This window comes from Lottia gigantea (genome assembly GCF_000327385.1).
Source record: "Lottia gigantea unplaced genomic scaffold LOTGIsca_25, whole genome shotgun sequence".
NCBI lineage: Eukaryota > Metazoa > Mollusca > Gastropoda > Lottiidae > Lottia > Lottia gigantea.
Genome location: NW_008708752.1, coordinates 594139 through 709477, shown reverse-complemented (window position 1 = coordinate 709477; position 115339 = coordinate 594139). Strand labels below are relative to the sequence as shown.

At 31.1% G+C, this 115339-nt stretch overlaps 7 protein-coding genes across 7 annotated transcripts; 4 read left to right on the top strand and 3 right to left on the bottom strand.

Annotated features, from left to right (window-relative positions):
- Nucleotides 1-11380: 11380 nt before the first annotated feature.
- LOTGIDRAFT_116888 (hypothetical protein) lies at nt 11381-11828 on the bottom strand (the record flags this gene model as incomplete). Its single annotated transcript, XM_009055589.1, has 2 exons — nt 11381-11451; nt 11750-11828. Coding segments are annotated over 2 exons (150 nt in total), but the record flags the coding sequence as incomplete, so codon positions are not given.
- A 27910-nt stretch (nt 11829-39738) lies between these two features.
- On the top strand, nt 39739-43612 carry LOTGIDRAFT_117207 (hypothetical protein; the record flags this gene model as incomplete). Its single annotated transcript, XM_009055588.1, has 3 exons — nt 39739-39831; nt 40235-40356; nt 43429-43612. The coding sequence occupies 3 exons, from the start codon at nt 39739-39741 to the stop codon at nt 43610-43612; spliced, it is 399 nt and encodes a 132-aa protein (XP_009053836.1).
- Nucleotides 43613-52400: 8788 nt separating this feature from the next.
- Nucleotides 52401-52598, top strand: LOTGIDRAFT_78691 (hypothetical protein; the record flags this gene model as incomplete). Its single annotated transcript, XM_009055539.1, has 1 exon — nt 52401-52598. A coding segment is annotated over one exon (198 nt), but the record flags the coding sequence as incomplete, so codon positions are not given.
- Nucleotides 52599-56240: 3642 nt separating this feature from the next.
- On the top strand, nt 56241-57050 carry LOTGIDRAFT_117131 (hypothetical protein; the record flags this gene model as incomplete). Its single annotated transcript, XM_009055587.1, has 1 exon — nt 56241-57050. A coding segment is annotated over one exon (810 nt), but the record flags the coding sequence as incomplete, so codon positions are not given.
- Nucleotides 57051-71500: 14450 nt separating this feature from the next.
- On the bottom strand, nt 71501-72064 carry LOTGIDRAFT_160447 (hypothetical protein; the record flags this gene model as incomplete). Its single annotated transcript, XM_009055586.1, has 1 exon — nt 71501-72064. The coding sequence occupies one exon, from the start codon at nt 72062-72064 to the stop codon at nt 71501-71503; it is 564 nt and encodes a 187-aa protein (XP_009053834.1).
- Nucleotides 72065-75106: 3042 nt separating this feature from the next.
- On the top strand, nt 75107-90530 carry LOTGIDRAFT_160446 (hypothetical protein; the record flags this gene model as incomplete). Its single annotated transcript, XM_009055585.1, has 9 exons — nt 75107-75112; nt 86755-86865; nt 87322-87519; nt 87853-87948; nt 89060-89163; nt 89284-89351; nt 89646-89747; nt 90052-90184; nt 90464-90530. The coding sequence occupies 9 exons, from the start codon at nt 75107-75109 to the stop codon at nt 90528-90530; spliced, it is 885 nt and encodes a 294-aa protein (XP_009053833.1).
- A 2517-nt stretch (nt 90531-93047) lies between these two features.
- On the bottom strand, nt 93048-94364 carry LOTGIDRAFT_117177 (hypothetical protein; the record flags this gene model as incomplete). The annotated part of the gene is made up of 2 exons (XM_009055584.1): nt 93048-93228; nt 94246-94364. Coding segments are annotated over 2 exons (300 nt in total), but the record flags the coding sequence as incomplete, so codon positions are not given.
- Between the last annotated feature and the right edge of the window lie 20975 nt (nt 94365-115339).

Sequence of the window (115339 nt, the reverse complement as noted above, 5' to 3'; positions counted from 1 at the left end):
ATGTCACTCATTGCAAAGGCCTTATGTGATACAAGCATATTTAGCAATATTAGTAACATCATCAAACAGTTTAAGTGGAACCACAGACATCTGATTGAAAATAGGAATGGTGCAAATTGATGCTATCAGTGTCCTGGATTTACAAAACAAATTTGGAAAACCTACAATCTCTTTAAGGAAATTTAATATAAGATATTAACCATTTGACATTTTTACACAGATCAAAAACTTGTGAATCAGTAGATCTATAAAACAGAAGTCAACATGTTTTTAGATATAACCGAAATTTTGTTAGAAACTTCACAAAAAAAACCATAGTTTAATTTACTCTTTCGATCTTTATATTTCAAAAACATTTACCTTTCATAATTATTTCGTAGGTCCTGAATGTTCAAAATCTTCAGCATAAACATGTATCACCAAAAACAAAGAAAACTTTTCTTCCTAATAAATACAATATAACTGCACTTTAAGAAATGATTCACTACATCCGTTGACATATGCTTATAAATACTTGCATATTATACAGTTTATCTATCTCAGAAATTTTCCTTTTTTCTAAGATTTCTCTTATTTAATCATGTAAAGTACTTGAAATACAGAAGGAAGTTAATTTCTCTATGCATCCACACCCTGTCTAATTATTTCAAATTCAATTAATTGGTACATTTCTCAATTCTCTAATTTACACGGATTAACCCTTTCATCACTGATAGCATCAATTTGTGCCATTCCAATTTTCAGTCAGACGCCTGTGATTCCTGCAATTCAACCAAAAATAAGTGTTCGATGACGTCACACTAAAATATGCTTCGAGACATGTGACATCATCAAACACTTAGTTTTAGTGGAATTGCAGCAACCCTAGATGTCTGGTTGAAAATTGGAATGGTGCAAATCGATAATATCAGGGTCCCCGAAAGACATATAAAATTTAGAAAACCTCTTTACAATAACTTTAATGCCCAATAGCATTAAAAAGAAACGGAAACAGTTGCAGGCAGCAATTTGAAAAGTTTTAGGTATTATTATATTAAACAAAAGTGCTTTCGAAAGCAGATGTCCCGACCTAGTAAAATTTTGGGGTCTCTATAACTATTCCTGTAAAACATCATTAATATGCTATACAATCCAGATATTGCAATATGTTATATTTTGGTAAAATATACAGTACCAGATTTTGTAGAGTCATTAAGATTTATATCAGTAAACTGTATTATTATCAGATTTTAACACCTCAGAGAAAATCATGGTTTGAAAACCTTCCAATTCTATTTTAGATATTCCTGAGTTATTTTCAGATAAATATTTTCATTGGTAACATTCTTAATAATAAATAGTTATAAAATATTATACAAACTATAAGGCCACCATAGTTAAGATTACTATTGTTTCAAGATAATTTTAAATTAAATTTGGCTGTTCAACACATTCAATTTCTGTCACTCCTTAGTCTTTAAAGCAAGCCATGTTCAGGGCTCGTACAAGTTATTGTATTCATGTTAACCATGTTTCTTTACAAGAAATATATTAAGTAGAAGTCTAATTGAAACAGGTCCCTTTGAATAATTTAGGAAATATTCCTTGTGCTCAACTTTTCAGTTTAATCAGATCTGTTTAAAATTGTAATTTTCATTATGAACCATTTTGCTTGAACTTTTATTGGAATAAATGGTACCACAGATTATAGACAGGCAAAAACTGTTCCCAATAAGCATACTAAGGCTAGAAAAATCAGTATAGAGCAGTACAGAACAGAGCCTGGGTCCTAATTCAGCCCAAAACCCACCTCACCCACAACCTTCAACCACCCCCCCTCCCCCCCCCCTCCCCTTTACAATTCTGTAATTGTGTGGCCCCTACTCTGCCCCTCACCTCAGGGTTTCTTTGAAACGCCACTGTTCCTAGAGCTAGTAATATTATGAAAGAAGATAGTTATGATAAGCTACAGTTGTATATAGAAGAATTATTTGGAAAATAAACTTTGGTTTCAATATCTAAACAAACAGGAGACAGGGAGAATAGTTGAACAAGATAGTTAAAGTTTGATAAAATAAACTAATATAGAAACATCACAGCTGGCTAGACAATTTTTATCATTATCATCATGTTCTTTAACTTAATTCGTTCAATATTTAATGTGAATGTTCATTTGATTACAGTAATGACATGGTAAGTTTTAATGCAATGCACCATATTGGGCTAATCAAGATGGGAACATGCAGCTTTATGTGATATCTTTAAAATTTTCATTACATTACAGAATGACATTCCATGTTAAAATGTGTTTTCCACTATGTTTGGGCTAATGGTAATGGTAGACTATCAATATGAGAAAATTGTGATAAGGGAAAGCATGTTATTCAGAAACATATTCCTAAATTACAAAATAACGTGTCTATAAGTATTTCAATATACATTAACTTATTATAGAAACTGCACCATATCAGGCTTATAATGAAAAATGAAGATATAGCATAAGGTGTGGGAAAATAATCATCATAAAAATGCATTTGCATTAAAGATTCCAGAAGCATTTTTAATAGAATATATGATTTTTATATTATCTGTTCTTTACATTTACTTTCAAGTTCAGTAATGACAGTTTCAAGAGCTACACGCAAACGTGTGAAGCATGTCACCCACAATGAAGAAATGAACAAATTAACATGGGAGTAATGTCATTGTTAATGGTCCATTGTTATTGTATTAATCATATTATATGTTATCTTATGTTATTGTTAAATGTTATGTATAATTGCTAAGATGTAATCAAATAAATGAATTGAACCAGCTAAGCTTTATTCAAAACAAAATAGTTCCACAGTTCACCCAATTCTCTTATAAGTGACTAACTCCTGTTAAAGACCATTTTTGATTATTCCCCGGAGTGGTCTCTCCATACACTTTTTACTGTATAAGAACTATTAAAATATTTATGATCAGAAGCATTTGCTAGTGACACAGGGTACAACTATTTTTCATTTATGAAATTAATTGTAAGCATCATGGCATTCATTAGCATGTGTGAACACCCATGTTCCATCAAGACATTTGACCCATATGAACCCTGAATTCAAGATTAATCTTAACAAATGAACTTTGAAAGTGAAGGAGCTAGTAGGTCACTAAGGGTTATGACATCAAAGAAACCCAACAGGAACTGTCTGGACCCAGCTGTATAGGTATAGTAAGTAGATATAGTATATAGGTACCAACCATCTGACCGATATATCATATTACTATCTAATTACTTATGATTTATTAAGATATCTCACGGTACTTAAAATATTAGCAGCTAATAAAGTATAAGTACTTTAACACTTTCAGAATCCGTTCATCAACCTTTCATTTTTTCAGGATTGGTAATTCCATTAATACACCAGTAATACAGTTTTACAATAACAAATTATTTTCACTGTAAAAATAGTGCTTAATACATCTATTGTAGAGTAATATAGAAATACAGTTTTAATGACTATCTCAGAGGCTTTTGATTTTTATATTTTCTGTACACACATTATAGTTTACTGTCCTCTTACTTTTGGTGAATTAGAATATAAGCTTCCAAATGGTAATGATAGTCTTGGAATGATAAATTTTATAACATTGCATTTAATTTCGCTACACCTCAACTGAAAATATCCTGAATTTGAGACATGCTCTCTGTATAAAAAATTTCAAAATGGTAATGAGCACAAATTAATGTAAAAATATCAAATCCACAGCAATCATTTTGAAGTGAACATTCCATTTTGTACAAAAATAATGCAAAATGATAACAAAAGTAAGTCAACAAGTTTTAGACCTTGCCTAGTATCAGTGTATAAGTATAATGGGAAAATTCTACCAATTCAAAGAATTCGTACTGAATAGGTCAACTGGGTTTCCAAAAAAACTTTACAAAAGACACCTTAAGAATACTTTCTGAAAATGACAACCGAATATTCCATATTATATTTCTAAATAATTCCAAAAGAACTCAAACATCAAAATATGTACTCACTTTCTCAGGCATTAGATAAAAAGTTTCTTCCGTGTTTCCCTCCAGTTTTATATACATAATATACAGCAGGCACCACACTTCCACAAACCAATACCATTTCTCACGCCTCTGGTTAGGCCACACCAAATACAAAATGGTGTTTCAGCTGACTTTATTGCTGTGGTGTAGCCTGTGGCTTTAAGGATGTCCCAAGGTCATTCAGTCAAGACTACCCTTTCGAGTAAAAGCTGGGAAAGGCAGAATTATTGTAAATAATGCAACACAGATCAACTAGAAACAGTATCGTTTTTATGAATGATTTAGATATGCCAGTGGCGTTTCTTGGAAACATTAGGTGATGGGCAACAGAATTATCAAGAGGGCCTCACGGCAAAAGACTTTCCCTACGTACAATGAGAAGAAATTTGAAATGGAGGAATGGGGTGTAAAGCCGGACAAGCCTCATCCAACCTTCAAAAAATAAATAGCCTAGCCTATAATACAAGATCTATGCTTAATACATAGCCTAGCGAATAATACAAAGTCAACACTTCATATCCTAAAGCATTCGTCAGAGATCTTTATTTCATTGTGTTCTGAAGCTTTTAAAATAGAGTTGTATCCCCTTAATCATAAAACAAAAGGGCAGGAATATAACTGTGACAGTTCAGTGTAGTCTTGATTTTTATGATTTGCAAAGAGTTATCTCCCCTACAATGCATTTTTGTATCTTCCAAAACTGAACATGAGATGCAAACTTTACTCTTATGGAATGTTATGAGATTTTCCAAAGTTGTGTTATTATCTTACTGGACTTAAGTTAAGATTATGTAGGCTATTTTCAAAATATAGAATGATGCAAATATTTTCTTTCCTGAGGGTTTATCTTGTTGCATCTGGATGTTTCTGGTTATATAAGTGACTTCAGAAGTCTTCAATTCAGCATCCTTGTGTGTGTAGCTTACAACATTAAATCTATTTTGTGAAATACATCCACAAAAGTTGCTGCCTGAGTCATTTGAAAACATTCTTTTATATATATGGTGAACTGCACCACTGTCAAAGAGAAACTGGAGCTCATATTTCTCAATATATGTCTACTGCCACGGAGGCAGATTTTCCACTTAAAGGTGACAATCACTATTGTGCACCTCATTGCACATCATGCAGTATGCAATGTGGGAAATTTGGTCCGGGCTGCAGCATAAGCCTTTTGTTATTTTGCTATTTCCAACTGTCGACTCAATCCAAAATGTCATCAATATGTAGCACATGTTTTTTTGCCTCATCTGAACAGAAGACTCTTTTTCCATGTCAGCCCCTTTGACTTGGACCAAAGTTTCGCAAGATTTCATGAGGGGAATCATAAGAGAAGAACAGAAAAAAAAATCAACATATTTTCTATATCTTTATTTTTTGCTTCTAAGCTACACATGAACATTCACACTCTGTATTTAATATGCACATTTACTAACATCACATAAAATGAAGCCAGATTAAATTTTATTATAGAGACAGTATTCAAAATGACTTTTGTGTTCATAGCATTTTAAGGTGGTTAGCAGTTCAGATTCTTTGCACATATATTAAATTTAAGTAACCACCAGTAGTATGAAATTGTCAAAAATGAATACTATCTCCTAGTCGAACAAAGGAGAGACACATATGGGCACATCTTAAAGAAACATCACAAATGGCAACATGAAGAAAACAATTTTTCAGTTGTCATTGACAATATCTTTGTTGATATGTACATTTAAAAATTTTCATATTTTTGTTTTTTATACCAAAATATAACATTGAGTTGCATATTTGATTGCTTTACATTTTTAGTTTGGAAAAAAATGGACACAAATTTTCTACAATAACTAAAAATATCTTTGGAAGGAAACAAAACAGTAAATTAAAAATAAAGAACTGTAGTGTTGGAGCACTTTAAAACAATTTTAGCACAATTTTTAAAGGGGTTGACTACTCTCATCACATGATAGATTTGAATGATAATAAACCAATCCCCTTTTGACCATATCAGGCAAAAAAATGCAAAATGCATGTACTACATATAAATGCTAGTTTTGCAGAATTTTTGGTTAAAAAACTGAGAGAACACACTCTTAAAATATTGAGCACTTCTGATGTTCTTTTTGTGATGCGTGAGCACATTAATTCCGAAATTGGAATGGTGTTAAAAGACAAGTTTTCCAGTCGAACATGTAATATAAGCTATGTATAAAACTACCACTGGGATTTCAAAAACAAAATTATACTAAAATGTAAAAGAAACAAAACAATCTAACAAATGTCCAGCTCTATATACAAAATAATAAACAAAAAAAATATAAACAAAAAAAATAATGTGTATAAACGGGAGACAACAATATAAACTTTTCTTTGCATACATTTTCTTAATACAAAATGACAGAAGGCTGTAGATTCAAAAAAATGGTTCCACATGACTAAATACAAAGATGTTTTAACTTATTTAGAATCTACTGTGTACAGTTTTAATTGGTGGACGTTATAATAAAACTTCTATCAGATCTTTGTAAGGACAGTACTGGTACTAAGATTTTAGGAAATTCAAGTACATATTTGAAAGAACGAAATTCAGATTCCTATAATTAAGTACAAAAATTCAGAATTTCTTGGTTTAACTAATGTCTTAATTGAATGTTCTCAAAAGGTTACAACACAGTCAAATACTATTAAAGGAAGACATTATACTGGTATTGTTATAACTTACGATGTAGGAAAGAATTTTCTATAAATCTTGTCTTTGGCTCATAAGCTTTATTCTGTGGGCTTCTAGATGGCAGCACTTGTTAAGACTGAAAGTTTGCTTGTTGGTTCGATAAAAGTAATTAAAGAAGTCTTAACATTAGACCATCTGAAAACTCATTGAATTAAGCTTGATATTCCATGTGAAATAAAATCCGAAGAATAGGTTTTTTGCTCTACAGAAACTGATATGAACACGGTGCAATTTACAAACCATTAAAACATTACAGTAAGCACAATTTAAGTCAGTTTGGCCACTAGAATTTGAAGAACCAAGTTTTATTTCTGTATAATGGGTTCTGGAACTGAAAAAATGAAACATATAAACACTTCTTATAAAATATTTGCGAATTTTTCCCCTAAAAGATATTACGAATCGAAAAAGTGTACCAATCAAAATACAGGATTTCTTTTAAAACGATGCTATCATGTATTTAGTTTTAAGCATATTCATTCTGGAATTTGTTAAGGGTCATCTAAGAATGTGTTTATACATTTCATTTTAGGACAAGGGACATGCAAAGACAAGACAATACTTAATTGGTAGGACACTCGGACACACACGTTCTAAACTATCATTCACATTTACAACAATGTACTGAGAATAATAATAATAATAATAATACTTTAACAAAACATCTTAAGTAAGTATATTCTGCCAATTACATATAAGGATTGGATTGTTTGATTGGTTCATATTTTAATCTGGAGGGATGCCAATGAAATAGCCAAAATATAAATTTTTGACTAAGACATTACATTATTTATATTGAACAGTATCTAAAATGATTTGGATTTCCTTTACTTTGAGTATGAAAATACAGTTGACTTTATGAAATTTTGTAACCAGGATTGGAAACTACAGAGTGAAACAGAACCCTTATTAAGTATCAATCAATCAACAAAATACTAGAATAAAATATTCAACAAAATGAAAACAAGGAGATCAACATTGATGGAATTATTTGGCATTGTTTTATCGGTGGAATGTAAAATTAAGTAGAAAGAAGATTTTTCTACAACTGCATACATGGTTGGTATGTTACAAAAACGTGTAAAATAAAGTTTAGGACAATAAAATTTGATTTAAAAGTATGGAATATACAGGAACACGAATTGGATGTCGCAAAGGAAAAACACTCAAGATCATTGATAAAAAAAATAACAAAAGCGTTTTTATGGAATCGTTCTGCGGGCAGTGTGAACTGAAGTTAAATGGCGGTAATGAGCAAAGACTAGAACAAATACTGAACACAAAAAAAATGATGTTAACAAACAAACTTTTGAAACAAATTGTCATTCACATTTCAGCACTTTCGTTTAGTTCAAAGTGCTGAAAAATGGAACAGAAATGTTCAAAAATTTCATCCAAACATCATACTTAAACAGAAACAAAATGCAATGCGTGTTGACTTCAAATAAATGCAACACTTAAATAGAATAAAGCATATAATATTTGCTGATATGACTAAACAAAACTAATGATATGTATTTCTTTAACATTACAAAAATGGCAGTGTAAGCAAACAAATAAACTGTAAAGCAGATTTGTTTAGCTTTTAAATTTTGAAAAACAAACAAAATATATATTTATAAACAGTTCCAAAAATGGAAAAATTAAAAATACACTATTTTCATAACAAAATTTGGGTACTGGATGCACCGGTAATTGGATATATAAGGGGCATCACTCTCATAACAACCTTACTAAATAATGATGGATGAAATAGCTTTTACGATCATCAAGGCTACAAATTTTACTTTAAATTTTTTTTCTAAAAATACTGCCTAAACTTAGTTCTTTCAATTTAAAGTCAAATTCTCCAATTAATAAATAACCTGAAAGAAATTTTGCACAGTTTACCACACCAGTTTTATTAGGTGTCTCACATAAAACTTTTGACCATATTTGATACCTAAAAAGTGACAGAAACTTGCAGCCTTGAGTTGGCGACAAAATGAAGTGACTAGCAGAAATATTGGTATTGATTATGAAGTAAAACTTTACTTCTTCGTTTGGCCTGTAGACAACATTTGTACTTTCTATAATTATCAATCTTAAATTTTTCATTCAACAGTAAATTTCCAACATTGTGATGCATTATTACAGATATAAATTATAAAATATATAATGTTGCCTACTTGCCATCTAAATTATACTTATATAATATAACATATCATTAAATGCAGAATAAATCTAATATGTATATTCAATCAAATACATTAAATTATATTACTAAAGATTTGGACGTTTCTTAACTTTGGATAATGTGGAACCTTCATACACAAGTACAACAACATTTAAGTACACATAATATAAGTACACAACATTATATTGAAGGACAAATATAATATAGAATAATTCTTGAAGGCTGTTTGGTTTTTTATAATTATTATATAATTTTCACAACCAAATATAATAGAATATAGTGTCGTTAATTTCTTCAAATATATACACATTTTTTTCACTATAGTTATTGACTCTGCCAACTACTTTCGCAGGGCGTTAGTTCATATTTTTTTTTAACGACAAATCACTTAAATAATGAATGATTGTAGTTCTACTCCCATAATAATTTATTACATTTGTTCAAAAAGGAAGACATTGAAAATCATGAAGACTCACAACAATATTAGAAAAAAATTCAATTTTTCTATCATTGAAACTAGAGAAAAAACAGGGAATATAAAAATAGATGTTCTAAAAGCAGTATAATATATAAATTCTTCATTTATAGGAACTTTTATCAGCATGATGTAATAGCTGCTTCAAATTGCTTTCAATTAACACTAAAATTATTGCTTTTTTGGTTAAATTTGGGGGAATTGTAATAGATGTTGCAAACATACATAAATATACATAATATTGTTATGAAATATATATTGCTCTATGATGGAATCTATAAATTGGATATTTCACAACCTTTTACAAATTATGGTCAGCCTTTTTCTACTTTAAGTAGGAATATTTGTGAATTTTTTGGACTTTGGCTTATTTTGATATAGTGCACTATTTACAAAGATTCTTCAATCTCTTGGCTTTTGGTATGGAAAAATTAAGTACAAATATAATTCAAATTCTGTTCAATATCTGCATAATACAACATATGCAATTGGATTTTTTTAAATGGTATGCTTTAAGCATCTACATGAAATGAATGGAATGGATTTAAGTTATGGAACAAAAATGATACGAGATCAAATGGTGTATGTGAATCTGATTTCATAAATTTTAGAACATCAATAATGCTATTTTAGCAATGCAATGAAAATATCCTTGATAATCAAGTCCACTTGCAATTTGTCACAAAACATGGGAATAATTATATACGTCCTAAATATTTGTAAAATACAAAAAACTAACGGATGAATACTGACAAATGAAAACAAAATGAAGGGTTCAGTTTGACTGAAATGTTTGATCAAAGATGAAGTGCAACTATGCTCTAGTGATAAAAATGATGATGCATATGTTTAAAGTTGGTCTTTGGAAATTCACAATAATAGAGTTATACCCCTTTAAACACTCTCTAATCAGGGAAAACACTACACTTTCACAAAATACATTGCAATATAATAATTGGTTCTTGGTTGAATCTTGTGACCGTGGTACTAAGTACTAATGACGATATGATTGGATGTTGGATGACATTTTTTTCTATTGCACACTCCATTTTGGAGCTAACTCCATGCACCATCTACCATTGTCTAATGTTAACAAGTGCATAATAATGTTATAAAAATCAAACGAATGCACTCTCTAGAGACAGTTTCATAAACGAAAATAAAAAAAGAGCACTCTAAATAGGATTTCTTGTCCACAAAATATTTGTGTTTGACCATGCATCAGTTCTATATATAGCAGTTTAGACTTTATTCAGCAGTCATGTCCTCTTCATGGGTATTACTCTCAATTACATCCTGAAGCAATTCATCAACAGAATCACTATCAGCACTAATTCCTTTCTCCTCAAAATTCAAATTAGGAACTAGAATACTCAGCATCTTCACTACATTAAGTCGCAGCATCTTGAGCTTAGGAGCATACAGACAATTGGCACATAAAGCATGAGGATTCTCATTTTTAATGACATTCTTTTCCTTCATTGGAGATACCATATACTTCTCTATAGGTTCATTTTTCTTGCTCAAATCAATGGCTCCACATTCGTCACTTTCATTTTGCTTTTTGGTATTCAAACTGTGGTTTGGTGTTAATGGAGCAGGAGAACTGCTGGGTTGGTAAGTTGGCAATGATGGAATTGGTGTGCTTGGCATCTGAGCATTGGCTGGCATCTGGAATGAACCTGGACTTCTGTTTGCAGGAACATCTCCATAATTTGGTGAAGCATGACCATTAATGAAGGGCATCTTACTTGGAAAATGTGGTGATTGTTGAGACATGAGTTGTTCATTCTGTCTCATCATTTCCATAGATTTGTTCAGATCAAAATTATGTGGTAAGCCTGGAATGCCATGTGGTAAAAGTGGTGGTGGAAGTTTGAACATGTTGTTCTCTGAACCATTCATTGCATTAGCCAGGTAGCCCATACCTCTTGGTGAGCGGGTTCTCTTTTCTTTGATATAGTAAGACATAATGCCATCATGTTTGTTGATAATGTGACTCTTTAAACTATGACTCTGACTGTATTGGACTCCACAAGCACCACAGATATATGGTCTTTCACCTACAAAACATTGAGAACATAGGTCAACACTGAGTAATTATACAAAATATAACCTAGCCCAACCCAAGTTTTAATACAGAAGATCTCTTTTGACAAAGGCAATTAAGTGATGAATCTAAAACATAACATTCTAGAATTCTTTCAGCATCCTCAACATAATCAAGGACATTTGCTCGTGTACCATTTGTTCTATATTGTCATCCTCAATTTGCAAATCAAACTGTCCAGATTCATTGAGAAAATGAAGAAAATTGCTGAAGAAAATTGCCAAAAAAGATTTAGGTAATTAGGAACTGACCTGTATGGATTCTGATGTGAACATATAAATTACTTTGATGTTTGGTTGTATAAGGACAATGAGTGCACTTAAAATACATATCATTACTGGTACCACCATCTGACTTGCGTCGAACTGGACTTTTACCATGGTGGGTGTTCTCAATATGATTCTCTAGGTTCTTCTGACGACGGAAGGTTCGTTCACAATACTGACATTTCAAATAATCTTTCTCTACTTCTGCTGCCAATTTATTGTCAAATGGAAGAAACTTATGCACCATTGATGGGTCCATTTGACTGGGTGGAAAAGGAAACATAGGAAGGCCATTAATAGATCCATTGAACCAATGCTTGTTGTTGACAAAACCTGGTGAGAAAGCTGTTTCGCTAATGTTGGAAGCAAGTGGAAAGGATGGGGGTAAGCTGCCATTAGGGAATGCTGGGAGATTTTCTTTGGAATCTGATAGATCATCGGATCTACTTTCTTTTTCTCTTTTGATATTTTCACTAAGTATATTTTTGGTATGTTCTGCAATGTCTTTTCGTTCCATGTGGCTCATGGATACATCACCATCAACTTCATCTGACCGTCTGGCCATGTCAATAGACAACGAATGGTTTAATTCTTCATCATCACTATCATCATCTGTATAATAGCAATCATCATTTGGTCTCATACGACGTACAATATCTTCTAGGGAAGGCTTCCTCCTAGATCTTTGTTTCTCTTGTGTTGGTTCTGATGTTGCTGGACTAGAAATACGATCAGTGTCGCCATCTCCTGATGTAGTTGGACTCATTTCAGGCACTGCAGGATAAGATCTAGAGTCCACTTTCAAGACTCCTTGGGGTGATCTTGCTAAATCAGTGATTGCAGCAATAGCTATCTTCTCCTTTTCTGCTGTACATTCAGCATCAGAGGAAATGTCCATCTGTTCATTGTGATTGGAAGCGTCAATAATCATTTTGGCTGTATCAAAACTAGCAATAGAATGACAGTTCAGTGGTGTAGGAACACAAGATTGAGGCTGCGAAAATGGAATATGATTGCCTCGACTTTCACTAGCAAAATTAACTGGTGAAGTATTACCAGCAGTACTTGATGTATTTGGTGAACAGTCCTCTGTTGATTCACTGCTAGATTGAGTGCTGCCTTGTGGTGATGTAAATCCTATGTTTGGTACTTTTGTTATTGGTGTGCTGCTTCTGGGTGCGCTAGTTAATGCTGGGAGAATGGATGTTGACGTAGGTATACACGAAAGAGTTTCTATTTCCATCATTTTTTGGATTCTACGAAATTAACTACCATAGTTCTGAAAAGAGAAAAAAGAAATTCATAAGAATTATGCAAAACATTTGGCTAAAAGAAAGTTTTATTGACATCAAATTTAATATAAAATTTCAACAATACATCATCAAAGACAACCTTTTCATTTATTCTAGAAATAATCTTCAAACATCAAACAAAATTTTTGGCAAGCCTCAAACAATCAAAGAAATTTTCCATCTGATTACGTAACATTGACCAAAAAATGACCTAATGCTCTTCATATTAAAAGATTAAATTAAAACCATGAATGGACCATTGTTATAACCTGTCATATCCCTCTACTGGAATTTCAAACCTGGACTTCAGAGACTGACAACTGTTGAAATGATATAAGACATTATTTATTTAAGTTACTTAAGACTGTTGTTGGAGTGTAATTGTTAAGATGGACGAATATTACAACAGTGGTACTTTCTATTGTTTTTGAATAAAGTTTGTTTGTTGTTTTGCTGACCCCCTTGTCACTCGTATAGGTACACATTTGAACAAGCTAAGACAATATAAGACATGAGAAATTGGAGAGGCAAGCAGGTTTCAAGGAGTGTCTAGACCTATTAGTTTCAAATATTGTTTACTTTTTATTCTGAAATTTTCAAATCACCTCTACAAGTGTCAAGTAATGACTACTGTTTTGGCAAATATCTTGCCATGTCATAACCCTTAAAATTTTGTTCAAAACATACACAAAAAAGTTGTGAAAGAAATGTATATCATTATCACTAAATTTGAATTTTTCGTAATATACAGATTTATTACGTTTTTAAAACAATCTGAATCAATTTCATATACATGCAAATAATCGAAGTTCATATTTCAAGCAATGTACGACAGCAATAAATAAAAAAAACTTCTATATGAAGCTATCAGATAAAAGTATGGGAAATATTACATATGATAATGTAATAAATTTGGATATATCCTTTAAAGATATGAGTTGAGTTGAATATTAAATATCTTTGATCAGTTTAAAATCATTCTCATAAATTACGGAAATTCTTACATCAAAAGCTTTTATGATATCATAAAAAAAATACAATAACCTGATTCTCTCTTCTAATATAAACACTTAAAAATCTCTATAAAAATCTCTAATAGACAGTTTTTGTTGCTTCCAGTGCCACCCGCAGTGCTTTTACTCCCAGACTGTTTCGACAGTTTAATCATATCCTAATCATTACTGATATATAAATTCAATAACCAAGCAGGTTTTCAGTCTTTGTTTGGACATCTTCAGACCTATCCTTTGTGACCGAATGTCTCAAATTGTCGGACATATGTAGGAAATATTTGTTTTCTTAGTTGAATGATCTCGAGGTTCAAGTCATCAAGTATTAGATAGAAGGTTTCCATTGTTAGCTCAACAAACATTAGACATCTGTCTCTGTCTATCCAATGAAGACCTCTAAACATATCATATCTTAGTAAGCTTTCAATTCAATATATTCATATGATATTCTACTATAATTACTTAGTTTTCTAAGCCTCCTGTTCGAGTTGACTCTATTTTTTACTCCACTTGGCTTAATGAATTATAAATGATATTAATAGGCTGTTATAAAGATAGCTTTGGCTCTATTTGTATAAACTAGCTTTGTTCTGTGTTTTCTTTATTAAATGATAGTAATGAGCTTGCTTTTTATTTTTAAATTTCTTTATTTTCATTTCAACTGAATCATTGAGACTAAAGAAATATCAATAATCATATTTGACCTACAGTATTCAAAATTTAAACTTCCAAAGTCAAAAAAGCCATAGAGGGCAATGGAATGCAATGCCAAGTACTATGTTTTACTTGCTGATATATTGCATAGCATAGCATAGCATAGCATAGCAAAAAAATTAATTTTTGTTAATGTTGCCTGACATGCTTTGTATATGCTCTTTGCTTGAAAATGTTAATATTCAGAGTTGGTTTTTTATACACATGACAATTAAAAATCAAAGAGAAATGTTGGAAAAGGAAATTAGCAAAAAATGAAAGAATAATTTTCTTAGAATAATAAATGAGAAAGGGGAATATATAATGTCATAGAAATAAATTTACTCCAATAATTAAATGTATTTATAAACTAGGGTAAACTGTTCCAAACATTATTCATTATTTAAATCATGCGTTCTGCTTTCAAACAACTAGAGAAATGACCATTTTCAAGAAATCTTTTCCACTTTATGAAATGCAATTTCCATTTTTTTCATTCCAGAACGTGCATATTTTCTCTGTCAAAATTGATTTCCATTTATCAAACATTAATAAATTTTGGTCCAAATCAATTTGTGTGGTTATGTGTTTTGCATATATTGGTGTACAATATGCTGTTCGGCTTTCATGTTAGTGTGATATGGAATTTAAATTACAATCTAGCTTCAGTTATACAATCAATACTCTCTTTTACAATTCCAAATGATTGCATAATACAATTTGTGATTTTAATGAAAAAAAAACTAGCTGAAGTCACTACAGAAATTGATTTTTTGAGAAAGCCAGCAAGAATGCACAGAGAAATGAAAATGCAAATGTCAAGACAAGTAGAGAAAGAGGCTTTACGTTAGGAACAAAGAGATTCGTTTTTGATTGGTTGCTTGCACTCGGATTGCGATATATTCTTCTTCAAAGGTCATGTATTCATTCCTATTCGGAAGACTGACGCACACAATAATAGCAGCAATCAATAACTCCATTAATAGATTTCGTCAAAGCAAGTGTTTGCTATCGCCACCATGCCACTTAATATCTGTCGTACTGATCACTCATCCTAACTAACTGTATCTATTGTCTATACATCATTATCTCCCTTTAGGCCACTCTTCTTTCATTGTGTTCAATTTCTCTTTAAACAATGTCTTCATCTATATCAATTGTAATTAAAACCTAAGAGCTTGTCAAACCAATTCTCTTCAATAAGAAATCTCAGGAATAAATCGTTGGGTATGGTTGGATTTCTAAAATCCGGTCATTATCAACACAAAACAATCTAATAATTTATCAGGGGGGAATGAAGCGCCAAATTCTAGCAGAAATCGATTCAGCCATTATGAAATTCTGAGAACAAAAGAAATCTGGACTCAGTTGTCAAAAATCATTATGTCTTTAAGATAGTTTGACTACATTATGGTGATTGGTCAATCCACTATCTTGACACATGCATGCATGTAGCTAATTGACAAACTGGGTAACTCAAAAGGAATTTCTTAGTATGATAACCAGAAGTATTTTACATGATCATAACAAATATGCCATGTAAATATTGTTAGCTATGATGACTCCCCAATAAGTTGGTATGACTCTCCCACTCCTATGAATCAATATGACTTTCCTGTGAATAAGTATGACCCTTGTGAATCTATATGACTTTCCTTTGTACCTGCTTGACTCTCCTATAGGCCAAACTTACAAATCATATTGCAAACTTAGTGTAACATAAGCATTAGCATGCCCCGACTTAAAGGCACTTACTGTAGTAAAGCTGAATATAGACACAAAGACTTTTTATAATTTAGTACATAACTGGTCACAAATATACGTCTACAGTAAACTTGGGGCTGATGATTTTCTTTTTTAAAACACTGATGAATGTGGATCAGAAAAATTTAACAAAAATTAAAAATCCAATTTATAAAAATAATTCAAGATCAATCAATGCTAAGAAGATCGGAATCACAAAAAATACTAAATTGATAAACCATTTATTACGCCAAAATGAAGAAACCAACGTACAGTATCTTGTCAAAATGTTACACTGACTTGCAAGTTTTTGTTGCAGAAATGTTAAATCAAAAGACAATGTTGGACATATAGAATGTAGATTACTACAATTATTACTTGCTAGTTATTTTCGTAGTTCCTTCATTTTTTTTTTTATCTATTTTCATCGAAGTTTATTATTAACATTTGATACTAGATAAAGATTAGTGACGTCAATGATTTAATGGCAACACTGCCTCTTAGTTTCCGGACTGTCAATTTATCATTGCTTCCACAACAAAAAATACCAACTAAAGATAGCTTAGAGTTTAGATTTAGTAAATGTCATAGTTATCATATGATATCAAAACCATTTTGGATATGTTTTTATTAATTTTTCTTAGATATTATATGAAAGATAAGTTCATTTACATTTTCAATGTTCAACTATAATTAGATATGAATTCAAACATTTTCTTTTTTCATTTTTTTTTCTGGCATGAAACCTAGTTTCCATTACTCTAAAAATATAACATGTCAAATTGTCACATTCTTCAGTAAAAGGTCATGTACTATAAAATTTTGTCTTTGGACTTTTTTTTAAGGAACAAAGAATGAATACCTTTATATTGATAAAAATACAATGTAATATGCGAGACCATTGATTTAATTTTGGAGAAACTGAAACTAATGTTCACTATTTTAGTCCGTCAGATATTAAGAAAAGGATAACACCTAAGGTTCCTGAGGTCACCCGAAAGACCACAAAAAAAAATCCAACGTAAAACTGAACTGAAATAATTCAGATGTGTAACATTCTTTCAAAGACAGGACTTTAAGTTTACAGATTTGGATACCAAAATGATGTAGGAAATGTAACCTTATTGAACACATGATTACAATACTACTAATAACTATCAATTCCAACAAAAAAATTGACGGAGGTAAGATTTAGCAGGAAAATGAAATAGTTTGTTTCTATAAACCACACTTATAAAGTCAATATTATCACTAATAGACAAAGGATGTTTGGTTTTCCTCGTTTCTTCAAGGATCGATGAGAACTAAAGACAAATCACATGGCTTATAAATATTGACCGTTTGTAATGTCCACTTTCAATGGTCAATAACATCAAGGTCCTGGATGGTAAACTTTTACCTATTACAAACCATTGTCACAATGTCCAAGCTGGTGACAAAACTTGCTGAGAATTTTTTGAGCCCTCTAGGATGGTTTCATGTTTTAACCTCAACATAATTCTGAGACCATGATTCAACATTCAAATTTTTGCATTCCATTCTTGACCAATAAATTCACCATGTCCAAGTGATGGCTTGATATTTTAGCTGATAAGGCACAAGTGAATCCAGGACTGCTAAATACAATTTTTCACCAAGTCCAAGATGGTGACAAAACTTGATAAGAGTTTTCAGAGCTTTAGAAGATGGCTTGATGTTACTGCTGACAAGTTAAGTCAAAACTCTCAGCACTCAAGGAAGAACTCAATCCAGGGAGTTTTGTTTTCCAATGAATGATCAATCAAGTCCTTCAGCCTTTCAGCAAGATTTCGCAATTTTACAGAAACCCAAGCTGATCTGAACATTTTTATGTATATCACTGCCCACCTGCTTCCTCTTTCCCACACAAATGGACACGATCCTACAGTGTACTTGCTGACATGACAGATACACCAGCAGCCAATGCTACACAATATTATGAAACTACAGGTTTATAAATGAAGTAAGGTAAAAAAAAAAAACTATCTGCTATAAACGGCATAGCTGTATCTATTTCCAAGATGGCTTATAGTTTTCAGCTATAAAGCAGGGAGCAATGCTCTAGAATAACATTTAAGACTTCATTGTTTACATAAACAATGGCTGAAACAATGGCTGTCAGACAGTACACCTTGTGAAACATTTTCTTCCTGATATAAATATCTACTGAAAAAATCTTAGGTGATTCTTGATCATGAGGAGGTAGATAGGGCCTGTGTCAAATTCATATCAGTCAAATTAAAGGGATTGAAGAGATATTCACAAGACTCAAGTTGTTACATAATGATCCTGTTAACATCTGTGAATTTCTGTAATTCTGCAAAATTTTGGTCATTGCTCCAAAAACATTCGGTTAGGATGAACTGTAATAATGGTGCCATTATCTAGCCAGACTTCTGGAATTACAGGAACTACTGCCATCTACTGGTATTGTTTACTGTAATATTGTATATATATTGTCAACCGGAATCAATACCAAAATGTAGTCAACTATTAAATCAGGGATTTAGATTAAGATACAGCTTTCTTTAGCTCTAACCAATTTCTCTACATCAATTCCAAATTACACATATATATGGTAATTGGAATTGACTATTTCTAAAGCCCAAGCGCTTGTAATAATTAAGAGGCGATTGTTGACGCAGCGTGATGTGATTTGCCTGACATCTATCTTAACTGACAGTGTTACCAACATAGTCTCTATATTCAAATACTCCTATATCTAGCTATCAATCAAATAATGATACCATTGATCGTAATAAACACAATACTTGCAATATGAAACTTGGATAAGAATTGATTTATACATTCAAACACCTGCCAATTTAGTTGTGTGATTATCCTCATTCGAGGCCCATTAATTGTTTGATGAGTCATTTGTTCTGTCTATTATCAACATAGTGAGAATGGCATTCGAATATACCATATAAATCACAATTAGAGTTGAAATATCTTCCATTGTTCCTCTAATCAAAAAGGCTAACCAACCCAGCTGCTTATTGAAATGGTAATTCTTATTTAACGTAAATATTCTACTAAGTATGGCAGTAAAATAATATCAATGATCTTTTAAAATGATATTAAGCAATTAATTTCTAAAGCTTAAATAACAAAGCAAAGGGTAATCAATATGAAAATGAATTAAATAAGGGAGGTAACTAACCCCTCCCTTCTGCTACTTATATACGATATTGTATAAATATTGACTTTTAAATACAATATTCCATTGTGTTTTTTATGAAAACAGAATTTCAATTGAAGATCAATCATTATTTATCAGTTAGCAGCTGACAAGTTTCAGGAATATCTGCTATTTTATGTTTACTGTAAATGTCATATAACTGTAACAAAGCTACATACACTGGTTTGACTTATGTTCTTTCAGCTAAAAGTTTCTTAAGTGTTTTCAGAAGATTCACATTAAAACAGCAAAACTGTGCCGAATAACATTAAATTCTTCCTTCCAAATATTACAAATTTTCCATCTTAATATTTTGGTCACCACTATTAATGGATCTTTTTTTTAAAAACGTATTGAATACATTCGGAAAATTATTTTCAAAACACTGTTTCAGATGATTATACATTCAAGTGTCCCCTGACAAAGTTCATTATCCTGCATTTTCAAATCCATGTTTCTAAAAGCGTATTACCAAATGAAATTCTTTCAGAATATCACTATCAAATACCAATTAAAATTCTGTCTTTCAATAAGAAATTAATGAAGCAGGCAGCAATAATAGACAATAGTTTGTCAATAAAGCATTACAACTTCTTTATGACATCATAACTACATGTTATACTTGAAAGTAAAAAATTGCATACTTATCGTCATGGCAACCAAAATTTATCATTTTAATCAAAATCAGTGAGCAGAACTCTACAGTAATTAATCAAACAAAGAAAAATGATAAAAACGACAACTTTGCTTACAAAGTAAACTTTAGGATAATATAAAATTATCTATATTGATTAGTTGAAGTATGGAATACATGTATACTCAGCAATTTCATTACTTAGTTATTATACAACGCTTTTAATAACACCGATAGCCTATGAAATGAAAATATAATAAAAATTCACAACTATATATCAAAATATTAATATTTCATTTCAGTGTAAACAACCTCCCATAAAATCTGCCTTGGCTGGAATTAAAATGACTTAAATGCAGGATCAACAATATTCCAAAGGTACTTATGATTGGTGGTTGAGCAACAGATGTCAATGCACATTGAAACAATAATTCCAAAACACATCTAGTTTTTTAATCCTACTTTCAATTTTACATGAAAACTGAACTAAAGAGACACAATTAATTGTTCCAATAAGATTATTTCCAGTACACAGCTAAAGAATGAAAACCTCTCAAAACAAAATAAAAAAAACAAATTGTTTTCATTATATTTGTGTATTGTGCACTTATGAACACCATTCCAAAACAAAATAAAAAATTGAATAAAAATTAATTTCTAGAAAAAAAATATCTGATTTAACTTAATACCCTTAATTCCTTTTATAATTCAAATTAAAAATATGAAAATTTATTTAAGAAAATTCAATACTTTCTAGGGATAAATAATCTTTATTAACGGTTTTATTTTCATTGATAATAAAAGTGGGTTGGAATACTCCCTGTTTATTAAAATTCTCTATTTATTCAATAATTATTAGATTTATGAGTTTGAAGTATAAATACAATCAAACACACAGAGCTAATGAAGCTTACTAAATTATAAAAGGAAAAACTATGAGCTTACGTTTCTTTGAAGATTTTCTCATCTAGAACTTCCAATATTCCCCAGAAAAGACCTTTAATAACTAACTTAAATCCCAAAACTAAAGAAATGTAGCAATAAGGAAAAGAATATGAGTAATAGCTATTTATTGAATTACTCAAGCAGAAGGCACAATTTTTTTCGAACTATTATATTAATACATATCAATGATAAATATAATGTATCAAAGCGTGAAATAAACTTTTCTATTAATATTTAAACTAGTCTTTCTATTCAAACCTCTCTGTAGTTATCATTTTCTGCTCGTATGATCTTTGTTGCATAACTTTCTCCTTTCTATAATAATATTTTCTACAATTGGATTGTTATGCATATTTTGCTATAAATGCTCATTCTTTCTTGATCTATTTTGGTCTGGCCTGCCTTTGATCCATCAAAAATACAGGGTCACTAAATTAAAACGCCCAGGTCTAACCATTTTTATAATGATGGCATTGACGTGATGATTGAAAGGGTGTAGTCCTAACAAGTGATATGTCCTGCATTTGATCATAAAAACATCTCAATTGATCATAAAGTTAGTCTGGATTTGATGATAAACTAGCCTGGATTTGATCATAAAATATAACCTGGATTTGATTATATATATATATATCCTGAATTTGATAACAACAGCATGCATTTGATCAGTCTTGATTTGATCATGTAAAAGCCTGGATTTGATCATAAACTAGCCTGGGTATGGAGAAGTAACATTTCTACATCATACTTCACTGTGCAGAAATATTCATGCTCATCAGGATTTGCCTAGAGACTGAAGCCTTGCTTTCCCAAACAGGTGGTCCATCATATTGAAGATATAAACAAGAATCGATCGAAAGCAAGTTCACAGATTTTGATGAACACAGTATCATAAAAGTCCTGAAATCATTTTCCCAGGCATTCCAATCACCAAAAAAAAGTCCTGAAGCCTTAGATATTTATTTTATATTTGTGTATTTGAAATTCACATAAAAGGAATAAATGTAATCCTGTATAAGGCCAGATTTGGTAACAAACGAATAAGTCCATAAATAAAGATTATTTGTCTTTGAAGGAGAATATCGGACAATAAGTAGGGTAGTGACATATGGAGACACTGTCGACAATAAGACAAACTAAAGCAGATTAAAAGTGGCGTCACAATTATAGATATGCCTGCTCAATCGAATGGATAATCGCCAAAAAAATATAGAAAGATATAATGCAATATATTCTATTGTGTAGATAAATCTTATCAAAATTTCACAATAGCATCAATTTCTCAGTTAAGAATGATTGACAGTACTAATGATTCAAATGAAGAGTTATGAAGAGTTATGAAAAGAAGGTAAAAAAGTCAGAAAGCAAATCCTTCATAAATTCTAAGTAAAAGATTATTCCCACTTATTTTTGAATAAACAATTTTGTATATCCAAGGCTCTTAACCTGCTTCATATGATTGCCAAGTTAAATGCTCTTAGACAAATTGAAACAGAATTAAATCACTGAAGTTGTCTTTTGGTCTAGACTGTATCGAACTAAAATATTTGGGTAATCCCAAAGAGGAGGTACATGTTTAATATATCTAGCATAGTTTCTTCGGGTTCATAAACATAAAAATGTACAAACACAATAATACCAGTTGTATTTACCTTTTACTTTAGAAAAACGCGTCTCAAATATACGACAAGCCTAGATAAATTAGATGCTCCAAAACAATTCATTTTTTTTATGTTTGTTCCCTCAGTTTTTCATTTGTGCAATTGTTTTACTTACAAGACATTGTACTATTAATTTTTCTACTTGGCTACAAAATGACACCAATACATCTGAAGCATTAATCCATAAAAGCATGTATCTTAATTTTTTTGCCAAAAATATAGCATCAATATCATTTCTGCGTTCAAGAATAATTTACATAATCTCTAAAACCATTGGCATATAAATTGATTTTTTATTTTAATATTTAACAAATTAAAGTTAGATTTTCTCAAGAATCCATTAATCAATATTCTAAGTAAAAACTTAATAAATACAAAAATTTTATCTTTTATAACTTTTCCAGTAATATCTTCAGATAACCAGATACTGAACTTAAATGAATCAAGAGACTTATATAAAATTCAGATACATATCCAAAACACTCTGTCAGATATTGAAGAGCAAATTTCAACAATGCAACATATAGTTTAAATATTTATGTAAACAAAAAATTCAGATATTGTTTGACCAAAACACATAATTCAGATATGTAAGCAAATCCTATAATTCAGATATATGAAGTCTCTAAATATGGTTGTACCATAAGAAGAACCATTTTCAGATACGCACTGTTTTTGGTGGAGCCTTAATTAAAGTTCTATATTAATATAAGATTCTTGGCAATACTACAGAAATAATAAATTACCTTACCATTCTTTGATCAAGTCGCTGCTATTTACAGGAATAATTCTGTTAATTTAATGTCAATGTCCTGTGTTAATACGTAAACTACCAATACATCCTTAGGCTTCATTTTATTTCGACTCAATAGTAACTTAATGTAGAAAAGTGGCTTTCAGATTCTTAAGAAATAGACTACTTGACCCTGAAGACATTTGAAGAAAAAAGATACTATTTTCTTAATTCAAAGGAGAAGTCAACGGTGCTCTCTTATCTATTTGAATGTTACGTTTATGGATTTATGGCTGGAGGGTGTAGAAGTCTGACCAAAGCCGGTTAATGTGTGAAAGTTGGCAGTTTGGTGTAAGAAAGGAGACCAGACTACAATAGGACATCATCAACAAGGGTCTATCTGGTATAATCATAGTGTTAGGATTAGATAAAACAACAATAAAAACACTGATGAAAAAGTACCACCCTCCCCTACTCATTATTAAGCTTCATCAAACTTTGACACTTTATAGGTAATGAATGATGAGGGGTTATTTAATTTCTTAGAGGTCAGTGATCCTTACTTTTTTGTTACTTACAAATCAGATTACGTAAACGAGGGGAAAGACAATGACTTTCTGCCAGCAGGCTATAGACACTTTGCCCATTGTCTTCAAAAGATGCTCCTTTGTTTTCTTTATCCCTATTGCATAGTATAGAACAATAAGAAAAAGGAAGGGCTATCTGACCTCGGTCATCAAATAAGAATTTTCTTGAAAACAAATCTGAACAATAGAAGCCAATGAAAAGAGAGCTTAGATTACAGAATTCAGTAAAATTGACCAATGGTAAGTGTGCAAACATCTGTATTTTGATTGTAAGGTGGTCTGAATGGAGGAAATGACATAACTATGGAGGTCATTCAAAGTTTTTCCATATGTAAGTTCAGAGCACATATGTCATAGTAAAAACTAAACATTATCTAGAAGAACAATAAGACACTTCCTGCAGTGTGCCGCTTTGACCATGGTCACTCAAGCCAAACAAAGGGATGACCAAAAGCTTAATGTGACCCATCTCTCTGGACAGCTGGACTTTAAAGGTTGCATAAGAGAATTACTTAATTTGTATGGGTCAGGTAGAATTACAGTTGTAGAAATGTCAAAGTTAGATTGAGAAAAAGATGGATGAGATTTAGGAGGGTTTGATTTCATCATTGTGTGTTGTTGTAGGCAGGATATACTGAGTTTGTATTTATATAGAAGGATGTCATCAACCCCCTAGTCTTGTCCTAAACCTTTGTTCTATCTTTCTTTTCATGATCTCATCAATACCTCAAAGAATGGAAATCACAAAATAAATAAAACAGACCCTCTCAGACCCTTAATTTAGGGATTGAATTCAAATATTGCAAACAACTAGGTGTAAGACTGGTCAATGGGGTCTTATCTTATTGGATAAGTAAATTAGACAGACGGGTGACCTTCCAGATCATAAGGCTTAAGGGGTCAAATACATACATTTTAATGGAAGAGTTAGGTTTGTCAAGATTCTAAAACTGAAAAATTTCAACATTTTTTCAAAAAATTTGTGCAAAAAACAGTATAAACAAATATTTTTTTATAAAAATTGACAAAAAAAACCCCAAACAAATACACTGATTTTAGCACAAATTTGTCCCCATAGTCCATCAAAGAGCTAAAAAATTGATTCAAGCCAATTCAACCAAATAAATAACAAAAACACAACGAAAATAATCTTAAAAAAAGAAAAATTGACTATTAGTAATAGATTAATAGTAAAAGATAATTGAATAAATTGTCAAGAAAAAAAAATTGCTTATTCCTAGATTTTTACAATTCTTTGATCTTTCCAATAAAAACTTTAATAAGATAAAAAATCCCAAAACCCTGATATTCCATTATGTAATATTGATCAATAAATGGTTTAAAATAAATATTTCTCTATGATATGAACTATATATTTGTTTGATTAATTGTAAATAATTAATAGGTTTTATGAAATAATTGTTTTCTATTAAAATCATTGCTTTTTAAATATTTTTATTTATCAGGTATTTTTTTTGTCAGCTAATCAAATTTTCCATAATCAATATGCCTGCCCATGCTTATTTCAATGCAAATTTACAGCCAGAAAGGATACATACTGGATTCTTTACACTACCAATACAAAAGATCTATGTTTCTATCCCCTAGAAATGCCAATGGCTACAACTTAATATAACTAAATAATATGCATTCTTAATGCCAGATTGCAAACTACAATAAAATTTATGTTGATTGCAAACCATTTATTTACTAATAAGCTCTTCAGTAAAAGTGAACAGAAGGTAAAAATCTCTATCAGTTAAGCTAGTTAATGAGATTAGAGGCTAGAATAAATCAAACTTCTGGCTAACTCTACTTTAACCAATCATATTGTGGTGGAGTCTGTCCCCTGATGATTGATATGACAAGTTTGAAACAATGTGCTTAATTCTCGAAAACTTCTGGTCATAATGATGGCTTCTGGTCACTTCAGTGGACATTAGTTATAATAGACAATTAAACAATAGAAATCATGACAACTGTTTGATGGGCTGGGCGAAGAAATTGTCCATTAGAAAGGGAAAGTGCTTATTAAAAGTTTAGTAAATTATGAACGGCCTATAGATGAGCTTGTACTTTCAACAAAGGAAGTTACCACCTTAAATGTGTGTATAAACTCTGCACCAAATGACTGATGCCTAATCAAAGCAAATTCTGAAATCAATGTATTTGTAAATGTCACACAATTAGGAAAAAAATATGAATATCTTATTTTTTCGATGAACTACTTTGATATACCAAAGTCATACAAAACAAAACTTTCATTCAATGACATTTTCATAAAAAATTATTCAATAACACCAGCCACGGTCCATTAAACTAAAACTAACTGTCCATTTTAAATAATAACAACCCATAGTGTCTACTGGATACCCCCCAGGGTTTAATGACTTAGTACTATAATTAAGTAGTACATAGTGATTAGTAGTTCTCTTGTTCTTATACCTGATGTGAGATATGCTCCCTTGAAACATTAACAGGATTTTGGACCTGTATTTGCTTCAATTTGGCAGTCGCAGGTATAAGTATTGCATATAAAAATTATTCTACAGACGTAAGGTAATAGTTTAAAGAAATTATCTTGGAATTGATGTCCATATTAGAAACGCTGATATCAAAAGTACTTTCAATCAAAAGAGTTCAACGTAAGACAGCCGAGGAACAAAGAGAGGCGTATCAAAAAGTGAAACCATACTTTACTTGGTAAATTAAAATTTAAGTTTTAACATTTCCTTCTTTTGAAATTTGTCTTATTAAGTGTCCATTTGTGATTTTATACGCCTACCAAAGTTTCTGATTACAACAATATATGTTGAAAGATGCAGTTATAAACCTGTATTTCCTCTTAATAAAGTCTTTATCAGTTTGAATGATCTACAAATAGAGCTTTAACTAGCTAATATTGCCATATATATAAGATAAAAAAGTATTTCCAGCTATTTAATTGCTTTCTTTCTTATATGACTTCCATCTTTTTTTAGCCACAATTTTGACGAACTTCCGCTGTTTTGTCAGAAATAATAAGTTCTTTTAAAATGACATTCAGCATTAGTTTAAAATGATAATCGAAGTACATTAACTTTAGAGTTTTCATTCATTAGTTTTCCTTCAATGAGATCCCCAAGCACTTAAATTAGAAAAAAAAAGAAGTTGAAGCAGCACGTAAGAAACTAACGATTTCCCCCTTGCCTCTATTCTAACATTCAAAGTGCATAATCTACGACAACATCATTAATCTATATTTAGACTACATCTGTCGTTAACTACTATTCCCAGTAAGAATTGATCTACCAATGAAAAACCATACGTAATGACAATTTAAATCTTTTTCCTCATTTTAGAATAAGATTTTTTCTCCATTTCTACAATGACATGTTTAGTAATAGATGTTTACAACTGCAGGTCAAATCAATGAATTTTCACAGAGAGTAAAATAGAATCATCCATCAATGTAAGGTCAAAAAATTCTCAAACTACTTGTACTGGTTTAAGTTAAAATGTACATGTACAGGCAATATTCATAAATTGCAAGTACAATCAATGTACCAGGTAAAATTGTACATAACATGTATAATATTTGTGCTGAAAATATCCAAACTCAAATTGCATTAGCATTTTATAATGTACTTGTACAAATATGATGCATTGCATAAACCAGTACAAGCCGTTATTGAAAATCCTTAGATTTATAAATGCAAAAACTTTAAAGGTAATAAATTATATGTATCACCAGTTCACTCTATAAATTAAGTGTATACAAGCAATTTATAAATTATTATCATACTATATGTAAAACCAAAAAAATATTGATTACTGTTTTGAACAAAAATTATATAATTTTTTTTCAAAATTTTGCATTAGCCTTACAAAAATATACTTACTCAAATTGAAAAGTAAAAATATTATATAGCAAATTTACCTAGACCTATATTTAAATTTTCATTTCATCACAGTTGTATAATATATATATATAGCACAAGTTGAAATAAGGGATCGGCAGGAAGCTTGCAGATAACAAAATACTTATGATATCTTACTATTTCTGGTGAACCAATTACATATAAAACTTTTCTTCAGGTATCCAAATTTTTAACCACATGCTCTAAAACAGCTGCTTATGTACAAAGGTAACCAAATATCAACCTTATAACTCACTAACTTTCTTAAACTGAACATAAGCATCAAAGACTCTATCTCCTTCCAAATATTCAATGATTCTGAAGCTTTTCCTCAAAATATAACAAAATTTCTAAATAATTACTGCAAAAACAAATTTTGTTTTTAATAATTACCTTATAAGGAGTTGCTATTATCAAAAACCAGAAAGCATTATTCCATAATGGTCCAAATTACAGAGAAATCACATTGTCAACTTCAAAGGCTTGATAAAGATAACTAAATACAAAAAGTATAAATAAAGTTGAAAAAAGCCAACTGTCAGCTGTAACTTAAATTGGTATAATTTATGTTGAAAGCTTCTGTATGTAACAAAGAATTCAGATCCCCCTTCTCAGCCAATAGAATGAGTAGAAGCACAAGCCTGAAGAAAACTGAAGGGAAAATTAAGCATAAGAAAAGAAAGAGTGGTATATAGTATTCTATAGGCAAGAAAAGATCTTTTTGTTCGCGAAAACAAAGCCATATTTTTTACTACAGCTGAAGAAGTAGTAACAAAAAAAGACAAAAAAGAAATTTCATAAAATTTACATGAACTTACATAATGAATAAGAGCCATCTGCCTGCCTCGGGAACATGTTTGACTGTAGTATATAACAAGACGCCTGAGTGATTTTTACTACGAATACGATAGAAACCACTACAATTATCTCACACGCACCAAAAATATACATAAGTTTATTTTGATTTGCTACTTAAACACAGGATGTTTCATTGTTCAATTGAGCCAAAACTAGATAAGAAATATTCAATCTTTGCTAATATCTATAGCGTATATATTGTATTTATATAGCCTTAACATAGCTTATCAATAGGGATATTGCCCCGCCAAATATTCACTAAGAGGAAATATGTATTATAATAAGTTTAAAGGGGTTATGAATATGAATAGATATACGGTATCTATGTATGACAGGTGCTCCAAGCACGAGTGGCGACTAACATTGGCTAAGCATTGATAAATACTGTGTACTTAAAGATATTGTAAATCACAAATTCAACAGCCATTTCCTGTCCCAAATTTACCATGGAAAAAATCGGGCAACATAAATTTATCTATATACATATAACAATACACAAGATAGGGGTCAAGTAAATAATATCATTATTTAAAGCTTCTAATTCAGGTTAACTTTTAAATACCTTGTAGTAGGGGATTTAAATATTAAAGGGTCTTCAATAGATACATACAATAATCATACACAAAAACAGGATTTCTTAGTCTTTTCTGTGGGGTGATTTTATTTGAATATGAAAACTTATTATAATAGGTTAGAATAACTTAACTTTTTTTTTCAACACTTAATGTTACTTATGAGGAAATTATCTCCTTACAAAGCTATTCAAAAATATCAAAAAATTTCCCTCAAATTTTCTAAATTTCGCTGTCTTGTATCAGCAGCTCAGGGGTTTTATTATCTTAAGATAAGATAAGATTAAGGTATATTTTAACAATTGAATTTTGTGATTCATTGCCACACTGAACTATTCTGAGCTCATAGTTTTCATGGTCTTGATTTGCACTGATGGTGATTCACAACAATCATCATTTAATGGGGCAGAAGCACTTTAAAAAATATCTCAAACTAAGAATTTATTTTCCTATTTCTATAGATGTCTTTTCTATGGCAGTATCTTCATTTTAACTTACAATTGCAGATAATTCTGAACACATATGGATTTGAAGGCTCAAGTTTTGACAGTGAGTTGTGAACACTACAACTGATTCGCTTAGCTAAAAAATTCCTGTTTCTGAGACTAAAGTATGAATGGCACACCAGTCCCCTTACAGAACTATATTAAACAATGAGTTGCAAAATACAATAACATAAATTAGAACCTATAGTCATGATAATAATATTTATTTACAGGCAATCAATGTATTTAAGCAGTATCTTCGCTCCAGTAAGTGCTAAAGTCGTAAACAAATTTGTTAAATGCAATGTTTTATGGTGATGAATCTCTGTTTGACATTTTGAGAGATAGTACATTTAAACTGACATGATGTTTCTTTTTTTTCTTCTTCCCACAATCAACAATTGATCTTCCTATAGAACGTTGACTTCAATATGTTTATTTCCAATCAAACCTTTTTCTGGTGGAATGTGCGCTTTTTCTTGTCTAACGGCTTTAAAAATCATCATTTAAACATGTGACATACAGCATAGAACTCGTTAAAAACTAGTTTGGTATTGATAGATCAACATAATGTTTAATTTACAACAATGGGGAGTATTTGATTTCACTAGATAAATTTTGTTAAGTTTCAGATTCACTGAATTGAGTGCTTTTCATTTGATTGATACATAAAAACATTCATTCAATGTTTCAATAAATTTGAGTTTTTGCCGTGAAGAAAATCAAATTATTTTTTGTCGAGTTAAATTGTATTTGCTTTTTACACATAGGCAGTTAAAAAAAGTCGTAGGTTTACTAAGAAACAAATAATTGCAACGCTGATGACGCGAACATTAAGGTGATGTTAGATATTGAACTGTAAGCAATGCCTATATCCCTTGTCAACAGGATATACATGTTTACTTCCCTACCGCGTAAAATACTAAATACACATACATCGAAGTCGAAGGTACATATACAACTGATGACATACCAAGGCATCTATATCTTTACCTCTACAAATAACCTTTAGTCTTAAAATACTAACCCTTAATCCTTCCACCATATATAAAACATTACTCATCAGAAACCTTGCACCTAGGGACCCTTGACTGCGTCTGCACAGTGCCAGGTGCTCTAAGCACACATAAGTCTAATATATTGCTGGGACTTTTGGGCTTAAATTTGGCATGAGATGCAATCTATGACAAACTTTGGCCTGAGCTTACATTGTTGTTTTTTTTCTTCTACGTTACTTAGATAAATATACAACAGTCTAAAAAACAACAAACGATAAACACAAACTAAATAAATGTTTCAACTCACAAAGGAACAGGTAAAAAAAGTGCTAAATAATCCTATAACTTGATTAAGGCTTGACGAAAGAGAAATCAATGGTGAAAAGTCTTCACTTGAACAGACGGTTGTTTTGCATCTCATTTTCAGCTCTTTAGGCATAATTATTTTATGTAAACTTACATGAGCAGGAATCGTTGTGTTACAACTTGACTGCAAAAACTAAATTTGACTACGGTACCTAATCTGAACTAAAACAAACATGAATCTAATTTCCAAGAGCTCTCATCTCATGTTGCCAGCACAAAGTGCAGATTTTTCATCAAGTCATTCTGCAGTTGTAAAGCAAACCTATTATATAGTATTACATTTAATGAAAATTAAGCGTGCATATTTGACTCCATACACTATGACTAATGAATAATGAACAAGTTCCATGTTGCTACAGTCATAAGGCCTATTATTTATTGCAACCAAATAGAAATTAATATTTTCACTGAATAATTAATGAACCAGAATTGATCGAACATCAAAATGAAGTCATATTTTATATACAGTTTCATGAAAATGAAATTTTTTGTCTTTTTAGCAGAATTCTGTTTATTCATTGAAATTGCATCTTCTTAAACTTATCCAGTTGACTTTAATGTCTGATATATTTATTTATTTATTGCCTGTTCCTACTTACAAATTTTGAAGAAAAAACATTTCTGAATTCAGAATTAGCAAAGATAAGAACAACTTTACAAAAATTATAACTTTTCAATGCCAAAAAGGCCTAATTTTAAGTAAATTAATCAAGAAACAAGAAGCTCATATTTCCAAATTATGAAGTTTTCAGTCGTTTTAGATGAAGTGAGGATAACATTTGGTGAAAGTTGAAGTGAAGTGACTTCAGAAGATACACATAAATTGTGTCAAGTCAACGTAAAAACACAGGTTCAATATACATTTATGTACATGTGCATGCTTCACATGTTTGATACACTTGTGTTTGCTATTGTTTTAAGAAAATACGGACAACCCGACTTCATGTCTCCAAACAACTTGTATTTAATCCAAAAACTCAAACAAATTTCATTTTTTCTCATTACTGAGCCATTTCCGATGTTTTTTCTACAAGTTTATACATCTTTCATCTAAGTGTCACAAAAACACCACAATCTAACATGTATTACAAATGTAAGTCTATACTTGAAATCACAACTCGTTTTCAGTTCATTTAGGCCAATCTAGGATTCAAAATATGTTCCCGTTTGAAATTCAGCCATTAAGTTCATCCTCATTGATGTATATAAGACATCTGCACAAAATGGAAGCCTATAATATGCTAGTTAACGTTTCGTTCACTACACCTTCTAAAAGTCTAGATATCCAGACCACAAGTCTAAGAAAATCACATATTTCTATATCACATGCACCTTTCAAGGTTACATTACTTTGAGAAAACAATTAAGATTTCAGATTGATTCAGATGTACTTTTACATCAAACTTCAATCTCAGAATTAACTCTGTTATTGAGGTTAATCAACAAGCAATTTAAAATCATGTCTAATCAAAATTGGTCCAAAATAATTTTATTTATAGCAAATATTTGCAACCAAAAGTCAACTGAGCATAATTGTAGAACATGACAACCTACCATTAACAAAACTGGAGACCTCACTACTTTAAAGGCAACTATCAGATCAACTGCTTTAAATAAATATATCACTCCTTACAGTTTAAAGTTTTCCTCTACATATGAACCTATCTGGTGTCTATGCATAATATAATATTAAATATTCTGTAAAATTATCTTGTATAGTGTCTATATAACTAGTACAAATACTTCCTTCTTATGATAATAATGAACAATTTATTAGCAATATTTTATCTCAATTGCTTACCTTTAGAAACAGTTAGGAAATTATTTTTCTAACATTATCACCTTTGAAGTATTGACGACCAACTATTAAGATTCATTTTAGGAAATGATTTTTAAAGATAAAATACTATTGAACTTAAGATCAAATATTTCACCCTTAAGCCACAACAATAATGTCAGAAATTGGTGATAATGTGAAAGATGTTTCTGGATTCTTGCACAGTAGAATTTCAGAGTGAAAATTGAACAAACAGAAGTAAAACTGAATATGATTGACATTGTCAACTCTTCAAAAAAGAAGGTGCAAAAGTTTATTCTCTTTTGCTGGAAATGACAGAAAGTATTGTTGCTTCTAAGACACTTAATGACACTCTGCAAATGACAATGTCTCAGAATGATCAGAAAATTCACAATTTCAAAAACACATACTAATCTGCATTCATGATTGAAATGAATGTGGAAAAATGGGCAAAATTGTAGGAGCCATTTTTTTCATCTTTCTATAGATGCAGATTAAGTTCAAGTATATAAATAATGTTTCTTTATCTACAAATGTATGTTCTGTCTTTTCCTGTTGACAAACAGAAAGCTACCAACATCAATTAATAATATAATAGATTTAATTGATAGGTGTAAACAAACACTTAATGTACCTATTATAGCAATCCTCCCAGGACACAAACAACCTTATTAAACTACATCAATGTTTATATTATCTCTTACATGCCAATTACTCTCTCATTAACCACCTTAATTACCTTTTTACCCATTAACTAATTAAAGACCCACAGGGGACTGAGTGGTTAGTAGCTGTCCAGTTAGTGGTCAGTGGCTATGTCATGGTCTAATGGTCAGATAAAAGCGAACATACTGACCACAGCTAATATTGCTTCTGTTTAGGTAATGTTGAAGCTCCCAAGGTTCACTGAGCTATTGATTTTTTAAATCCAAGTTTCAAACAGTTAACTAGATAGGTATTGGTCAGTTGTCAGTGGACAGTGGTCATTATGTCATGGTTCAGTGATGGTAATGAAGGGGTGTTGCATAAGACTGGACATAGAAGTAAATTAACAGCCCTGTAGGTGTAACCCCATGGTGTAGAAACCTATTGTTATTTAACGGCCAGTGATAATTTGGGCGCCAAAATGATAGATGTGAAGATGATCAAGTGAACGCAAGGTGTTAAAAAAACATTAAGGGTAACACTTGATGAATGGTGTTACATTTATCTCCAAGTAGATGGTATTGAAATTGCTGTAATTCATTCATTTTTCCAAGAGTTTCAAACTTGAAGTTCAGTCGTGTTTGATGATAAATAAATAAAAGATTGTAAATCAAAGAAAGTTAATACAAAGATTGAATCTGATCTATTGAGTAATGTTATATATAGTTAAATAATGCATCCCAATAACATCTATCTATTCTCAAATGCTCATTTGCATAAAATGTAATGCAGAAGGGTCAAGTAAATTAAAAATAAACATAAAGTTGCTAAAATCTGTCAAAAAGTATCCTCATTTGAAAATTGGTAAACATGTTAAAAATACTTGGTCCAAGAAAAGAGTCCTTTCTTTAGAAAAATTATTTTTCGATGTTTTTGATGCAAATGCACATAAATAAGTTAAAACTACCCAAAAATGGCACAAAAACATATAATATGGCGCCCATCAATTTATACTAACAAAAAAAATCTGAATTGATATGACTTAATCTTGCGGTTTAATTTCAAATAAGAATTGAAATTTTAATTAGCCATAAGCTTAAAGAAGAAAATTTGGTGCTTATTCATTAATTTGTGATATTTATCACGATATGTTATTATTCCATTGTGATTAGTAATCTGATATTGCAATTGTGATTTAATATAAACTGTATATCTAAGAGATCAATATAATTTATTGATTTATAATATACACATAACAAGGTTTTTTGATTGAGTCATCTATCATTATAAAACCTTTATGACAACTAAGATATATATATGATCTTCTGTATAATGTAGTTATCGATTTTCACCAATAAGTAAAGGCTGTTTTCTGATAACATGTTAACACTTGAGGAGGTTTCAACAGAACATGTATCCAACGTGAACAAATATCTATTTCTGAACCTTGATAACATTTGTACTTTAAATTTCTAAAATTGATACATTTACTATGATCTACTGCAACCTGAGCCTGTGCTTTTGTGATGTTTTAGCCATAACTCTTCACCTCTATACAAGGAATTATACAGCTAATGGTATCAATACAGCATTTCATTAAGCTACCCTCTTGCTTGGAAATTTGACCAAGATTAAGATTTTTTTTTCTTCCAAAAGAGAGGTACAGATAAAACAATAAGTAACAATGATTCAACAACCATTTTTCTGAAGTTGAATCTAAAGGAGAAAACTGTCTAAACCCCAATACAAAGGATGTGGAAGTCATGAAGCAGACTTGAAAATATCGAAAAAAATACCTTGGATAGATCAAGAACCAGCACACTCTTTCTGTAACAGATTGTTCGATGAGTTGATAAGCTTGGATATACAGATTTACTATCCAGCAATATGCAGAATGGTAAATAAGTACCGTGATAACAAATCTGCGGACTATTTACAGAAGGTGTGGCATTAAAGATAAGACAAGCTATATAAAAATTATGACCATCCTTCTGATCGATATGATAGAATCAAAATGACTTATGAAAGTTTTCTTTATTCAATTCATTTTGCTAAACAGTAATTCCGAAAGGATCAAATAGATTTTGTTTAAATCCAGCAATAAAATGTGTTTAATTTTGATAATGGAATCTTTCTGTTTTAGTAAATGCTACAACTGGCTTCCCTCACTGATTTACAAATTTGATAACATAAGCATTGAATAAATAGATGCTTCACCTCAACCATCTTCTTGACAACTTACAATAGTTTTTGTCAAACCAAACTTACAAATTATATTCAGTGACTCTGACAAAACCAATAAGGTTACACGGTTAAGATAGCAGTTAGCCAACCTAGAGGGTGTAAACAAAATTTTGGCCATAACCATATCAAATATAAATATCTTTTGAAAGACTCACCAGAAAAGCATTAAAACATTTACAGTCCTTTTATTGTTTTCCTTGTAAGAGTTCCGCAATTTTAACACAAATAGTGAAAATGTAGATAAAACTAGTAAATTATTAGTAAAATCTGCTATCTAGAATAATTATTGACCAATAGTATTTGTTCTCTCAACTTTCCAGCTTTATTATATAGCTGTCAATCATTTACTCTAGCAGAAGATAGCAGAAAATCTTCACCCAGAACAATGGCTTAATATCACTGAGAGCTCATTAGCTACACAATATCACAACTATCATAATATTTCCTGAATATGTCAAAATGTTTTAGAGAAATGTTCTTTTAATGAGGTATTTCAGCTTTCCATGCTTTTGTTTATGAAGAATTTCCCTTTTTATGCTTTTAAGACCATTGAGTGAATGCAGTAACGCTTGAAATTCTTTGCTCTGGAAATTTTCATACATTTACTAAATTCTATTTAACTAAAAGATTTAAGTGCAGATGAATGTTGGTTAATGCCAATAAGATACATTAAAATGTATTTTTCTTCATTTAAGGATCAAAACACACGAAATCATTGACCATGGAAGCATGGATTTAAGAAAATTTGAACTCACAGCACTAATTTAAATGACATTCTGTCCTTCAACTTGCTACACTGAACCTACCACAAAAGCTTATCATTTTACATATACAATTGATATATTTTAATATTATTGTTGCATGTTGCCAATAGGATCAATTACCACCAACATGTATTTTACATTATCTACTTTAGCACTGGAAATTTATTTACATTTGACTAATCATGTTTCATATAACTCATTAAAATTAAATAGAGGTTTGATGAGCAATATCCTACCTTGTATTGTTCAATATTTCTTTTTTAAATAAAGGATGTCAATCCATATATGACCTACTGGCAAACAAAAGGTTTCGTGACTCTTTCTTCCTATGTGTTTCAAATAGAAGGAAATTCAGAAAATCACAATATACTATTTCTTTAAAATTCCAAATCCTTACATTAAGCTAAAGTATTAGTCAAAATTTTAATTTGTCACGTCATTTTCTATAAATTGCATGAATATTTCACAAATTTATTAATATCGAAATCGAACATGACACAAGTTTCCTCAAAAATAAAATTTTCTGATCTGATATAAGATATATAGATATCAGTTTTCAAACAATCAATGGCATTATTTCAATTTGGTTTATGATTTGTCATCATCACTAGAGGACATTTTAAAATGTTTTTTAAATGGCCTCCATCCTTTAATCTAAAAAGATTATTACATGGTGAATTTATAAACTCTTTAAATTGATAATGATCTTTTCTTCACCTACATTGAACCTGTATACTAATAAAATGAAGATAAAATTTTCTGTTAGTGTGATATGAAAAAATCCCTTAACACTTAACTTAGAAATTAAATGTGCAACTTTTTAAACGATTAACTGACCTTTTCCTTTAATGTTAAAATTTCAATCAAATGTCAAGTAAGACCAGTTTTCTATAACATGTAAAGCCTCATTAAGGAAATAAATACTTAAAATCATTAAAAAAAATCAAAAAAGCCCCCTAAGGTATTGAGCACAATGTATTTATATATAAAAGGTTCTAGCAGATTAATTAACAAAAGGAATTATTTTTAAACTATCAATCAAAAATGACATTTATAACATGATGTCATAAAATGTCTAAAAAAAAATGCAATCACATATGCAATAAAATTCTTCAGCTGTCAGAGGACTGTTTATTCAATTTGACCAACGATGCATGAGAATATTTTAGAACTGGAGTTATTCAAAAACAATTTGCCAATTCAAATGTTATCTCTAATTCCATCAGAATTTTTATTCATTTCAATTAATCTAATGACTCATGACTTTTCTCAAAATCTAATTTTTTAATATTAATCAAGAGAAACTGCAAATTTCATAATTTAACAACATTTGACTTAAAAGGCATCTTGCATTAATCTAATGAAATATATTACGTTTCCATTTCATTACAAAGTCAAGAAAACTGTTTCACTATTACCAAGTTCAAACAATGAACTGAAATTCTTCCAGGCAAAAAATTTCAGACAAAGAAAAAAAAAGTCTGCTAATGTTCGTGTTGCTAGCGAGGGTCTTTTGTGTGCAAATAGGGGTTTGGATGACTCATACTCCAATGCCTGCCTAACTTCATCAAGCCATTAAGAATAAATTGATGCACAGCTTTGACCTTTTGGACCAGTTTTAGTTGCACAATAATTAAAATCAATAAAAAGTTACTTTACCTAGTTTTAATTTTAAGAAATTCCACCATAGAACTATGGAAAATATTATTTAAAAGCCACTAAAATGTTAACAGTTCAATACTTCCAGTTCTTATAGAAAGGCACTAACACATGTCACTCACTTAACAATTATGTAAGACATATAGCATAACAATATATAAAATATACTTTGATAAGTAAAATCCCAAAACTGTCCACAACTCCACCAAAAGTCACTTGTCACTAGTGTACAGTGTCCAGAAATCTATATTAGTGCTAACATATGAACTGTCAAATGTGTAATAAAACTATTGGGACTATAGTCTAAGTTAGTAATGACATATGTCCAATATCCCGCCGTACACACAAAGGAAAAGTGATAGGCGAAAGAGGCAGTGGCACACGCCAAATAATCAATGAAACTTCACCAACCATTCATATATCCCTCCCTTTATCTTACAACTATTGCCGTGGGAGGTCCCCAAATAATATACAATATAACAGTAGAACTGGAAAATAATCTATAAAATATCACAAGCGAGAAAACTTACTTCTTAGTTCTAACACTTTAATCTTATCCTGTTACTAACGTTTAGTACTCTACAGTTTCTTATTTTCTTTATTCCTTATACTTTTAGTAGTTATATAGAAATCGATCGATATTACTGCTTGGGTCATGGCACAATATATCGGGTATATTATTACAGTGTTACACACACTGACAGCGGTTAGATATGGGACGCCTGCATTATAATAACTTTAAGCTTTGATATTTCTCTCAATCTTTGCATTTCAACTGATAAATTTGGCAGTGTCTTAGGACATGACATCCTTGACATAGTTATAAAAAGTTATGTGAAAGAATGTTACGATATGACAATATTAAAACCGTTTATGTTACCACAGAGTGATGAGAGCATGTGCGCGTACGTCATTCAGTCAAATAAGATCGCGAAACACCGCTTCGAAATTAGAATATTGATTTTCTCCTCAAATATTTTTGCAAGAAACATCGGATGTTATAGAATCTCTTTCAAATCAAGTGACCTTTAACACTAAATTATATTTTGACACTGTCAATAAGTTAACTCACCTAATTCGATGTTATTTCTTTGACAGTTTCCAACACCATTTGATCACAGCGCCATTTTATCTACCCACAGTTCATTGCGTTTAGGTCGACAAGACTTGCGCGAAAGTTTGTTTAGAAATGGCTGCTTATCTTGTCTGTCTCACCTCTGGGGGAGGAATTCCTCTTTTTACACGCTCTAAGGGGGACCTGAAACCGGTAAGCTCCTTAAGTGTGATCTATCGGGTTTCGGGGAAATAATAATTAGCAATGATTAAGTGCACTTTAATTTGATTATCAGAATTAAAGTTTCATTATGAAACTTCCGATGTAAACAAATCGAAAGTAAAGAGTAACTTTTAATGTGCAACAAAGTTTTAAAATGTTGATCATTGTAACTTATACACAGTTTATATTCTTGATCCCCATTCCAAAGACATAATCTATAGTTTACTTTTACCAAGCCTTATCAATGTATTTCATGTGGACACATTTTCGCTCATAAAAATCCATTTTAAAAAAGTTTCATGTCAAGTTTGTACAAAAATTCCATGTATGTGTATTCTTAATTAAAAGTTTAATTGCACTCTTATCCTAATGTTATTGATAATCATTAAAAATTATGCATTTTATTTAGTTACCCTTCCCAGTTATTGGTTCTCTGAATGCTGTTCACATGTTTGCAAGTAATCATGGAGCGGAATTAAGATCAACAACCACAGATGGATCCAAAGTGGTGTGGAAAGATTATTTGAACAGGTGGGTGATTTAAAATTGCCTTCTCTGTTTGAAAGTATGGTTCATCAGCTTTTGAGTTCTGATGTATTAATGCCATGAGCTTCATCAAAGTTGGATAAGCTTACACATGAATTTTACTTAGTGAAAGAATACAAATTTAAATTAAGCATATGATGAAACCTTTGTTACAAATATTCATTATAAATTTGATGAAATACTTGGTCAAGATATTTACCTAAATTTTGTCATCTGTTGGTTGTACAATATAACTTACCATTGAGGAACAAGTTGCCAAATATACTTTCATATGAGAGCTATCATAACTGCTTCAAAAGTAACTTTAGTCTGATATTAAGGGTTTGTATGCCCCAGCTTGAAAAGAAATTAAAAACAGTCTCATTTTTTTGGTAAAGTTAAAAAAAAATGAATTCTTGATTTTTCATTAAGGCTAAAGGTATAGTTGTAACTTTTTAAAAGAAGTATTATTTTAAAAGTACTTAGTCACTGTAGAGATTAGGGAGTGAAGGTTGTAACTTTGTAGGCCTACTAGTGACAAAAGCACAGGCACAGGACTTAAGAGATTATGGTCATTATAGAGATATTTCAAAATATATCATATAAATCAGCACAAAATCTAATTTCAACTGTTCATTCATTCATTACTAGAAAGTTTGGTCCAGAAAAGTTATCTAAAAACCACAACACATTTTTTACATGGTTAATGATGTATGAAGAAAAGGGGGTTGATGTGATATATCTGATTAAGGTCATTAACAAAGTTTGATCAACAATGATTACATCATTACATTAAACAATATATACAATTAGATTACCACTTCCTGGGTGTGAGAGGACTTTAAACAGATCATTAGACAAAACAATTGTCTATACAACTTCTTATAGTATTGATAGTTTTCCCAGAGGTCTTCACACTCCACTAGCACCTATAACAAACACCTTACCCTCCTGGATAATCACAACTTTCACACATTGTCTCTATTACCAGTCTTACAGTTACAAGTACCTACTTATTAATTATATCTAAATGAGTTTACAACCTCTACTGGTCATTGAACTGATCCCACAGCCCTTTCTGCTGCTTATTGATTTAAAGTTTTACAGACCACTTCAAGGATTCATGCACTATTGACTTTTATCATATGATAGGTAATCCTTATGACATATCCTCTTTACATCAATATTTTGATTTCTGATATACTACTTAAGGATTCATGCTTGGATAATTTTAAAAGTATATATTATGAAATACTTATCTGTTTGTTCTGTAAACCCTTCAAAAAAGAACACACAGAAGAAACCAAATAAGCATGCTGTTCTGGTACAATTTCTGTATAATTATGTAATGGAACCATGATTAATTCCTCCAAGAAGATGGAATCTGGTCTGCCTGAAAATTCCCAAGAAGCCTCAGAAACAGATGCTTTGATGGATTACTTAGTCATGAAAAATATGCAATAAAGAATTTCCCACATGGTGACAAACACTTCCCAATTTGATGAAGTATTACATATTCTTCAGAGCATCTCAGCATTCTTCCTCAGCATCATGTGTAGTTAAAAAAAGTTTGTGATAATTTTAAAACAGCAGAGTACAATGGAATGTTCTGTCACAAATGCCATCATGATCCCTTCTATTATCAAGAGAAACATTCTGCCAAGAGATATCCTTGGACTGCAAAAGATGAACATCATTTGTTGTGGTCATGGGTTGTATTGGAAATCCAGTGGCTGTGCCAGCCTTCTGGAAATGGGGTTACAAAAAAGGCAGACTGACTTAGTGTTTGGACTACTGTCAGACTGAGATTCCAAATAGAAGCACATAGGTGTAAGCATGATTGTTATGAAGGTAATGAGGGGGTTATCCTCCAAATATCTTGTGAAAAATAAGATTGTTTTGGTGCATTCTGACACATAATTTAGGGCGCAAAAGGCATCCAAATCATATATTGAAATTTCTTACAAATGAAGTGGGGGTATAAACTGTTTTTCTAAGGGGCAGCTACCTCCACTAGCGCAACTTCTGCCAACAGCTTCCAAATCATCTAGTGCAGCAGACTGTGATCATATCAAACTAATGAGGAATCACGGTCTAGTGAATATCTAAATATATTTATTTTACTGTTACTGTTTATGATACCCCTGTCAAGACTGTAAGATGTATCTACTGTGTCTTTGTTTATATATTGGACAAACACTTCCTGTCATTATGTCAACATATGGGTAAATAAGTTTAAGTCTTTCTATTGTCTATATGCTGACCTAGAGATTTGACTGATATAATGTGGTCAGTGCATAGCCAGGGTAGATGATTTGATTAAAATCGCTCATTTTGAAAACAAATTAATAGAGACTGATTTTTTTCTGGATTTAATAGATGTTAAAGCAAATTTCTCATAGCATTCTAACATTTCTCCGAAAGATATTACATATGATTTTGGTATAAATACTGACACAACCATCAGTAATAGAAATTATTCCACTAGTTAATTATTATTTTTATATGTAGGCCTATAAGTGAAGACAATGCTAATGATGATTTATATTATTCTACTATTTAAAGATAACATTGTATCAGTGTAATGTAATTATCACCATTGAAGATAATGCTGATGATGATGTATATTATTTCAGTATAACATTGATAATTATCACCATTGAAGATAATGCTAATGATAATGTATATTATTTCAGTATAACATTGATAATTATCACCAGTGAAGACAATGCTGATGATAATGTATATTTTTATTTCATTATTTCAGTATAACATTGATAATTATTACAAGTGAAGATAATGCTGATGATAATGTATATTATTTCAGTATATCATTGATAATTATCACCATTGAAGATAATGCTAATGATAATGTATATTATTTCAGTATAACATTGATAATTATCACCATTGAAGATAATGCTAATGATAATGTATATTATTTCAGTATAACATTGATAATTATCACCATTGAAGATAATGCTAATGATAATGTATATTATTTCAGTATATCATTGATAATTATCACCAGTGAAGACAATGCTGATGATAATGTATATTTTTATTTCATTATTTCAGTATAACATTGATAATTATTACAAGTGAAGATAATGCTGATGATTGCCATCTAAGAAAACTATTAGATAATATATTCTACTCTATGGTACTCCTTTATGGTGAAGATGAGTTGGCCAATATTAAAAATTTAGAGAGATTTAAACGAGAGATTAAGGTGAGTGAAAGACACATCTTGAATATCTAGCAGGTCCAGAACTTGGTGATGGTTGTGCAGATTTTTCCTGATCATTTTCTTATGAAGACATACAAGGCAAATAGGCAACTTTTTTGTATGACAAAAATACTGAACACTGCATTTCCTATAACTTATGTGTATTGGCATTTATTTTCAACCTAAAAGAAACATCTTATTTAAGTTAGTCATTTGTTTTGATTTTAAATTGAGACATGACACTACACAAACTGTATCAAGTGGTCAATACAAGGCATACAAGTGGAATATGCTAACTTTATATCAATGGATGGCAGAAAAGTCTTTTGAATTTGAATGATATCATTTAATGTATCTAAAATTATACAGTTGCAAAAAATCATTGAAACTTTGGAGATAAATTGTTACTTTTAGTTTATTACCCCGCATCGCAATATAAATCATATCACTTTTATTGCCATGCGTATCATATCGTGGCATGATTGGCGATACTAGCGCAATAATTATTTATATGTGATTTGATTGATAAGAAACAGTAATTCATACAACATACTCACATGGTAACCTCCATTTCTCCAATGTCAATGTGTCTTTTACTTCTGCTTTATGATGCTATTTGTAACAATTTCCTATCCTAACTAAACATGTGTTACACTTGATGTGTTTCCATGTGTATTGATAAAAACTAGCTAGAAGTGTGTTAAGTATGGAAATGCAGTAAGGTTAGAATAGTAGCAGAAGTGAGTTTAATTCCGTAGCAGACAAGTTCCAGACAGTCTATAGTGATCAAATCATGACTCATTATCCATGTCTAAACAATTCCGACAGTATTTAGTCAAATCATTATAGTGGTTGTTATATATATTGTTTCTATGGCATTGATTCATCCAACTGATGATTGGAAAATTTTGGCCATATTTGGTATGAGTTGTTTATCATAGTTTGGAACTAAGTGACTAATTTTAACAAGGAAGACTGATACATGATTAATTTTTATGTGTCATTTAAAAACTTGTAAATTATCTTCTGCTTATTAATTTACTAAGATCTGCTTCTCAATGCCTTTATAACATGTTTTATGAGATCGGGTATTGGAGAGTGCATTGTTAATAATACTTACTCTTTTTGCAGGCACTTCTGTCATAAAATTCAAAACTTTTTGTTTTATAAACTGAGGCTGTGCACGTTTAAGATCCCTCAACAGTTGGCAATTGAAATTGAATTGAGTAGGAGAATGATGCTCTCCTGACCAAATTTCCCTCATTGGACACTGCATGTTGTTGCCCGTCTTTCTTAGCCCACATGGGTGAACAAAAGTTGGACGTCAAAAACTTTTTTTCATTTCTGTTTTCTTAATTTGAAATGTCTAATTGATTTTTGCATCTTCATTTCTTCCTCATTTTATATATTTTGAATTGCAAAAGAAAGATTTTGCAAAAAAACCAAGAATATAGGGAAATTTGGACCTTTGCTTTTCAATTCTGAATTTTAGGAAATTATTAAAAGTTTTCAAGGAATATTAGTGTTAGTTTTCATATATCATTTGAGTCATCATAACGATAATGTATAAGAATTATATATATCCCGAGTGACTTGATTGATAATATCTCAATTTCTATCTGATATCAGTTAATACCAACAATACCAGACAACGTACCAATTCATCAATCAATAATAGATATTTTATCATAATATTTATTGTCCACCATTCTATAGCTTACTTTATATATTATAGCCCTACGCTTATATTATCTTAATCATAAAAGCGTTTTTATTGTTAGCTTCCATATAATTGATTACTAGGCTATATATAGACTTGTCAATACACCATATACAATGTCAGCAACTTTTCATTCAAGCATTAGGATATTTTGTCTTTCTGTCCCCTAGTTAATTAAAAAATCAACTCAATGAAAGATAATACTTATATTGTTTTCTGACACACTTTTAGAAAGAATTGGCTTTTGTCATTCTCTGTTCTATTATTTAAACCATTATATTGATGGATAAGTTACAGAACATGTATGGCTGCACTCGCTGATTCAATAATATTTTGATTTTTTGCAAAGAGAGTTCTTTGGTTTCCAATGAGAAACTTATACATCTAATAATTCTATTACCTATTTCATATTTCATATCAAACCATGTACTAAGGAAACTGAAAAACGGAATCTGAAATCCAAAATAACAGTTTGGCGATAGGTAGGTAGAAGAAAATGGAAGTATATGAAGTATATCAATCATAAAAGAGCAATTCAAGAGTCTTTTCGGTACCAAACATATCTAGGTGAATAGTAAAATGTAAAACTCTTTTTTCTGACATAAAGTTACTATAAAAAGTAAGAAAATTCAGATCAATTGTGGCCTTTCAAAAAAAATTTCAATCTGATGTTTTGCTTCTCTTCTTCATAATATATTTATTAAATATTTAAGTTTCTTCAACGTACATGAACCTTTCCAAGTGTTTTTCTGTTCAGACTGTGACTATCTACCTGGTACAGAAGTAAGAGTGAAATGTCTATGATTGGCTGTTAAAAACAGTTGACACTTTATCGTTATGTTTTTGGTGGTAGCTATATGGATTAAGAGAATTTATTATCTCTAAGTTATTGGCACTGTCGAAGTTTAACTTTATGTATTTTAGAAGAATAGATTGAGTACATTGACACTATATTTTGTGTAATGTTCACACCTTCGCGAGTATCCGTCAACGAAAGTAAACAGTGTGTTTATAGAATGTGTATTTTAAAATATCTTCGCACAAAGACTGATAGTGAAAAGAAATGGTAAAACATTGTGATGTTGACACGCTGATGTTTACTGGAAGATTTCAAATCATAAACCATTGATGCAATATAGGAAAAGAGAGGCCGCGGAATTTAGCAACAACGTTAAACTTCCTATCCTAGTATGTAACTTATATCTATCCAAATAAAGCTTTGACGTTTGTTTGTCCCACATGGTCTGAAAATCTACTCCGCTCAAAAATTTCAAGAAATATTTTTATTATTCATATTTGTTTTTATAATATTTATTATAGAGGTGTGAAATTATTCAAAAGCACATATTTCGTCGCGCAAAAAGGCGTAAGAATGTTTGGTAATTGAAAAAACACGTTCATCTTCAGAAAAGAGTTCAATACAGCAAACAGGGCAAATAGCTTCCAATAATACGTAAATAAGATGAAATTTCTTCTATTTTTGCTTTTTAACACATCTATTTGGTTGTCTTTACATCTTCAACTTTCATGTTGGCTAAGAATTTAGCTCAATTGACACTTTTACATTCTTTCTTTCACGTACCCAAAACAGTTGACATTCTACGGCAAAAACTTGACTGTCATATACAATGAAGACCTATTGTTAGCACAATCTGGTAATTCACATTTTATATCTTCAAGTGTTACAATATGTTTTAGATATTTGGGTGACTGTTTGAGCTATGTTGTTTGCTTTCATGATTTTGAAGAACAAAAATTTTCAAGTGGCAAAGACGAAATCAAGATTAATAATCAATTATTAAACAATTTCAATAAAACAAAATTTTGGACATATATTTTATTCCATCTGAAGAGTATAATGAAACCATAATCAATGAAAATATTCACTAAAATATAAAAAAATTGAAGGGCAAGGAAAGAAAACCATATTTATGTTCATGGAGGACGTGGTAAAAACAACCAGCTAGTAAAACAGATAAAATTCATTTTGTTTTGTATGTATCTTCATTATGATTTTAAATTCAACTTCAAGGGACAGGTGTGCCATTTTGGGGATCTTGAATATCTGTAAATGGTCTTCAGAAGTACTAGAAATGTACAAAAATCACATAATTCCTTTAAAAATACTTTAAACTAGAAATTTTTCTCACTATTTCTATACATGTCTATATATATCACAGAGTATCTTAAATTGATGAGTCCTCATTTTAACATTCAAACAGGGATAATTCTGGACACACATGGACTTGAAGGCTCAAATTTTGACGGTGATCTTTGAACACTATAACGGATTGGCTTAGACGAATTCCTGTTTCTGAGACTAAAGTATGATTGGTCAAAAAAATGGCCTGCCTGTCCCTTTAATGACTTTTGTTCTCACTCCAGGCCAGTGTTTCTGTAAAACAAAGTTTTAGCCCTTCAAAAACATTGTTGAAAAGTTCATTTTGAAAACAGTCCCAAGTTTAAGAGGACAATAGACTTATTTTGAATACACTGTGTAAATCTCAGTGTAATTTCTCAGATATTTGTCAAATTTACTGTGAAAGCAGGACTGTTTCCGTTTGGTAAGAAGCTAAGTTTACAGGATAAGTTGGAAATGTTTTCTGTACACAAGGTTAAGTATTTGTCAGGTCTTTAACTTTTGATCTAAAGTATTGGAAACAGAAGTCGTTTTGACACCTACTAAGTCTGTCAATAACCAGACAGCCTTGTTCTTTATCCATGGTTTGAGTATGTTGTCCAACAAACTTTCCCATCCAATCATCTAACACTTACTCAGGTCATCCTTGTTATGTTTTTTTTTACTAATTTCGTGACTTGACTTCTGGCTGATTTGGGTTGAATTCAAATGAAAGACATCTATTGTTTTTCAATGAACTGCCTTTTTTCTTCCTATATCATTTGAATTTTGGAAAAAAAATAGAATTTGTAAATCGTCATTGAAATTTTCAGGGTATTTCGTAATACTATTTCATACTAGGCTTAAGAAGTTTGAAAAAAAATTGTTCCACAATTTCATATGGAGTTGTTAAAATTTTTCAAATAAATTTGCGACGTATTTTTAGTTCCCAAATTTTATCCATAGTTTTTAGCTTGGATATCATGTTCAGTATAATGTATCAAGGTAGAATTTTTTGCATGTACATTTACTGTTACTTCTAAATTGCAAGATTTTGAAGATGATATTTAAGAAATAGTCTTTGATAGAATTGCTTCTATATCCTTTGGAGAATGGCTTTTACCTTTGATTCATTTCATTTGGCATTGAATAGATTGTTTTCTAAAAAATTTATGTGTATCTGGGACACTGAGAGCATCAATTTGCATCATTCAAATTTTCCATTAGATGTTTGTGGTACCTACAATTTCACTAAAACTAAGTGATTGATGACGTCAAAGCAAATTTGGCGATTAGTAATGTCATCAAACACTTATTCTTTGTGGAATTGCAGAAACCACAAACGTCTAGTTAAAATTTGGAATGGTGCCAATTGATGCTATCAGTGTCTCCGATATACATAAAAATATTATTAAAAAACTTCTTTACAATCCCTTTAATTCATGAAATGGTATTAAATACCAAAATTTATGTAATATACAAGTTAAGTCTTGCCAGCATTTTCATTGGAAGTTTGACACAGTTGTACTCATTTGTACTAAAAACTCTATGCTACTTATAATTGGCTAATAAAAATTGATGTGCTGTGAATATAGAAAATTAACTTGATTAAATAGCTTTCAATGGATAATTCTAAATATAACAGAGTATTGAATACTGGTATTAATACAGAAACCTCATCAAAATTAAATTTACTTTTGGATAACAATGGTCATCATAATGATTATTATATGAATAAGGATATTTACTTTTAAACAAGAAGCTTATTATTTCTTTTCAAGTTGCTTGGAACAAAGGAATATACCTTGTCATGTTTAGAAAAGTATAATGAAAAGAGTCGCGTGCTACGTTTCGCTTCACTGATAAACTGGCTTACTTGAGTAGGCAAATTATAATCTATGTTGAAAATAGGGGCTTTGTTTTGCCCACGTATGACAAGACTGCCAATGGTCGTTTCTTTCAAACAACTTAAAATTTACACATTGAATTAAACCATTGTTATAATCAAGCTTGACGGGATGATTTTTCCCAGTTCAAAAATTGAATAATTAATCTTTTGTTATCTATAAAAATCTTATTGTTATCCTGTTGTTGTTTACATTCGAGTTTGTGATAAAAGCTTTTTGATGTATTTTATTCTATTTTATATGTTGGGTATTATTATTACAAATATAATTGTCTATTTTATTATTATTATTTTATTATCTTCTATTATTATTTATTAAAGGATACAGTATTGTAGTATATTTTTATAATTTTGAATATCGTTGGCCATATGGCTGATATGTAATTATATATTTTGTCTTCAGTTCAATTATACAATAATGGTTTTTAATTGGATCAATTTTGAAATTATTTGAATTAAAGAGTGAAATTTTGTGGAGTTTTTTCGGGGTAGTCTTAGCTTATTTTTGATGGTTCCTTTTTAATTGTTTTCTATAGACTCTTTGACAATAAATATGATGTACATTTGATGCCTACTTCCAGGCATGCGAATTAAAGGAGAATAAAAAAACTCAAAAAATACCAAACCCAAAATGCAAGATAACAGTTAAGCAATACATTGGTGGCAGCTAATGAACTTCCATAAAAGGAAGTATATCAATCCTAAACACTTTAAAACTTGTAGAGTAACATGGATTAGAAAGATTTATATATTAGGGGAACACTTATATCTTCTATGTACACCATTCTGATATCTGTGGTACCTTTGCGGCCACAATATGACATATCTTAGTGTATATTCGTTATCACTGGAGCTTGATACAGTCTTTCAGGAGTTGAAATAGATTTGAATAATTTCAAAAATTTAAAAAGGAAGAAAACAGGTGGCAAAAAAACAAAGAGTAACATTCCTATACTGTGTTAATACATCATATTCATTTCAAACATTTTTAAATTTTAACATCGACAATTACACAATATTATCAATCAATGTATCACTACTAAACAAATATGATTCAGGTGTCAAAATTAGGAAGAGACAGAGATATGGCAGGTGATGTGAATACCGAAACAACTCAAACCATTTTCATTACATAGATTTTAAACATCTTCAGACAAATTTGACCAGGTGCTAAAGTTTGTATTGTTATTGTTGAACTTTCATTTTCGACGTCTGGAACTTTTTTTTTTTGATCATCTTTTGAAATTTTGAAAATGTATCTCAATTGATACAACTGTTTTTTTTCTATGTACAGATATTTCAATTTTTTTCTCCATTGGCAAGTTTTGAGTAAGATTTTTGATATTGATAGCATTATTGTAGTTAATTATTCTTTGATTTTTCAATTTTTTCAAATGTTTTTTTTCCTCTGAAAGAATTTTTGACAAAGTTGCTATCATGATTTTATCATTGATTGCTTTTTTAATATAATGACTTTAATTATTATTAATATGTTTGATTTTTTTTTTTTCATCTTAATCAAGGTATAGAAGACATAATATAATATTTATAATTGTCAGTCTGATTTGTTTACCAGGTTTTTTTAAAAACCTCATATATCAAAAGCCACGACACGTTGTCTCTTTTCTATTATCTAATTTGAAATTACATATAATTTAAACAATTTGAAGACATAATATCAACATCTTTTATAATGTAGAATATTAAAAATTTCATTTGATATCATAATTATGGCTCAAAGAAGGTTGAACCTACCAGATGTACTTCATCATACAAGAATTTCAAATTTTATTAGTGAATTATATTTAAGGTGGAGCCTGATTTTCAGTTTTTAAAAAATGCCATGGACATTTTGTCACCATACTTGTTTAAAGTATTTGTTCAGGTCTTCTGATCTCACCAATTCAATGAGAGCAGTTCGATAAAATTCTTGTAAAGTTTTGCCAACTGTAAATATATCAAATATACAGGCAATTGAATTAATTCCTACATAGAAAAAAATCATGATTTTTAAATTACCATAAATCAGTTAAATGACATCAAAATTATTAGTAAATTAATTTGATCTTGACTTGATGTGTACACATATAAATAATGATCACAATGGACACACTTGAGTGAATGTGCATTCCATTGATAACCATCTAAGCACACGAATCACATCTTTTTCTATACATTTTGATTAATTGAATATTAAAGTTTAATAATATGACTGTATAATAACACATCCTAGGATATACTAGTAAAATGCAGGTGCATGTGTCTTGCATGACCTATTTTTTGTTATTTTAATTAACAAATGTGCTCTTCATTTATTGCTTTTCTGATTGCCTTCGTGTGAAGATGAGCATAGATTGTAACATGAGAACATTGCACAGACCTATGCTACAGTGAATTATTTTTGAGATCATTGTATTGTTCACATATTCCTCAGTTGCACAAAGAGTTAGAGCATTGGAATCTTGTAATGTCCTTGATAGCAGTATACAAATGGTGGGCTGGGCTTCTAATCTCAATCGGTTTCCAAAAGTCTGGTGACCTTGAATAAGTCATCTTCCCCCATTGTTCCAGGTGACCCAGATGTAAATGGGTATGGATACTTTGGGAAAAGATCATTGCCAAAAGGTTTGGCCATGGATCAGCAGGTTAAAGAGGACCCTTTAAGTTGTTGTTATTGACAAAAATGCTTCTTTTCTTTCTTTTTTGCCTAACCTGGAGTTTAATCTGGAGAATTATTATTCAATCCAAAAATGGTTAAGATATTTCAATTTACCTGTTATCCTGCTAAAATGTTGAACAGGAATGTGGATTTTAGTTCATTTTACCCTATGACCTCTCTCACTATGAGCTGAAAGCTGTTCATGTTTCTTGTTAAAAAGTGAACAATCCAAAGCTTGGCGAATTCAGCTTTTCATTGATAGAAGAAGAACGCTTTGCTTCGACAAGCCAGTTATTCCAGTGGTAATTTTTCTGTCATCTCTTGTCGGAAGCAGTAAAAATAGAGCTCTCCCATCATGAGACATGGCAAAATTATACTCATTTTGCACTCAATATTTATTCCCAAAAAACATGCAATGTGCACTCAATTTTTATTCCCCAAAAAACATGCAATGTGCACTCAATTTTTATTCCCCAAAAAACATGTAATGTGCACTCAATTTTTATTCACCAAAAAACATGCAATGTGCACTCAATTTTTATTCACCAAAAAACATGCAATATGCACTCAATTTTTAATTCCCCAAAAACATGCAATGTGCACTCAATTTTTATTCCCCAAAAAAATGTAATGTGCACTCAATTTTTATTCCCCAAAAAACATGTAATGTGCACTCAATTTTTATTCACCAAAAAACATGCAATGTGCACTCAATTTTTAATTCCCCAAAAACATGCAATGTGCACTCAATTTTTATTCCCCAAAAACATGTAATGTGCACTCAATTTTTATTCACCAAAAACATGCAATGTGCACCCAATTTTTATTCCCCAAAAACATGCAATGTGCATTCAATTTTTATTCCCTAAACACATGTAATGTGCACTCAATGTTTATTCCTCAAAAACATGTCAATTGTCATATGCACTCAATTTTGATTCTCTGTGAAAAGATAACTGTTTTTGTGTCTATGAAATTTATTAACAGTAGTTTCTAAGATAAGGTTTCTCATTTAATCTTAATAAAATTGACAGATATCAAAGTTTCATATTCAGTATCTGGTCCTGTATCGTTATCTTAAATTTATAATATTTGGTAGAATTTATCATAATTGCTCATTTATAATCTCGAATTCAAGTAGGCGTAAAATTGGCTAAACAAGTAAATCAGTATCCTTTTCAAACATTACACAAATCTTATATTTTTTTGGGTATATTTATGTTTTAACAGTTGGACAAATACTTGTCACTGGATGCCACTCTGCAACTGGGTTTGTCAACTCATCAAATTTCTTAGAGTATATGAAAGGGGCTCATAATATTTTTTTTCAACTGACATGACACAAAATATTTTGGACTTTGTACAGAGAATAATTATAACTGTAAAAGGATATAGATACCACAAGTGGTTCATGAATATTACATGATTATTAGGATATATGCTGACCAAAGTGTTTGCATTGCATGTTCCCAAGATGTTTGTAACAAAAACCGAACGCATTGTTGTGTATGCTAGCCTTAACCTTTGCTACAATATGTATAGACTAATATATAGGAAAGAATGAATTGTATGGATTGTAATCTTTTTAAGACTGTTAACTTCCTCAGCTGAGTAATGCCCAAGGAATGCCGTCTCAATATGTAAGACAATAAATAAGGAAAATATATGGCTATTTTAGGGCACTCTTCAAATTAAGGAAATTGAAGATTAAAAGGGTCTTCCTCACCACTTGACTTAGGAAATTGAGAAGTAAAGGCTGATACTTAAAGAAGAGGTGGGCACAGTGCGGTCTAGATGATGGCTCAGCAAAGTATATATGATCTAACAAATCTTATGGGGCAACTTGTTGGTATTTCCCAGTGTAAAATTACATGTAAGGGTTAAATGTCAAACATTAGGCAATCTCAATTCTTGCATAGGTTTTTAAAGGGATTGTAAAGAGGTTTTCTTTTTACTTTTAACAGTGCACTTATAGCATCCATTTGCATCAATCGGACATCCGTGGTTCATACAAAAGCACTAAAAGTAAGTGCTTTATGATGTCTCCATCTCAAAATCTGCAAATATTATATTATTGTAAAATGCCCTTTGCAATAGTGACATAGTTTTAGTGGAATTGCAAGGACCACAAACATCTGTTTGAAATTGGAATGGTGCAAATTGATGCTATCAGTGTCCAGGATACACATTAAAAGTTTAGAAAACCACTTAACAATTCTTTTTCCTGACTAAACAATTTGAAAGTTACATGCATAGCCACAGAAGAGAAAAATGCTTTATCTGTGTGCATTATCTGTGTATCTAGGATATGCCCCAATGAATAATCCTGAAAGTAGTTTTTAAATGTTCCATTGCTCTTCAATTTTAGCCCATAAAGAATAAGTGGGTTTTACAGACCTTTAATGTCAATTGAAACATACAAACAGGTATTTCAATACCCACAAAGTTTTATTATCATAAATCACAATTGGACCACACACTTAAATATGACAATTTAGATATTTATTGTGAAAGAGGAAGAAAGAAGGAGTTGAAATATGGACACTCATGAAAAATTAATAAGTTACGGAACAGAAACAAGCCTTTTAAGGCAATGGCCATCTTAATTGTACACTTAGTGTACTAAGTGTACACAATGGTGAAATATTGCCCAATCAATAAATAAGGCGTTGGGGAGTTCATCCATAATATAGATTTTTTCACATCCCCAGGAAAAAATCCTGTTGATGCAGATGAAGTGAGGAAACATATTTCATGCAGGCCTGTAGGTACCAGGGGGGAGGGGAAGCAAAAAAATTACAACCGACTAATTCCATTACTACAACTAAACAACATACACCATTGCCCCTCCAGATACCTTACTTATTCCTCCTGATACATTAATTGTCCATCCAGATACATTACTTGTCCCTCCAGATACATTACTTGTCCCTCCAAATACATTACTTGTCCGTCCAGATACTTTACTTGTCCCTTCAGATGCATTACTTGTCCCTCCAAATACATTACTTGTCCCTCCAGATACATTACTTGTCCCTCCCGATACATTACTTATTCCTCCCGATACATTACTTGTCCCTCCCGATACATTATTTATTCCTCCCGATACATTACTTGTTCCTCCCGATACAATACTTGTCCCTCCAGATGCATTACTTGTCCCTCCAGATGCATTACTTGTCCCTCCAGATACATTACTTTTCCGTCCAGATAAACTACTTGTCCATCCAGATACATTACTTGTCCCTCCAAATACATTACTTGTCCTCCCATGTAAACTATTTACAGTCTGTCATATCAGTCCATTTGTGCATCTTTTTACAATAAGCTTGTGCTCACTCATCTTTTTTTGCATGTAGCTTTATTCTCAGATTTAAGGAATTCTATCAAATTTGACAAACTGTTCACTGAAGACAGTGTTAAACCTAGCAAGAAGAATTTAAAGTGCTGGGCTTCAATTTTGTTTTTATTACTATACTGGTTACAATAACCGATATTTTGCTATTTGGTCAATATGGTTAGCCATTTTGTGCATTTGTGAGCCAGGAAGTTTTGGCATATTGGTACATTTGTGGTTATGGTTAGTTTTATTTCTAGATATTTATATGATGAAGGATTGAATATTAGAAAATTTGAATATAAGCTGTTGAAATATAAGGCAGTTGTACCAAGAGAAAGATTGGTTTGGTATGTCAATATGACCAAGATGTTTTTAGTTTTTATCCTAGAAGTTTATTGTCAGATATGAATGTTATGTGAACATTGTGATAAAATGAAGGTTGAAACAATACAAATTGTTAATATTTGTCTTGTCAACTTGAGAACATGTGTATATCTAGTTGAGATTTTTACTTTATGTATATTGACTAGAACTAGAATAGAAAAAACCAACAGAGTGTAGGGTATTTTTACAAATCAGCAATTGTTAAACAAATTATTTCTCATACGAAATTGATGATAAATAATACATATTTTCACATGATATTTTTTTCAAACCAACATCTTTTTTGGGATAAAATATGATCTCTATGTATAAATGCTGAATAAATCAATGAGAATTGAATCATATACTTTTATTTTTGTTAAACCAAGAACATATACTTATCTTGTTGTAAAACCAAGAACATACTTATCTTGTTGTAAAACCAAGAACATACTTAATCTTGTTATAAAACCAAGAACATATACTTATCTTGTTGTAAAACCAAGAACATATACTTATCTTGTTGTAAAACCAAGAACACATACTTATAGCATTGTAAAGCCAAGAACATATACTTATCTTGTTGTAAAGCCAAGAACATATACTTATCTTGTTGTAAAACAAAGAACATATACTTATCTTGTTGTAAAACCAAGAACATATACTTATCTTGTTGTAAAACCAAGAACATATTATTATCTTGTTGTAAAACCAAGAACATATACTTATCTTGTTGTAAAACCAAGAACATATACTTATCTTGTTGTAAAGCCAAGAACATATACTTATCTTGTTGTAAAACCAAGAACATATACTTATCTTTTTGTAAAGCCAAGAACATATACTTATCTTGTTGTAAAACAAAGAACATATACTTATCTTGTTGTAAAACCAAGAACATATACTTATCTTGTTGTAAAACCAAGAACATATACTTATCTTGTTGTAAAGCCAAGAACATATACTTATCTTGTTGTAAAACCAAGAACATATACTTATCTTGTTGTAAAACAAAGAACATATACTTATCTTTTTGTAAAAGCAAGAACATATACTTATCTTGTTGTAAAACCAAGAACATATACTTACCTTGTTGTAAAACCAAGAACATTTACTTATCTTGTTGTAAAACCAAGAACATATACTTATCTTGTTGTAAAACCAAGAACATATACTTATCTTGTTGTAAAACCAAGAACATATACTTATCTTGTTGTAAAACCAAGAACATATACTTATCTTGTTGTAAAACCAAGAACATATACTTATCTTGTTGTAAAGCCAAGAACATATACTTATCTTGTTGTAAAACCAAGAACATATACTTATCTTGTTGTAAAACCAAGAACATATACTTATCTTGACATGCAGTTTGAAATAAGCTGAGGTTTGTAAAAGTATCCCACCATACAAGAAATACCTTGTACCTACTATACTTGTCAGCTTCCTTTCACTACCTCCACAATATGTTTGTGTGAAATTTAGATGGTACATGTATAAGACAAACTTAACAAGTCAACAATTCAACAAATACAATATTTTTGTTGACAAATGTTAAGTTTTTACTCTGTTCTCACCATTTTGTTAGTTTCCCGTTTTTCTGTGTCTATTGTCGTTTGTCAATAAGAAGATATATAGGTCAAACTGCATCTACTTAAACCTATATGGTGTCACAAATGCCAAAAATCAGAAAAAAGGTAGGTAAATGTACAAAACCATCAGAGCCACAAACCAGGCAACAAAGTACACTAGCTGACAAAAGTGTTATATTGGACTATCCTCTAATGTAACATTGAAAAACCCCAAATATAATCAAAATGAGAATGGAATAAAAATAATTAGACCAGGAGCATAGGAGCTAGAAATTATTGGGTAGGCAGAGAACATTTGAGGGAAAAATGTTAATTCCTGGATGAAAACTTTAAAGCTCTTAAGTCTAGGCTACCCTTTCTCTGATGCACCTTCATTTGTTAATCTTGACTGAAAGTTAGTTTGTGTTAAAATGAACTTCATGCCCGTAATTTAGTTTAGACAAAGTTGCAAAATCTAGATTAAATCATCCTATTTGCTAAGAACTTAAAAGACATCCATCTGTACCGTAGCAGTACCAAAAGGTCGCCAACATGGTTGACATGTACTCAGGTAACGCTCATGTTAACCCATATAAATACTGATATATATCCTTCAGATTGAAGACTTTGAATATCATCTGATCTAACAAACCCCGTCCATAGCCATATATTGATACAACTCACTGACTGCAATTTATTCTTCATCAAAGTGCAGCTTAGAAATAAGTTGATCCCTATGTCACAAATTTAATCTGCCAAGATTTGGAAAGAAATAATCTATATTATTAATTCTTTTGTCAACCAACGGAAGAAAGTTTGCCGTTATAAGATGTTGTTTTTGTTCTATTTTGTAAGTCATGTTCCAATATCTGATTTTAAAGTGGCAAGATGAGTTAAATTTGTATTTAGGAGAAACATTATTTAATTCAATTAATTTCAATAAAACAAAATGGTTGAATCTTTGATATCTAAACTAGCAAAAATTACCATCCATAAAACAGTCAATAAAATTCTAGATAGTTACCAAGCAAACATGTTGTATTTTGCAACCAAACACATATTGTATTTGCAACCAAGCATACATATTTTATTTGCAACTACATACAAATTGTATTTGCTACCAAACTTACTGTATATATAATATTTGCAGTCATAGGTGATGTATTTGTAATCAAGCACAACATACATATTGTATTTTCTACTAAACATGAACTGTATCTACAATCAAACAAAGATGTTGCAAATACACATTCGAACATAGATGTTGAATATATACAAACAAACATACATGTTGTATCTGTATACATACATATTGTACATTAAGATCAAGATTATTGTATTTCTGTGAAAAGAATGAGAAGTACAGAGAATATTGGTAAGTTTTTGCAGGAAGGAAATATCAGTTAAACTGGATGCTATGCTTCTATTGGCACCCCAATGATTATGCTATTTCATTTTAAAATACTTACTTATGATTGATATACTTCCTCATGTGAAAAGTTCATTAGCTGGTACCAATGTTTTGCCAATATGTTGTTTGGATTTCGCATTAAGTTTTGCAGTTCAGATTGTTAGTACTTCATATTTTTTTTTCATTTGATCAACCAAAAATTGACAGGCTTTGGAGAACTGTAAATTCTTTCTCTTCAACTGTTCTTTTACCTCAGAGGTAATGGTGTACAGAAAAGTTTTCATCAATACAATCCAACTTATTTCTAACATAACATAATCATGATAAAAATTTGTCAAATATCAGGATTCATGTGCTAAAATGTCTGACAGAGAGACTTTAAAGCAACAGAGCTAAATACTCTACATGTAGCATCTTGATAGTTGTTCCTGCACATGAAAAAATACCGATTTGCTTTGCGAATTGTTGACATTATTGTTAGATCTCAGACATAACGTGATAACACCTGACAATGATTGTCACTATATCGTGTTACAACCAATCGTTACATATTTACTCTTCTAAATATTGATATCACTCCATACAAACTAGACTAGAACAAGTTTTTATTGAATTTTCAAATTTAACGCAATATTTTAACGCCCCAATATACATAAACTAGCTTGATTTCATCACCTCCATGTTATTTCGGTAAATTAAATCTCATGCGTTATTTTTTAAATCTATGCGTGAAATCTCTGAATTCAAACATGCGATGATTTCGAAATTGTCAGCAATCAGTACAAAAAGTACATCAACTGGTAAAGAATCTTGGCTACGTTAGGTTTACCAATGTTAAATCAATGACAGGTAGTTATATGTATCTAAAGATTAATTGTACAGGATGCTTGTTGAATCAGATCTAGAAAATTATTTTTTTCTCATTAGAATTGTAGAAACCTCAATATAGATTAACTTGTACTCTAATAATATTTTTAGTTGTCAATGGGGGAATCAAATTACAGCTTGGCATTTAGAAGGTTAATTTGATCTTGTTATTTTGATCTTTATTCTCTGTCATATTTTGCATATTAATTGAGCTTCTTAAAATATTTCTTGTTTTTGGAAATTGCAAGAGGATGCTGTTCTTTATATAGTTTTAGATACTCCTTGACACATTCTTACAGTTTCTGTTTTATTTATTCTTCAAATTGTTTCACAAATTACTGTTGAACTTTATTCTTCAAGTTGTTTCATAAATTCCTGTTAAACTTTATTCTTCAAGTTGTTTCACAAATTACTGTTGAACTTTATTCTTCAAGTTGTTTCATAAATTCCTGTTAAACTTTATTCTTCAAGTTGTTTCACAAAGTACTGTTGAACTTTATTCTTCAAGTTGTTTCACAAAGTACTGTTGAACTTTATTCTTCAAGTTGTTTTACAAATTACTGTTCATCTTTATTCTTCAAGTTGTTTCACAAATTACTGTTCATCTTTATTCTTCAAGTTGTTTTACAAATCACTATTAAACTTTATTCTTCAAGTTGTTTCACAAATTACTGTTCATCTTTATTCTTCAAGTTGTTTTACAAATCACTATTAAACTTTATTCTTCAAGTTGTTTCACAAATTACTGTTCATCTTTATTCTTCAAGTTGTTTTACAAATCACTATTAAACTTTATTCTTCAAGTTGTTTTACAAATTACTTATTTCTTTAAGTTGGTTTACAAATCACTATTAAACTTTATTCTTCAAGTTGTTTTACAAATCACTATTAAACTTTATTCTTCAAGTTGTTTTACATATAACTTCTTTCTTTAAGTTGTTTTACAAATCACTATTAAACTTTATTCTTCAAGTTGTTTCACAAATCACTGTTAAACTTTATTCTTCAAGTTGTTTCACAAATCACTGTTAAACTTTATTCTTCAAGTTGTTTCACAAATCACTGTTAAACTTTATTCTTCAAGTTGTTTCACAAATCACTGTTAAACTTTATTCTTCAAGTTGTTTCACAAATTACTGTTTAACTTCTTTCTTTAAGTTGTTTTACAAATCACCTTTTAACTTTATTCTTCAACTTGTTTCTAAAGTTTCTTCGATTTGCAATTCTGTTTCATATATATACTTTATTTTAATGATAGTCTCACAAATGACAATGTAATTGTATTCTCTGGTAGTTTAACAGATAATGAAGCAAGTATATTCTAAAATTAGATTCATAATAGAAATGAACTGCGGTTCATTTGAGTGCATAGTGGTGCATCCATTAGAAAACAACTAAGAAAAATCCATGTTTGCGTTTTAGGTCTTTTTTTCTTGATTAATTTAGTAATCCAATTCTACATTAAATAGTTCTTATGTGCAATTAGTTTTCAATTTTGTTGAGTCAGCAATTATGACTTTCTTTTTAATTGTTCTAATTTGAATCTCCTTGATCAGAATCAATGTAGAAATAAACCTAATATTCCAAACTTTCATGTGGATGTTTTTTCAGGGATTTTTCAGTGAATCATTTATGATGCCAAAATTTTGTTTGAAATTATTATTGACAGCACTGAAAATTGGAAAATACAAATAAGTTGTAAAAGGCAAATTTGATGATGCACAGCTCTTGCATTATTAATGTAACTATGTGCAGTTATTTTCCATGTTAAAATATAATTTTGTGTTAAGTGATAGATGAGCATTATTGACAGTTGAGTAATATGGAAGCTCGGTCGTTTTAAAAACATTAAATGTTGTGTCATGATGGTGGTTTCTAATTACAGAATTTCATGTAACATACAAATACGACTATGATAGAAAACTTGTTAGATTACAATGGAGGTGAAAAATACTACAAAACAGAAAAAGAAACAAAAAAGTAATCTAATTTTTATTAAATTGGGCAACACCATGCAATAAGGAAAATTTTGACCTGCATCCGTAGTGACCCAATCAATTTCTGACATGTACCTGAAGTTTCCTTAAAAGATTCCAAAGCGTCTGCTAGCCGATTAGGTGCCGTGCGTTCAAAACCTCCTCAAGGTAAGTTGATTCTGATGCCTGTGCCTGTGCTTCCGAAAGTCGGCCCAGTATTGCCTTTCACCCCTTAATTTCTAATCTAAATGTAATTGTGGCCAGAATATCTCATGATATAAACTTAATTTGTGCCATTCCATAAATACTAATATGCTGAAATGTATTAGAAAAACTAAAGATTCCATTGATAGTTTAAGATTTTGCTTCACAAGAAACTCTTTTGATAGATCTAAATTTTCATTGACATTTTGGCAGCCATCTTTCACTAATGAAAACAATATTTTGTAAAGAAATGCAAATGAATGTATCTTTCTATTCCTGCTTCAATTTGTTGTCGTTAAAAAAGTACATGTAGAATAAGCTAAAGAAAATAAATTGTGTTATATTTTTCCAAGATCTCACCACAATTTGAAATGCCATTTTTTATGCAAAATAATGAAAAGGAGATTGCATATTGATATGATTTTGTCAGTACATATTACATTCTAATAACTCTCACTACAAACTTCAGCAAATATTTTCATCAAATCTTAATGAAGTCAACTTTTTTACCAGAAAAATTAAGTTTATTCAACAGATCAATAAAGAGCCTTTACTGGAAAATCAAATTTTATTATACAAAGGCCAATAACTTGTGTGCGGCACATCATTTTTGGTCGGTTTTGTGTTTAATTTCTCTCTATTGTGTAAGACAAGAAAAGTATGAATCACTTTTCATTAGTTATTGTAAGAAGTGATGGGGCTTTGTGTCTCACGAGTTGTCGGTACCATATATATGGAAGCTCTTTGTTACTCGGTATAACGTAGCATGGCCAGCAGGAACAAGAAACAAAGCGCTCAATCAGCCATTTTAACAAACTGGAAAAATCCTTTGTTAGGGTTGGAGAAATCATTTGTACTCTTTATATGTATTCTGATTTCTATTGCCTGTCTACTCAGGATTATTAAAAGTTGAAGATATCAACCATTTGTTCTTTCATATTTATGGTGATGTTCAATGAACGATTTCGAGTTAAATAGTCTAAATAATGATTTATATATATATTTAGGAGTAGAAATCATAACTTTGATAGGAGTTTTTACAATTATATCCTCAACTTCTCAGATATTGCAACTAAAAAGAACCCACTGCTATTTTTTTTAATAAAATATTTTGTTAGATCTATATGTCATTGATTGTGCACACATTTGAGTTTTCTTGATGTCTTAAAAGTGATTTAAGAAGGAGCATTTTCAAGGTTGTAATTAATTAGTAGTCATGATAAATCTAGAGCAGTGGCAAAGTTATAATCAAGTTCAGTTGTGATGATAAAATAAAGAGCAGTGGCAAAGTTATAATCAAGTGCAGTTGTAATGGTAAAATAAAGAGCAGTGGCAAAGTTATAATCAAGTTCAGTTGTGATGATAAAATAAAGAGCAGTGGCAAAGTTATAATCAAGTGCAGTTGTAATGGTAAAATAAAGAGCAGTGGCAAAGTTATAATCAAGAGCAGTTGTAATGGTAAAACTAAGATCAGTGGTGATGATATAAAATAAAGAGCAATGGTAAAGTTATAATCAAGAGCAGTTGTAATGGTAAAACTAAGATCAGTGGTGATGATATAAAATAAAGAGCAATGGTAAAGTTATAATCAAGAGCAGTTGTAATGGTAAAACTAAGAGCAGTGGTGATGATATAAAATAAAGATCAGTGGTAAAGTTATTACCAAGAGCATTTGTAATGGTAAAACTAAAAACAGTGATGATGATGAAATAAAGAGTAGTGATTATGAAAAATAAAGAGCAGTGGCAAAAATTGTAATCAAGAGCAGTTATGATGGTAAAACTGAAAGCAGTGGTTATGATAAAATAAAGAGCAGTGGCAAAGTTATAATCAAGAGAAGTTAGTGATAGTAAAACTAAGAGCAGTGATGATGATGAGAAAATAAAGAGCAGTTGCAAAATTATATCTAATAGTAGTGGTGATGGTAAAACTAAAAGCAGTGATTTATGAAGATGAAATGTAGAGCAGTGGCAAAGTTTAACCAAGAGCAGTTGTGATGATAAAACTAAGAGCAGTGGTAACAGCTGTTGCAAAGTTATAATTACACTTCTTGCGGCCTTTGTCATGTAGTAAGGACTAAAATTTATGGAAAGATGAAAAAGGGAGATTATCAAATAAATCTTAAATAATAATAAGATATATTTGACATTAGTGACAAATTTTCAAAAAGGGAATGTGTGTCCAAACTAATAGATAAATATATTTGACAGAAATAACTAATAGAGATCTAAGAGGAATGATTGGGTGTTAGTCTAAACTAATAGATAAATATAATTGACAAGAGTGACAGGGGTGTAAGAGTGTACCAATCGATAAATTAAATTGATTGATGTTACGTTAAAAGAATTATTATGGTAACTAAACTGGTCTTAAATAAATACAATATACTGTATATAGTTTGAAATGACATAAACCTATCTTTGTCGCCATGGAAATAGAGAGTTTGTATTTTCCAATCAATACCAGTATATCTCAAGTGCTATAGCAGCCAGATTTTATACTCATTTACTATGGAGCTTATGTAAATAAAGAATTTAATGAAATAGCCAATATATTGAGTATTATGGCACTTATCACCAAACTGGTACTCTTTTTTTTTTTTACAAATAACGCCTCGTGGAAAATATATTAATACGTTTTCCCACTAGCGGAAAGTTCAGAAGTAGTTTTGGGGATTTAATTTCTTCTATTTATTGATTCTTTCTTAAATGGCACATGTCTTTAAGCCTGCATATTTCAATATCCTGCGATTTAATGAGTCATTGAAGGAATTGTTTACCTACGTGGGTATTCAGAAGTAGCCGTTCTCCATGTCAAGACCTAACGTTGATTGTAAGAAATAGATCTTTACGTTATTTTCCTGAATGATTAACCATGTATTAATCATCTTACTATAAAGGCACGGTAATATTCACACAAAGGACTTAGCGTAATTTAAGCTTACTATTAGAACAAGGACAGTAATCTATATAGTATTAAAGGAGCTCTCCCATCTAAAAGTGTTGAGATAATGTCTTCCAATTTTTTAACCCAGTTTCCCCCTCTCAGTGATATAGGTAAGAGGGGCTGACATAGAAAAAACTTCTGGTGGGGCAATAAATCGAGGCTCTGTGTGCTACAGCCTGAGCACGCTAAAGATCCCACGAAGGTTCGAAATAAAAAAAGAGCAGGCTAATGGCAAAATTTCCCTCAGTGCACCCTGCAGTGCGTTGCCCATCTTCATTGGCCCACATGGTATAAAAAAGTTGGATGTAAAATGTAATTTCCCATATAAGCTTGCTGTGCATTTCAGATTAATCTTATGACCTAAAATTGTGAACATTCCCCTAGAGCTCTGAAACATGTCAAGGTAATGAATGACAGCCATAATTTATAGGAACTAAGACTAGATTGTCATGTGATCATGTGACTCTGGTAGTGCAAACATCAGAAACTGGTTGTTCAGGACTACAAGCATTGTAAACAAAGTCCATAACAACACAGACTTCGTCCAATTCTTATGTTTCTGCTAATCAATGCTGCTATGACTTTTCTCTGCCAATTTGAAATATAAATCCAATATGGTGTAGATATTTTGTAGCTGTAAGTCTCTGAAACATATATAGAGAATATATATATTACATAACAAAATGATACAAACTTTAAATGAACGTTGCTAGATGCCCTGGTGTCCATTTGTCAGTCTGGCCATAAATGTTTTTAACGAGAATCATTTTCACTTTTAAGTGCCATATAACCTTTAGACAATAGTTTATGCCTTAATCTGAGAAATTTTGAAAATTTGGAATCTAGTTTAGTTTTCATATACTGGTACTTTTCCCATATACATTGATCAACCAAAAACAAAAAAGTGGCAGAGTCTGCCAGGCACATGATTAAGTGGGAATATATCATCATCATGCACACCATCTGTTATCTATGCTATATCTGGAAAAGCCTCTTTAAAGCTGTTTGTCATTTAATCTAGACTAGGAAAAACAATAGAAAATCTACTATAGATAGTGGACTAAATAGCTTTTCCAGTAAATTACGGATAATTAAGAGATTTTAAATATTTTCTTCCTGACTTTTTTCCCTACTTATAATCATGACTTAGATCGATCATGCTTATACTTAGTAGATTTCATTGCTCCAGGCTCCATTTTTTTTTCTTTATCTTTTTGATATAAGTAGGCTTGAAGGTACTTTAATAAAAACACTGATTATTGGTTTGGTAAATTATTTTCTCTAAATGCTATTCTCCATGTTATTTATGTAAATAAGTAGGCAGTGGAAAGAAATATAAAGTCAATATTCAGTAATTAAATGTGATATTTAGTTTATCATGATTATTTTATAAATGAATTTTTACTGTTATGATAAAGTTGACTTGTAGAATTCATAAAAAGTATTTTACTTTAAAGGTGCTATACCATTTTTTTTTTTTTAAAGGAATTGTAAAGCGGTTTTCTAAAATTTGTATGCGTATCGGGAAAACCTGATAGCATTAAATTGCACCATTTCAATTTTCAGTCAGATGTCTGTGGTTTCTGCAATTCTACTAAAACTGTGTTTTATGCCATCATGAGAAGTTTAAAATGTAACATTTTAGGTGATATACCACAGTCAGTCAAAGAGAAAGCTCTATTGTAGAAATGAAATGCAATGAATGGAGTTTTACTTTTTACTTTTCTATACCTGATTGAGCTAATGAAGACCAGCAATGCTATGCAGTGTGCAACAAGGGAACTTTAGCAAGGACATATGTATTAGCCTACTCTTTTTCTATTTCCAGTCAAGGGATTTTTAGAGAATACCATTTTGCACAAAATTCACAAAAGAATGGAAGCTTCTGTTAGATTCTGTATGATTCTGTATAATATCAGTCAGCTCAGTTTATCATGTAATGATTAATAACAATAACCCTTTACACAATAAATGATAATAATATATTAAATAACAATCAATGTTTATAAGAACAATATCAATTTTAACAAAAAGTAATGTACATGCACTGACCAAACCCAGAAACCTAATTAAAGTAATACTACCTCTTAGAATGAACATTAACATTAAAGTCTCAAATTTGGCTAATATGGGTATATATGCATCAATTGACTTACCTGGTGTCGTAACTATACCACAGAATCTCTTTATAACTCGATAAATAAAAAAAAACTAAGTAATTATTGAAAAAGTCTTTAAAAATATAAAGCGTTTTCAATAATAACTTGTAGTTTTATGGATAATTACTTAGTTATACTTAGTTTTATGGATAATTACTTAGTTATACTTAGTTTTATGGATAATTACTTAGTTATACTTAGTTTTATGGATAATTACTTAGTTATACTTAGTTTTATGGATAATTACTTAGTTATACTAAGTTTTATGGATAAATTACTTAGTTATACTTAGTTTTATAGATAATTACATAGTTTTTTGAATTTATATAAATTATAGAGTGATTCTGAAGTAGATAGACTCATTTTAGCCAAGTTAAAAATTTAAATTTTTGGGTCATTCTAAGAAGTAGTATACCTTTAAAATTGAGAAAAGAATGTTTTAAAGTTTATCAGTAGTTAAATATTACTGTACAGTGACAAATGAAAAATAACAATGAACAATTTGGTTGTTCTCATTATATAAACAATGTAACCCACCAAATATACATAATAATGTTGATTTTCATAGTGTCATACTACCAAACTATGTTTATCAAATAATATTATACATTCTGAACACAGAGTCCACATTCATTAACTAATCAACTTGTCTTCTCTGACAGTTTCATAGCATTGGATTCAGAAAAAAATGCCTTAGAATGAAGCCCTAATGATAATAAAGGCCCATACTGTGTCTATCTATTTTTGTAGTACACCTCAAGTTACTCTGTGATTGAGGTTTTCAGTCTTATAAAATGCAAATCTTGGTGTTTCGTTTTTTGCTGTTCCTGTGGGCGATTCAACTTGCCATCTATCATCTGATGAAATTGTTATGCATCTCATGTTCGGTGTCATTGTCATTCCACCCTGTTCAGTCTTTGTTGTTAAGTGACATTTTGACCTAGCAAAACTTTCCTCATTGCACAATTCAAGGTATTGCCGATCTTCTTTAGCCCAATCTGGAACAGAAATTAGGAAACAACTGTTTTCATTTCATTTCATTTGATGACCTATTGTAATAAATAGGTTAATTTGTGACAGAGACTTAGTGTGTTACTTAGCCATAACCTCTGTGTTGAGAATGATAATTCCTACAAAATCAACACATTTCCACTTTCCACCCCAGTGTTGGAGAAATAACATATGTTTTAAAGGAGGTAAATTGACATAACTAGCTTTGTCCTGTTGTTGGTGCTATCAATTATTGAAGTGCTATAATCAACATGGTGAAATAAAATAAGAAAATACTACTGTGACAAAATGGAGATGAAATATATTTTATTTTAAACATGAGTTGTGTATATTAGAAGAAGTAAAATTATATCAATTTCAGTTCCCATTGATTCTTTTGGTTTGGTTGAACTTAGTGTTCAAATCAGTAAGGAAGTGGGGGTGTGAGGAGAAAGAGGGGGTGGGAGGAATGTTGGTCTTCCATTCCTACCCACTCCTTGTTTGTTCAATTGTAAGGGGTATTTAAGTCATATTTTACATCTGAGAAGTGTTACAGATAGCTAAGTTCTCTCATCTGGTCCTATATTTCTTCCATTCTGGAAGTATGGCAATACATAACAGAGATAAAAGGTGGTGCCAAGAACATTGCCATCCATTATATGTATATATAAATGAAATCAATGGAGTTTTACATCCTACTCTTCTGCACCTAATAAAGACACCAATGCCATGCAGGGTGTAATGAGGGAAAATTTTACGGGGACAGTAGCATTAACCTGCTCTTTTTCGATTTCCAACTGTAGCACATGGGGCCTCGGTTTATTGTCCCATCCAGACGACTAGAAGCTCCTTCCATATCAGCCCCTCTTACCTGCATCACTGACAAGGGGGAAAACCTTTGATTGAGAGTCCAGCACCACTGATATTAAAACATCTCTACCATACAAGCACAATAAGTTAGAGTGTTGGTTCTTTCCATGACGTCAATAGCTTGGTTATGTTAAACAAATGGTGATCGTGGGTTATTATCTTGAATAAGTCATCTTCACTCATATTTCTAGTCAACCTATTTGAAAATGGGTATAGATAATCAGGGAAAGATCAATGCCAAGAGGTTTGGCCTACAGCCAGCTGGTAGAAAGGATCCTTAGTTGTTATCCTTGTAGATCTTTCTTTTAGGATCCACTTAGGAACCCCCTGTGATGTATGCTGGCACCCACAAGGGGTAATTGTAACCTAGGTTGGTGAACCAGGATTTTACGAGAGAACCAATTGAATAAATTCAGTTTACATTTGAATAGTATCTTGTACAATAAATATCCATATTTTCTCCTACAATATTATTTTTGGCAAATATTATTACTTTCAATTTCTCAAAGTGTTTGTTTTGGCATTCAATTTAAATGAATTTATTTTTTCTATTGGATTGTGATATTTCTTAGTGAGAAACCATTGAAAATTAATAACATATCTTTGTACATTAGATATTTTAATAAAATTTATCAAAGTTTCAGGATTTCACTAACCATGTAATTACAATAAGAATTCGATAGAAATTGAATCAACAGCAAGTATAAGTTTACACATATTTGTGATATTTTCAAATACTGACGCCAACTAAACTCATCTTTTAAAACCAGGGAAAAAAAAAATTGCTGGGAAATCTAAAGATAACTTTTCCTATTGATCAATGTGTTTTACTAGAATTTTCCGAGATTATCTTTGAAAGATTTGTGAAAGTTTCTCTCTTGTGAGGAATTAAATTATTGTTGTTCATACTTTAAATCATTGCTTATTCCGTGCACATTTACTCATAAGTGACATTAATTCTGACCTGGTAAAAAATGACAAGTTGTAAAAAACTTTATATTTATGGTTTCTGAGCCATTTTTTCCCTCCAATAATTTGTGATTTGAAATTTAAATGATTTGTGTTCTATTATGTTTTAAGCTTATTTGCTGACTTTTTGTGCTAATTTTGTGTTGTATTTGGAACAATAATAAGAATAATAATGTGTATTTAAGAAGTAAAAACAAAGCCTTAAAGCTATTCAGTAGGTGGCATTTACATAATTATGGAGATATTTCAAATCGTTTTCTCTTACTCGAATTGAAAGAAGAAGAAGAGCTTTCATGACCAAATAAAGGTGTTTCTTGATAAAGGAAGTTAATAATGCATTTAGTTTTTTTTTTTAAATTTTGTCCTAAGAAAGTTTTGGTAGTTGAATTATTGATGTACTTGACACAAAATCTTCTTTTAATTGAAATAAAATATAATGAAATAGTTGGAGTTCTATGTCCTACTTTTCTGCACCATGCAGTGTGCTTTGAGGGAAATTTTGCCAGAACAGTGGCATTAGCAATCTTTTTTACAATTTCCAACTGTCAAAGGACACAGGGCATTGGTGGGTTTATCGTTCGGATCTGATCGACTCAACCCTTTTTCCGTGTCCAACAATGACTAACAACGTCTATGTAGACCATCAACTCAAGTTAGACAAGAATTGAAACAGTTCTCAGAATCTTCATTCATTTTCCTTTTTGAAAATAGATAATTTTGTATTGTTAAAAGGTTTCAGGATTGTCATTCTGATATTGGCATTTACTATCACAAATGTCATTAATGTTTTCTTGTATATTGACAGTTATATTAGTTATATATTCTTGGTAAGATCAGCTTTATGTCATTTATATTTCAGCCTTATTGTGTTTCATGGATTTCATTTGATCTCTTTGAAGTTTTTTCTTGTGCATCTTTATCAATGCTAATAATATCATTGGACTTGTCGACCTTCAGTAGATGCTTTCCAACATGGAAATCAGTTCATCTTTTGCAAGAACTTACATTAGCTTTACATGATACAGCATAAATATTGATTTTTTTTGTTTAGAAAAAAGATACCAAGGTCTTTGAGATCATTTTTATTTTAATCCTGATTACTTATAATCCAGGCTTAGTTTAGCTTGATAAGTCATCTAAGTAGTCGTTATAATGAATAAATATTGCGTTGTGGTTTTTATGATTATTGATAGTACATTAGCTCATAAATAGTAAGATAGTATAAAAAACAAAGCACCAGATCAAGAGAGAAATCAGCTCTTCATGTCTTTTGATAGAAGATAAAAAAGTCAGTAATGAAAGTTAATTTAATCAATCTGAAACCATTTACTACAAAACATCAACTAATAAACATTGATAGTTACTTTCTTTAAAGGGATCCTGTCCAAGTGTAATGGTTGTTTTCAATGAAGTTTGGTACGTTTGACTTTCTCTGATGTTCTTTTACACTTTTGATCAAATATTCAGACATGACCTCACCAAAATTTTAAAAATGTCTATTAACATTGTTAGGATTTTGGAATGAAAGGGTTGGATAAGATTTCTTCTAATTTAATTGTTGGACCTGAAAGTTCAAGAATTCAAAACCTCTTTTTCAATAAATCTGTAAAGGGTTTGTTAAGTTTGCATATCTCTCAGATAACTGTAAATCTGTGCTCTCTGAAAGCTTTGATTGTGTTGGCATATCCTTGGATAGGTGGAAGAGTAGAATATATGATAGAAGTCAACTTCTGCAATTAATTTTAGGGAATGAGATGTTAGCTAGGACCATTTTGGTAACAGCTCTAGTGATCATAAGGACATCTTACAGCTCTATCTTTGGAAACTGCCTGTTCCGTATATCTATATCTCTTAAAAAGCTTCCGTTGAGTTGGCATATCCTTTGAATAACTGTCCTTTCAGGAAATCTATATTCTCTTTAAAAACTTCTGTTGAGTTGGCATATCCTTTGAATAACTGCCTGTTCAGTATATCTATATTCTTTTTAAAAGCTTCTGTTGAGCTGGCATATCCTTTGAATAACTGTCCTTTCAGGAAATCTATATTCTCTTTAAAAACTTCTGTTGAGTTGGCATATCCTTTGAATAACTGCCTGTTCAGTATATCTATATTCTTTTTAAAAGCTTCTGTTGAGCTGGCATATCCTTTGAATAACTGTCCTTTCAGGAAATCTATATTCTCTTTAAAAACTTCTGTTGAGTTGGCATATCCTTTGAATAACTGCCTGTTCAGTATATCTATATTCTTTTTAAAAGCTTCTGTTGAGCTGGCATATCCTTTGAATAACTGTCCTTTCAGGAAATCTGTGCTCTTTGAAATGTTACATAAAGACTGTATATTGATGAATATACATGATATGGTTAATAATATTGTCATCAGGAGTTGTTGATAATGTATAATAGAACTCACTTCCATTATCTATTGCTTATATTAGATTAGAGTCAATAATAAAACTCTCTTCTATAACATAATATTCTCATAAATAGAGAAAAAAATTAATCAACCTCTATCTATATATTATCTTAAAGGAGCTGTGGCACTTTTATAATGGATCATAATTTAAAGTGTTTGGAACGAATCTCTGTGTAGTGAAAAGATCTTGTACACAATAAAAAGAATCTTAGCATTTTGATGGTAGTTTCTGGACTTTTTCTGCAACCTGTAGGCTTCAGAAAAATTCTAAAAACTTTGAAAGGCCTGTTTGGAAAGAGACTGTATAATTTGAAGGAGTCTTTGGACTTAGGAAAGAGTCTGTGGGTTTAAATTGAGCTTCCTGAAAAATATCAAGGCTATGAAAAAAATGTCTATGATATGAAAAGAGTCCACAGGTAATGCATCTTTCAGCATTGAAAAGAGTCTCCAAGCCATGAAAAGAGTTTGGTATAAATAATTACTGCAAAAGTTTCAGTATTTTACCACACATTAATGGACTATCAAGTGACATTTTCCAGCTCTGAAGCCTCTTTAATCCTATACTTAGAGAGATTGAAGGAACAAAGGTTTCTATAAAAAATCTACTTTATCAAATGATTGGAGTTAAAAATGGAGAGATTTACCAGCTAGTTATTAAAAATATTGATCAACTGTACTTTATCTTTTCAAGTAATTTCCAAATTAGATCTATAGATATATTCATAGCACGTTGTTCCCTATTGATTTCTGGCGTATGTGTTTTTTAGTAATTTAAGTTATTAGGACTTATGGATGTATTCATACTAGAATATAAACCTATGGGTGGTAAGAAGCCAATAAGAAAGAAGCCAAATTCAAATTATCTCAAATCAATAAGAGATAAAAGAAGTATAGTGAACAATAAAAACTTGATATTTCTTGGTATACAGACCAGTTGGTCTTTGGCCAAACATATTGTTATTTATCATTACTATATTATCCATCCACATGCACAGTTAGGTTGATTGGAATATTGGTTTTCCCCTATCAGTGATGCAGATCAGAGGGGCTGACATGGAAAAGATGTCTAGGCCCTGTGTTCTACAGGCTGTGCACGATCAAGATCCCTCAACCATTGAAAATCGAAAAAGAGTAGACTAATGCCACTCTTCTGACAAAATTATCTTCATTGTACAATGCATGGCATTGTCTGTATTCATTAGTCCAATCAGGTACAGTTAAGTAGTGCGTAAACTCAATTCAGTTCCTAAAGCTGGTGTATAAATGAGCTATAGTGAGTTTAATTCCACTGTGATTTGTATACTGATTCTATAGAAAACTGTGATATTTTTGCTGTCATTCTATGTGAGAACTGTTATGTAAATGTATCTATATGATAAGATGATGTAAGGTGCACACTGGCATTAAAATGTAATAAATCTACGTTTCTCATGTCATATTACACTGATAGGCAATAACTAGTATAGAGATTCTTGTCAATTCTTCACAATTATCAGAAAGTAAATCAAACATACGGACCTAACTTTTATAGGAAAATCAATGCTTTCTATCTCTGATATATTGAATACATGGTAGAAATACGGATTAACGCTTTTCTAAATTGCATACATCATTTTTAAGAGGAAAATACAATACCAGTTTGTAATTTTGTAAAAAGGGGCGCCATACTAAATATTACTTATTGGATGTTATGTTTATTAATGTTTGATGCTAGATATTGTGTGTCAAAAATTAAAACTTCATATACTCCATTTTTTTTGTCTTGCAACATTTGACTACATCACAGGATGCTAGGGTTTTTATCAGGTATTATCTAGCTGGTAGAGTTGTTGCTAGTTAATTTGGTTTAACATAAATTTATATTTCCACCAACAAAACATTGGATTAACATTGACAATGGTAACTGTTCTGTTGCTTGAACATATCCAATTTTGAAATTGAAGTGTATTCAAGTTTTTAATGTCGAACTCTGAGGTTTCAAAGTTAGAATTAAGTCAAAATTATGTTTATGTGCTTAAATTTGACATTGGTGATCTGGTATCAGTTAGCATCACTCTCTCCCATCAATCCAGCAAACTAAAAAAAAGTGTGAATATCATTAAAGCAAGATCAGAAACATCTTCGTAAGGTTAATCTGGTAATTAGATGCATTGTCAAGAAGATATATCAGGAGAAGTTGTCAAAAACCAGATTTGTGAAACATAGAAAGGTAATGACAAGCAGTGAACAAATTTTGACTAGAAAGCAGCATTCTGCTTACTTTTCAATCTCCACTTGCTGAAGAATCTTTAAGGTGCTGAACTAGTAAAATTGTTGAAGGATCATTACAGCACTGAACTAGAAGAAACAAAATATAGAATCTACTTCCCCTAGATATAGATAATACAGTCTATTCTTTTTCATCTAACATACAACCATAAAACACTTCTTTTTTCATCATCTCTACTGAAATTCTAGCTTTATTTCAAAGCATAAAATCAAACACTTAGATCTTAGTTGAGAGAAATCAAAGTTTTCTACCAAATATATTCAATAGATACTTGTTTGAACTGAGTTTTTCTTATGTCATTTTCTTACGTTACTACTATTGATCTGGCCTTTCTACTTGTAATTGCTTCTATTTATGGTGAGGTCTTTAACATCTTTAGAAATCAGAAAGATGAAACGATCATGGACTATATATGATTTTATCTACACTTATAACATACATCATTGATGAGTTGAAGGCAAGTTTTACTGTAACAAGTTTTCTTTGTTGGATATTTTATCACATGGTATTCAATTTATATCCAATTTTCAGAAAATTGGAGCTCAATTTTGAAATAAGTTTTGCTTATCAATTTGAAGTCAATTATTTTTCTACAAAGATAACAACTAAGGATCATAAGAATCTGTTTACCGGGTGTCTTGGTTAAACCTCTTGGCATTGATCCTTTCTGCATCATCAGTAGGGGCTGCAGTGGCTCAGAAGGTCCAGGGTTCAATCCCAACATAGATCGAGATAATACCTTCGGTATTTTCCACCTGGTTTCCCCCCTGTCAGCAATGCAGGTAAGAGGGGCTGACATGGAAAAAGCGTCTAGTCATTTGGATGGAACAATAAACCGATGCCCCGTGTGCTACAGGCTGTGCACGTTAAAGCTCCCTAGACAGTTGGAAATTAAAAAAAGCTAATGCTGCTGTCCTGGCAAAATACTTGAACTGCTGAAAATGTTCTGTTTAGCCCAAAACTCTTTGATGAATTAGGTCACCTCAAGTCTTTTCTATGTTGAATTTCTTTGAAAGAAGGTAATGCTTATGTTTAAGATTCATATGATCATTTAGTTCATGATTTGATTTACTACCAGAACCATCCAATTGAATAAGGCTCAACTCATTCATGGATACAAAATACCTATCTGGACAGCTAGTTTTGGAGATGAGATCAAATTTCCAAAAAGACATCTCATCTGAAGTAGACCTGTTTGCCATCATATGTCTCTGTATTAGTTAGTTAAACCTTTACCAAGCCACCCTTTGATCTGCAATGTTCTGCTGATGTCAAGTTACAGTGGCTCTTGACTGTTCCAGCAGCTCATGTTATGGCAACTTGACATCCCAGTGTGTTGAGTTGTACCATAAATCATTCACCAATCTTACCAGACATGCTCAACCTGTATCATTCATAGATGATATTTAAAGGACATTGCATGCATTCATTCTTTAAAAGCACCCCAAACCTCTATGATGCATGTGACTGAACTGTACATTTCAAGTGCATTTGTGACAATGACCTCTAAGTCTGTGCTACTGGCATAAATAAACTGCGTTGTACCTGCTTCTAATGATTTACAGCTGTTTCTCGTGTGATCAGAACTTTCTACGTTTTCTTCATATCCTGAGGATTTTTCTTGTCATTGAAGGACATTATACCTTTCTACACTTATAGCTATAAGATTTCTTCACATCTGCAATATGATCTTGAGATTCTAGCATTTTCGGGTTCCTGTCGGAATTTGGGAACATCCTGTGCTGTGCATTGAGTGGTTCTGCAATTTTGAAGTAGTAGTTTATTCTGGATTTCCCTAGACGATATTACATTGCAGCAATTAACTCTAAATCAGCTTTGATCATTGAACCCAAACCATGCTCTATCTGGGACAACCCAAACATGAGGTATCTGGGAGAACCCAAACCATGCACTATCTGGAACAACCCCAAACCTTGAGGTGTCTGGGAGAACCCAAACCATGCTCTACCTGGGATATCCCAAATGATGAGGTATCTGGGAGAACCCAAACCATGCTCTATCAAGAACATTTATTCAGCTTCCTGCACATGTTGCAACATCTTAAATGATCCATGTTAGCTGGAAGTCAATTAGATTTTCTGTGTTGCAGAAAAAAGTATTTTTTAGTCAATTTTATTATATATTCATAGTGCTTTTTATATAAAAAGTCATTCTTATGTAGACCATGTGACCGTTTTATGTAAGTCAGTAGATTTTGTTTCTGCTTTTGTAATTTGGATTGAAAAATTAGATCATACAACTTAAACCATCATGAAACTTATTAAGCTATTGATCTCTTCATATCTGAATCTTGAGCATGTCCACAGCATCAAGTAACTAGTGGAATCAAAATCAAATGATAACAATAATCAAATTCTCATGTAAGATCATTTAAGGTATAGATATCATTAGTTTTGTAATATATCATACACGAGACCAAACCCAATTCTATTGATATCATGTTCTATCCAATCAATATAGATATATCATTATTGTAATATAAAAGTAAGTGATTAAGAAGCAATCTATCAAATAGTATTATGATGATCACAGAAATTGCTTACTTCTACTTGATCCTGTCATTACTTTATATAATACCTTCTGACATTTTCTAGTCTTAAATATATAATGCTAGATCTTCTTATAATGTATATGTAGCTGTTTAACACACATATCTGTGGTTTCTCACAATTTCACTAAACTGAGCATTTATAACATCACTATTGCAAACACTACTGATAATATATAAGGGTCTTTGCTAAAGTGACGTAATTAAACACTAAGATTTAGTGGCATTGCAAGAACCTTGCCCTGTGTTCTCGAAACGATCTTAGTGCTAGGATGTCCTATGGTCTTGTCTTCTAACACCATTTCTGGGATATCCTAGTGCTAAGATCCTTTTGAGAATATGTGGCAAGAGACCTGAAATCTTGAAATCTTCTTCACAATCTGTTGATGCTTTAGAAGCTGTAAGTGTTTAGTGAAGATCTAGCAGTCACATCTTTAAATTGGTTCTCAACTATATTAGCCAATTATCACCTGAATACCAGCTTTTCAAAATGAATTCTTGTATGAACTATTAGAGACTGATGGCCAACATATTGTTTCTTATTTGCCTGAAATGGTGAATTCCCAAGGCTATGGTAATGGCAATATCCAAAATAGGTGTGGAACCTGAGTTTTGAAATTTATTTCTGGCAGTATGTGATATATTTAGACCTTTGATTTTGAAATTGTTATTGACATTGAAGGTATGGTACTATAGGTACATAACTAATTTAGCTGTAGGTTATAAAATAACGAGATGGTTATTATTATACGTTATACCGATATATTTATCTTATAAAGGTTAATGACTTCTGCCAACTTGAACAATCCCTAAGAGATATACATTCTTAATTAACTACATTAAAAATATATCTTGCAGGACATTGACAGGCGCCATTGACGACAGGCATTGACATTTGACTGTAGGAACTGGTTCAAGGTTTTAACATGTAGCATGTATATGTGAATGATTTCTTTTACGTTTTTTCTTTCATTTGTCATATTCATAAAGCAATTATTCATATGCCACAACAGAAACGCCTTAATTTTATGATTTTTTTTGCTTTTTTGTTTTTGTTTTGCCAGTCATGTTTGACAGAAGCTCTAGAATGTTTGCCTTTCATTTGGTTCAGATCCATATTTAACTTTAAGACAGTGAAAGAAAGAATCTTGAAGCAGGAGAAAATCTGAGAATGATGGACATTAAGTAGTAACCTGGTTCTGTCGCTAAATTTGATTGGCCTAGGGTTTTTTTCTGGACCAATGAGATTCAGCACGTCCTTGGAAATTCAAGATAAGTGGGTTCACACATTTAAACTTATGTTACATGCAGTACTAAAGACATTAAGATTCGATATCAATTTCTTGTAATAGTTTTCTTCAGGTTTATAGCAATATTTGTAGAAATGAATGTTTTATGGAATAAAAATGATTTAAGTTTGACAATATAATTGTACGTTATTGATTTAAACTGCGAGAATTGCTCGTTTTTCAAGTCTTTAGTTTTTGACTTGAATTATGTTAGAAAACACAATGAGGACTATTTTCAATGTAGGTGTGTTTATGTACTTGATGAAATATCATGTCGATAATGCAGTTAATTTGCTGGGAGATGTTTTCTTAACTTTTTATAATGAAATGACAATACACAAGGATTGCTGTTTGCCATATGGTATCTCTCAACATTGCTTATTGGCATACTCATATACACATATACTCATATTTCTGTATATGAAAGATACTTAAATTTACTTGGTCAAGCTTATCCCAAAACTCTGTATTGACCAGCTGATGAAACTTCAATCTCTATGGTCAGAATATATATTAATGCAGCTAGCGATACTTTTGCAAGAACTGATACATACAAAGTAAATGTTAACTAAGGTGATAGGAGATGAAAATCTACATCAGCAAAACAAGTATTCAAAAGCTCAAAATTAGGATGACTCAGAAGATTTCTTGCCCATAGCAAGATTCAAACAATATTGAGAATTTTTTATGAGCATTTATTATAACAAAACACAAGACAATATTATGGAATATAACACATTTCTTTAATATACTCCTCGCTTCTATATGTCGTTCAAATCTTAGAGCATTTATTAGTTTGAAAAATTTTTTATGAGCATTTATTAGTTTGTGATTTTTTTTTTATGAGCATTTATTAGTTCGAGGATTTTTTATGAGCATTTCATTAATTTTTACATTTATTTATATTAGCATTTATTAATTATAAGGTCTTTTTAATGAACATTTCTAATTTATAAATATAAATCTATCTGAGCATTTGTTATACTTAACATATATTAAGTTGAGCAGTTAATATCATGAACATTTATTAATTATAAACATATATATCTGAGCATTTGTTATACTTAACATATATTAAGTTGAGCAGTTAATATCATGAACATTTATTAATTATAAACATATATATCTGAGCATTTGTTATACTTAACATATATTAAGTTGAGCAGTTAATATCATGAACATTTATTTATTATAAACATATATATCTGAGCATTTGTTATACTTAACATATATTAAGTTGAGCAGTTAATATCATGAACATTTATTTATTATAAACATATATATCTGAGCATTAGTGATGTTGAACATTTAGTAAGTTGAACATGAGTATTTGATTATAATTTTACAATCTGTACATCTGTACAACTATTATAGTGTTAAGCTGGTGTGAAATTTGTCCTGAGGATATTTTGATATTATTCTGACTTTACGATCATCAATATTCTTATCAATTTCTTCCCCAAGTAGAAGAAGGGAACAAAGACATTAGAACAGTCTAAAGGGTTCGAACCAGGGACAAAACACTCAATAAAAGTGTCGAATCAAATCAATAGCAACACACAACACGCCTCCATAATGACAATGCCACCAACAAGGATGGAAAGGTTCCCCCTCTTCATTATTCAACCATCTTCTACCTCTTTGTTAATGTTCAATAACATTGTTGACAGTTGTTATTACACCATCAGCTTTCATTTGAACAAAAATTGGACAAGAAAAAAAATGAGATTCTAAATTCTCTTGTACTGTTTCTCCTAAAAAAAGGAAATACAAGAGTTCCAAATAATGTCATGATGCGCCAATATAGTAGTTATTGCACTCTTTATTCATTTGTTTAGGCATTTCTTAGTTGGACTTTCTTAGACACCTGATGTCACTTTAATTTGTGTTTTGATGACTTTTGGATTCTGAACATTATTTTGGTTTATTCCAAGAACTGTAACTTTCAGTCTTCATTAATACTTCATAAAGTCGTTCTTTAATTTAACTGTAGCCTGTAAACATTCCGTTCTTGCTCACTTAAGGTCCTATCCAAGTTAGAAGGGGGCCCGATTGGGAGAAGCAAATTCAGTTCATTAAGGTCTATTTCTGCTTTAATTGATTCTAATTGATTCATGCAAATCAGAATATTACATAATTTTTTGCCAATTGATTTAAATTAATTTTTGGTAGGTTTATTTCTGTAGCATTATATAATACTCTTCAATAATTGACGCCAAATTGCAATAAATTGGCATATTTCAGTAAGTGATAATGAGTATATATAAATTCAGGATGTATTTTGATAATGCTGATGAGTGTGAGGGGCTATTTCCGTCAAAGCAACTGTAATAGTATTAATAGTCCATCAGTTGATCACTATTCTATTAAACATATACTGTTGACAGTAAGCTGACTTTGATGCTGCATATATACAATGACAATCAAATGACATTGGCAGATGGGTGTGATGAACGCCTTTAATATATGGCCATCCGGCTATTGTCATAAAACTGGACGTCCGAAATCCTATTGTCCACTTTTTGTCCAGTGGTGTGAATAGGTTGGGTCATTCAGTGAATTAGGTCTATGTAGTAGATTATAGCATGGACAATAGCTCAGCGTCACATTAGAAAAGATTATAACACAAGCGTTAAGTAGCCTATTGTAGTGTTATATAAAAAATAGATTTGGAGCAGAGATTTATAACACCAATAAGAAAGTTTTTATTTGTTTAAATGTGTGGGAAAATTTCCAATAAATACAAAATAATGTTTATTCATTACTTGGGGGGCCATATAATTAAAATGTGACAAGATGGCATTAAAGGCCTTGAGTTTTATTTGGTACAAGAGAATTATGCTATTTCAATCCTCTATTATATAAGAAGGGAATTTAAAATCTATATCCAGTTGAAGATTTGGCCATAAATTCTGATCCTATTTTGTTTTTAATGACTGTTTTATTATCAAGTATACTGCTTGAAGGACATTTTAATTGTAAATCTATTTTCTACTACTGTAGTGTAATGAATATCAACTTGAAACATCAATTCTAATTCTATTCTCTTGTTAATGTCATTTTCAATTGTAGATGTATTGTATTCCTATTGTATATTTATTGTATATATTCTTATTGAAACTTTTATTTTCAAATTGAATTAGTAACAATTCTCACTTAATTTAAACTTTTTTTCTCATAAAGAAAGGTTCACAAATTTATTATCAGACCTAAAAAGCTTTTTACCGGAAATCTGAATGTCATTTTAAAGATACTAGGTGATATGTACCAAAGGTTCAAATTCCCCTCAAAATAAGGGAAATATATGATGCTACTAAGTACTTTTTGAGCCTCCCATGTGGTGTCTTTCATCCCTTGAGATTGCACAGACTGTAATGAGAAAATCTGGACATTTTTTTTCAGCAGGAAACTCTGGCAAATTTGTGGCACAAAAGTCGAATTTTGGGGTAATAGACAAATAGAACGAAATCTTACATAAGCTTTTTCTTTGGTAAATACTGAAAAATCCCATATTTAAACACAAGTATGGCAAGGAAGTTGACAGGGCTGAACTATACTGCAAGGGACAAAAAATATTTAAATGAAAGATTTCGATTGCCGAGAGGCGGAGAAGGATAAAAAATGCTCAATGTAACGTGATTTGTCAAGTTCTCACAAATCTTCATAAAAATAAAACATGTCTAATGAACTCAGCTATGTGTTTTATTTGTTAAAAAGACACATGACTATAGATATTGAGTCTAGTTTTATTTAAAATGGGTGAAAAAATCATTCAAAGACGAGACAAAAAGATAAAAAAATATGTCAGAATTCATTTGTTTTAAAACATTCAAATATACACTGACAACAAACTCTGGGCCCAGACGCCTCGTTCAGATTTTTTTTTTGGGAGGGAACAAATTTATTTTGTTTTTGTCTTAAAAATCTATTTTGAGTGTAAAGTTATAAGACTGGTGGGTTGATCATTAATCAAATATGATGCTCAATTAAACTAACAGCTCTATGAAATAAATAGATTAAAACATTGAAATTTCCAATGTTCACGTCCAAAAACTCAAGAACCCATTTTCTTCAAAGTTTAAGATGCCTGACCTCTACAGACTTTCACTGACAGTTGGAAACAAAAGAAATTAGCCAAACTATGTCAACACGGAAAGAAAAAATCAATACAGATAATGCCAAATTGTGGAAGAATGCATTGACCTCAGCACGCAGTATGCACTGTGCACTATTTTCATGTGCGCAAATGCTTTGTTATTGCAGCTGAAGAATTTGTGTGTCACATTACAAGTTGTCTCGTCTTAGCTTCTCTTGAATAATTTTAATTAAAAATTTTATAGGGCTCAGACTTTAAACTGCTTGGATGGAATTTCCCCAAAATTCCTTTATTTGATGACAGTTTTTTTTAACTCAATAATGTCAGATTGTGATTGGTTCGGCATCTGTTACATTGAAGAACTGTCTGTTGGTCTTTATGTCATCAGGATGCACATTGAATGCATTTGGCACATGATGCATGAAGACAAAACTTCTTCCTCATAATTTGATATAAGTTTTAATACTATCTATTTAAAGTCTTGCACAAGCAAAAAATTCCTTTCTAAGCAGTTTAATGCTTTGCTCAAAAGCTTAATTGAATTTGGGCTCGGCTATAATGAGAACTGTGCTAGCCAGCAAGACAATTCATACTTCTTCTTAAATAGCTGACACCACTGTAATTGATATTGTCAACTCATCATCCGTTTTACAGAGTCCACATAGTTAATATTGTTTATTAATTTGTTTTATCTATTCTTACCCAACCAAATATAGAATCAGTAAAGAAATCATTAGACAAAGGATATACTTGTACCAATGCCTTTAATTTTAATTTTTGATGAACTTTGGTCATTGTCATAATGGCGTTTGTTGGATCACATAATTCAAAATATGAGAAGGATCAATCTGAATTGAAAGTGTTGTTAAAGTAATTTGCCTAGAATATTCATTGTAGAAAGAACAATAAAAGATTTTATTTTATCACCAAGAAAGAAAGTTTGAAAGCAGTTTATGGCCGAAATAAAACCCTTTTATTTGAAGATGAAAATTCAAGTGAAATAAATAAATACACAGATGGACTAACTAAGTAAAGACACAAGTTTCAAGTTCCATTAAATAGATTGACAAAAATATTTCCTGAAATTTATAGCGATTATCTGTAGTATGGGAAATTTGATATCCGTATAACTATATATTGATTGGCTAAATAAAAAAGTCTTTTGAATATATTATGCAAATGAGGTAAATTAGAGTGCCGTTTTTATTATTATGACTAATAAGGAGTTGAAGTTTACTAAGAAAGGATAGTTTCAAGTGAAGTGGTTCATTTCATTGTTCCATTGAACTAGTTTTCTAATACTGTTCCCTTGCTTCAGATATTTGACGCCATCATAAATGATCAAGAAACCATTTTATAGTAAATTATAAAACCAAATGCAGTAACAAAGTTTTACGTTAATTGTTTTTAATTGGGGCTGAAATTATTCTCTGAAAGTTGTGATAAGTAATTATATAAAATTATTAAAATTTGCAATAAGTAATCAAGTAAAAATGAATGAAAAATGTTAAAGTAATTGTGATAAGTAATAGCATAGAAATTACTTATGGTTTTAATAAGTAATTACAAGTACATACAAATTTCCGAAAGTTGTGATAAGTTATTACATACAAATTTCTGAAAGTTATGATAAGTAATTGCATACAAATTATTGCAAGATGTGATAAGTAATTACATACAAATTACTGAAAGTTGTGATAAGTAATTGCATACAAATAACTGAAAAATGTGATAAGTAATTACATACAAATTAAGGAAAGTTGTGATAAGTAAGTACATACAAACTACTGATTTGATATTGTTTTAATAAGTAATAACAAAAAATTTTTTTGAAAGATGTGATAAGTAATTACAAAAAAATTATTGAAAATTGTCATGAGTAAGAGCTTACAAATTATTGTGATAAATATTTACATGAAAGTTATTGATACTTAATTACATACCATTTCAAAGTATTGTACATTTTTATTTTTGGATATTTTTTTTACAAAAATAACTTATTTTTGTTTATAACATTCTAACTAATAATTGTTTATCTGAAATGACCCTTGCTTTTAGATTCCCATAGAAACTTGGTTATTAGTTTTTGTACAACTATAACCCATTTGATTAACAGATTACCACAGTACAATAAGAGTAGGAGATCATTACCAATGGAAGATTCCATTTTTGAAATTTGAAAAAAAAATGACATTTATTGTAATAGGTTGCTGAGACGTGCCTGAAGGTTTGCCATCAATATGGTATAGTTAGGAGACAATTGACAAGCGATATAAATACAACTAGTGATAGTTAACTAGGTAATATGACGTAAATTGTGACGTTTTCAAGCTATCAATATAATATTAAAGTGATTGACCTTTGAATACTGAGCTATCTCTATATAATTAAGGGAGTGCGTAAACTAAATCGGTTACAATTTACCACAATATTTTTCCAAGTGGACAATTTAAAATTTGTTGGCAATTTCCATTGACTCCAACTTCATTCTTTTTTAAGCTCAGAGTATTTGTGTAATAATATTAAGCTATATGATATGATAAAAGCTATATATCTATTGGCATCAAGTTGAAGCTTGTGTGTTACTTTATATATGGTTATATTTGATAAGTGAGGTTTTGATAATTGAGCTATCATATATGTTAAAATCTATCTTGACGGGTATGTTATGGTATCAATTTGAAGCTTTGGTGTAGCTCTATTTATGATTTCATTTGAGGTTATAAAAATTGAGCTATCTATATATAAAAGCTAGCTTGAAGGGTATATAAGTTAAAGTGAGATTTTAATAGGCTGAACTATCAACATGTGATAAAAGCTATCTTGCAGTGTATATAAGTTATAGTGAGATTTTAATTGGCTAAGCTATCATCATGTGATAAAAGCTAGCTTGAAAAGGATATAAGTTAAAATGAGATTTTAAAAGTCTGAGCTATCAATATATATATAATAAAAGCTAGCTTGAAGGGCATATAAGTTAAAGTGAGATTTTAAAAGGCTGAGCTATCAAAATATGACAAAAACTAGCTTGAAGGATATATAAGTGAAATATAAAACGACTGAGCTATCAATATATATGATTCTAGCTTGCAGCGATTTTAAAAGGCTGAGCTATCACTATAGCTATCTTGTAGCCATGTATAGATCTATCAAAATATTATGAAATCAGAATATGATTAATGCAAGTGCAAATTAGGAAAGCTATCACTATTATATAATGGATCTAGTTTATAAATTGCATATATCTGTAATAATTGCAGGATAGCTTATATACCAGTATATTAAATGATATAACAAAGTATGGGTACATGTCAGTTGAAATGAGGAAAGCTATCAATATTATGCAAATAATCTATAAACTCCATATATCTGTAATAATTGCCTAGTGCATATACCAGTGTATAAAATAATGATAATGTAAGAAAGTATTAAGTGAACAGATGGCCGTTAATTATGACAGACCTATCTAGGCAACCCCCTGTTGTATCCACTATTGATTTCTATTACTTTATGTGCTTAGTTTCCTAAACGTTGATATTTAATCACTTCGTTTCTTTTGTCTATTGTCCTTGTCGTTTGATTTGAGGCCGCGGCAGTATAATTTGGATATCAGCAATTGATATTGTTATATTTCGAGAAGCTCTATTGTTCTCTTTTCATTGTTATTAATCACTTTAGGTCTATTCTAGATGACGCTAGCAGTCTAGATTTGTTTTGATAAGCCCTTTATTGATGAATCATCCCCTTACAATATTTTCATTTTATATATCTACTCCAATCAGACGTGATTTCATCTTAAATTTTCTTCTAATTTTATTTGCTAATTAACGACACTACTTAGAATTGATAAAAATTTCTTGACAAGCTATAGAAAAAAATATTTGATGAATTCAATTTGATGATGAAATTTTGATTTTCTTAATGATATGATTTTATATTCTCACTATAGTATATTGCAATGCTACATTTTGTGTGTTACATCTTGTTACAATATAAGTTATAATTATAAATTATAACACATGAAGCACATTTATCATGTATATCTTATGATATGTGTTATATGATTTGAAATTGATGATTAAGGCATGTATTTCTTCCTGCAAACAATTTCCAGATTTCTTATTGCTTTGTCCTCATCATAAGTGTTTAAGAGTCTACATGTTAAACTTATTTTTTTTTTAGAATTTGTTTCTTATTACTAGAGAAAAAAATTATTTTTATGAACATTTTTAAATGGTGACACCCTAGACTGCAATCCAAATATTTTGCAGAACATAACTTTTTTTAAACTGTTTAAAATTTTGAGATCATTATATAGCAAATACATTATACATTTCTACCTCTCATTAGTCTGGGACATAAAACTCCATTTGTTTCATTTCATTTCTTATTAAAAGATATGTCTTTGTAATTTTTTTATTTTGAATGCCAGAAAAAAAATTCTTAAATTTAGATGTATATATTTTGTAGGTGTGTTTTCAATTATTAGATTATATATTAGAAAGATGGTGTTTACCAACATTTAGTGATGTTACCAATGCTGTAGATATTATAGTTATACAGGATATTACAACTATACAAGTACGTTCTTTATAACTTATAGGGAGTTAAGACAGCATAGTGAACCAACCACACTTCTTCATTTCCCCATCATTTTGAACAGAAAATTATACTGCATTTCATTCAGTCATATATGTTGTTTTATTTATTGTTCAGGCAAACATAATGTAATATTTTGTGAGAAAACATTGTTTGTCATTCATGGGGAAAGGGAGAAAACTCTATATTTTTGGACTCCTTAGTACATTTTTTCAATAGGCAAGGAACTTCAATATTTGAGGTTTTGGAGAATGTAGGCCAAACTCTGTTTGCTTTAATGTTCATGATAACACAATCATAGATACTCGCTGATGCAGTTTTGAAAAATTATCAATTTGCATGGCTTCACCACTTTCTTTCAAGTGCTTGAAAATTGTTAAAGAAATCATTAGTTTGGGTTTGTAATACAAGGGAGATAAATCCATTTTTCTTCCACAGAATTTTCTGGAGGCATTTACAGAAGCTGGTGATAGTTTATTTGGTTGTTTATTAGTGAAAGGAAAAGTGGCGTCTGCTACCAAGAAATGGTGTTCGTTGTCACCTACTGAATTAATATTATTATCATTATTAATAGAATCATTACCTCACTGTACATCTAGAGATCTTCCTGTTTATTTACCTCAAATGAGTCCAACAGTAAGTATGTAATACCTATCTGTCGATCAGACTGCTAAACTTCTGTGTTATTTCTCAAAAAAGCGGCCTAGAGATTCTGTAGCACTCCCAGTTTATTGTACCATCTGAACCATGTCGGCCACTTCACCCTGGGGGAATCTGGGTTTCATCTCAATCTATACCTTAATTGACAGCATAAGATAAGTATTTTGTCACTAATATGTTAAAAACCAGGAATATCTTTTTGTCATTTTCATATATTTTGATCAAATGATTCATACATATTTGTTATCTTTGAAGAATGTTGATTTTAAACATTATTTAGTTTTAACTTTATTTTTATAAATATTATAGGTGCCACATAGATTGTTAACATTCAATCTAATTAATGGTGTAGATGTTTGTGTTATATGTGGACCTTCACCATCATTATCTAAGTTACAATCAGAGGTAAGTATCAGTATATATCATTATCTAAGTTACAATCAGAGGTAAGTATCAGTATATATCATTATCTAAGTTACAATCAGAAGTAAGTATCAGTATATATCATTATCTAGGTTACAATCAGAGGTAAGTATCAGTATATATCATTATCTAAGTTATGATCAGATGTAAGTATCAGTATATATCATTATCTAAGTTACAATCAGAGGTAAGTATCAGTATATATCATTATCTAAGTTACAATCAGAGGTAAGTATCAGTATATATCATTATCTAAGTTACAATCAGAGGTAAGTATCAGTATATATCATTATCTAAGTTATGATCAGATGTAAGTATCAGTATATATCATTATCTAAGTTACAATCAGAGGTTAGTATCAGTATATATCGTTATCTAAGTTATGATCAGATGTAAGTATCAGTATATATCATTATCTAAGTTACGATCAGAGGTAAGTATCAGTATATATCATTATCTAAGTTATGATCAGAGGTAAGTATCAGTATATATCATTATCTAAGTTCCAATCAGAGGTAAGTATCAGTATATATCATTATCTAAGTTACGATCAGAGGTAAGTATCAGCATATATTTTCGATCCGCCTTTTTTTAATGGTCTGAATGTGACCGGTTAAACTTAAGCCTCCTTATCTTGCACCTACCGTGAAGGTGGCTTTAAACCTAGCTTGAAAAGTTAAGCCAGTAAAGTTTGGCCGTTGTGAAAATGACTAACATTAAGCCAGATATGTCATGTCATTGCGTGTGCATTCTTGTAAACAAAATCCTGCAATTATTTTTGTTATCATAATATGCATGCGCAATGATATTGTGACCTCTGAACTTCCAAGGAAAGCTGTTAACATTTATGTTCGTCTGTATGCTCACCGAAAAAAACAGTAATCCAGGCTCTCAGAACGGTTGATAGTTGAACTGCCATAACTTTTGTCATCTGAACGCACTATAATATAACCTGTTTATATAAAATGTTTTATAACTTGTCTAGAATCATTCAGGACTAAATCGAAATGTCTGGAAAGAGTAACATTCTCTGTCCAGTGCACAGCACTGCTCCCACATCTATAATGATAACACAAAAATCCTTTTTTGACAGGTTTCAAGATTTTGGAGTCCAGCTATAGATAATTTAAGAGCAGCTTGTGATGTTCATCCTAGGAATGTACCTAACAATGTTGTTTTAGATCAGAATATATTGGGGTAAGATTTTAACAATTTATATCGTCATTAATCATACTTGGTATACATGTAATTTAAAAAAAGCACTTCTAGATATGGAGCATCTGAGCCTTTAGTATTATAATATTTATTATTTTTTAGATTTATGTTAATAAACAGTGAAAGTAATAAATGTTTATGTTCTGTTGATATCAATAATAATTTACAAGGTCAGTATAAATATTAAATTCTGATAAATTTGTTACCATATACTCATCTTAACAGCTGTAGGTCCACCATTCATGGCTTCCATGCAATTTCTATGGATTTATAAAATATACCTTTAGAATTCCTCATGTATGGTTTCTTCTGTTGCTAGGTTTGACATGTAAAGCAATGTAATTTCAATACATGAAGAAATTATGAAAGAGAATTTGTATTTAAGTATTTAGAGATTAACTGAAACATTTAGGATTCAAAACAATATTATCATTTATATCATTTATTGTTTTTTTTTTTACTAGAAAGAGGTATAAATAGTAGTAGAAGAAGAGAGATATTAAGATGTTACTATCAGAAAGTTATAGGAACATATTTCTCTAGTACTGTAGAGGGCAGTGAAATAGGTTTGTACATCTCTCTCAGATTGGTAGGTTCACAAACCCCTTATTGACTATTGGAAAGCAGAAAGAATAGAAGCAAATTCTATGTTTAAGACCATAGAATTAACAAATTTGGCATTGGAGGAATTCTATGGAATTCTCCATGGCTGCTTCATGGTATTAAATATATATCTGATTCAGCATTAGAAGCCATTCCATAATATTCCCAGTAAAACGTAGACTCTTCAAAAATAAAAACACAGTAGTGCAACAGCAATCATTAACTGTAGACTATGTAATCCAAGATAAATATTTGTTTTTTTTTTAGGTCCAGCAGAATACAGTCACAAACCACAAGAAACTTATGTTGTTACAGATACATATAAAATATATGCCTTACAATCAGCTTCATTTCAATTCTTTGTTTTGTACACTACTGATATTCCAACTTATGCCATGAGGTAAATATGGTTTTCAAGTTATTACATTATTTCTTATGGTTTTAAAGTTATTACATTAATGAAGTATTTGTGGTCTGGAATATAGCTCTTCAATTCTAGTTACCTCCCTTTACCTATCTTCTGAACCAATGAGAATGAAATCAATCGAGTTGAGCTTTCACATTATTATTATGCTTATAATCTTGCTGATGAAGATGGGCAATTCCTCAGGTGAGAACAGATTTCTGCAATTGTCCCATTTCATGATTAACATTTCGAAATGTTTTCTTTTATCTTCAGATCCGTTACCCAGAAATCCTTCAACATTTTAACTAAAGATAAGAATGTAGTTATATATGAATCATGAGAAACAAGAATCCTAATGCTTGATTTAAAGACTGGCGATTCTGTATTGTCAAGAATGTTGAATTGATGGCGAAGATAAAATGCAAGAAGAATTGGTTGAAGATAATGAAGGTCTGATTTTTGCAATGGCGTGTTGTAAATTTTATTCGTTCTTGAACAAAATTGACATAGATCTAAGAGGTCATGCTCTGATGCAAGATGAGTAGCCTATGCTCTGTCTTTGCAACACTAAATTTCAATTTCCTCTAGTGCTATGGATTTCGAATGTCCCCAGATATTGTGAGTAAACTGGGATTGAATACCAGGCTGAAGCAAAAGGCTTACATTATGCAGCAAATAATTCTAAGTACTCAAAGACAATGTTAGCAGAGATTGGGTATAACGCAGTCATATGAGATGTTGAATATAGTCCCTGTGGTTGAAAACATACACTTGATGAGATATTAAAAGAAAAAGAAGCAAGCATCATGATTTATTGCAATAATGAAATAGAATAATATAAACTAAGCACAATTTAAATAATTACTATCAACAAAATATTTCACTACAGAATTTGCATAATTTAAATATTATTAAAAATGTCATGTCTAAACCTTGAATAAAGTAAATACTACAAGTAATACTTTTTTCTTTCATCACAGTTATCCCCCTTTCTAACTAATTACCTCCCTTTGTCTTCTGCACAGAAATACTGTAATTTTGTCAAAATCAAGGTGGATTCTCACTATTCTGATCGACAAATATTTATTAGCACAATATAAGAAATCATTTTTGATATTTTTTCATAATTTTAAAGATATTATACATGAAAAAATGAAATAGCCACAGAAAGAATAATATACAATAATAAATATACAAAAATCACATGAAAAAAATAATGCACTACTTAGGTTTTTTTTTTTACTGCAATTTTGTTCTGAACACAATGGACTAAGTTTTTTTGAAAACAAAAGGATTTCCTTACTCTGAGAATTTCTGGCAAATGTAATTTTCAAGTAGTTACCAGGAATACAAATTCACAGAAGATATTGAAAGAATAAAATGCATTATCAGGAATTATGCTTGGTAATTCTGTAGTTTGAAGATGAGGAGTGCTTAAATTTAGCATTCTCATTATTGAACATTAATTGAAATATCAACTAGTATAAGGGCCGTATGTAGCGCTCTTACCTTGACTAAATTTGAACTTTACAAAGTTAGGATTAAGGCTTTCATTTTCTACATTTGATAGTCAAATTTAAGCATGACTTTCGTAAAGATCGACCGGTGCATACCTAAAGTTCCACTTAAGTCAAAGTTGAAGTAAAGTACGAGCGCTGCATATGGCCCTATGATTCAATATCTTTGCTATACTTATGGTAGAGCTGATCTTGCAAGGTTGTCACTTAAAAAGTTTTTCTAAATTTTATGTGTAATTCAATATACATTATTACTCAATGCAGTTTTGGGATTTCCAGTATGGTAATATATCCCAGTTCCAAGTGATCTTTCTCCTCTAAAAATTCAGCCACTTGATTATGAAAAGAGTGTAGCAAAAGAGACTGAGATCAGAGTTCAAGAGTTAAGAAAACACAATAATTTCTGAATATTTAGACATCACAAAGAATGATCAAAATATAATTCTAAACTAACTCTCCTTTGATCTGTTGCATGAAAAATAAAAAAATAAAGCAGCGAGCAATGATATGATAATTTAAATACAATATAATAATAATAATAGTAATAAAATCTAACATGTATAGCGCACCAAATTTTAGAGAGCAGAAGTCAAAAGTTATATAAACACTGATCATACATCATCCAATCATATCGCTTCCTTCATGAGGGACAAGGCAGGTTCACCAATCAAACATCAGCTTACAAATTCAAATACCTCAAAAATTTGAATACTTTGGTTAGTAAGGGTTGATTAAAAAAATATCACAATTTTTATCATCATTTTGAAGAAGTTTAATCTACAGTTATATATAATATGGTATATACATGTTATGCTGTATTCGGCATCGAAGAGCGTATACTTTTGGTGAAATGCCCTGAATATGGTATATTTTAATCAAATTTGTTTGTAATTATATATAAATAAAAAGGTTTTTAAATAAATGGTTTTGATTAATAAATTTGATCATAATATATTGTGAATGTTGCATTGTGAAAGGGTTAAACCAAAAAATATTTTTTCGACATGTGAACTTCAATTTATGGATTCTTATACACTTGATATGGGAATGAAGAAATGTTGGTATCTTTCTTGGGCATTTAAAAGAAATAATTCTATAGTTAACCCATGGTAGTCAAGATTTCTAGTGAATTTTGTTGCCTCAGCCAAAAATGTCCGATTATGGTTGCATTTTTCCCCTAAAGGGTTAATCCATCAAAACATGGCCATAGATACATCAATTTTTTCATCCCTGCAAAAACCTTTTTTAAAGTTCAACCTTATATAAACATCAGTCTTGTAGAAAATATTAGAAAATGTTGGATTATTTGAATATTAAATAAATGATAATAAAAATATAATCTATGCTTCTATTTCGTGTTCTTGAAGTTCACTATCTGCTAATAGATTAGGTTCACTCTTCCATTTCTTCTTGTGTTGTGGTCTGCCAAATCCCTCATCATAATTTCCCTTCCGTGCAAAAAGTTGTTTATAATGACTGGTACAATACATTGTTCCGGCATTAATTGCGAAAGTTTTTGGGCTGAAAAAGGAAAGAGGAATACAATATATAAAGCAATACAATATATGACATGATAGTTTTGTGATACCAGGATTTCTTTCTCCTTTCAAAAACCTGCAGTGTTTGATGACATCACTATCATGGGCCAAGGGCAAAATTGGAATGGTGCAAATTGATGTTATCAGTGTCTCTTGACACACATAAAAAATTTAGAAAACAACTTTACAATCCCTTTAATGAATTACCAGACATGAAAATTTATGAAAAATATTTTCTCGCAACAATGTCTTTTTTATTTTCAAATTAAACCACTAAAAATTTGGTTTTAGGGATAGAAAGGAAATGACTCCTAAAGCATGTCAAAATTGCCAAATCTCCCCCTGTATCTCACATGGGAGCGTGTGGTCCCCTTGACCTTCAGCTGATTGTTTCCATTTCTTGCTGGGATCCCTGTTTATATTCATCGATCAAGATAGCATATGGCGGATCATGCTTTTCATATACTGTCTGTTTCTGGATGAACTTTTTTAATTGGACACGTTTTCAAACTTCAAAATGCAAATCATTAAAAAAAACTACCATGCTGTTGAACCAGGAATCATGCAAAATGTCAATTCTGTTAGTAAATTTCATTTCAGTTTTAGACAAAATTCTGGACATGCTGAATCTAATCTGAATTTTCAAGCTATAGACAATCTGATAAAAATGATATCTGAATTTCAGTTTTAATGCAACTGTAAAACATTTCTTCATGCATGCTTTGATATAAATCAACTCAAAATCCTTCTGAACAGAATTTAAAGTAGTGTTTTTGTCAATTTCTTGTCCTCCATTATGTACCAGTCATTTTTTGAAAAAGTCCTCATTATTAACAAGTCCTAATTATGAACAAGTCTTCATTATGTACAAGTCCTTAGTATGAACAAGTTCTCATTATGTTCATTATGAACTAGTCCTCATTATGAACTAGTCCTCATTACGAACAAGTCTTCATTATGATCAAGACCTCGCATGAAAATGAAGGCGTAAAAATCTTACGTGAGTACAGCTGAGCACTGGGAGCATTTTAAACAAGCTCGATGATAATGATTTTTATTCATTTCGATTTTTTCCATAGCATAAACAGTTTTCTGGCAAGCACCACACTTTTCATTCTGCACAGCAACAAAAAATCCTCCTTTTTTAGGCTAAATAAAATTTAGTAAAAAAATAGCACACAATTAGTCATTCAAATAAAACTAAGGGTAAGGATTGTAAAAAGTTAGTATGTAGGGGAGGAGAAAATGGAAAAGGGTTTGGCTAATGAACAAAATGCAGCTTGGAAATTAGGGAACTAAAGTATCGAAATCGAAGGAGTGATGGTCTACTTCAGAGATCTTTTCATTTCATTTTGAACTTTATTTCAAAAACTTGTTGCCAAGCAACCATTGTTTGTAAGTTGAAAGAAATTCAGAGTGATATCCTTCCGCTTCAAGTTTTGTCTCAAGTGTAAATGTTTCCAAATTTGAATGGTGAATTCGTACAGTGTTAAGATATAATCAAGGTCCATATGAGAAGTAGAATCTGGGGTATATTTCATAAAACCATTCAACACAACATAGGCATGCAACAAATAAAAACTTTTAACTGTAAAATCGCAGCATGCTTTAAAATCAAATCAATTCTGGAAATGGTGGAGTAATCACAAAGAGTCGAAAATGGACGGACAAAAAATAAATAAAATAAAATCTGAAAAAAATTGAAATGGGAAGAGAGATGCAAATTTGATCATGAAATATCCAAGATTTGGAATGGAAAATGAATGATAATGCAAATAAGCAAAATGGCAGCAAAAATGATATGTAAGCACTTAAGCATGTGAAAAATAAATGTATGTGGATTCAAGCACAGTGAAAATGAAAATGAAAAACTGTAAACATGAACTGAAGGAATGAGGGTGAAACAAAATCAAATGTGACAGTGCCAATAATAGGTGAAAACATAAACTTGTGACCAGTGCAATAAAATAAACGAAACCACACATGACAATTGATAAGAATATTTTTTAAATGAGAAATTGAAAAGGGACCCACATTACAACTAAGGCAAAAGTCAAATCCAGTTCTATATTATGTTCACAAGAGAGCAGGGTGAGTTTCACCTTTACAATAAGGAATGTTTTCAATATTCTAAAGGAATCAATGGACTACCTTTGGTCATATTCAAATTTTGATAAGGGTTCAAGGCTGACCAGAAATTTTAGAGTTTTTGTACACCAAAAAAAGCTCAATAAGTGCTAAGAAATATAGAATTAGGCTTGATGTCCCACTTAAAATTCCCGAGTTACCCTGCTAAACTAAAAGCTCGTTTGAAAACTGAAGGACCTGGGGTAGAATTCAGTACCAACACCGGCATTGTGACTTTTTGTTTAGGTGACATTAAAAGCATGAATTGTGGCCAAGTAAATAGGAATTTGGTATCATGCACTCAAAAATACATCAAGTTATAAATACATTTAAAAGTGATTTTCAACTTTAATAATTTGGATTTTAACTAATAATTATTTGACTGTATCTTGAAAAGTTAATCATATATGAAAGCCATTGATGATTTGGATAGCCAATTACCAAACATATTTGAAAAACCTAAACCAATCAGATACAAAAAATCTAGCAATTCAAGCGAACATTGCGAGACCCTTTAACAATAAACTAAAAAAGATATGGAACATTGTGATTAGGAGAAAACGAACCTTATTGTCTTTGATAGAAGGGATAGTGTATTCTGGCTCTTCCTACAAAGCAAAGTTTGGGGTAATACATAGAAAATATACATTGATAATACACAAAGACACCAATAGATGGACAAGAATAAATGACTGAAGGATGGGATTATCTTTGGTATGGCCCTTTTGCTAGAGGATACAAAGTGAAGAGTCTGTCTGGATAAGGATATATTTAGACGTCACAAAACAAAAATGGGTATTCATCTGCATAGTTCTAAAATATCAAGCTTCTACATTGCACCTTAATATCTTTACATAGCCTAAACAAGCCATATGAAAGAGTTCTTATTTTAAGCTAAATTATAATTCTCAAGACAGGTCTCCCAATGCAAAAACATGTGCATTATGCTAAGTGAAGAAGCATGTTCTACTAGAATGCATAAATTGCAGCTTAATGACTAGCAATTATCTAAAAGATTGTGTCCTAAATTTACATCATGTGATCATGATATAATGACTTATTTACATGGCATGATTTTAATCTACATGGCATGATTTTAATCTACATGGTGATGAAAATTAGAACATTCCGGCAATATATACACGAAGATCATGGTCATATTATGACCTGTCAATCTACATGTGATGATGATTTTCAAGTTGTCATCTATACAAAAATCATGATAAAAAAATGTCCTGTCAATCTACATGTGATGATGATTTTCAAGTTGTCATCTATACAAAGATCATGATAAAAAAATGACCTGTCAATCTACATGTGATGATGATTTTCAAGTTGTCATCTATACAAAAATCATGATAAAAAAATGACCTGTCAATCTACATGTGATGATGATTTTCAAGTTGTCATCTATACAAAAATCATGATAAAGAAAATGACCTGTCAATCTACATGTGATGATGATTTTCAAGTTGTCATCTATACAAAGATCATGATAAAAAAATGACCTGTCAATCTACATGTGATGATGATTTTCAAGTTGTCATCTATACAAAAATCATGATAAAAAAATGACCTGTCAATCTACATGTGATAATGAATTTCAAGTTGTCCATCTACACAAAGATCATGATCAAATAATGTCAATCTACATGTGGTCATGGTCTTCAGGCCTTTCGATCTACATAGTGATCCAGTCTAAAATGGCATGTCATTCTACAAGAGGTCATGATATGATAGGTCAATCAATTTACGCGTTCAATCATGATTATGATAAAAGATGATGGCAATGATTGTATGACAGAATTTTTTCATAAATAAAGAGAAAAGTATTGAAATTATTATTGTTAATTAAATTGTCAAAATATAAATTTAGGCATGCCTAGACAACAGTTTTAAGAAAAAGATTAACATGCATCGAAAATTACGTCTTGCATCCAACGCTATTTATTTTCATCTTAAGATAATGTAATCAAGGTATATCATTACTTACCCTCTTTGTTGACGATGTTACTGGTTCTTGAGCCTTTTGCTGGATAGATTGGAACTTAGACAGCATTTTCTTGGTTTTGTTAGCTTTTGGTAAGCCCACGGACCAATCAGTATCAGCTTCACGATATAAATCCTCTCGTGGAGCTTTTGGTGTACTTTCGAAAACTGATGGTTCATTACCAGCTTGTTGATATTGACCAGGAAGGTCATTAGGTTGAACACTGTTGTTTTGGATTCCTGGACTCAATGGAGCTCTTTGTTCTTTTACTCGTTCATCAGTTCTTGGTGGAGTAAACTCCTTGTATCTACCAGGAGTAGGTGGTGTTTTGTTGGCACTCTCGCTTTCAATCTGTTTCCATCGAGACAGAAGATTTTTAGCAGCACCTCTTTCTGGTAATTCTACCTCGATATCTCTAGGATCTGATTCTCTGTAGATATCTTCTCTAACTAGTGGTTGATTCTCTAATATACCACTCTCTATCGGAGCATCTTCATACCTTAAACCAGAATCTCTTGGTGTACTCTCAAAAACAGTTCTGTCATCTTTCGGTGGGGTGAACTCTTTAACTTGTCGACCGCCTGATTTAGCTTTCAAATTTTCTTGTTCTATTATTTTATATTTTGAAGCTAAATTCTTGGCTTTGCCCTTTTCTGGGAGTACATCTTCATGTTGAATTGCTTCTTTGTAAGCTATAGGAGAGTCTGTTGGCACATTTTCATACACATTTTTAGAATCTTCTCTTGGGGGCGTAACTTGGCGTCCAGATGGCTTAGGAACAGAGGCATTTTTCTCAATCTCACGGAATCGGGAAACAAGATTCTTAGCATATCCCTTTTCTGGAACTGGATCTGGAGTATAAAACTCTTCATGACGATATATATCATCTCGTACTGCTGCTGGTTGGTTTTCATAAATACCACCTTCAACTTTCTCCTCATAGGTTAAATGTTGGGCTCTGGGTTCGGTTATATATTCTCCACGTCCATGTCTATCTGGAGTTACTTCCCTCTTGTTAGCAGCAGTTATTGGGATATGAGCATTCTTCTCAATTTCCTTGAACTTTGAAGCAAGACTTTTAGCGGTACCAATTTCAGGAAGTTCTTCAGGAACATAGTCCTCATAACGATGTACATTCTCAGCAACTTGGGGTTTACTTTCAAAAACACCAGCTTCTAAAGGTTGTTCTTCATAGGTTAAATGCTCTGCTCTGGGCTCGCTAACATATTCATGAACACCAGCTCTATCTGGAGTGATTTCCCTTTTATCAGCAGGTCCTTTAAATTCCCGACTTGCTATTTCTTTATATTTCTGAACAGTATTTAATGCTTTACCTTTTTCTGGTACAGGATCTTCACTGCGAGTGTCTTTGAATCTGTAGACATCCTGTCTAGGTTGTGATGGTTGACTTTCAAACACACCAGCTTCAATAACACCTTTAATCTCTGGTGGTGGTGTCAGTTCCTTATCAGCAGTTCTTTTACCAGATGCACTTTCTTCTGCCAGTTTCAGGAATCTTTCTTTCATGCTGGTAGCTCTACCTAATTGTGGTAATTCTAAGTCGGTTTTGATATCAGACTCTCTGAAGACATCAGTTCTGGCTGGGGAGGGAACATTTTCATAAACAGCATCTCCATCCTCATCCTCATCATCATCATCGTAATTTGACATTTGTTGATTATTGACTGGGGGTGGAGCGGTTGCTACGTTAGCCATGTTTCTACTTTGTTCTGTTTTGCGTACCTAAAAAGAAATTGAGATCAGTAAATATCTGAGTTAATAGTGTGACTTTGAAATACCAGTCGCTCCATGAATGCAGACAATTTTAAGATACAAAGCTAAAACCACATTCTTACATACGTGACTAAACTGTAAGAATATTTATCATAAAAATATTCTCTTATTGAAAAAAAGCGTTCTAAATACAACTGAACCAATTTGAATCAATAGAGCTCATTTCAGATAGACAGTTTCATGTTATGATATAGGTGGCGCTCAATTGGAGAGTTGGTTCCAATTTTACCTCCAATCGAAAGGGTATGAAAGCATATGTCACATTCAAAATTGCTACTCCGCCATTTGGAATTCTGTCTGCACCTATTATTTTTTCAGTACATGGAAAGAGTTCTGAACTCTGTTCCAACTTGTTTTATTGAACGTTTTGTTGATTCCATAGATCCTGATTGTGCAGAACTCTGCAATCAAGTGGCCCCTTAATCACAGAGAATAACTTAATTTTGGTAGGAATCTATCTGGAGATTCACTGCATTTACAACAAAAGGAAGAATTCGATTCTGCCAATTGATGGCTTCACAAAAGTATTTAGATTTTTCTCTGTTCCATTTAAATCTGTTGAAAGCAATCCTCTGTGAAGTGCAGTGCTCATTTGCAAACTCTGATAATTAACATGGTAGTGAAAAACGACTTTCTCCATTGCCACTGTTACAATTTGTATAGAAAAACACATTTAAATTTATCAAATACTGACCTCTTCTCTTGTAATCTGACTTGTTCTAGATGTTTCTACTCCATTCCTACAAAACAACATCAAGTTTTAGTCATATTGTGATCATAATTATTTTCTAGAGCATTGGTTATTTATATTCAAAAGATAAGAGTGATTTAATAATTCTAATCAAATGTATCTCTATGTCTGAAGAGCTATCATGATTTATATTTCTGCAGAGCTAAAAAAATCTCATTTATATTTCTGCAGAGCTAGCAAAATCTCATTTATATTTCTGCAGAGCTAACAAAATCTCATTGCATATACATTTATGTATGATCAACAATTAGATCTAGCAAAGGACAGAACATGACTGTCACAAAACCAACTCTGAATCAATTTCAGGTGAAAATATTAATACAGATGCTTGCCAATTCAAAACTGCAGCTTTCTTGTCAAATAAAGAACAGAAATGAAGGACCAAAAATGTGATTTCATTCCTTGAGTATACTTAGAGAAAAACAAATTTTTGGATGAATATTACCATAAGCAAAATGGCCCAAGATAAAGTATATGTACTTACTGTTTAGGTGTACTAATTGTAGAATCTTCTTTTATTTTCATACTACTACTAGACCCACCTGTAATAACCAATTTATTAATATATCTTAACATAGACTACACATACACAATATTTACTAAACCTGTTTTATTTACATACATCTACATCTTAATCTGTCATTTTTAAGTGCACAAATTTGTTAAATTATCAATTTGTCACCATTTACGGTCATGTCAAATGGTCATGAGAAAGATACAGAACATTTCAATCCTTGACAAGTGCTTTTGTGAGCTGTTTTAGGCAACAATACAATAGCACCCATGCAAGAAACATTACTGCTAGGTGACACCTGACTAATTTCTGACAAGGTTGGACAGTCTAACTTTGGTGGAACCTCATCATGGAAGCCACCTGTGATGTGCAGTTTTGCTAGAGGCAAAGCAAAAACAAGAGTCCAAAACTCCACTTTCAAACTTCAAGTAACAATGATACTTTTTCAACCCAGTTTCCCCCTGTCAGTGATGAGGTCAGAGGGACTGACATAGAAAAAGCATTTGGTTGTTCGAATGAGACAATAAACAGAGACCCTGTTTTTACAGGCTTAACTCATTACAGATTCTTTAAAAATCGAAGAAGAGTAGGCTAATACAGCTGTATTGGCAAAATTACCCTCATTGCACACTGCATGGTGTTGGCAATTAGGTGCAGAAAAGCAGGAGATAAAACTAAAGTCGTTTTCCTTTTCATTTTTCAGACTGGAAAAATTTTCTCATTTTTGCTTCAAACTATGAGTCTGTCCACTTCAAATCTCTTATTAACCACAGAATTTTTTCCACTCACCATCATTAGATATAAAGTGAGAAGCAATACAATCTAAACTTTCACTTCTTCGCTTCATTTTATGAATATAACCACCATACCAATTACCTAACCCTCGACGGGAGGCCATTACTGAACTCATTTTCAAAAGTTTGTCACAAAAATCACAGTATCAACTTGTCATTTATAGCACTAAATAATTTTTTCCTGTAGTTTGGATAAACTTTAGCACTAAAATTGCTCCAAAAAAGATTGAGCAGTTTTTGTAACTGTTTCCACTCCACAGTCTACGAAATTCCCAAAATAATTTGAAACACTTCACACAAATGACCTCTCCAAATAACACTAAAGTAAAAAAAAGTCTTGTGAACTACTAAACAAGTAGGTTTTCCATTTTACTAAATAAATGTCAATGAACCATCTAACTAGAGTGAATGTGTAAAACAAGTAGAACTGGAGTCCTAACAATCTTTAAATCAACAGTAGAAACAAAAGAAAACAACTTGTCCAAACAAGAAGTTGTTAATCTCATTAATCCAATGGCCTATTTCAGACAACGAGCTTACTTCAATAATTACTATTGCTAAACGATAATTAATTAATCCCTTTTCTATTCCACTAGACAGCAAAAACAAGAGATAAGTATTTGTAAAAACAATGAGCTTATCCTATTGTTTTTTTTTGTGAAGGACAAATCTTCTTGATATTGTTGGTGACTGTTTAACACTTCTGGTTGTTAGGTAAAATGTGATAAAAGCATTACTTGGTATAGAGAAATTTTAGCAATTCAAGATCAATCTACCCAATTTTGGTTCTTAATAGAATATCTTACACCCTACTCAAATCACTATTACTTAATGCGAGTCTGAAAACTTTGCCAAAATTCCACAGCAAGCACCATACCTCTAATTTAGTTGTGGATGCATTGGACACATTATTTGCACACATTTTTGATGAGAAAGTGTTATTTCATTGTATTACGAAGACATTTCGTATAATTGATTGTCTGAAAAAGGTACTGTACTCTTCAAAGTAAGTGCAAAACAAATAAAGAGGGGATGGAAACCGCATTTTGCAGTGAAACAAAAGCTTGGTGTTAAATGATGTAGGAAACAAAGAAAATAAATTCTTGTAAGTTGCCCAGCAGATTATCACAACTTTAGAAGCAAAATTATCTCGAGTTACATTGACCATGACCACAGACTGTGGACATCACAGCATATGCAAGTTAAGAATTTCCCTGTAGTTATGCTAAAAAACCTTTCTCATTTCTCAACTCAAATTAGGTGTTGTTGGTGTCAGTCAAAAAATCAGAACACCTTAAAAAATCTTAACTTCACTCAATGTGTGTCAAGGCTAACAATGGCATAACAGTAACTCCAGACTAGACTTGACCTACATCTGGTAATTTTTTTACACCTGCCAAAATCACTTATACAGTACCAGATGATCTGAATGTAAAAGCTGTGTCTCACAAAAGCTTGCTTAAAGTTTTACCAATGGCTAAATGGACTCCAACCAAAAGAAATTTTTCACAATACCAACAGTGTACAAAAGATACTTTTCAGCCTGACAAATTTACCAAAAACACAATAATCTCCTAAGAGTGTAATCTGGTGTTTTAGAAGAGTAAAAATACCCTACCCTGCTTGAAACACCTGCTCATAGTGGAGTTCAAATTAAATCAACTTTGACCTTGGACTCAGGAGCTTAAAACTAATAACTTGAATAATGGATGCCTTAGCAATCCATTCTTAAATGTCTTCCAAACACAAACAAGCAAACTACTGTCCAATACTGAAATTTCTATCCGATTCAATGTCACCAGACGTCATCAGGAATAGAATGCTATGTTCAGAGATCACAAGAAGAGACAAGGAAAAGAAAGAGTGTCATGAGAATCTGTATACCAAATCTATTGGAAGAGTTATTTCCCAGATTAACTGTACCCGTTTGCTATAAAAATGTGTTCAAGCAAGACAATTCCGTCAATCAAATATCTCATCCAAAGAATGGCAAAATCAGTAGTATAGTAGTAGACTTCTCCAAAGAGATCAATTGGGTTGAAAAAAAAGCGAGGAAAACTGACTTTGAACATCTACAGAGATTAAAACCCACAACCACTATTAGTTTGTCAAGATTTCAACCTCGTATTGATCTAGCTACAGTCTATCCATAAAAACTTTTCAGTTTAAATAGCACATTAGGTGACAATAATATAAAAACCCAATCTGAGGGACAAGTCTCTAGAAATAGTATTTCTCAAGTCAAGAGTGGCTATTTGTCCATTTTAAAATGACATTTAGACAGCTTGCCAGACATGGTAACATATGCTCAGTGGTCGCTTACAGAGATGATAACAGTGTCTTTCATTTTGGCTTTTTTAAAAACTTTTCATGCATTTGTAGTTCCAAAACATGTGGACCTATATAAAACTAGGTTCTTTTATTCAACAGTTTAGCTGATAGCAAGCTCTCTATCATACTCATGAACATTATTTTGGCACAGTTTATTTAGTCCATAGCTGAGCTAGCAGAAGTATCACCAGCAAATTTAAGTAAATTTTTCCAGATAAGAATATAATTGTACTCACCTCTTGAACCACCTTTCACTTCTGAAAAGAAAAAAAGGAAATTTTTTTAACAAAAGTCAAGATGAAATAACCTAACCATTTGTTCAATAATGAAGGGATCTGGCCAAAGGTGGCCAAATTGTAAAAAACTGGATCTTAGAAGTTGTAATGTCCAAACTACATATCATACGGATGATAATATTATGTTAAAGAATCTAATAAAAAAAAAAGTTTTAGAAAAGCCTAATTTTTTTTATAAATTTCAAAATTTCACAGAAAGATATCATAGTTCAAAACATGTCCCTATTTAGTTATACCATGGCAGTCTACAGAAAATGAACAAACCAACTTGCATGCATAATTAGCAGGAATTTCACTTCCAAAAAATGATCATCACTATGTTTGAAAGACGTCACTTCCTCCAATATATTCCATTGAACTAAATAACCCAGACTAAATGACTTTCCTAACACACACTTAACATTAAATCCACAACAAAATTGATTTTGAAATTTTTTTTCTATTATTCTCACCTTTAAGGAAAACAAACAAACAGCTAGCAAACAGCCATTTTTCAAGATGGCCGCTAAAAAATGATGTTACACAAAATTGGAAAAGGTTCAAATACACTATTCCTAAAATATCTTCGAGTTGAAATATACAAGTTATTTAGAAGCTAGTGGCATTACATGATGATTACAAACATCAACTATTATAAAGTCAGTGGGAGTATCTATTTGAATTTTGAGAATATTTTCTCTTCACTGATAAGAAATGATGTCAGGTCAATTAAAAGATAAACTTGTTGCCGTCTTGGCTTATTATATGAAATGTGTAACAAAGTAGATAGAGACAAATAATTACATGTAATTATTTCATAAAAGTTTGAATAGAAACTAAGGAAAAATAACTTGGACAACATGCTGCCCCTAATGTGAATTTTCAACTTCAAAAAGATCATGTCTGCCAGCTTGTTTATATTCAAACTTCTTGATATTGACATTTTCTAGATTTCAGCTGGGTTGATTACTATTTTATGCAAGAATGACTTATTCAAATAAAAAAATTGATAAATAGTAATCTTGTTAAAGATATTAGGTCTAACCATTTAAAGACTGGTTCCCTTATTTTCATTTATGAAAATGAACATATGAATAGAAAGTAGAGGTGTTCTAATGACTAATTCCAATGAGTCTTTTTTTTGTTTATCCAGACTGTACATACATGATTGGTTAAAACTATTATTGTATATGCAATAAGAACATAATGATATGATTAAGAATACATGATAATTCATAAGAAACCCCAAATAATCAACTGGTTTGCTTAATTTTGCACAAATAAATAAGGAAACCCATCTTTAACTGCCAAATACTTTTTGAGGAAATTGCCATTGTGTGGAAAAATTAACTGATTTTCACTCAAAATTCTCATGATATTCTACAGAACAATTATACGCAATTTTATTGTTTATGATACGATATAAATGATATTAAAGCCATGTCTTTTTTAGCTCTTGGTTCACTTTCTTTTACAGTTGGAGTCTTACTGGTAAAATGTTGCAATATCTGCATAATGGCAGTTAAGAGGTCAATTTACAACTGTGCCCTAGACCATCTTAAAATAAGACTATGATGAATGCTTTTGGCACCTACATTTTCAGGAACAATATGATGAGAATAACAGTACCATGAAAATAGTGGAGAGGTCAGTTAGAGTACTGAAGCCATGGCATAGATGAAATATGAACCATGTTAACCATGGCACTAACATTCTGGAACTACTAGCAGAGAAATTTGATACAAGATGAGATAGAATTCCTCTCTACATCAACATGTACACTTATATAATTTAATTAGATTATTAACTCTGGCACTTAATTTAAATTCTTCCAATTCTTTGGTGTACTGAAATTGGGTCATGTTGCATTTCCCTCTTAAGAATTTTTATAAAGCAATAACAAATTCCTTAGATTATTCTGAATAACAAACCTCCTAATTCAATTCTTATTTCTAATGATCATGAAGCCACAAAATTGTTATGAAAAACAAATTTGACAAATAACCACCCTGAATATGAAAACAAAACTTTGTTATATAATCTACACAAATCATTTTCTGTAACTGAATCTCAAGGAAAACGGACAAGAAATTATTCAACACTTAAGCACACAATAGGACAAAGTGGGTAGATTTTATTATTTGCAAACCTACATCCTTAATTTAGTGATGCATCACTTAACAGATACAATGAACATATCTTGTGAAATATACTAATACAATATTCATAATTTACATCCAAAATTTAGAATCACACCATCTTGGCCTTGACAAAAACACCAAACATTTTACCAACAAGATATTTCTACTCAAGCCAAACGGCCATTAAGAGGTAGAGGAATGCTATTATTAGATATAAATGAAAATTTAATCAGTACCAAGGAATAGTAATTAGACTACACTTATTAATTATTTGTTTGACTTGGCTTGCTACATACACAGCTTGATCAACTCAGGGAACTCCGGTTGTTTATCTGAATTAATATGGTGTCTGAATGTAGGGGAGAAGAAATGCTGTTTCTTATCCTTGAGAGTAAGTACTATTGGTGATTAGGTATACAGACATAGCATCCCTTGGGAGGGTAAGAAATATACACGCCAAATTCAGTGCTAATCTCTATCCACATTGCCTTTCAAAACTTTCATGGTCAGACATATTCTAATTCCTATCAACATAACAGAAGTCACACTGCAATCATATTTTCAGTGCAAATCACCATTTTGCCTGTATTTGAAAACAACCATGTATGAATACCCACTAACCATTTTTCTTCCACTGACCTCATGCTGTTCAGAACAAGCCTTTGAATAGAGCATGTATTCAATACACATTACATGTAGATCTATTTTCAATGTGACCCTATCATTAACCCTTGATAGGTATCTGGTTCAGTGGTTGTACGTGAACCAGTATAATAGCAAACATAAGAGCTGTACCTTAAAATTAGTACAACCATGTAGGCCCTACTCCAGAACTTTTTTTTTTGTACCTCTCGATAGGTTTTTGGTTCAGTGGTTGTAATTGAACCGCCGTAGATGAATATAGAAAATACAGGAGCTACACCTCAAATTAGTACAACCATGAAGGCCCTGCTCCAGAGCTTTTTTTTTGTACTCCAGATTAGCTCAATGTGACCCTGTCATTAACCTCTCGATAGGTATCTGGCTCAGTGATTGTACCTGAACCGGGGTACATGCATATAGAAAATATAGGAGCTACACCTCAAATTAGTACAACCTTGTAGGCCCTATTCCAGAATATTTTTACCCAATCAGGTACAGAAAAATATGACTCATAACTTCATTTCATTTACACAATTTTCCCAATACAACAGGGACCATAGTCACACCAGAATATTTTAATTCCACAGGGTCCATAATTCTATTCGTTTCTTACCTTTCTACAACCTACAGATCCTCAAAAGTTATAATCCAGAACAATCAGAAATATTCCAGAAGAATGAATCATACAAATCCTGGCACTAATTCAAAATCTAATCCTCCTCCTTCAATATGCACAGAAATAAAATCCTCAAAGAACAATGAGAATAGTTCAGTGGAATTGAAACGTCTGCTACTATCCTAATGAACAGTATCCAGAAGTGAGGTCTGCTACAGTTTACCGGTATCCAAATCACCAAAAGCTAAGGTATAACAAGATATCCAGGAATAGTATGTCTGCTTACAGACATAAGTTACTAGTGTATAGAAACTAGACTTTTCAACACACCTCCCCTCTTTCTGTTATCTATTACCAGTGCTATAAATAGCCTGCTGAGATTTCAATCAGCAAAGACCAGTATATTGATAATAGGTAAATAATGTATATATCAAAGTTAAGCCCTGTACCAATGACTTCAATGTTACTGATTTTATACTATTGATAAAGGAATTAATTACTATCATAGGCTTATATAATTGACACAGTATATCAAAGGCAATTTTAGACTTCTTTTATTATGTATAGCACACTGAATTCAATATGGTAAACCACACTTTAAATCATACAGTCATAATTTATATATCATAAGCTTAATTAGATATTGTTTATTATGATGCAGATATATTTTGAAGCAGTCTGTACAGTGTATTTAATTCTGCTCTTTAAGCAAAACTTCCACTGCATGGAGTCATTTTAGATTTCATGATATATCACATATCACCATCTACAAGTGTCACAATATGTCATGCATATTATGCAATATTTGGTAACAGGATCAAATTTAACACTGAATGAAGTTGATAAGAGTGGTTTTTGTCCACCATCTTATAAATAGTTACCATCAATTCACAGATACAAGGTATCAGCATTAGTATGTACACAAATAACAAGCATACTTATTCCTTGAAAACTACCACATTAAGGCACTCTCTCTCATGACTTTGCATGCAGCAAAAGAAAAGCGTAAGCTTACATATCAAACCATTTTGTCCATAAAAAAATTCAAAATTGACACCATCAATTTACAGTGTATAGAACTATTAAAACCTGTCTGTAGCAAACTCCAATCAAACACATCAATTTTTATATGTTTACATAATAACATGTGTGTCAATATTTTGACAAGATCTTCAAATCTTGATTTAAATTAATGTACATCTTAAATTTAAGTAAAGAGCAATACCAGATAATCTATAACAAAGTCCTTGGGTTCATTTAATGTAGAAATGCTTCCATTACATGATCCAATGTCGCTTTGAGCATGTTCAACAACCATTTTTTAATGTGCCTTATTATCATGTGACATGAAATTCGATCTCCAGCTTTTGCAAATCTGAGACAAACAGATCCATCCTATAGGAAAGAAATGAAAATATAATGAATGGAGTTTCACATCCTACTCTTCTGCACCTTATAGGGCTGACAAAGAAGGGCAACTCCATGCCGTGTACCATGAGGGAAATTTTACCAGGACAGCTCATTAGCCTATTCTTTTTTCGAGTTCCAACTGTCGAGGGATTTTAATGTACATAGTCTATAGCACACAGGGCCTCGGTTTATTGTCCCATACAAGACGCTTATTCCATAACAGACCCATCTACATTCATCACTTGACATTGAGTGGAAAAATCTGATTGCATTATCTTGACCTATGCCAGGATTAAAACCTGGACTTCAAGTTAGCGAGCAAGCCTCTAACTCACTGAGCCACCGCAGCTCCCCCTATAGGAGAGAAGCAACTTATGCCAACTAATAATTGTTATAAATTTCAGTTGCCCATAGAATCTGACACAATATGATACACTCAAAGTTCATGAGGATCACCCTCAAATATATCCGGCTAAGAATGTTTGCCTGCAAAAATATCAATATTTTCTGCAATGGAAATCCCAACAATTGTAAAGCCAAAAATTTGAACGAAAACATATTGATTTTTTCGACTATATATAGAGACTATTATAGTGCTATAAAAACACACAACAATTATGTTATGAAATGTCCAGTATATAATACAATGGTATAGTAATGTTTGACTATTAGTATGAATAGTCATGTCCATTCATCAATCACTACCAATAAACTAATAAATACCAATATTAGACCTTGACAATTGAAGCCTAACACGCCATAAAACATTCTTTACCTACTAATCAATTCATCATTCTATTCAATATTGTATGAAAAGGTTTACCATAAGTCAATTTTCAACAAAATCGCCAATGTCAATAACAAAATTCAATTTGCAGTATCTGATGGTACTTCTCTTAGGAGGAGTTCACTACTTAACAACTTTTACTCTTGATTTTGTCATATTTTAGACAAGATTTTGATCTAAATTGTTTTACTGTGTACAGATATCAAACAATTCCATAAGGATGAGAAATGTCATTTATAGCCTTTGCTTGTATATCAACTATAGCTATTACATCTATCAGAAATCGTTCCTGTTTCCAATTTGATGGTTCCTGTAATTCTTGTAAAACTTTACCAGATTTTGATTTTACATTTACACCAATGTAAGGGATTGTAAAGAGGTTTTCTAAACTTTTATACTTGTATAAAGGGTAAAGATAGCATCAATTTGCACCATTCCAATTTTCAGTCAGACATCTGTGGTTCCTGCAATTCCAATTAAACTAAATGTTTATGATATCACTAATTGCAAAATGCTTGTAATATATAATGCCCTCCCCGATTAGTGACATCGCTTAGTTTCAATGGAATTAAAAGAAGTACAAATATCTGAAAAATGGAATGGTGCAAATTGATGCATGAATGGTCACATAATAAATATAACAATGCAACTATCTGGATATTAAATCTACTCTTGAGGTGTTAGATCTTTGAAAATATTCAAAAAATATGTTCATACCTGAATGAGAGAAGAAATGCCAGACATACAAGACAGTATAGTGTAAGATAGTGTCAGTTAGTGTTAAAATAGACATACCAACAAGACAGTAGAATGTATCTACTCTAGTGATTATATCTAATATTTACCTAGCTAGGTATAGATCATTTAATTAATTTTTAATAATTAATATATCAACAATAACATCAAACATCTACAGATATTAATTCATGCTGATGCTCATAGCAACAATTTTTATCCACGGAAAAACTCTTTTGCATTTCAATATCTGTCTAGCAGACTAGATATAACTGGCAGTAACTTTCTGAGGATAAAACATTAAATTCTGGACAACTCAAGAACTTTGGATATTTTTTTTTTCCCGATAGTGATGCCATAATTTGGATAATTATTGTCTCTGGAATTACAGGAACCACAGACATTGGAATCGTGCAAATAAAAGCTTAAATTGTCCTTGATCACAATCTTCGAAATTTCTTTAATGTCTGATCTTAAACAAAATTTTAAAATTTTTTACCATCCTGAGGTACAGTGTAAATAGATCAAACCAACAGAAATCAATTTCAACGAAATACAAGTAATTTCAACTTATTTATTTTGTTAAATGTCTACTTGCAGAAGAAATCAATGAAGATAACTTTGTCAAATTTAGTTCAATTCTTAAACCAATCAACTACAATAAAGTTTGAAATGGTCAATCATCAAGTTCGGGCGCTCGATTCTTAATGATCCTGCAGCTCACATAGCAATCGTTATGACAAGTATCACCGAGAGGGGAGGGGAGGGTAACTTTTGACAACCAATTTACTGTCTTAACTATTGGAAAAATTCCACTCCTACTTTCAGTTTAGCAAGCACGATGTATGTATGTTAGACACTGGATAACAGTATATAACCAAAGCCTTTGTAGTACCAGTTGGATGGCTCAGTTGGTATACCTATATGGACAATGTTTTCAAGCGATTTTAACCCAACCAATGATCTGATCAATACCATTTGAAATAGTTAAACATTGCTATGTTTATGTTGCAGAAGACCAATCCTGAACATAAGGTTAACGCAAGCCTGGATAACAAGATCTAAAAAGATTAAGATGAATTATTGAAGATTAGAATAACACCTACTAGTTACTATTATATTAACTATTAATAACTATTTTCTTTATTTATAAAGATCTTCAGATAGTTATATACTACAGTATATACTATATAAGTCTTACATAGGTCAGTCAGTACATTTACAAACTACATCACCATGGTATCTTATGGGATGAAACGCTGAATTACTCAATATCTGATCTGATCAAAGCATTAAATTTTAATCATAGAAACTTCATATCTTATAATAAATTGCAAAACTCTTGAATCTAGTGTTCATCCTTAAGGATTCTACTCACATTTTTCTTAAGGGACCCTCACACCATTACCAGTTGGGTATGATCCCAAATAAGAATGGCGGTCATAAGTTTTGACTGCAACTAAGTTGTGAATTGCATTTGGACTCATGACCACTTTCATCTTTAAAAGCAAAAATTACTCATCCATGCAAGACATATGAAAAAGGGCAAGTTGTGAAAATGTCATCACATGGTTTTGAAATTCTAAAATTGCTTTTGTGTCAATGACATAAAAAACATGTAGCGAAAGAAGCAGGATTTGGCACAAATAAAGAGATCTACCACAAGTAAGAATGTGTGATCCACCTTCTATCAACTTTCAAATATATAACGATTTTTCACCCATGATGAAGAAAATAGAATAAATCTGGTCTCAACTACCTGAAACTATTTTATAACCACTGTCTAAAATTTTAACAAACAAATCTAAAAATTGGTGTATTTCTGACTGTTATTGTTTTAACCTGACTTGGCATGCAGACAACTAACTGAAAACAGATCCTAATTTTAGACACACCAGTTTTCTTAGCAGGAAAAACTACTCATGTGTTTCATTTTCATGTTTACAGTGAGAAAACTATGAGGGGGCGATGTTCATGAATAAAATTACAAAATGTCTCTCTGCAATTTCAGATACACATGTAACTTTATCTAAAATATCGACCTAAGCTATGACAAAGACATATTTTCATCATTCCCATCGTCTATGATGAACGTGTATTAGGTGCAGAAAAGCAGGACGTAAAACTCTATTCATTACATTTCAATTATGACAAACATAAACTTGACTAGATGATGTCATTATAGGACAAATTCTTAAGCTTGAATGGTACTTGCAACAGTGACATCATAACATTAAAAAATTCTGAGAAACTTTTTTGGTTTTTGATTATATCTTTACTGTTCCAAATACCATCAGGTTTTTGTGGAATTGCAGGTACCACATAAACATAACAAATCTCATGAGCCAAAATATTTCATGCTTGATGTATATAGAAATATGTTGTAAATATTGTATCAAGATGTCAGATAACTGACATTCTATAGAATAATGACATCTGTATATAATTATATATTATTTACTACTGTTATATATTATATATTAACAGTATTGACTTCTTATACTCTTAATTAATTACTACATAGGTAACCAATTAATAATTCTATTAATTAATCTCACTTAACGACCTTCTAAACACTTATAGAAGATTCCATTCTTATCATTCTGTATCAGTAGCACATTTTCCTCATTGAAAATTCTGCAATCCAGATGGCAGAAATGAAACGTGGATAAGATATGGGCTATCTCATATTAAACTTCAGTAGGGAAGGACACTTAATACCTCAGGACAAAGTAACATATGCCCACACCTTCCAGAATGGAGTTTCACCGCCATAACATTGACCTGACCAGATCTCACAAATTCTCAACTACCAAACCAACAGAACAGAATCATCCAATTGATCCTAATCTTACTACCAACTACTACGACTACCAACAACTACCTAGTTAACTATATCAGCATCAGCTGAAAGCAGATGTTAATTTGTCATCTACCTACTAGTACAGTGAAGATTACACAAAATGCAACTATGACAAACAACATACTTCAAATTTTTGTTTTGAAACTTTTGTTCTATATTTAATCAAATATGTCACCAACATCCAAAACATTGTAGACAAATATTCATAGCTAAGATAATAAATAGCATAGCTGACCCAATTGTTTCATAAAATTGGTATGAAATTAACTCCCCCTCCCCTTCTCTGCTCTAGCCTCACCATACAGAAAAGTTCATAAAACTATTGAATTAGTAAATACCCAAAAGTTTTTAACATCATAATCAGAACCTACTGTTCAGGTTACATAGTTTTAAAAACGAATTAGATTCCTAGAGAAGGTTTAACCATCAACAAGTTATGAAGTTAAGGTTATTTTTAGAGAAGCAGAGTATTTTCAAACCACATTAGTTGCAATGATTAACCATTCAGACATTTCTGCTACCTGTTAAAATGAATTATGCTTCACATTGGTAGGACTTCATGTTTGTCAGTTTGCATATTTGCTAATGGAAAAAAAAAAATAACAACTGAACAGCACTTGAACACGGGTAAACAAATAATTACATATGGCAATTTCATTGACACCAATGCAAAAAATTACCCTTAAATTACACTGTGTAAGGAAAACTAACATAGAATTGGAGTATGTCAAATTGGGTTGGTTAAATCTTTGATAACACTGCTGAGGTATATTGCACTGCAGTACCAGGATAATATAATATTGGAACAATACGCCAGGAAGCAAATCATTGAAATAGTAAGAATATTCTAGACAAGCTATAGGTCAGTACACTAGACCTAGACAACATAGTGGTTGGTTGTAAGCCAACACCAATAGATATCATATGTAATGAAACTTGTCAAGTTATAAAATCTCACATCCTCAGTAATATTATCAACATGCCATTATAACACTTTAAATATATACAAAATCTATCAGGAACTGTCTAAAATTGAAATTAATAGTAGCAGGCATGATTAATACAATTTACAATTTGACAGTTTTTAACTGAGGCAAAACAAAATTGATAACTGAGACAAACCAATCTAGCAGACCAATACAAATTGATAACATACCAACCAATCTAGCAGACCAATACAAATTGATAACCCAGACCAACAAATCTTGCTGACCAATACAAATACTGAGCTCAATACAAATTGATAACTGAGATCAATACAAATTGACAACGGTGGCCAAATCAGATTGATAACTGAGATCAATACAAATTGATAACTGAGACCACTAAAACAAATTGATAATAGATCTATCAATTTATGAGTAATTAAAATGCATGATTTCTTTCTTCATCAATAAATAAAGATTTTAATATGGGTAGAAATGTTTCTGTCTGCAATATTCATTTAGAGGTCAGAATGTCCTAATAAACAAAGAATGATTGGCTAGTTATTTTGGTGCCAATGTGATACTCGGCACTGCAGAACATGATGATAGCAGTAGGTCATAATTAATTATAATATATAACAGACATGCCTTAATGTTATATAATTTATAATCTTATAAATTGGCTTGCGATGTGTTAAGCAATTAATGTCCAATTAATGTTGACATGTTTTCAAGAAATGTTTAAGCATGGTTAAAAGGATTGTTTTCTAAATTTTTGTATGCATATCGGAGACACTGATAACATCAATTTGCACCATTCCCATTTCAAATCAGATGTCTGTGGTTCCTGCAATTCCACTAAAACTAAGTGTTTTACAACATCACCCCTGTGAAATTTGCTTGTATCACATAAGACCTTTGTGTATCATGTGATACGCAAACTACCTCTATGGCATCATGGCTGATCTCTCCTATAAGGAACATATTCCACCTGAACAGAATATTTTTGGCTTGGCCTTACAAGTTTGAAATCTGACACTACCTTCACTGTCTGAAGATATAATCTGCTTTCCCTAAAAGTACTGCCAATGTATACTCTATACTTATCTTATAAATATAAACTGTTGCTAGGCAAACAATTTTCCTTAACAACCTGTTTATTGGAGTGTTTCACACTTGATTTCAAGTTTGATCAAACTGAATGCTTTTGAATAAAAAAATACACACAATGATATTGACCAAACCCTTCATCTTTCTAATTCAAAATGGAATCTGTATACTTCAAACACTTCTCAAGGAAGCTTTGCACCAGGTTCTTTTAAATTTTGCTTATCAAATTTTTTACAATTTGCTTTAACTTAAGGCAAAAAATCTTTTGGGATGGACAATTGAAAATAA